Source organism: Akebia trifoliata, chromosome 11 (assembly GCF_017979445.1).
Source record: "Akebia trifoliata isolate Shusen 1 chromosome 11, ASM1797944v1, whole genome shotgun sequence".
Taxonomy (NCBI): Eukaryota; Viridiplantae; Streptophyta; class Magnoliopsida; order Ranunculales; family Lardizabalaceae; genus Akebia; species Akebia trifoliata.
The window spans coordinates 36,593,307-36,700,479 of record NC_141385.1 but is presented as its reverse complement, the minus strand read 5'-3'; the positions used below and the strand labels follow the sequence as shown (position 1 = coordinate 36,700,479).

General features: G+C 35.7%; 4 protein-coding genes across 9 annotated transcripts; all 4 read right to left on the bottom strand.

The window, feature by feature from the left end:
- Window positions 1-10,177: 10,177 nt before the first annotated feature.
- APRR2 (CheY-like two-component responsive regulator family protein) lies at window positions 10,178-17,118 on the bottom strand. 5 transcript variants are annotated; one of them, XM_086458482.1, is made up of 12 exons: window positions 16,936-17,118; window positions 15,266-15,480; window positions 14,502-14,581; window positions 14,302-14,368; window positions 13,895-13,941; window positions 13,737-13,814; window positions 13,068-13,610; window positions 12,510-12,662; window positions 11,552-11,821; window positions 11,393-11,461; window positions 11,233-11,307; window positions 10,178-10,769 (listed from the first exon to the last, which is right to left on the bottom strand). In XM_086458482.1, exons 2-12 carry the CDS (start codon window positions 15,393-15,395, stop codon window positions 10,617-10,619), a joined length of 1,665 nt encoding a protein of 554 aa, XP_086314608.1. In that variant the 5' UTR covers window positions 15,396-15,480; window positions 16,936-17,118; the 3' UTR covers window positions 10,178-10,616. The 5 variants fall into 5 exon arrangements, with proteins under 5 accessions (XP_086314608.1, XP_086314610.1, XP_086314609.1 ...); XM_086458484.1 differs by having other exon boundaries at window positions 16,948-17,118; XM_086458483.1 differs by having other exon boundaries at window positions 16,827-16,937.
- Window positions 17,119-33,625: 16,507 nt separating this feature from the next.
- On the bottom strand, window positions 33,626-64,161 carry EMB2411 (DNA replication helicase). Of its 2 annotated transcripts, XM_086459655.1 has the most exons (34): window positions 63,709-64,160; window positions 63,422-63,589; window positions 63,111-63,344; window positions 62,738-62,800; window positions 62,402-62,596; window positions 62,111-62,164; window positions 61,909-61,970; window positions 60,700-60,832; window positions 60,429-60,539; window positions 60,208-60,304; window positions 59,927-60,003; window positions 58,881-58,946; window positions 58,339-58,494; window positions 58,144-58,199; window positions 57,987-58,044; window positions 57,802-57,912; window positions 57,659-57,715; window positions 56,093-56,227; window positions 55,739-55,990; window positions 51,849-51,923; window positions 51,589-51,710; window positions 51,352-51,424; window positions 51,165-51,269; window positions 49,909-50,076; window positions 49,001-49,070; window positions 48,759-48,910; window positions 37,124-37,201; window positions 36,928-37,020; window positions 36,698-36,835; window positions 35,796-35,835; window positions 35,634-35,707; window positions 35,310-35,444; window positions 34,854-34,973; window positions 33,626-34,640 (listed from the first exon to the last, which is right to left on the bottom strand). In XM_086459655.1, the coding sequence occupies exons 1-34, from the start codon at window positions 64,042-64,044 to the stop codon at window positions 34,482-34,484; spliced, it is 4,023 nt and encodes a 1,340-aa protein (XP_086315781.1). In that variant the 5' UTR covers window positions 64,045-64,160; the 3' UTR covers window positions 33,626-34,481. The 2 variants fall into 2 exon arrangements, 1 of the variants encoding a protein (XP_086315781.1); XR_015183138.1 differs by lacking the exon at window positions 33,626-34,640 and having other exon boundaries at window positions 35,310-35,437; window positions 63,709-64,161.
- An 11,114-nt stretch (window positions 64,162-75,275) lies between these two features.
- Window positions 75,276-76,370, bottom strand: LOC147391444 (uncharacterized). Its single transcript, XM_086459067.1, has one exon. It carries the CDS (start codon window positions 76,368-76,370, stop codon window positions 75,276-75,278), a length of 1,095 nt encoding a protein of 364 aa, XP_086315193.1.
- A 12,694-nt stretch (window positions 76,371-89,064) lies between these two features.
- On the bottom strand, window positions 89,065-105,615 carry LOC147391443 (Man1-Src1p-carboxy-terminal domain protein). Its single transcript, XM_086458308.1, has 9 exons — window positions 105,183-105,615; window positions 94,436-94,563; window positions 94,254-94,325; window positions 93,984-94,123; window positions 93,765-93,879; window positions 93,587-93,679; window positions 91,283-91,420; window positions 89,865-89,952; window positions 89,065-89,401 (listed from the first exon to the last, which is right to left on the bottom strand). Exons 1-9 carry the CDS (start codon window positions 105,436-105,438, stop codon window positions 89,271-89,273), a joined length of 1,161 nt encoding a protein of 386 aa, XP_086314434.1. The 5' UTR covers window positions 105,439-105,615; the 3' UTR covers window positions 89,065-89,270.
- Between the last annotated feature and the right edge of the window lie 1,558 nt (window positions 105,616-107,173).

Sequence of the window (107,173 nt, the reverse complement as noted above, 5' to 3'; positions counted from 1 at the left end):
TGCACAAAGTCCTAGAAAAAGGCCTCATAGCCAGTACGAAAGACACCAGAGTGGACCAACTTCTACCATAATAAAATGGACTAGTAGATGGATTTGATGGGCAATCTAATATATTAGACCAAACCAAACAATAATAGAGGAGCTCTACTAATAGAAGATCAAGATCAAGATAACATTGTTAATGGTTTTAAATCATATATAAAAGAAAGGCCCCACATGCATGATACATCTTCATGAAACAAGAAGAATAATATTGTTTGATTATAAGCTTTTGCAGAAAGCCAACTTTGTGATAAGTTTTTCTACAAGAAAATCTGTAACAAATCATATAAAAGGACAGGTTATTGTTTAGTCAATTACATTGTCCCCATGTTATTAGAGGACAAAACTAAATAACTTTTGAAGAAAAAATGTGATTTAGAAAGACTCTTGTACGTTTTGGTGAATATCTTAGATTCTACATGTTTTCAAATTTAACCTAAAACTTCAATATTTGGAAAAGAACAGAACCCTTAAAAGTTCTTCAAATATCTGTCAGTTTTCAAGTTTTCATTAGTCTTTATGGTAAATTACTTTTAATCTATTGAATCTCGTCCTACTCGATCCATTGCTTCTTACCCATAATTATGTTGTCTTGTTATGAGTTTTTCTACAAGAAAATTTAAACAAATCGTATGAAAGGACAGGTTATTGCTTAGTCAATTGCATTGGCCCATTATCATTAGATGGAAGACAAAAATAAGTGTAGAAAAAAGAGAGTGACATAAACATAGTTTTCCACGTTTCGGTAAATAACTTAGATTTTTAATGTGTGGATGATGTCAATTGATAAGGTAACGTGGCAATGATGACGTGGAAGAAGATACCACTACGAACTATACCAAGGTCTCCATCTGGAATGGTAAGGTCGTGTGACCATGATGACGCGGATGATAAATATGGTGATGTGCACCTCCAAAGCGTCATCCAAGTGGAGCAGTAGGGTTTCAAGTGAGAGTGGTCCTCCCCTCGTATCCCAATGGAACCCTTGAAAAGCTATGGCAGACACGATGCTTGTTTGGGGATATTCCCCTTGAGACACGTCGACGAATCAAGGGGTTGTTCAAGCATTGAAAAGGATGCTTAGAAATACGACCGGGAATAATGTTAGGGACAAGAATTTCAAGAGGAAAGACCTTATTGAACAGTTATATTAGTTAATGTATTTGGACCCTATGCACTATGTTGTCAAACTTAACATAAGCCTTCTTTATAGATCAATAGAAAATGATCAAAATAACCTTTACCCTTAAAATTTCTCCAAATCTCCAAGGGATTCCACTAGACAGTGTTGGACTAAATTAGGAGTTTTTTTTGACATTTGTATTAAAGGGATTTGTTCTTTTCTATGTGTATTTGGTTTAGCCGTTTAGGGGGGTGATTCCACTAGACAGTGTTGGACTAAATTAGGAGTTTTTTGCCATTTGTATTAAAGGGATTTTGTACTTTCTATGTGTATTTGGTTTAGATTCGTGCTGTGGTGATATTGGATTTACTGTGATTTTTACATTTCTGCGCAGAGGTGCACACATAACCATAGATGTGTTTACTCATATCACCCCAGCATTAGTGTTTAGTTTATGAGCAACATAACTAGTGGTGACCGTAAATTGCACGTAAAAGTGCAACTTGCAAGTAAATGCAGGAGAGGTCCACAATTTAGCTTGGCCACACCATTTCTTTTTAATAATGAAGTTATATATATCTATGAGAGATTAGGGCACCCCTTCTTGGGTATTCTTTCACCATGTAGAAGCTGGTTTGAAAGAAAAAAAAAATTGATTTAGATCTAATGTTTTGAACATCGATGGACGTTAAACACCTAAATTTAAAATTTAAATCCAACTATGAAAACAATTTGTTTTCTTCGTTTAAATTTCATATAAATTTATTCTCTACATCTATATGGCACCCGGTCATTTATTGGGAGTCACATGGACGTTCGGTCCTTGTATACATATAGGGCCAGGATCAGGTGAACATCCAGTTAACAACCTCTTATCTTATACGGATTGAGTTAGAGGTTTTAGAATCAGCTGATTTTTAGTAAGAATGATCACCATGATAAGGAAATCAATGTGAATCTGTGGACATACCTTCATCTTGAGGGAATCACGTAAAATCTTTGTGTGTGATTGCATCTTGATTTTTTTTTTGTTTTTTGTTTTTTGTTTTCTTATTTTTGAATTGATTTCTCTTTATTTGATAAAATGGTGTAATCTGTAATATAAAATTTTCTCTTTATAGTGGAATTAGTGTGGATCTATGGACATACCTCAATCTTGAGGAAACCATACACTAAATCTTTGTGTATGATTGCATCTTGATTGATTGATTGATTTTTATTATTCTTGGATTGATTTCTCTAAATAGATCTTGTGATTTCGACGAAAACAAAGTGTAAAAGGTAAGTTTGAAGTATTTCAGTGTTGGTTTTCTAAAATTGTCATATATAAACGATCACTATGATAATTTAATGATCGTTTTCTAAAATTGTCATATATAAACGATCACTATGATAATTTAATGATCGTTTCATACATAGTGATTGCAATTGATAATGTAATGATCATTTTTTTCATGAGATCAAATAAGGACCCGTTCCGATAAGAATCCAAGTCAGCAATGTTAAGGATTAGCCTCGTGAAAATTCATAAACAAACACGCAATCCCAAATTAATAAAACACGAAATAAATTGATAGCTAGCCCTTGAAGATGCTATGCAATTTTGAGGCCTCTTTGGCCCATTTGTATATTGAGGTTATTTACTTGTTTTGGGGACAATTTTTGGTTCTTATGAGCATAGAAATGCTCGTTTCAAGATGGGACCTCACATCACACATCATGACATGAAAGTGGATACGAACCATATATGCTTTTTTACTCTAGCACAACTCATACAAAAACAATCGTTACTCGCCCCAATATCCAAAGTGACATGGTAGGTAAAAATTTAAAAGTAAAGGTAGTATTTTTAATTTTTTTGGTCAATGAGGACAAGTTCTCTATTTTCTTCAAGAGTCATGACAATCTGACTACCCCACATGGCATATTCAATCGACTATTTGACATGACAAGTTCGAGAATCGTGGATCTGTGCTCTTTGGGATACTTGGTTCCCTCCACGTGGGATAGTCAGATTATCATGATTCTTTCTGTAAATACTAAAAGATGTTGCATAAACTAGGGGTAAGCATTAATTTCTAATACATGAGACCAAAAACTTATTGACGATTTTGAGGAGACAAAACACTAATGGTAATAATTATTTTTTATTGTCAGTAAGGGTAATTTCAGTATTTTTTTTTTTTTTTCGAATATTTGTTGTAGTCCCAAAAATTAGGGAAAAATATTAAATTCAAATACATGGAACCAAAACATTCATTTATGATTTTGAGGAAGGAAAAATCAAAACTCAGTTGGACATCTTCTCAAGATCATGGATGAGACCAAGTCGTCTTGAGTGAGTCATCTCTTCTCAGATGAGATAAACCATTAACTCAATTTATAATTATTTATATGCTAATAGATTTTTTTTTTAAGAACTTAAGTTAGATCAAAATAGGCTTAGCCATAAGATCGTTTTTAGATTTAGATAAGATATATTAAACTATAAAAATATATTTAATTTAATCAATATTTATAAAAATCTTAATTGACTTGATCGAGTTTGATTAAATTGGTTAAGATTTTCCAAATATCATTCGCATCATCTCATTTGTCTCATGATATGGTGTGAAGCTAGAGACAATATCAAAATCCTTCCATCTTGTGAGCAACACCGAGATGACTCAAGCAAGTCATCTCGATCTCAGATGAAACCATGAGTACAAAACACAAAAATTTCCATAATTTTAATTGTGTAATTGGTGTGTGATGATGAAAAGATGTTATGGTAATAAAATATTCTAAAATATTGATTATTTGATTTCCAAATGTAGGGGATAATGGTAATATATAAAAAAAAAAAAATGTAAGTCTAACCTAATTTAGTCAGATTTGAAATCGTACTATGATTGTTGAGCCCACCTTCTGGTGTCCAAAACATGCTCACATCCTATGAAGAGAACAAAATTTTATGAAATTTCAGTGTTAAATTTTAATTTTTAAATTTGGAAGTTGAGTGGAAGATTCGTAACCGTCCATATGCTAAAAAAAAGTGGATTTAGTAACAAAAACTTGATATTTTTCTTCTTCTTTTAGTTCAATTTTTCATGAAATTTAGAGGACTATGAAGTTGGATTGCCAATTTGATAATTAATTTGAGCTCTATCACCCATATATGTCTTAATTTTAAATTTAATGGTGAAGCAAAATTCGATCAAACAACCTCCACTTTTTAGTGGACGACAATGTTGACACAGTTTAAGTTGACTTGACGTGAGCTGTTTGTCGTTCTTCTCAAATAATGAAAAGCTCGTTTAAGTTGATTTGATTGAAACAATTATATTTCTTCTCTTTTCTAATTTATTTATTTTTAATTTTAAATATAAATAATAACCTCAAGGAACTATCAATCTGACTCGATTAAATTTTAAATCAATTTCATAAATAATTCTTTTTAAAATTTTATACTGATTAATTATAATGGATTAATTTTTAGTGGCAACAATCATGCCAACTTCTTGTATGATTAAATTGTCTAAAATGACCCTTTTCAGACTAGACGGGTGGGAATTCTTCGTAAATCATTGTAAAATTTTGGATTTTGATTATATTCGGATACTTTTCGCTGTGTTTATTACCATTTGTGTTTAACCTATAAATTTTTATTAGTTAATCAAAAAATACAACAACATTTACATATTCTAAAATTTTTTTTTTAAGAAGAATCTCTCCTAAGCTATATTCTACAATAATCTCTTACATCCTCGTACCATCTCTCTAATATCTTTCACCAATTGTATCTCTCTATTGAGGGTGTGGGGGAAATCTCACACGGGTTCGTGCAATTAAAAGCATCAAAACCCTAAGTATCATTTAGTAGATGTAACGAGGGTTTTGCTCATTAAACTATAACTAGTGGGTCACATTGTCTCATTAATTGCTTTTGAATTCGCTTCGACCACCACGATGACCTCTCTTTCTCTCTCAATTTGATCAAAAAGAGAATTGAAGTAGAAAAAACTATAGTCTAAGAAAAAAAAAAGTTGTACCCAAATGAAAATGGGAGGGACAAAGAATAGAAAGGCATAATTGAAGAACTAAAATAGAGAAGATATAGCTTTGGGTCACTCCATGAGTGCAATTTGTACAAATATGCTTTGAGCTTAGGCAAATTGCTTCTTTTCAAACTCAAACAACTTTAAGTTTAAAAGATCCACATTATTTTTTTTATGCTAAGGTGGTGGTGGTGCAAGATCAGCAATGGTTTGGGCCACATGGGCTGTACCAGATTGATCCAAATGACACCTCAACTCTCTTCTAAACTTCATGGTTTAGGTTTAATTAGGCTGGGATCTTTGGCACTGCTAAAATGGGCCCAACCGGGTTTCATTTGGGTCGGGCCTTTCTTAGCCCACAACCGTATAAGGTTAGAGAATTAGAATTTATTAAATATAAGCCCAAAACAAAGCCCCATCATAAAATCGATTTTGGGCTGGGTTTGATTGGACTTATTTAAGAAAAAAAAAAAGGGGGAATCAGAAAAAATCCACTGTTTTTCTTCTTCTATTCAGCTGACTTGTCACCAATCCGTGTATTTTCTTATTCTTAACTTTTATAACTTGCCGAAATAAGATTGGGCTTGAGTCAGGCCCAGGTACAGACCAAATGAACAAGGTTTGGGCCGGGTTTTCAATGGATTAGATTTATCAAAATCTGATCTGGATAGGGATTTTCTTAGGAACCCAAACTGGTCAATTATAATAAGTTAGGACCTGGATTAGGAGTTTGGGTGTTTTCATAAAGACCCAATCTGATATATTATCAGATTTGGTCGAAATCAACCATATCCACATCGTTAGGATTCGATCCAATGGATCGGTCAGAACCGAAATCCAATAACTTATCGGATCCATTTTGGATCAACCATGTTCCAAGTATGTAATGAGTTAATTATATATAGGGACAACTATTTGATACAATATTTGCGGATGCCATCTATTTTGAAAGATCGGACGGCGTCCGGCGGTGTTGAAAACAACATTGTAATATTGATATTCAGTTTGGAGCTTGGATCTTCTAAGCAAGTCAGAGCCATGTGGAACCTTTACTGCGCCGGGGTGAATGTGGGCCCAAAGGGCCTGTATTTTAGGCTGGACTTTGATTATGGACTCTGGAGTGTAGTTGAAGCACGAAACTTTGCTGATTTGTTCAGTTGCCTCCAAATAAATAATCAAAATAATTAATAAATAAGGAATGTGATGCATTGCGTCAATTTAGGGGAATTATTAATTAATTCTCATTAAAATCTCTATAAATCAAGCCTTAAAGACAACTTTCTAGCCCTGATGAGAGCTTTATCCCAATGATCTATGGTCGACTAAACGAAATGTCTTCCTCTAGTTCAACCTATTTAGAGTCACATTTCCCATTCTTGAATGTGTATAAAGTATTTGCATTCAATAATTGAATCCACTTTTTTTTTTCCCTGAACCAAGGTATCCATGCCTCTTAGAATACCTAGCTAATCCTCAGAGCCCATGCAGTCCTCTCCCTGCACACGCGCTAAGCAATCTTTGGGATAAATCCTTAAAGGTGGCTCTTAAGAGGGAAATTCGAACTCAGACCTCCGCTTTGTAAGATGTGATCTTGGCCATCTCACGGACCCATGGGAGTTATTTGGGATTGTTACTATACTTCATTTAACAAGCCCAAACTATCCATTTTGAAGTTACTCAATTTTATTCTATTTTTATTGGTAAGTTGGGGTCGAACGGCCCCTCCTTTTTATTAAAAGTCACTTGCAAATATAATTTTGAGTCGTGATATTCTGACTCTAAAAAGCATACTTGTTATGTATGCGGTTGACGTGACAAGTGCATAGAACCATAGATCTTTTTCTTCGGGATACACAAGGAAAAAGATTTACAGTTCTGTGCACTTGGCACATCAACCGCGTATATTTTAGCAAGTGATTTAACATTAGTCTTTAATTATAGGTAAGATCATCGTACATTATATTCGTAAGTTCTTGAGGAATACTACTCATATCCTCAAATATCATATAATTTTTCTCGTAAGATCCAAGTTTTGCTAAGAAATCGGTTGATCTATTGTCTCTCCTCAATAGAATTCAAAGTTGCAAATGTTGAATGAACTCGCTAGCTGTTGTATTTCTTTTACACTTTCTTTGTATCGTCAAGCACTTCTACTCTTGCCATTAATATTGTGCACTAAATAGAGGGAATCTGAACTTTCAAGAAACCTCGTTCCCATGCGGCCTTCAATGCTTCTTTGTAATGCCATTTTAATTATGTTACCTTCTTCAATCCCAACACAACCTAAAAATGCTAGATTTCATTGTGAACGCAAGTCCAAGCACATTAACATTTAATGGAACGCAAGTCCTAAAGGATGAGAGAAAAAGTCGAAAATGACTTAATGTGGGAGAAATAAACGAAAATTTGAACCCACACTCATTGAGTGAAGATGTGTCGTTGGAGTACTGAGATTTGACAATGACTTCTAGAATAAACTTTAACTTTTCATGCGCATTTTCTTTTTAGTGGCAAAGCAAGATTAGTGGTCACTAACTAGTATGTGAAGGTGGATTTTGATTATAGGCCGTGGTATCAAACTTGTAACAAGTTGGTGCCTTCAACAAATTCCGTGATCCATCCTTGATATGCAACACAAGAGATGATAAATGATTTGATTGATTTTGATGAAATTGATGGTGATACAATTCTCATTACACTCATTAGATGGAGCGTTCTTCTCTGATCATAGTAGTATCTTTGAAAAAGATAATGTGTGATTTTTTTTCTATTTGGAATCCACACCTTATCAGCTGAGAATGATGATTTGTCTTTAGAGAAGGGCACTTTAGATTTGATCTTCTAAAGGTTGGAATCCAAGTGAAGTTTTTGAAGATCTTTTTTACTTATGTACAAGTGGGCTTGTGAACTTCTTCTTCTCTGGAGAGAGAGTTTATCTTTTAAGAGAAAATGATCCAACTCCTCTTCTTTAAGAGAAAATGATCTTAATTTTTCTTAATGCCTAGACTTTAGTATTTATTAAATCGGGTAAAAGTAACTTTCCAATTACACCTCAACTTAAAAGGGCTTTCATAAATTGATTTGAAGATCAAGACTATTTTTTTCAAATAAAGTGGTTTTAAAGACTTTTAATGGGCTTGGCCCATCCTTTTTATTATAAAATCCATAGTCAAGCTGCTTTGTGATTTAACCTGACTTATGGGTGTGGAAAATCAAGACTTGATGTATATTACTTAGACATATTAAGAATATTGAATTTTACCAACTAAAATCCAAATCCATGCCATAATATGGGCCCAATTTGTAGGTGTGATTGTATAATTTTTGTTCCCACAATGATATTATTGTTCTATTTTCAAAATATCTTTTGTTTTTGTCTGTCTATGGTAGAGAATGATGGGACAACTCTCGAAATCGACTTAGAAAGGAACTTAGCAATATCTATCTTCAACCTGAAGGAGGGAGTGAGTGAGTGCGGGTGGTTTCACCTGTTTGAGAGAGAGTCACGTAGAATGATAGTGCCAACTGCCAAGACAATACCCCCGCTTATGTGTCATGGACTCAAATTCACCCTATTGTATTGGGTCTGAATGCTCGCCATCATTCGATCCACGTAACCTTTTTAGTTGTGGGTGGCCAATCCCCCCACGTGAGTTGGTATTGGATCACCCACCACTCCCTTCTCATGCACACAAGGATCACGACTCCACTATTTTACCATATGGTGGTGGATGACTCGTGACATTGGCAACTCAAGATTTTGTCTGAATAATTAATTGTGAATGTTTCATAGAGTCGTGGTAGGGTGACACAAAGGGAGACATAATGATGTGGTGGAGCGCACATAACTGTACATGTTTTTCCATCAGATACGAGTAAAAAGCATCTACGATTATGCGCGCGTCATCACATCATTTGTCATTCTATTTCATATTAACTCAATTGATTTGACACATTGCAAAATAACTTAATAGGTAAGGGGTTTAAATTTCAGCTTATACATGATAATAAAAAAATTGCATGCTTAAATTATATATATACCCAAGCTCAATTCTACCCGACCATAGGGCATAAGCTTACTAATCCAAGCTCAATTCTAGATCGATATTATAAAATTGGGTTGAGTTCGGTTAACCCAAATTTAGATAATTTTAAGTGATTTGGTTGGGTTGGACTTGTTGAATAATCATAATTTCATTTTGATTAGCAAATAAATTTAATATTTTAAAAAAAGATATATAAAATAAAAAATAAAAATAATTGTAAATAAAATCACATACACCTTCCAATCAATCGTTGAGAGACTATTCAGACAAGCCATACTAAGTCATAATAATAAGATAGAATAAAAAACCTGTAATTAATATAAAATATTTATATATTAGTAATCGCTGTGAAATATCAATTAATGGAGAAGGCTTTTAACCCAATTCAAGCTGAAGAGGCTTATTCAATGGTCACCGCTAACCATTTTTCATTCCAAATCTTTGGGATTGTTGGCATCGGGTTCAGATTGAGTCAAATTAATTGAAATATTCTAATCCTGACTCAAAACTCATTTTCTACATAACTCGACTCAAGCTCATCCAACTATTAGGTTGAGCTCGGACCAGCCATCCCAGGTTGCCAGCCCTAAAACCAAGTGAACCAAGAAACAAATTGTCTCTACCTAATCATCAAATTCTCTCTACCAAATCATCCGAATTTCATTCTAGAGTGGTGACCCGAACCATGAACCCAAATTCAAACCAGGAGGACAAAAATGAACCATGTAACATATTGCTGCATTGTAGGAAATTAAATTTTTTTTTTTTTTTTTTAAAAAAAATGGAGAGGTAGGTACTATTACCACACCAACTTTTACTAATGCCACCCCAAGATATGTGCTGGTTTTTATTTTTCTGGTGATTTACACATGAATTGGGGTGGTGTTAGCAACAGTTGGTATGATAATAGAATCTATAAAAATGGCTCATTAAAAATTCAAATATGGTGAGTAACTTTATTTCATAACTGCCTGTTCTACAGAATCACAACATCTGCACACTTGTACATATCTTTGTCGTCGTCCATACACGTGGCCCCAAAACCAGCAGTAGATTCAAAAAGACAAAGACATAAAGACAGAGAAAAACATACAAAAGTCTTTCTTTGATTCTACAAAAGTCAAATGAAGCCCAGGTCCTTCACTGATCACTCACTCATCCTTTTTCTCTTCTCCATCATCGCTTTATTTACAACCACGCGTTTTCTGCGGTACCAACGACACATACGTGGCTCCTCCATCACGTACAAATGTCCTTGTTTTGATTGGTAGTCGAACCAACTAGTCTTGTCATGCGGTCGGATAGGATCAATCAGATAAGAGTTGACGTGGAACTCATTTATTTCTTTTTGTCGTGTTTAGTGACACGTCAGCACTGACTCTCTGGAGGGACTTCGCAGATTCCTTGTCTGTGTAACTCCGAAAGAACACTTTCTGTTGAAGGAGGTTTTAGGCCTAAGGGCAAAGGTTGCCAAGGCTTACTCATTGCCTCTTTTACAACCCTGTCAATTACCTCCTCTGCCTGTGTAAAATAATGGGGTATTACAAGGGTGTTAAAATTGCTATTTTATTTATATTTTCTTCTACATCAATCAGTGGGATTCCAAAATTCAACTATTAGAATGAATGATTCTAACACATGGGTTTTCTTTCCCCTTTTAATTAGAACAATGGTAAGTTGGGATAAAAAGCTTTGTTGATTGATTGATTGATAGTATCTGCCAACTAATATAATGGTAGGCCCATCAAAGTGAAAATAAAATAAAGATATTTAAAATTAAAAATAAAAAACTCAAGCCACACAAGACATCCTTATAATATCAAATATGAGAGTATGATTTGTTTAATTTTTCCGATTTAAATATTTCAATCCATATTTGAACGAAACACACCAAAGAAGTAAGAAATTTTAAACCATGATTGATAATGAGTTCATAGTGGTTAAACAAAATGCTAGGAAACATGTCGATAAAAGCTTTGCTTACTGGATTAAGGTCGAAGGAGTTCTTGAGTATGCTGCTACCATCATCCATACCATAAAATCCCGAGGCATTCTGAACCTGTAAAACAACAAATGATCAAGCCACGATAATCAACATACATACATCGACATACAACCATGAGTCTTCTTATCGGCATACTCACTTGAGGGAAGGTAGAGAATGGGGTTTGAGATGGTGGCATGACTGGGCAACCCCACGCGTCCACATGCATCTGAAACATGTATTGTTCATACATCAGTATCATTTTCAAAGCATATATAACATGCTAAGGAGAAGAAAACCAAGTGACTTGCAACTTTACCCCTTGATTTGTGTTCCAAAGCCAACTCTCGGGACCTTGCCACATGGGGTAGCCAGGGTGGTGACCCCACATTTGGATGCCAGATGGTTGGCAACTAGGATGGCCCCACACCGGGTAAAATTGACTTGGTGGGACACTGTGATTAGAATGGTATGGAGGGTATGCCATGATGGGTTTCTGTGGATAAACCCTTTGCATGGTGTCTCCTGGATGCCGCCATCTCCGATCATCTTCCTTAGGCATGATGTGTCTTCTATGCATTCGATACTTCTGCATGACACAGAGCAAAACATCATTTAGCATATTAGAGGAAACTAACGTGGGTATTGATCGCAACATCTTAAACATCATTATGACGAGGAAATTTTCTTAAATTTCACTAGAGAAAGAAGATGGCAAGGCCTTGAAGGATTTGAACAAATTATACCCCTAAAATAAATAAATAAAACTATTTGAATAAAATTTGCAATTTTCAAGGTATCTATGGTATAAAATATCTTCCAAAACGGACCCTAAAGTATTGCTTGCTACCATTCCTCTTTCCCAAAAGGAGACCCTGGCATCTTAGTCACAAGCACATACTGTGGTTGCCGTTCTCCGACTTCCACCCTTTCCCGCTTAGTAAATTAATTAACTAAAATTTATTTGAAACTGGTGCTTCCTCACTCTTGCTTCATGGAACTAAGCTTTATAACTGATATACTTAAGTAAATAAAAAATTAGAAGGCTTTATATCCCATTAAGGAATTCTAGTCAATTTCATTAATAGCTTGGCACTATCAAACTACAAGCAAATATCTCAGAAAAAATGGAGAAAGTATCTCTAAATACTCAGAAAGAATTCTATGACTAAAACTGAAGGAGATTTAACTTTTGTTTAAGGTTCAAATTCGGGGCTCGTTGGTGAAAGTTCTTGTTCATGTAAGAGTGTTAAAGAGCTACATTTTCCAAAACTAACCTGGAGGTGACTTGCAACATTGTGCCTCGTCAATCCGTCAACTTTCATCAAATCTAGAATCCGAGAAGGAATGGCTTGGTCAATACCTAGTTGCTCAACTGCCTGCACAAATTGCTTGTGCAGCTCCGGTGTCCAATCTACCTGAAACCCCAGCTAATGCATGCATAAGTGATATAATTATTCTTCTCAAATATAATTCATAAAATAGTTGAAAAAATCAGCATTTCACCTCATGAACGGGTTGAGCAATTACTTACAACTAATGAGTTAAAATATTTAGAGAGATTATATTGTCATACCAACTTTTGCTTATGCCACCCCAATTCATACGTAAATCACCAAAGGATTACACACATCTTGGGGCAGTGTTAGGAAAAGTTGGTGTGGCAATAGAAGCTCCAAGATTTATCATCTAGGCTTCATCTTTTCTTGAGTTTCACAGGACTCGCTGAATCACCCAAAGATTGGGTCGAGTCAAGAAGGAAATTCAACATGTCATGTATCACAACTCATTCAAGTCATGAGTGTTAAGGTTTACCCATCATAAAAAGTAACTACCTTAATCTTCTTCCTACTAGCTCTGTTCCCACTCGAATTAGTATGAAGAGATGCCTTCTTTGGATTTTCCACCATGATATTAGAATCCGCTGCACCGTCCTTATTTTGTGAATGAGGAGATAAATTGCTTGTAGTCTTAGAACTTTCTAGTGAGTCCTCATCTTTGACCACAACCTCTGATGATGGATCCACTTTAACAGTAATTTCTACAACTGAATTGTTGCATGTAGTTTCGACAGATTTTGAATCACCTTCTTCTTCCCCATGTTCTTTCTCTATTGAGCAGTTCGGTTGGTCTTGGCAATCCCCATAATCCAACAATCTGCATCCTTGTTTCAATTGTGGGGTCGAAGGTGCTGGGAACTTATCACTGATAGTTGAGTGCTCATGGTCACATTCAAGGGCATGGGTTGTATTCTCCATTTCTAATAAGTTCTGATTCTCGGGCTCACTAGTTTCTTCTTGGAGATGAAGCATGGAAACTTCGGTTTCTTTAATAGGCTTTGATGGTTCAGATATGGTACTTCCCCCTGCATTAAAGGCCTGTTCAGGCTAATTAGCTCAGATTTTTTTCGCATTTTTAGTTCAAGTCATCAACATTATTTTTACAAGGAAAAAAAAAAAAGGTATCTGATATGGCACTCCCAACGAGAACAAATCAATACACACCTTATGAGCCACATGTTGCCATATATTCCTGAGTTTTTCTTCGGATAATGGTTTCTGAAGAAACTCAGTTGCACCAAGCTGAAAATATCATGCAAATTTGAGAACCCATTTATAATAATCACCATATACATCAATGTGTTTCTGATTAGAAAGCTCACCGCAATGCATTTCATCATTGTGCTTAAGCAATGGATGTCTGAAATCACTGAGACAGAAGAAGTAAATTATGTTTAGGTGATTATAAAAAAGCTTCATATCTAATTCTTGTGCTAGACATTTAATAATACAGGTATTTCTGTTTCATACCGACTTTGACTTTTAACAAATAATAGTTCCAATAGGAAAATATGCAAGAACGAAATCAAGAAAAAGTTCAAGATGCAGTTACAAAGATCGTAAAATCAGGAACATATGGAATTGTTAGGTTACAACAGATTAAAGTTAATTACACAATAGAACTATCCCAACTGTAATGAACGACTACTAGAGTAAAATTTTAAGGTATAAAGGATTAAATCACAAGTATATTTGGGGTGGGGTGACTAGGAGAGGTGTCAATACTTACTGATGGTGGGTAAATTCTTAATAGTCTCTAGGAACTTGAAACTTCCTTGTTTATCACCTGTGCTCACCTGTAATCATATACACAACTCGAGAATGACACATGTATAGGAATCCTGTAGCACACATTTATGTATGTATATTTGTCTTTACTGTGAAAATCACGTATATTTTAGAACAAAAGATTCAACCAAAACTCTTTACCTCTACTATAGCAACATGGAAACTCTCTGGTCTGTTTGAGATTTCCGTTAAAGCTTCATTCTCATTGCAGAATGTAGAAACTGCAAAGAAGACACATTATGTTACCATAAAGAAAATAAATATAAGAGAAGGGGAAAGCAAGTTTTTTTAAAACCTTTTTTCATTAAAAATAGATGGGTGTAATATCTTTAAGTGATTAAAACAAGTAGTGATTATGTGGGAACGGATTAATGTCTTAGGATCCGTGAGAGCATAGACCCATGGGTGATGAAAAATGGTAAATAAAACTAAAACTAAAACCAGAGATCATACAGATTTAATCTTACCCATCCATAATTCTCATGGTTTCAGTTACCATGATTACAACAAAATTCTCATTTATGTTCAGAGATAATATAATATATCGACTGAACGAATTTTTAGAAGGATTACACCTAGTGGGTATCTAATAAATTGCTTAAAATTCAAATCTTCAACAGCTGAAAAAGCAAGGGTACTCATGAAATTTTCAAAATTTTAATTATTTTTCTCATATATCAATGCAAGCACAAGAAAGAAATTTTCAATCACACATTTGTTCTAAGTTATATCAAACTAGAATTAAAAACTATATTTTCCATGAGGAATCAAATACGCGATTGCATTAATCACGGCTAGATCAATTAGGGACAATGTGATAGGGGAGAACATTTTTCTAATTTAGGGATGAAAATTTGTTTAGTCTAAATATCCGAACAAATAAATGAAATTGAGATATCTCTAACCAATATAATCCATTTCTTCAAGCTTGGATTTGATCTCGGCAGAGGAGATGCTATCTTCATCAAGGAGAAGAACCCTGAGGCCTTTAGGAAAATCCTTCCACCCCAGTAGATCATCAGCAGTGCAAACCATACTTAATGTGGTTTTAGCATCCTTTCTTAGGCCATCAAGGAGCGTCGGAGATCGCCACTTGTCGACTTCCTGTTAGTTCTAGGACCTAGATGAAGAGATCATTAAAGTTCTCATGTCTCAATCCAAAATTCCAGATTTACATTAAAAAAGGAAAAATAATTGAAGGTCTAAAATATTATTATAGCCAATACAAAGTCTAAAAACAGAGAAAATTTAGATGCCCATTTCAAAATTTCCATTAAATACAGAGGGAAAAAATAACTCATAAATTCTTTGGTATCTCTAAAGAAAAACGAAACAATACAAAGTCAAAGAGATCCAAACAAATTTTTTTGAAATTAAATTCAAATGTAGTTCTAAGTGATGCAGCCCAGAGAAATAGTTTTTATAAATTACATGACCGACGATCAAAGATCAAGAGACGTCCGAAACCATGTCGAATGGATTAAAAAAAGAAAAGAGTTGTTTTGCAGAGGAGCCATATGAAGAGATCCTAGAATTCTCACACATATCAAACCAAGTTTGAAGATTGAACATAACCAAGAGGAAAAACCCATCAGAGTCATAAATCTTAAAGCCCAAGTATTAAAACCTCATGGAAAATAAACAAAGAAACATAATTAAAAAATTGTAACAAAAATCAAGGGAAAAAAAAAAGAATCTAAAAAAATTACCTGAAATGAAATGTTTAAGAATCCAACTAAACCCATTATTAAAACACTAAAAGCAGACAAAATGCTTGAAACAGAAAACCCATATTAAGAGATCATAGAATTCTAATATCTACAAATTCTACTAAAAATTAGCAAGTTAGAGTTCTAAAACCTCATGGAAAACAGAAAAAGAAACAGATTAAAAAAATATCCCAAAAATCAAGGAAAAAAAAAAAGAATCTACAAAAATTACCTGAAATGTTTAAGAACCCAACTAAATAGACCCATTATTAAAAGTTAAACATAAAACCAGACAAAATGCTTGAAACAGAAGACCCATATTAAGAGATCATAGAATTCTAACATCTACAAATTCTACTAAAAAATAACTGAAATAAAATGATAACAAACCCATTACTTAAACACTAAAACCAGACAAAATGCTTAAAAAAGAGTACCCAAATGAAGAGATCATAGAATTCTCACATCTTAATCCAAGATTGCAGTTTGATACAGACACAAAGAAGAAGAGGAAAAAAAAACCAACCCAAGTGTTAAAACCTCAAGGAAAATAATCAAAGAAACATACAAAAAAAAAAAAATTCATAAATCTTTATAGAATATTAGAATTTATGAAGAAAACTCAAAACAAAAACAAAAACAACTCCACGAAAATGCTTAAGAATCCAACTCAAGAAACCCATTAATTGTTTAGAAACTAAAATTAGATAAAATGCTTGCAGATATAAAGTGATTAAAAGAAGAGAAAGAACATCACCACATAAGAAATTGAAATAGCAGGCAAAGAGATCAGTGGAGACAAAATAGTTATAAAAAAAAAGAAGAACTAAATGAAGAAGATAGTTACTATGAAGCATTAAAATCACCTGTTTCACTACCTTTGGTATAAGGCAAGAGGCTCTTATCTCACGTCCAAACCAGAGTGAGAGGGGTTTAATGCTGTTGTGGTAGTGAACAGGAACAGTTTCTGTCGGTTGCTCTGGACCACAGAATATGAAAGATACCTAAAAGGTCAATCACTAACTTTCACCCTTTCTACCAAAATTCTTTAACAAAAGCTATCCATAGATACTCAGTTAGTACCCACAGATTATATAGATTCAAGAACTAATCAAATCACTAATATACCCTTCGGGTAGATTTTTTTTTTTTTTTTTTTTCGAAAGTATAGGTGCAACTTGGTTCGGTTTGAGGTCAAATTGAAATCGAATCGAGATAGGTCAATTCCACTAAATAAGAATCAGAACTGAACCAATTTCCATTAGAACCAAACCGAATTAAAGTCTATTTGATTTAGTTCAAGTCTACATATTGTCAATATTCCATAAATTATAAGTAATATTTTTTAATGAAAAAATAAACATAAAATTTTAGACAATAAATCACAAATCTATCCATAAAAATTTATTAATTTATTTATAAAGATCATTAATCTATATCCTAACTCCTAAAATAATTCATAATAATTATTGTATACATATATATTTATTTATTGCATAGGGATTTGGTTCGGTTTTATACAAGTTTGATCTGAAAATCCGAATCAAATCGATCGATTCTCCATTTTCGTAATTCGGAATTGAATTGCAACTAGTTACAAACTGAACCAAACCACCCCAAAACTATCGGTTTGGTTCGATTCTCGATTTGAATCAGACCAAGTTGCACCCCTAGTTGAAAGATACTAGATTTTATTCATGAGTGAAAATAAAAATAATTACATTTGAAAGAATTGGATTTGGAGAATATTTTGTGTCCAGATGAAAGAATCATTTCTTGGGAAAGATAATTATTCCATGAAAATGTGCATACACATACAAATTTTTTAGATCTACGATATTAGATTTGCATTATTGATCCCATGCCCAGATTAAAAACGAGGCAATTTAATGTAAAATAGAATTGAACCACTTAATATATGTGAATTTGTTGATTTTGCTAAAAGGTGAAATTAAGTAAGAAAATAAGCTTAACGTTAACGACTCCAAAATAATGTAAATGGTGCTAGAGAAAGTATGTATGAACTATCTTTCAATACACACAAGACATGGCATTGGTTAAAGTGAAGGAATAAGATTCGTTTAACCGACTCCAAAATTTTGGAATAATGTTCAATTTGAGGAGGATGATCACGTCGACAACTTCAATTTCTAGAATAAGGCATAGATAGATGACGATGATGATGGTGAGATCAATTGGAAAATCGTTAATCGATTTTTAATACATTTTAGCGTGTTGGTGTAATGTCAATCTAACCACCAAGATATTTGATACCCAATTTTCTTCTGATCTCAATTATGAGCTTATCTAAATTTGACAATTAAAGAAAGTTGCTCGAGCAAGTTAACTAAGCTCGATTTATTTTCATGTCTAGTTGATGACCTAGGCTAGCTCTTTAAGAGGGTTGATATGTTACTCAAGCTACAAGCCCAACAAACAGTCCTCAAAAACCCATCTCTCTCTCTCTCTCTCTCTCTCTCTCTCTCTCTCTCTCTCTCTCAATGTTTTCACTAATTTGTTTAGGAGTCGCGATCGAGAACGGTGTCCTATTCCTATAACAACGTTAGGTGTCAATCTCAATCCATAGTCAAAGGTAAATAGATCAAAACGGATTGAATTTTGGGTCTGATCCTAATCCATTAAGTGCTTCTACCATTGTGATTAATTATTAGATAAATCGAGGTTGGGTTAGGTTTTAGACCAGATAAAAAAAGGCCCGACCCGGCCCAGTGACTTGAAAACCCTAAATATGGAGGGGAGAAAATCTCATCTTTACTCATAACAGTTGAATTTTACCTATTAGCTTTGCTTTGGTACCTAAATGAAAGGATATTTTTAGTAATATAACTAACTGTAGGTACTTATTGGTCATTTCACTTTCAACTTCCTTTCAAACGCCAGTTTAATAATACTTGGTAGTTGGAACTTAGAACTTTATAAGATTAAAATTATTATTTTGGGAGTTAAACACTTCAAAAAGCATAGATGTACGGAGTGACACGTCACATAGTTTCGGGACTGGAAAATTAACTAAACTCACGTGCCTCGCGGCTAGACTTCATCGCCCCGTGGCCACACCCATTGTACTACTGATTTTTAATGACGAAACTGCCCTTCCTGTAAATGCATGACACTGTTGGGTAGGGCTGACAATGGATCAGATCGGATCTGATCTGATCCGAAATCTGATTCAATAACCCAGTTGAATTTGAATGGAATTTAAAGTTATATTTTTTAAGTTAATAACTATGTATCAAGATCAGTAGATTCATGAAAAATGAACTCATATGTTCACAGACAATCGCAGTCGTGCATATGTGAGATCAAACGTTTGGGATAAAATAAAATATGGATTCCAAGAATATATTAAGAATCTCTAAGATAAATCTCAACCATTGCATCTCACATAAACACGGTCGGAGTTGTGTGTGAAGATATGATTTCACTTTCATGAGTCTACATATATCAACCCATCATGAGTCATAAGAAATATATAAGTTTTCGGTTTTAAAATGAAGGTTCAAAAGATTATAAATTATAAAATGAAAATAGACATGAACATATTTTAAATAATAGAACATGTGATTCTGAGCAAAATTGGATGCGAATAGGATTCGTTAACACCCCAAATCTTTGGGATAAGAATTTTGATGATGATGGTGGAGGGCAACGAACGATTTAATGATTTAGATTGAATTGATTCCAAATCAACTCAAATCCTTATCCATCTAGGCATAGCACTATGGAAGCATCCCACATGGTACACATTAAGGATGGGAATAATCATTTTCTAACTAGAAAGTCTTTTCTATGTTGATACTCGACTGACGTGGCAAGGACATTGATCCATAGATCTTTTCCTCAAGATACACAACTGTAGATTTTTATAAGATGTACAATTATGTATCTTGAGAAAAAAGATCTATGGTTTCGTGTCCTTACCACGTCGGCTAAGTATTGACCAAGGGAAGACTTTCTAGTTAGAAAATCAATACTTTAAGAGCAACTCCAACCAATCTCTTAATTTCTGACATACCCTCTAAATCATTGTTCACGTCTTTAGAATTAGAGACGAAGCAAAAAAATATAGATAGTCTCTATTTCACTATTCATCTTGTACAAATACCAATTGTATCTCCATCATTTTACATAAATGTCATTCTTAATAAAAATATGTTTTAAATATAATTTTTTGTCCCTTATTAATTTTTAATTAATATTTTTAATTCTTTTTATTAAATATTTATAAAAATATTTTAAACTCAGATTTTATCAATTGTTTGACTAGATTCAACAAAAAAAATTGTAATAAAAGTAAGTTTGATTATGAATGTTTATTTTTTTGTATATTTTTTTTGGAATAAATGAAATTAATTTAAATGCATACATTTATATTTTTCTACTAAACATAAGATAATCAAACAAATTTGATTTCTCATACACTTGGTGGATTTTTATTTTTTATTTAAATTGGGGTGTAACAAGTAAAGTTGGATTGCCAATAGCATTTTTTCTATTTTTTTTAATATTTAACTTGAGGTGTAACAAGTAAAGTTGGGTTGCCAATAGTAATTTTTCTTTTTTAATATTTAAATTAAGGTGTAACAAGTAAAATTGGGTTGTCAATAACAATATATATATATATTATTTTTTTTTTAATTTAGAGTTGGGTTGGCAATAACAAATTTTATATAATTAACTTGGAGTGTAATAAGTAAAATTGGATTGTCAATAACAAGTTTATTATTTTTTATTATGTGAATAGTGAATTAAATACGTGAATAGTGATTTAGAGGTTGGGAGGTGTTGGAGTCATGATTTTAAAACTCGTTTGAGATTGAGACATATCATCCAAGTTAACTCGGTATCGAAATTGAACGAGACCAACTCATAAAATCACTTTTTGATCGAGATTTAGGATTCACATTCAATTTTTTGATTTTTTAACAAGACATCTTAAACATATCGGAAAACTCATCTGAGACGACTTGATATCAGGTCAGGACGAGACAAGACGCAAAATCGAGTTTTAAAACCATGGTTGGAGTTTGTTTTGGTCAGGAGGAGAGAATCATCAATAAATGCAAGAATAAGGCCCAAAAATAGACATTCGGTGGAGTTGTTATGGATGGCGTATGGTCACTGTACACGCTGACGTGGCTCACATGTCCGTCCTTTTGAAAAGATGAACAAAAGAAGTTCATCACATGCATAAAGGAGAGTAGTTTCAGTCGTGTTTGGTGAAATGAGGTTAGTACTCTAGGGTTACTTTGGTCATTTTCTTTTCAGCATTGGGATTCACTATTTTCTCTTGATTTACAAATACCCCTCTATATTTTGCTGAAAATTTGAGAAACCCCACCTATTCAAACTGACTACGTACACCACTACTACAAAAGGAAAAACAAGAACTAAAATGACTTAAATGTCCTTTAATATCTAAGCCAAAAACCTTTCTTTTTTTTTTTTAAACTTATTTAACATTGTTTTCAATTATTGTTTAACTGTCATCTTCACATTTTTTACTTCCCAAAAGTGATGAAGGGGAAAATTTATCACTCGAGATTGAGTATAATTTGGTTTGGAGGGAAAAAAAAATAGGGCTTTGGTAATGCATCGTAGATGAAGATGTTTACATCATTTTATGTGTCTTCTAGAGAAGAATTTGATAAAAGGGTATATCATCAATTTGAAAACTTTGGGGGTGTCTCAAATAATCCCCTAAGGATATGTATAAATCATTAATATACTTTTCACAATATTATATTGATGAAGGTGCACATTGTATCAGTGTTAAAAAATTTGTTAAAAAAATAATTATACTCACAGAAAAGTCAATTTGAGATTTCACAAAATCCTGGATTGACTAATATATCACACAAACCTATGCATATTGAGGGCATCCCCAAATTACAAATTACTCTCGTTAGGTTTTATATGATTGGTCATGTAGGATTCTTTAAAATCTTGGATTAAGCTTTATGTGAGTAAAAATCTCTTAATTTTTTAGGTTATGACCATGTTATAACATCATTGGGTTATGGAGGTGATTCATTACTTTATTTTAAGAAATAATAAAATAATGTATTTAAAAGAATTTGAATTTGAATCTAATTCCGAAATTTGGAATTTAAAATAACTATGAAATAATTAGTAGAAGAACTATATTAATTGTACAATCTTACTAAAAAATGTTAATTGTGTACATAATCTTTAATTATAAATACAAATAAATTTTTCTAAATATTATGTAAATTTTTTAGAACAATATTACATTTATAAATAATAATAATAATAAATGGAGGAAGATAGTCCACGCTACCCATGCCAGTTCTGAAAGCATGATCAATAGTCATTGGATAAATTAGGGATTTTTTCCACTATTAGAAATCAACTCAACAAAACTCCCAACTTCCCAAGGTGATTTATGTGTAATAATGTAGGAAAAATGCGTGCTAAAAGGATGTGAGATTTGTCAAAAAAAGATTGTGTATGCGAAGAGTAGGTGGGCATATATTGTAAAAGAGTCGTGTTGGAGTGACCTCAGCGGGGGACATATTGACGTGGTGGCGTGCATATCCGTATATACATTTTAAGCATATCTCAAGGAAACACAGGGGCAAATTTACATTGGGGGCTGTGGGGGCACTTGCCCTCCACAAGAATTTTCAAAGTCTATGGATTACTAAGTAATTGCGACAGATTTTAACAAAGGATAAAAAAAATCTTTCACTATTGACCCTATAAAAAAAAAATTTATCTCTTAGTTCCCCCCTCCCTCCTTTTTCTGTCACTCTTAGTTGTCTCCCCAAAAATTTGTATACTCTTGGTTGCCCCCACATGGACAAAATCCTGGTTCCGCCCCTAAGGAAATACATCTATGAACATGCACACGCCACCATGTCAAGATGTCCCTCACTGAGATCACTCCAGCAATAATCCTAGTAAAAACGTAGACTATTCATGGAAAAAATTGAAAACAACCAAATTTCATACATAACTAAATCAGTATAATACTTAGAATATGGTATAATGAGGCATCAGTCCATTCCTTGCCAAGGAGAACATGATTTTGGAAGGTCGGGATGTTAAAAGAAATAGTGAGATGACCTTTCCCTGACTTGGAAGTATAGATTACTGTCGATGACAAGGTCCATGGAGCTTTGAAAACACATGTACAAGGGCATATCTCAAATATTTGCCAAAGCATTGAAGCTAATTTCTAAATCTACCCATATTTACAACAAAAAAAAAAAAAAAAGGACATCAAGTTTTTATTCCAATTTCAAAATTATTACTTTTGAAAAATATTGAACTAAAATAATACTGTTATGACCCTTTTTATATGCAAAATTACTCTTTTTTAGGTAAAAGATCTTTGATAAGCTATAGATTGCTTTGTGACCTAATCCTCTGACTTTCAGATAATCTACACACAACCCTTCGCATTTTGATACATGTATCTGAGAGACCCACAATTGTTTTCAAACGTTAATAAATCCCTTTGATCATCGAATTCTCTAGAGACTAATGTAAAATTACTCAAATGCACGAATAGTTAGGGCTGATAACGGATCGGTTCAATACCAGATCAATGTCACGCCAATACCGTTCCAATTTTTTTTTTTTTAAAGGTGTACCCGATCCAATCCGATCCGAACACATGCCTTATTTACAAATTATCAATGTTCAAAAAATATAAAATCATATAAAATTTTAAAAAAAAATCTACTTTCCCACTACAAATATAAAGAGAAGTAAAAAAAGATTAAAATGTTTTATCTATATGTATTTATATGAAATTAAGAATAAAAAAATTATTGAAATATTTTTTAATCGGATTTTTTTCGAATCAATTTGGTATATCTTAATCCGATCCAAAATTATTTCGGATCTAAGATTTCAATCTGAATCCGATCCGAAAATCTAATTTTTCATGTTTTTTCAAACCAATTCAAACATAGAGTAAATTTCGGATCATTGTTAGCCCTACATATATAGTCAATCTCAATAAAAAAAAACCATTAATTTTTCTCCTGAAAGTCTAATCTTCAAACTCTTCAAAATTTTCAACTTCCCATGGTAAGATGTTGAAGAAAAAGGCAGTTAATTCACCCTCGATTAGTCTCTTAGGAAAGACCATGGTCAAGGGACATGTCATCAATTTGAAGACACAAGGAATCTTAAATATTCACCAAAGTCTTATTCCAAAGATTTAGGGTCGACTAATCAAATCAGATTCTATAATATGTTCAAAACTAATTTTACCACACGTGAAGGCACATTAACTAAATGTATTAGGAGTTGTAGTTAAATGTAATATGGTCCAAAAAATTTAGTTTATGTTAGATCAGATTTTGATCCTGATTCAATCCATTGACAGCCCCTCCCTACCCCTATTAGTAGGTCCATGAACCCAATAATTTTCACCTTTAATCCATTCTAGAACTCAATAATTCCATCATCCAAATGGAATAAAAATTTCAAAACTTATTAAATCCATGTCGGTTTAAGCTGTTTTTCTAATTTGAAATGTGAGTTTATTTATTAAGTGGATATATGCTTGTAGAGAAAATGTTTTCTAGGTAGTTCTCATTTCTCTAATAAGGGTATTTGACTTTAACATTACCTGCGATTTCACTGATAATTTTTCAATGAGATCATTACTTATAAAAATGTTGAATTTCGTTAGAAAATATGTTTTGGGAATTAAAATGAACAATGTATTGGAATCAAAATTTTGTCTTAAGTTGCGCCCGTGTATGTAAATTTCTCTAAATTATTTCCAATACAAATAAGTATATATATAGAAACACCAAAATGGGCTTTAAAAAAAAAAGAAAGGAAAGGAAAGGACTACAATGATAATCTGACAATGGACAATATTTAATTATTTTTTTTTCTCCGTAACTAAGCCCCTCATAGTGAAAAAAAAAATACACCTCAGAGTGATGGAAGAATAGACAAAGTGGTGCAGTCATCAAAATAAGTAGAATGGTTATCTGCACCAATGAAATTGTTACTTTTGAAATAAATATCGGAGATCTAAATACTTTATATCAGCGAGATTATCACTTCTCTCTTCATGTTTTGGGAATTAAAATGAACAATGAGTCGGAATGGAAATTTTGTCAAAGTTGATAGCATTTTGTGAACTTTCTCACTGTTTTTTAAATAAACTCATTAACATTGGCTTTGTCAAGTGATAAGGTCCCAATTATTCAATTTTGGGACCTTAATTTCATCAAGATTATCAAAGTTTAAATGCTAGTTCCTTTAAAATAATAATAAATTATATTAAATTCTAAAATAATGTGGCTAACAATAATGTGTTACCAATTTCAGGTGAAAAGAGCACATTCGAAAACCAACAAAAGAAATAACAAAGACGGTTACAATACGCGAGCAAAAAGGAAGCATCTAACAAAATCTCGAGGAATTTGGCCGCCACGTCACCGTCCCGCGGTTAAGACTTGATGCTCCGCGGTGATTTCGATGAATTTTTTCTCGAGATTTGCATGAGATGTTCTAGAAGCTTCGGTGGTTGTAACTAAATGGTTCTTTTGAAGCGAATCATTCGAAAAGTCGACCCAATAATCCGATTACGAATGTTATAAATTAGACGGTTGATTTCAAAGAAGGGATCCCTTTTGACCCTCTTCTTCTCCTTAATTTCTCTGTATTTTTCCTAGTTTTTATTTTAGAGAGTTTGTGTAGTAGTGAGATAATCAATTGTTTCTTTAGTTCTTTTTGTAATTCTCTTGAGAGACCATCAAAGAAGGAATCGGAAGTGCAGCATTGTTTTACATTCTCTTCTTCATCTACTATCTTCTTTTATTTTCTCATTGCTGCAATATGATCCTTGCAATGATCGGCTAGATCCTCTTTAGAGAGATCAAGGATGCCGGAGCAAGTTCATTCTACTCATGTTATTTCAATTCTATATTTATGTGTTTAATGTTAAATCTGTGAATCTCTTCATGATAAGATCATCTAACTCATGCTTCTAATTCAAGCTTTGATGAGTATTACTTAGATAAGTTCAAGAACACTCATGCTCTATGATGAATGGAAGCATAAGTCGGACAATCTTGCCTAAATCAGAGATTTTCATGGATACTTTTGGGTTCCAATCAATGGATACATTGGATCATCTCCTGATCCACGAGCAATGACTTGCTACGTGGATTGAGTCATATTTAGAATTAATTAGCATTTTAGATGACTTGCAATGGTAGACTTGAGCTCTCTAAGCCCTTTCTCACTAGTTTCAATCTCTCTTTTCTATTGCTAATTTTCATTTTCTAATTTGGAACAAATCTGTTTTGTTTTTAAAGAATCTATTTTAAAACTCTATTTTGATTTTTAACCAATTGAACATTTGAATCCAAGCAGTCCCTGTGGAACGAATTCAACTTACCCAAAGTCCATTTCTTAATCTCTATCTCTGCATTTATACAACAAGATTTACAATCGATCATCAAGGGCGGAGCCCCCACAGAACTTTGAGAGACCCTTATATTTTCAATTAATTGTATGCCCTCACTCCCTCCCCATTTGCCCCCAAGCCCTAACCTCCCTCCAATTTTTACACCCCTACCTTTCAATTTTTTTTTTGAAGATGACCTTGCCTCTTGACTAGGCCTTCTCTTATAGACTACTTGAAAATAACCTAAATATCCTGTTCTTCAACTTCCAACCAAAAATCTCAAAATATCTTTCCAAAATCATTCATCCTCAAACTCTTTAACTGTACCATTAATTATAATTTTCCCCCACTACAAAAAAATCATGTCTCCATCCCCTATTTATTGTGGTGGTTTTTGTTTAATTTTTTTTCTTTTATATATATATATTGTTTACTTGCACCAAAGATTTGCCAAATCAAGAGTTAGATCCGTCCAAGTTTGAAACTTTGATTGGATTGACATGTTTTGGCTATAGATGAATTTTGGTGCCCTCAAACTTAAGGACATTTATGGTCCAAGTTTGAAACTTTGATTGGATTGACATGTTTTGGCTATAGATGAATTTTCATGCTTTCGAACTTAAGGACATTTATGGTTCTTATTAATCAATTTGGGATAAGGTTTTGTTGATGATGGTGACAATAATGATGATGACGTGATTAGATTACAGTTGTATATTATTTGGACCATGGAAAAAAAAAGTGCATCAATCAATACAGGGGCGGAGCCAGGTTTTTGCTCATGTGGGGGCAACCAAGAGTAGAAAAAAATTAGTGGGGACAATTAAGAGTAAAAAAAATAATTGTGGGGGGCAATTAAGAGTGATAAAAAAATTTGCGGGGGCAATAGTGGTAAATTTCTTTATCCATCGCTGAAATCTGTTTTAATAGCACATTAATCTATAGAATTTGAAAAGTCTTATGGGGGCAAGTGCCCCCACTCTAAATCCGCCCCTGAATTCATATTTTGTTAATTGGGGGGGGGGGCATGTTGCTCTTTGTAGCTCTTATCAACAACAGAGGGTGTGCCACACCATCAACGTGATTATATCCAACTGTTTGAGGTTAGTGGCGTATATTTTCAAACTCTTGATCAGATAAAAAAAAAGACCTTTCGATATTATAATTTTAGAAATCTAATCTAAACCATAATTGCACTAGGATTGCGTTGATAGTTTTCTTAAATATGATGTTGTATGGACTGTAGAACAAGAGCTAATGTTGGACTACAGAGGATCCGCTCCCCTATTAGGGAGTGTGTGGCCTTGGGAGGTCGGCTGTTTAACGAAAACAACTAGGTGACCTCTCACTAACCTGCAAGTGTGGATAATAACTACAATTATTGAAGATCAAAATAGGCAATTTTTCTAATTTCCGATAATCAAATGGTTGATTGACTTGAGATAAAACTTTGATGATGATGGTTGAACAACAATGGTCGACTCGATTTGATGGCTTTTTTTTTTCTCAAAAAATTGAATTTTCAGGGATGGCAATTTTTCATCAATCATACAACATTAAAAGTAACCTTTTTTAAAGATAAGATAGAGTTTTGGCTATAACTTGCTCGATTGTTTTTTTTTTTTTTTAACTATCTTAAACATCAGTTTAACTGACAGGAAATTGGTCAAAAAATAACATTTTTTCTAGGAAATATGATATGATTTGGTGCATTTTAAGAAAAAAATTACTTAGAAATGATTTTCCATTTGGATGGAAAATTGTAATGTTAAATTCTCTCTCCATTACGCCCACACCCCAGAAGGCCATAACTACAAACCAACTTTTAAAAAAAAAATAAATAAATTCAAGTAGCAATTAAATACCACCAAACATTTTCTTAGAAAATCTATTTTCCCAATAAAATATTTTCATGCAGTCATACTCATACACACCTTTTATGGAAGAGAGCTAATAGCTTTTATGCTCTCTTTAATTATTATAAATAAAGAAATATAACTTTTTTTCTGGAAAAAGATAAACGACAAAACAACAGAGGGGGAAAGTCTAATGACTTCACTTTTCAAGATTTGTGATCAGTCAATGATAAAAAAAATATTCCGCGCACAGAAAGGTGAGAGTGTGAGACAACCAAAAGGTTTGCAAAAATTACTGCTCCAGCCGAAAGTTTTTGAAATATTTATCAAAGGGGTCTTGTACCCATTTTGGTACTTTATTATTTTTACCAAAGTGGGTATATTTTGTAATGAACTTAAACCACATTTATATTTATATTATACCCTTTTCTTTTCAAATCAAATTCATATAATTGAACCGATTGATCACAATTCACACTTTTTTGACGTGGAGGTGTGCACATAATCAAAGATACTTTTCACTTGTATCTCGAAGAAAAGCATCTATGATTCCATACGCACCATAATATCAATAAAGTGTAAATTTAGGTCAATCTTGTGGTCATTCGAGCATTATTCTTCACATAAATGAACTGATTTCTTTTAAAAGATTATATACTCATTTAGTTGAATTTACTTTCATGCCCTTATTTTCAATTTGAAATAAATCCAAACCCAAAACTCTATACATGGTTTTCAAATTTTTTAATAAAATTTTTAAATAAAAAATGATCTTTTATTTGAGATTCAAAAGAAGGCTAATAAAATAAAATTCACAAATGCAACTGGGTTCACTTATGTTAAAAATGAAAAAATGGGTATATTACTCTTTTGATAAATATTTTAAGATCAATAATTTTAGTTACATATGTGACCATTTTGGTACTTCCCCTTCCCCTCAGCAATAAGAGGCCTTATCCTCCCTTTTTTTCCATAGTGAGTGTGGAAGAAAGTCCCACATGAAAGTGTCCTGTGAAACCTCTCTTCAGATTTGTCTGTCTTCTTCCCCTTTAACCAAATCCAATTGTCATTTATTACTTTCAAGTGTTCTGTCACTTTCAATGGTTTGGAGTCTACCTACATTTCATGGTACCAAACTTCCCTCAAAACCCTAAGAAGGCCCAACACCTTTTTCTCTCTTCCAAGCTCCAATCAACCCAATATTACTTTATGTTGAATACAATCCTGATTAATATCTTTGCTTTGCTTTAACCAAATAGTGTTTCACTTGAGATACCATTAGGGTCTCTATGATTGCACCAAAAAAGCTATCCTTTTAATATTTTCCTGGGTGCAATCAAATACAGCCAAACATTTTCTAAGAATATTTTTTCAAAAATTTATTTTTCCTAAGAAAATGTTCACTCTACAATGATACACACCCTTAGGGTCTATGACTGTAAGGAATTTATAATAATATGATATCGTGAAAAACAATGGTAATGGGAAAATGAATTCCACAATTTGATTGCACCTTGGAAAAATATCAAAAAGAGACTTGAATTTTGTTTTTATATACTTATTTCATTTTTTTTTATTTGGGGGTAGGTGAAAATCTCATTTCCGACATGGGAAAATATTTTCCGTCCTAAGTGAAAATTTTCTTTGGGCAAGAAATTGAATCCAAGTAAAAATTCATAATTATAAATCTAAACACTGCAAATTTTTTTATGGAAATCATTTTCTTACCCATTTTCAATGTATAATCATACATCCTTGTAGAATTTGAATGAAAGGTGGGTTAAATTATAAATAGTAAAGAAGTAAAATACGTGTTATAGGAAAAATATATTTTTTTAAAATTAAAAAATAAAAGAAAATTATTTTTTATTTCTAAAACTTACTTTCTTTCAAAATGTTATTTTCTCTTTTGTATCCGATAGAGACTGTATTATTTTTTAACTTTTGAATTACATTAATTTAAAAATATATAATAATAAAAATTAAAATGTAAAAGGAAATTACTTTCTAATTATTGAAAACTAGTTTCATCTACATTTACTTTGTACTTGGTATCAAACATATAGTTTTAGAATTTGATTGTCAAATAGGCCAAAAAACTAACGACAGACACGTGGACATGGTTAATCGATGTTAGGTATCAATCATGCTGCTTTCTTCTAAAGGGTCATTTGTGGGTCAGGTGGTCCTGAGCCTATCACCTCATGTTAGTGTATTTGTGGTGCATTATTAAACACTTATACTTAGGGTACTGGTCCTGAGCCCGATGGTTTACAAATGACAAAAAAAAAAAAAAAATACCATTAAAGGTAAAAAAGAATACAGATCTTCATCTGAGTGTACACTTGTCATCAGATGAACGATCGTGAGTTAGGTTACACGAGAAGGAAGCGGTCCCACCTGCGTAGTCGAAAAACTGAACACAACATTCAAATGGATATCACACATTGAAAGCAAGCTGGGGACCCTTCCCCTCCCTAATGAAAGAAAAAATCCATTTCCCATACATAATGGACAAACAAAAAGAGATACTGATGAGTAGTTAGAATCAAAGAAATAGCAACAAAAACTAAACAAAGTTCTGACAACTAGAACCAAGGACTATAGATAAAATTATTGGAATAGACTATCTCCAAAGTTACATAATTTTTTATTGGTAAAACTTAAAAAAATTATATATAATTGATAACTGATTTGGAATTAATTGTAGTATTCAGATAACACAATTGGAAGATCTCATTAAACAGCTTTGGAATAAAATATGGTATTCAAATACATATGTTAAAAAAATTTGACAACAACATTTCTTTTTTTATTTTAAAAAAGTTGCAAAGAATATCAGAGAAAACCTACTTTAATTCCGTTAAATGAGATACATGAGCATGAGTTTGGGCTGTTTCTTGTATTTTTGTATCTGCGAGATTTCAACCTATGTTTTGGATGGATATGTTTCAAAAGATGTACAATAATAGACTGTGTATGCACACTTCAACACGTATTCTAAACTTCACCCATAATGCCATGAATGATGACAACTCCAATTCTAGTAATTTATCTAATTAGATTGTGCTTGAACTGTATGGAATAGATACTTCAACAGGCTTCGTTACCCACCAAGATTGACTGGTGCAAATCCGTGGGCCACTAGTATGGTTTTTCTATTTTTCACTTGGTGTTTGTGTGTGTGTGTGTGTGTGTGTGTGGAGAGGATTAAAGATATTTTGCAAAGGTCTGGTTTGGGTCCCAATCAATATATCCAGTTACATTATAAAATTTGTTTTCTTAGATTGGGTGCTAGTGTGACATCAATTCATCTCACCTCATAGGAAGAGTTGTAAGTCCAACAGAATGAGTTATTTATCTTTATGAAGTTGGGGTTTCAAACACGCATATTGGGAGTTTACAAACACGAATGTATATAACTTGCACGAATTCCCAACTTTTTTGCCCCCCAACTCTTCTGCTTAGGATGTACGGCTTGCTCACGTACTAGAGTAAGTAATAGGTGTTTATGTTAGTTTGCATGTTGTGTTTTGGCTCCTTTCAAAAAAAAGAAAAAAAAAGTTGTTTTTTGGTTCCTTGATTTAGAACTTGAATTCCTTTCAATTGCTTTAACTACAGTTGTTTTTCTATTATAAAATTACTAGGGTGATACTTTTAAAGGTTTTAGCTTACTTTATAGCAAGAAATAAAGCATCTATCTTTGTTTAACAGGAAATGAATATGACTGAAAGCTCTTCAGCTCTATATTCACTATTTAATGCAGGAGAATAAAAAATAAAAAATTAAGGATCCATCTCAGAAAGGAAGATAGAATGCAATAGGGTACCCTATTGCTTACATAGACCAACATTGAAAGACAACTAGACAAAATTCAAAGAGAATTGACTGTTCCAAAAGAACTGGTGTCATGTTCGGTTGCATAGAAAATGATTTGCAGTGAAATCATGTTTGACAATGCTGCAAATAAAAACTTTGAGGAAAAAGATTTGTCCCATGCTCTATTTTTTTTTTTTTTTTTAAAATGAAAAATAACACCACCACGTTTTGATAGGACTCTTATTGAACTTTTATTCCAAGTTAAATTTTTATTATTTAACTATTTTCCATGATGCACTCAAACAATGGAAAAGGATTTGGCTGTACATCATTTGCCTGTAAAATATTTTCCTTACAATCAAGCACACCCTAAATACAATCATAAAAGAAGAAATAGTTAAACAAGATACCTTTTTAGGCAAATATAATGGCAAGAGAGAAAGGGCCAAAAATGCATACAGTAAGGGACTTTAAAAATATAAAAATGGCAAAGAATCAAATCCTTTCTTCACGAAGGGTTGGGCTTTCTTTTGTAGTATAAAAGAAAGCTTCTGGATTATGAAAAGATTTAGGGTATGTTTGATTGCATGGAAAGTCACTTTCCATGGAATTTGAAATCCATGGAAATTAGTAGTGGAAAATAGGTAGGGTTGGAAAATCAAATTCCATTGTTTGATTTCACTTGGATAAAATTATGGAAAAAATATGAGAAAAAAGAAGAAGAAGAGAAGGAAAAAGAAGAAGAGGAGATGAGGGGGAGAGGAAGAAGAAGATGACAAGGAAGAGGAAAGGGAGAGGATGTGGCGACGGCGACGGCGACGATAACGGTGACGACAACGGAGGTAAGTGAGGAAGATGGGGGGAAAACGTGGTGGTGCCAAATGAGGTGAGTGATGGAGAAGAAGAAGAAGAAGAAAAAGAGAGAGAGAGAGAGAGAAGGTGGTCGGAGACGGAGCCGACGGTGACGGCGAGGTTAGTGTAATGGTGGTGGTGGTGGTGGTAGTGGTAGTAGTGGTGGTGGTGGTGGTAGGGAAGAATTGAAGATGGAAAATATGGGTGAATTTCATTTTCCCACCCATATGGGTGGGAAAGTGAAATCCATGATTTAGTGGACTTTTTGAATGGGGTGGAAAATGAATTTCATTTCCATGTGCAATCAAATACTTAAAAATGTCATTTTTCATGGAAATTGATTTTTCACCCTATTTTCCATATGCAATCAAACATACCCTTAATAAGAATTTTGGACCGAAACCACCAAAAAAAAAAGGCATTTATTTACTGAAAAGCTATTTTTTTTTTAAGAGGAAAGCGTAATTTGTGTATGATTGGTTTGTTTTGTTGAAACGTGTTTTAAAAAAAAAAATAGGGCATTTTTCATTTAATAGACCACAGACAGAAACCCAAACACAAAATATAACATTGCTTTCGTCCAAAAAATAAATAAATAAATAAAAAATTTTAAAAGGAAAAGAAATGGTAAGGTGTATGTAATAAACCTCATAACAAGGTGAAGCAACAAAAAAATACAAATAAAGAATGATGTCAAGCTTAAAAGTACTAACACATCTGCATCAAATAAAATTGTAGCAAACATATGGATGTAATTCACTCAAATATGGAAAACATATTTCAACAAGGATGATCAAATTATTTTCTGTATTTTTCTTGGCATTGTTGTAGCAAATTTAAAGCTTTTTTTTTTAGGTTTACCAGCACAATTTCATATTTAATGTTATAATACATGACACTAATCACTTCTACATCATCATCATCCAAGGCCATATAAATATTGTTTCTCCATTTAATTCAGTTGGAAGCCGTCTTCCGTTAATTTGAATGTACTCAAATCAGTTTTCACAACCCCAATCCATTCTTTTTGGTCTTACCTCTAGATTTCACTACCCGAATTCATATCAGCCTACTCATGTCATGCAAATAGCCAACCATCTGATGTACATTTTAAGTGTACGATGTTGTCATTTGCCTAGTTTCTAAATAGGAAGAAATGCAAAAGAAACATGAATCATTCTCACAATGTGGAAAATGAGATTTTGAACTGGTAAATCACTTGGAAGTTGGAACCCTTCGAATGCAATATCTAAAGAGAACCAAGCCACTCCAGCAATGACGCCTGGAGTGGCACACAAGAAAACCCTTGTGTGGCATGTGCACGCTCATGTGTGTATCATTTTTCTTCTTGTGTTTACTCAATGGACTAATTTACATTTCTGAATTGAAGCAGAAATAATCACAAAATTTCAGATACAAAATCAGCAAAAAAAATATACAGGAGGCTATTTTACACTCATCTTTTCTGGGAGCATCTCTTCAGCTCTCCCAAGTGGTTAATATCCTTCTTGGAGACATTCAGAATACCCGATTGCTCACAAACCTTCTCAATCAGAAGCTTAAGCAGTGGAACCTTTGAAAGTGTTCTGCATGATCCCACCATGATCAATTTCTTCTGCACATCCAAATGTCGCATGCCACATCTGAGTTAGTTTGAAGTTAATGCATACTTCATTGGCATACTAGAAATCTACAACTTTTAACTGTTTCCCATAGCTTTCAATGTTCAGATTTATAGTAGGATTGAAAGATTTATTGGAATCTGAAATATATGCACCATTCCACAAATGATTTCAAAGATATGGTAACATGTGATGATGTTATATACCTTGGCACGTGTGAGAGCGACATTGATCCTATGCCAATCTCCAAGCAGTGAAGAAGAGCAAGATCTAGGATATTCACTAGACCGTACAAAGGACACCAATATGCAGTCCTTGTCCCTTCCCTGCATAGCCATCACAGATTATTAACATCTGATATGAGACACAATGTCGAGTTCAACACCCAGCTCAATCACAAGAAACCCTGAATGCTCATTCAAAATCAGAAAAGTTAAAAGATGAAAAATAAAAACGGAAACCTCTTCCAAGAAATTAACAAGATCGAAGGAAATACTTGAACTTCAGTGAGTTTAACATTGAAGATGGACTAAATATTCAACACATTGAACATATGTCTGATACTTCAAGATCGATGATTTCTAAAGTCATTCCATAAAATCCATGGATATATCTGGAAATTTTGGAAAAGAATCATTTAACAAATGTTGCAAGAATATAACCTGGTATTTGTCAATGGTGTGTATCTCCACAGTAGTCCCAACAACACGTCGGATGAGGTTCGCTTGTGAGTTGTATGGGGTAATGATGCCAATCTCTTCCCCTAGGATTCCTTTGCTCACCAATTCTTCTGTGATCTATGTAATAAATAATTAGGAAATGAACACCTCCTACTATAATTTCCAAGCCAGTTTCATGACTGGCTTGACAAAGAGAGGTAAGTCCAAGGAAAGAAGCACATTTAAAACTACAGGGGAGGATTAAAGAAAAACAATTTGTCATTAGGTCCTGAATTCTTGAGAACGAATGTATGGAAAGGTCCATACCTGTGCAATAATGTAGGCCTCAGTTGGGTTGTTCACAGTCTTGTGCTCTTTTGCCTCCAATGCAGGCAACATATCTATGTCGTGACAGAGGGTTCATTGAGTTCAAACTATATAATGACACTTTTTTATCAGATGTCAAGAGCACATATGCAATTTACTAACCTGTGTTGATCAATACCACGGATCTGTTTGGATCCAAGACCTGCAAAAAATGAAAACAGATCATGACTGCATATTAATGTAATTGTGAATAAGATCATCACCAGATATTCTACATTCACATGACCCGTATGAACACATTGTGGAAGAAATGCAGACGCGTATGTGCACACCGTGTATGGATACAATGCAGCAACATCCGTAGGACAAGACCCCAGAGACATTGCACCATAATATATTATGCAAATGGAAACATGTATACAAATGCATACAAAAAAGTGCATCACATTTGAATATATAAACACAAACAGGAAAAGACCCAGGAGTCTGAAAATTATCACATTTGTCAGAACTGTCCAAAAAGTTCATGCATTTTCAATCTAAGTGTTTTTTCATCTCAAAATGAAATTCCAAATCTGACAATTACTTCTGATTGTGGCCATTCAGACTGCAGAGCCCATTTTGGTTTTCAATTGCAGGACACTCCTAGTTTTAAAAAATGGAAACATTAGGCATGCATATCACATATTAAAAACACAAAAAAAAATGTCGGGAACAATCTTAATTCATCTTTTAATAAGATAAAAAGTTTCAACCTGCAAAAGCATCAAATATGAATCTTTGACAAGCACAAGCACAAATATCTTCCTGACAGGAAGGTATTAAACCCTTAAGGAGTATGGAGCAATTAGTTTGTTGGGGAGTGCTTAGATGCCACAGTATAGCCAATAGGATAAAAGAGTTACCGCGCAATGGTGTTCTAGGCTTGGCATAAATGAATGGTGTGCCCTTGGCACACAAAAACTTGAGACATAGTTTGCTAGGCTTGGCACACAATAGCTATGCAGTTTCCAATTCATTGAAAAGAAAATACAAAATAACTTTCTGCGAACATCATACCATACCTCCTTAAGCCATGGTGTGCTAGGTTTGGCACATAAAAACTTGAGTTTGGCGTTTGCTATTTCAAAGGAACCACATCGCAACCTGTTCCCATATATTAAGGCATTCGATAGTTCCATGATGCCAGCACACATTCGGTACTGCAATTAGCAATGCATAGCTAATTCATTTAAAACATAAAATAACAAGAGGAGAAAGCAAGCCATTAAGTTTGATACGCAATTCAGCAAACCTGGCACTGCAAAGCTGAAATTGCCTGGGGATGTGCTTCTGAAAGCCTACAAAATAAGCTTATCCCCATTCCATTCTCCCGAGCCTCAGTGCTCTAAACATAAAATGAAATAATCACAACCTTTCTGGTAAATCAAATCATATGTGAACCATGCAAAGTTTGAACACTCTGACAAGAAAAGACATGAAATGTATACCTGCACAAGAGGGGGTAGCTGGTAATGGTCTCCAACAAGGACAAATGTTGAAGTGAACATCAAGGGACCCAAGGATACCTAAATAATATTGCATCGCCAGGAAAACCAATTATGGAACTCAGATAATAAAAAATAAAATAAAATAAAAAACACCATTGCACAAAACCAACTCCAGATTAAGGTGAAACTTCGGATATAAATGAGGATGAAGATGGAAGAAAATGTATATTTAGAAAGCAATACTATTATTTTGCAGAATCTGGATGTATAAACCATAGAGATAAATTTCAACATAGTATATGAAATACATAAAAATATTTCCATTTCCACGGGACTCGACACAAAATTTAACTCATGGTTTCTTTATGTATATATGTAGGTGGAAATCAATATTCATTTTACGAAATGTTTCTATGTACAATAAATTTCAACCAAAATAGTCAAGTTGTAGGTATAAAAAAAGATTTCAATAGTGAAATCCAATTGAAATTTTCTTTTTTGAAAAAATAAATTAAAATCAGTTGTAAATTTATAAAAATAACAAAAATATAAATTGCTAGTAGAAAAGACTTGTAAATTACACAGATATTTCTAATTAATACAAATGAATTATGACTAATTAGACTGCAATATATAATCTTAGTTTGAAGGTTCCAGCTTGCTAGGCTGGTTAAACTTCACTTACTATATACATAGGCAATGTTCAGCAAACAAAATGTTGTCCCATACGGGTTAGAAGTTTCAGAATGGGCTATGTTTTGTGAGGATGATCTCTATAGTGAGGAGATCATCCTCACAAAAAATCAGCCCATTCCAAAACTTTGAACCCATATAAGACAAAATTTTGGCTCCTAATATTGGATGTCAAATGAGACCCATGGCTTAATAATTTATTTATTTAAGCAAGTGTTTTGGAAATAATGTTATGTAATTAATATAATACTATTATTCTCAATTTATGTAAGATATAAATTGATAAATTGAACACCCAGTAGGATGCGATTGTGTACGTGAACACCTTTGTGAAGCTCACTTGGTAATTTGATCAAAGTAGGGCTGTCAATGGATAGTCGAAATCCGAATTCAAATTTGAAAAATCGGATATTATATGAAAATTTCGGATATCGGATTCAAATTCGAATAAATTGAACACCCAGTACCATTGCCTTGAAGATTGCTTGAGCCCATATAGCAACTTCTTCAATTTACAAACAAGATCTTCTTTATCGACTTCAATGAACCCTTCCGATTGGGACATGTAGATGATGAAATGCCCTCTTCACATCAAGTTGTTCCAACTCCACGTCGAAATGCGCTACCATAACCAACACCCTTATAGATGTGTACCTCACTATCGGAGAGAAGATTTCATCATAATCAACACCCTCCTTTTGTAAATACCCTGTTGCAACCAACCTTGCTTTGAACTTTAGTGTTTTAGTGTCTTATTCTCATGCAATACCTCTTTCTTCTTAAATACTCATTTGCAACCAACAAGTTTAGGAACAAACTCTCAAACAGAGTTCTTGTGAACGGACTCCATCATAACACCCATCCATTCTTCTCTTTCATTTCCCTCAATAGCTTCTTGAAATGTAGTGGGATCTCCTTTGCTTGCCACTAGTACAAAATGCACCTCATCTTCTCATCCAAACCTTTGAGGTGGTTTGATGGTCTTCCATATACCTATGCTAGGAGACTCATAATGAACCCTCTAGTTGTTTTTCCCCACCGGATGTGCTACCCTCCTCAAATTGTTCCCTTGTAGTCTTCTTCGTGCTAATAGGAACTTCGGAAACAACTAACTTGTCACCAACAATCAACTTCTCACCATCATCTTTCTTGATTTCTCCCTTAGGCATGGCACTTTCATCAAAGACAACATCTCTACTAAGGATTTTCTTTTTGTTTACCGGATCTCAAAGCTTGAATCCCTTCACTTACTTCTCAAATCCTAAGAAACTGCACTCGAGTGACTTTGATTGTCATCAGTAGGAATGAGAACATATGCATTGCATCCAAACATCTTTAATGTAGAAAAGTACAATTCTTTTCCCGTCCACACCTCTTTGGCATACTTAAATTCAAGTAGTTTTGATGGTGATCGATTAACCAAATAACAAGCATAATTAACTGACTCCATCCAAAATGATTCGGGTAATCCTGCATGTAGCTCATGCTCTCTCCCTTTTCATAAGAGTTATATTCATCCTCTCAACCGCGTCATTTTGTTGAGGATTTTTCTTCCAGGTAAAATGCCTTGTCATGTTTTCTTCTTTGCAAAACTTTAAGAACTTGTCATCTTGGTACTTACCCTCATTTCATGGTAAAATGCCTTGTCACTTCTCAAGAATTTAATTTTTTGTCCTTGTTTGATTTTCTACTTCGACCTTCCATTCCATAAACTTGGCAAAGACATCAAATTTCTCCTTCATGAAGTGGACCCATAGCTTTCTTGAAAAACCATCCATAAATGTGACAAAGTAGCGAGCTCCACCTTTTGATTTAGTAGGAGCGAGCACCCACACATTAGAGTAAATGTAATCTAGCAATCCCTTGCTCTTAATTTCTTTGTTTGCAACATTGAATGACACCTTACTTTGTTTTCCCATCACACAAAACTTACAAAATTCTAACTTGCATGATCCAACACCCTTCAACAATTTTCGTCGGTGTAACTCTTGCATTGCTCTTTCACTCGTATGACCAAGCTGTAAGTGTCAAAGTTGAGTTTCATCCTTGCTAGAATTTTCCTTCATGAAGATTGCAACTTCACATAGAATTCGGTTCTTCGAAAGCTTATAGAGGTTGTTTGCAAGTTTTACACATCTCATTATAACCATGGCTCCCTTAGACACCTTAAGTGCTCCATCATTTGCCGAAAATGAACACCCATGAGTCGAGTGTGCCTAAAGATAAAATTCTTCTTGAGTGACGACACATGCCTCACATACCCAAGGTTCTAACAATCCTATCATACAATCTTATCTTCACGGTACCCATTCCAATGACTTTGCATGCCGTATTGTTACCCAGTAGATCATCTCCACCGTCATGAGGTTCATAAGAGTCAAACCAATCATGATTGAAACACATGGAAAGTACTCTCGAATCTAAAATCCAAGAATTGGAGATGAGATTACTCGAAGATGCCGTTAAGAGCTCTCTAGTGATTTTTAATGTTATGTTTGTCGTGGAGCTTAACCCGGTTTTCTTCTCTTCTTTTACCTCTGCTTCATACTTTCAACAATCTCTTTTGTAATGTCATTTTCTTCTCGCAGTAGTAGCACTCCGCTATTTTTTACTTTTAGATTTGGATCTAAAAGTCTTCCCTGCGAATTTTCCTCTTTTTTTTTGTTCGACCTCACTCACTTGAACCATTTGCAATGAGTCTTTCCCCTTGAACTTCCTTCTCACTTAACTTTTTTGTGATCACGTGAGAGAAAAGGTTTTGAACCACCTCCTCAAACTTGAAGGTCTCTTTGCCAAACATGAGAGTAGTCCAAAAATATTTAAAGGAATTTGGAAGTGATCTCAACAAAAGCAATGCCTTGTCTTCTTCCTCAAACCTTACTTCTACCTTCAACAAATCACTAAAACACTAAATGAACGTGTTCAAATACTCCTTCCTCCATCCTTAGGGCATAGAGTTAATCCTTAAGGAATAACTTGTTGGAAAAAAAATTTCCTATGTAAAGTTTTTCAAGCTTATCCCATGTTCCCCTTGCAATCTTCTATGATGTAATACATGATTTCATGAGATACATGCAACTCAATGGAACTAGTAGCCTTCAAATCCAACTCCTCCCATGTCTCATTGGACATGCTCTCCGACTTTGCTTCAATGCCCCAAATGCAATTATGAAACTCTTATTGAATAAAAATGTCTCATTTTCATTTGCCACATGTAAAGTTTGATTTCCCATCGAAACGTTTCACCTCAAACTTCACCCCACCGGAACTTTCGATCACCGTTGTACCCTTCTCCATCATTGCAAACCCCCTAAATAACCTAAGCTCTAATACCACTTGTTGTGTATGTGAACACCTTTGTGAAGCTCACTTAGTAATTTGATCAAACACCTATTGGGTATTTCACCAGACATATAGTATGCCACACCTTCCCAGGCCTTGTTTGATAATAGCAATGAAGGATAAACCCAACTAATAGTAACAAAAGCAAAGAAGATAAACAATCACACAAAGAAAGAGTAAGAATACAATACCTACAACACAAGATTTTATGTGGTTCACCCGAAAATTACGTCCACAGATGTATGAGCATTGGAAATCGATTACACTATGAAGAAAACAAGGCAACTTGATACAAAGAATCACCTCTATCACTTAGCTTCACCTTCTTCTATATCTGAATCTCTCTGGAATTTTTTCTTTACTCTCCACTAGAAAAGACTTCAGACTACTCACAAAAGAAAACAAAACCCTTTTTTTAGAAGCACCGCATAAGTTGGCCACTTACATAAGTTACAAACCCAAACCCAAATTATCTTGGACCGACTGAAAAACATGTTGTAAAGTGTCTAGTTTCTATGGGTGTATATGTATAAGGATATACATGTAAATTATGTAATCTTCTCTTCACCTTAAAACAAATGCTAGTTGGGTAATTGCCTTCTAAGCAACTTATACCAAATAATCAAGTTGGTATCAGAGAAACACTGTTTTCCCTTTTTCCTACTGACATCAGCATCACGTCATGTTAACGTCAACCCTAGATCTTCCCTAATCTCCATTGACGATGGATTTCGATAGTTCATCTTCTGAGTCTAATGGACTCCTTAGATCTTTTTTTTTAAGCCATTTGATGTGCATTTTGACAATTACAAGTTTGGTTGGTCATCTTCCTCGATATGCATTTTTCTTCATCCAAATCTCTAATCTCAAAAACCCCTTGAAGGGGTTGTCATTTTTGGTTGTGTATCACATCTACAACCCCTGAACTTTGATTTTTCTCAGTTTCACAGGGTTTTTTCCCTCTTTTTTAGGTTTCGATTCACACGAAGCCTATTTTTTGAGTTCTAGGCTGCATTCTCTTTTTAAGGCAATATTATCTTCTAAGTTGTTTTCTTCAGCTAGTGGAGTCTTCTTTGGCCCTTGTTTTTAGTTTTAATCTCTAGAGGCTTCAACATCTAGTATCTTTTTTTAGCAAATTTCCTCCATAACGGACTCCAAATCCCTTGTACCTCTCACCTTCTCCAATTCTATTGTAATTCTAGCACTAACATAAAGTTCGATGATGATAATTTTCTCACGTGGCATCAAGCTATTACTCTTTACATTAGAGGTCGTTCAAAGATTGGTTATCTTACAGGTGACACTCCTCGGTCTACTACTGATATGATGTTGGGATTTTGAGAATTGCATCATTCTGAGCTAGCTTCTCAACTCTATTGAGCCTCAAATTACTACCTACTATATTTTTTATGAGATCGCTAATCAGATATGGACCTCACTTTCACAACATATGCCTTACCTAAGAATGATGCACGAATCTACCAACTTATTCACGAGTTGGTTACTTTTCAACAGGGAGAAAATTTTGTTTCTGATAGAAAGAGTTACGTTAGTATGAGCCTCTATTTGAGCACCAACCTGAGTTAACTAAGATTATTGCTAAGCATATTGAACATTGCCAGATCTATGATTCTTTTGAAAGACCTTCGCATTGAGTGCGAGAAATTGTGCACTCAAATTCTAACGACATCCCATCTTCCTCCACTTTGCACCATCTATGCCACAATTTTTAGTAAAGAGCATCGTCATGCATTTATGTCTTCAAGGACTTCTTCTGTTGCTCTTCAGTATCATATTGTTTTTGCCAGTACCTCTCACTCTCCCATTCTTCCCTTTATTGGAAGTGGTCGAGGGAATGATTAAGGTCGTAGTGGTCACAATCGCAGATGTAGTCGCTCCAGTGTGATATGTTCCCATTGTGGTATTGCAGGGCATGACCGTGCTAAGTATTACCGCCTCCATAGTTATCCAAAGGGCTACCATTTTTGTTCTGCCATTTCTACCAATGATTCCACAATTGGTTGATGCTTCCCAACCAAAGTCTACTATTGATATTTTGAGCTTGATGAAAACACAGATGGCTGAGATTATGCATATCACTGCATTGCTTTGCGTTGAGATGCAGCTTCCATCCAACCCTACTGTTACAACTACACCCTCTTCTACAGTTGACCCATCCTCATCTGATGCTTCAGGTATCCATGATTCTTTAGCTTATACAATCACTGATATATCTTCTCCTACTCAGTGGGCCATAGACTTGGGAGCTACTATTCCTTATATTATCTACCTTCCTGTCAAAAAAGATTCGCCTTCCTAATGGATTTTCTACACCTGTCACTAAGATAGGAACCATTACTATCTTTTCTTCTCTCTGTCTCACATCCTACATGTTCTTCATTTTTCTACTAATCTTCTTTTTGCCAATATTCTTGTTAAACACTTAAATTATTGTGCTATTTTTTACCTTACATATTGTGTTTTTAAGGACCAATCTATGAGGAGGATTGTTGGTAGGTGTATCGAGATAGGAGGCCTATACTACTTGGATACTTACCCTTCGTCTTTTACTATCGCTGCTACTGATGATGACCTTTCTACTTTTTTGCCTTTTTTCTATAAATGTTAGTGTGGATACTATAAATTTGTGGCATGCCAAGCTTGGGCATGTTGGCTTTCAAACCTTGTGTACCTTAATTCTCAAATTCCGTACTTTTTGTTCTTCATCTAAATTTCAATGTGTCATTTGTGAACTCGCTAAACATGTTAAAATATCTATCCTTCACATATGCATTATTGTAAGTTCATGTTTGAGTTGGTTCACTTTGATGTTTGTGGTCCTTCCCCAACCACATTTCTTGATGGATTTTGCTACTGTATTACCTTTATTGATGACTACTTTCGCGTCACTTAGGTATACCTTATGAAATCTAAGGATGAAATTTTTTTCTAAATTTCGTGAATTCCATACGATGGTGTCCATCCAGTTTGGTACTCCGATTAAAGCTCTTCGATTCAATAATAGTGGTGAGTATTGGTCCACCTCATTTGTTCACTATCTTCTCGACCCAGATCTTAACCATCAATTTACTTGTCCTTATACCCCTAAACAAAATGGTGTTGTTGAACGTAAAAATCGTCATTTGGTTGGGGTTGTCTGCTCTTTGTTATGTGGTATGCAAATGCCTAAGACCTACTGGTCCATGGTTGTACTTACTGCATATTTCCTGATCAATCGTATGCCTTCTCAAATTTTTCATGAGTATACTGCATTCCAAACTCTTCATCCTAGGCATCCCATTTCTCTCATTGAGTCACGTGTTGGTTATTCTAGTATGTCCAAAGGATATTACTGTTATGATCTTACATCTCGTCGGTTCTTTACTTCCATGGATATTACTTTTTTTTAAAGATGTTCCTTACTTTTCTAGAGATCTTTCTACCCCTCTTGTATCCTTTCTTTGCCTATCCAATTGATCTTCATCAACCGAAGGAGTATCTCACTTATGTTCCTCGCAAGTGGCATTGTTCCTCTTCTCTCCACGTTGGCACCTTTGGTAGGTCTTTCTCACCTTATTGATGCACCCACTATTTCTCTTAGTCTTGTTGATCACATTCGTCTTATTGATACTTCTGCTCTTGATTTGTCTATTGCTCTTCGTAAGGGGATTCGTAAGTGTGTTACTCCTTACCCATTTGCTACGTATGTTGCTTACCAGGTTGTTTCTTCCACTCATCGAGCATTTCTTTCTGATATTGACTCTGTGACTATCCCACGCGCGATTTTTGCTGCTTTGTTGATCTTGCATGGACAACTGCTATGCTAGATTTAATGGCTAACTTGCAAAGTAATCAAACATGGGATATGGTTTCTCTTCCCCTTGGGAAGAAAACATTGGGTTATCGTTGGATCTTTACTATTAAGCATAACTTTGACGATAATATTGCACGGTACAAACCTCATCTTGTTGCTCGTGGTTTTACACAGACTTAAGGCCTCAACTATGGTGACACATTTGGTCCTATGGCAAAGTCGACTTCAATTCGTGTCCTTATTTCCACTGCAGCTTATCAAGATTGGTCAATTAGATGTGAAAAATATCTTTCTTCACGAGCATCCCACAGAAGAAATGTATATGGATCCACTACCTGGGTTTCTACTTTAGAGAGAGTCCATGAAAAGGTCTGCAAACTAAAAAATTATATTTATGGTTTGAAGTAGTTACCTAGAGCTTGGTTTCATCGCTTTAGTGGAGTGGTGATTAGCATGGATTTTCAAAGATGTCACTTTGATCATACTATATTCATTCATTCTGGCTCCACAAGTCATATTATCCTTAGTCTACGTTGACGATATTATTCTTATTGGAGATGACTCATCCTTCATTATGTATGAGAAGAAGAAACTAGGCCATATATTTGAAGTGAATGATAGGGCTCTTAAAATAATTTATTGGGCTTGAGGTTGCTCGTTCCAGGAAAGGTATTTTTCTCTCGCAAAGGAAGTATGCGTTGGATCTCTTATGCGATATTGGTATGATCGGTTGCAAACTAGCAACTTCACCTATGGACCCGAAGCTATCTCTACATGAGATTGAAGATGATTTTCTTCCTGATCCACATACCTATCAACGACTTATAGGCCAGCAGATTTATCTCACCCTCACACAACCAAATATTGTCTTTGTTGTGAGTATGGTTAGTCAATCCATGCATGCTCCTCGTCCTACCCATCTCATGGAAATTCATCGTATTCTCCGTTTTATCAAATCTAGTCCAAGTCGTGGACTTGTATATCGTTCTCACAGTCATCTAGATCTCACTACTTTTACTAATGCAGATTGGGCAAGATCTACTTCTGATCATCGTTTGACCTCAAGATATTGTGCATTTCTAAGAGGCAATTTGATTGCATAGACGAGTAAAAAAGCAACTAGTGGTATCTCGTTTGAGTGTTGAAGCAAGGTATAAGGCTTTGCTCATAGTATTTGTGAGCTTCCTTGGCTTTGATCTCTTCTAGGTGAGTTAGGAGATTCATACTATTATATTGTGACAATTAAACAACAAAGAAGATTGCCTCTGATTTTGTTTTGCATGAGTAAACCAAGCATATAGAGATTGATATACACTTTTTTTGTGAAAAGGTCCAAGATAGTTCGCTTAGGTTGCAACATGTTTCTTCTTCTCATCAACTAGCAAATATATTCACCAAAGCGATTGGATCATTCATCTTTCAAGACATCACTATCAAGCTAGGCATGTTTGATGTTTATACTCCAGCTTGAGGGGGAGTGTTGTAAAGTGTCTAGTTTCAAAAGGAATGTGTATGTATCATTTTTTGGTGTGTATGTATAGGGGTATACATGTAAATTATGTAATCTTCTCTTCACCTTATTACAAAGGCTAGTAGGGTTATTGTCCTCTACGCAAGTTATACCAAATAATCAAGAAAACACACTCACTTGGACCGAGCCTAATTGATTTTGAGCCATACTTCAACAATGTGATAGTGATGCCAGTTCGAGATTCCACATTGAAAGGATGTTCAAGATTTCAAAAGAGCTAATTTGAGAGTATCTGCAATGGATCTTGTTTACAGACGATCATGTTTGTGAATTTGATCCAAGACAGATAGCTGTGACAGGAGTATATCTCAAGTCAACTCCTAATAGAAGTATAGGGCTCAAAATTGAGTGAGATAGGTTTGATCAAGCATCTAACTCCGACTGCAAAATTCGTCAACTTGATGAGAAGATTGTGTTTCTTTATGGCAATTTAAATGAAGAGGTGTATATGTGACAACCACCAGGATTTGTTCATCTTGATTGTCCTACTTACATATGTAAGTTGCAATGTGCTTTGTATGGATTGAAACAAACTCCCCGAGTATGGTTTCAATGGCTCACTGGTTTTTTAATTGAACATGGTTTTCACTGTAACAAGGCCGATCCTTCTATATTCATCTACTAGTCTCACAAGGATATGATTATCCTTCTACTATATGTAGATGACATAATTTTGACGGGCTCCTCAAAGATATTATTATCTTCTCTGATCTCTCATTTACAAAAAACATTTTCTATGAAAGACTTGGGCACGCTACACTATTTTTTAGGCATTGAAGTTCGCCATGTTAATAATGGGCTTCTTCTCTCCCAAACAAAGTATGCCAAATAAGTTCTTGAGCGAAGTCAAATACTTTCTTGTAAACATGTTTCTACACCCATCAACAACAAACAAAAACTTACTCTAAAAGATGGAAATCTTGGATCCAATACCTTATCGGAGGATCATTGGTGCACTACAATATTTAACATTTACACGGCCTGATATTGCATTTGTTGTCACACCGTGTCTTGTTGTTATCTCGACCTAGATCCCTACTTCTAATAAGACTAGGACTAAGCATGACAGAGCAATATAAGGACATCAAATGGTAATTTTGGAGGTAGAGGGGGGGAGGGGGATACTTTGGCTTATTAACGTGGGATCCTCGTCTTGTTAGTTGTTGGGAGGTTATCTTTGAGTTTTGGAAGGCTTCAATGAGTGCTTGACTGGAAGGTTGAAAGTTGAGTATAGAGGTTTGTGAGTTAGAGAATTTGGTCTCTCTTGTATTTACTCAACCAAATAGTTTTAGTTAGTTCTCAATCATTGACACCCATGATCATGACCCTTCACAATAAACGATATCTGATTTGTATTCCCTTGTGGTTGTTTGTTATATCTGATTTGTATTCCCTTGTAATATTCCAATATGATGTAGATCTTTGTTCCAACAATTACTATCAAAGTGTGAGTAAATGGGGCCTCAGTTCTAACTATAAAGTATGTCCATCATGCAAAATTCTTTATAATTTTAAAACCTTTATTACTTACCTCCACTTATATTTTCTATTTTGCTAACTTTAAACTTAATAGTTTACATTGCTAATGTGGTATTGTCCCTCAAAACATACACTCTACAAGTGAACGAGGTATATTTTTATTAAACATAATGATGTTCTCAATATGGCAATATGATGATTTATTTACGAAAATGTCGACTTCGATATTGGGAGTCTTTATCCTTCTCACGTAAAGCTAAAGTTTTAAAGTTTAGTTCTTAAACATTTTTTATCTCTCCAACATTTACTTTAATCACTACTCAAACCATGTATGTATACATATACTAGTTTAAATGAGAGGAAGATGTACTTAAATGTATCTTAATCAAGGTTAATTTTGATATAAAAGATAAGTATGTATTTTGGGAAGAAAAAAATGGGATAGAACTAAAAGTAAATAATTTTTTTTAATGTTTGGCATATGTATGCAGTTACAGGGTTGATCCTTAAACCTTATTCACCCCCCCACGCCTAAAACCTCAAGGCTTAAGTTACGAGGCCAAACCATACCATCACCTCAAGGCGTAAGTCCCAACAGCCTTGAGGCAAGTTTTTTAATACAATGTGAATCATAATCTCATTTACGCCTAGCAAATTTTTGATTTCCCAAACAAGATCTTATCATTCTTGTTTATGTAGTACTACTCAGAGATATTCTACTACCATGGTGATATCCTACATATAAAAGAAACAAACCAATAAGAAAGATTACATACAGGAAGGGTAGTTTGTCCAGCTTCATCCATTATGCACACATCAAACCTCTTTTTGGAAAGCAAGGGATGAGTAATCCCCAAACAAGTTACTGCGACGACTTTGACTTGGTCTAACCTTAGTTTAATGTCTTCGACACTGCAGGTGTCCATGGCTGTCAAAAGAAGAATCTAAAATAAAACCACATTGGGATGAAAATAGATGGAAAGAAAATATGAATTTTGATCAGGAATGACAATTAAACCTGAAAAGCAATGCCCACGAACTTCCTCATGCACAGCTTCATATCTCCCAACACGTAGAAAATCTATCCCCTATAGCAAGTAATGTTTCAATAAAAGCAGGATAAACTTTGAAGGACAAAGATTTGATGGATCATATACATAATTTCAATGTGCCTTACCGAGAGCCATTCATTAAGAAAACTCTATCATTACACATGGATGGGAGTGGGTTTTCATCATCATCATAACCTTATCTCAAAAAAATTGGGATAGGCGTATTTGGTTCAAAGCCATTTTTATGTTAGTTCTAACATGTTCCCTGACTCAAATATTTCCAAAGCCAAGCCGCTATAAGAAAAGAACATATACAATTTCACTTTTCAAAATGGGCTTGGAGTCCTGACTACTTGGGCTTAATGTACACTCAAAGTCCATTTTAGCTAACTTTTTGTTTCAACCTAGCCCTATACTAGGGCAAAACTGAAATTTAAGACCTTGGCCTAGAAGATACTAAGCCCAAATGAGTGTGTCCACACAAATGCTACTGGCATAGCACCTTGCTAGTATCATATATTCATACCCATGTGTTCACATTTTGCATTTTTTAATGAAAAGAAAGTTATATAACTCTCGACTTCTTGATTCCTACCATACAATCCTACTAAAGCACTAAGCCTTACCTTATTCAAATAATTATAGTTTATAAAGTGAAATTAGATCACTGTATTCAGAGTTGAAATAGAAGTATAATTAAAATCAACACTTATCAAGATTTAGGTCAAAACTAGCAAGGATTTAGACACAATATTCACTAAAAAATCAACTCCACAAACAAAATAACCATGATTTGTGTACGTCAAGAGAGAAAACATTTTGGGAACTAAAGAAGGCTATAATTGTTACTTGATTTATTTGGGATAGAAATAACCTGAGATTTCAATTTGATAAGCAAATTATCAACAGCTGAATTTGTGTAGGACGTAAGCAAAATGGATGCACCTCTCATCAACAAGGCCTTCACAGCATGCACCATAGTTGATGTTTTGCCTGTTCCAGGCATTCCTAGAATAAGGGCGTAATCCTTTGCCGTAAGTATCTGAAAACAAGTGTATGACTAGTGACATTAAGACTTTGAAAAAGACATGACTGATTCACAGCAATCTAGAAACAGTCCATGTTAACTGACATGCAAAACAAAAGACAAGAAAGTCATTGCAGAAGCAAGGTATTAAATTTCAATATCAATGTCTGTTTCAATCAGTTTGGAAATGAAAATATTCTGTGGACATATTTTGGAAATTCATACAATTTTCATGAAATTATTGAAATGTAAGCAAAATGATCTAAATATTGAGAAAAATTTTACAGCAACTGTAGGAAATGGCAAAACAGATACTACAGCACACTCATAAGTCATAAAAATATAATATACAACTATATGAAGTGTGGAAATGAAAATCAACAACATTTCACTATATATATGCCCAAGGTTTAGAGAGCCCAAGAGTGAAAAACAAAAATATTCAATATTGAAATGAGAATAAAAATGTTATATTAACTACATGCACCTTAACATGTAAGAGATTTGCTTAATGAACACACTATTAAGTAATATATTCATGCATTATTATATTTTTGTCTTTAAAAATAAATGAATAAATTACAAATATTCCAACTATTAGAACATAAACACATATGTGTGTGCTTATATGAATATATTAATGAGCTTAAAATAAATCAAAATAAGATGGTATAAATAGTTAACCAATTCCAATAATTGTGAATAACTGAATATTATGTGTGATTTTTTAACAAGTGCTTGTTGTTATGTATAATTTATAAGTCTTTTCTACAAGCAATTTATAAGTTACGTTATCTTTATAATTTTATAATATTTTCAATAAAGAACATTTCGGCCAAAGTTTGCTACAGATCAAAACATTTTCACCAAAATCTTGTATTTTCATATGTAAAATTTAACTCTTTTGGTCAAAAATCACTTTCATCGAAAATTTTGTGAAATGGATAGTGATTTCTGTCGAAATATATATAAAAGAAATTGTTAGTGAAATTTCGTGTTGGACCTTTTGGAACTTGAAATATTTCCACGTATTTTACAGAAATATGTTGAGATTCAATATTATGCATAGAAGCATAGATTATGAGCACAAACACATAAATAACCTTGTGGATAGCTCTGCGTTGATCATTATTCAGATTCTTCTCTGACCGGACATAAGATATTGCTGGATCTTGACTGAATATAAGTCCACTATCAAACCTAGGTGCCTGCGAGGAATCAATTAAAAAAGTAGTCAGTACCACATGTACATATTGAAGTTAAGGAATCTGCATGTAAGCAAGGATTCACCTCGAGATCAACAATCATCTTCCTAAGATGAGAACTTCGTTCACTTTGTAGAAACATTTGTACGAGGTTAAATCTACACATGAAAGAAAAGCATGAAATGTGTTAATACCCATACTTTCTCACAACTAAATATCATTATCTGCACCTTGTCTCAATTATTTAGGGTTGGGGCAATTAACTATGCTAGCTGAAATAACTTCACCAAGAAAATGAAGATGGTTACAATCGGAGCAATACCGCATAATTGCATATGACGTAGTAACTTCATCCTTATCGATTCGCCAAACCTCTTGAAGGAGGTCTCCAGTTTCTAAACTAGGTTTGCTTCCTGGAAGCCTTAAGCGTCTAGAAAAGGACACCTAGGAATATGTAAGAGTGGTTAATTCATCAGAAAATGAACTAACAATCCCCTGTTATCATGTCAAGCATACATGTGTATGGTGCATAAATGAACAGAAAACTAAAGGGAAAATAAGTTTGACATATATTATCCTTACGGAAACATGGAAGCGACTGATGTTAGCTATGATTCCATTTGCAACTGCCAAATGCCCAGATTCCGTGCGAAGTATCTAGACATAATAATGGGGAAAATTATTAAGCATGAAATAGAACTTAGTACAGGCAGTGGCCATGCAAAGACAAATGCAAAAATACAATTCATGAACATTCAAAATCTGTGTTCATATCAATTGAAAAACATGCCTATTTGTCATCTAACTACATTGCATTGAAGTAAAAAAGACATGTCACTGACCCAAGCATGTACTAAAGAATACAGACGATTCAGAATGTTGTTAAGAGGATCATCATCATCAAAACCTCATCCCTGAACGGAGGACTAGATTATCAAAAGAAAAAAAAAATAGTGGATTATCTTAAGAGATTATCACATAAAGTTGTAATATCTAGCTTTGTTAATCACAAATGGAGCATTTATTTGATCAGTAGGAATATTGAATATTACAAAGTGTTTCCCAAAAAAATTAACTAGGGTCGCTTTTCTTTTTGATAATTCAGGGGAAAAAAGCAATACAAAGGGAAAGTCGGGATGACCAACTAAGAAAAAACAGCAACAAGAAAAAGGAAAAAGGTAATCTAAAATTCTGATAGATTACAAACTACTTCCCAACAGACTAAAAAATCTTCGAAAAATATCCCTTTAAACTCTTTGAAGATCTTGCACCAAAAGAACAATAAGCCCAAAATCTTCAAAAAAATCTCTTGAGAAGACCTTGACTTCCCTTCAAAAGTTCTTTCATCCATTTCCTTCCAAATGCCCCATGAGGCTGCAAAATGGGTAAGACTCCACAACAATCTCTTCAACAAGCGAAAACTAGCCCCCATTGAGTCCATTCCACCAATACACCTCTCAAGGAGCCTTGAAGACAACACTCCACCCCAAAACGGGCCAGAAACATAACCCACACCTCCTTAGCCACTTCACAGTGTACTAACAAGTGGTTCGATGTCTCCTCGTCACTCATACACATGTAACAAACATTTGGCCCACAAAATACCCTCTTCCTCAATTGATCAAGAGTAAGGATTTTGTTTTGGATGGCCATCCACACAAAGAAGGCCACCTTCAAAGGCACCCTTGGCCCCGACACCGAGATATGACAAAAAGTAGGATCTCCACTCTTAATTAAATCATTGTAAAAGTCTTTAACAGAAAAAATAACTTCACTATTAGTTTTCCAACATCTCGAGTCCTCCCCATTAAAAAATTCTTGTAACATTGTCTGGACTACCCAATAACTCCATTATCTCTAGCACTTCCCAGTCATTTAATCTCTTCTAAAGCGCAAGTCCCACATTGGAATCCCATCATCCACCACCCTTAAACTAGCAATTGAGGAGCTTCTCTTAGTCGATAAGGCAAACACCGCTAGGAATCTATCTTTTTAAGGGACCCTCCCCACACCACGAATCCTCCCAAAACCTAACCTCATCTCCCCTTCCCACTTTAAATTTTATTCTTCTTTTGAATTGTGGTAGAATTTTGATAATACATTTCCAAACACCGCATCCATAAGTGTTATTTGCCTCCCCACTTTCCCAGCCAAAGAATTTCTTCCCATACTTCACCACAATTACCTTTCTCAGTAAACTTTCCCGTTCCATCCCAAATCTCCATAGCCATTTTCCTAATAAAGCCTAGTTCAAAGATGCTAAATTCTTGAAGCCCAAACTCCCCAAGCTCTTGACCGTACACACATTTTTCCAACTTACTAAATGAAGTTTACTTTTACCACCCTTACCATGCCACAAGAAATCTCTGAATAGTTTGTCTAGTTTCAACTCCACACTTCTAGGTACCAAGAAAAGAGAGAAGCAATAGATTGATATACTATAAAACACACTCTTGATTAAAGAAAGCTTCCCTCCCTTAGACAAATAATTAGCTTGCCAAGAACCTAATATTCTAGAAACCTTCTCTATTACCAGCTTCCATATACTGGTACTCTTGTAAGGGGCCCCCATTGGAAGACCCAGATATGAAGAAGGAAGAGAGTCTACTTGACAACCCAAATATGTCGTTATATCATCCATCTACCACTTGTCCCACAGGAAAAAGTCTACTCTTACAAAGGTTCACTAGAAGGCCGGTCACTGCTTCAAAACAACACGGCACACCTCCAAGGAATCTAACTTGATTTATATCCTCATCCAAGAAAACCAAGGTATCATCTGCAAACTGTAACTAAGTTAATAACAGACCATCGATGCTTGGGCATAAACCACCAAAACCTAATTCTCCACTTCTCTTCCGATCATCCATCCCAAGGCTTTTACAACCACCAAGAATAAAAAGGGGGAAAGAGAATCTCCTTGACGAAACCCCCTAGAGCTTTTGAAAAAACCCTCTGGAAAACCATTAATGAGAATAGAAAAGGAAGTTGAGGAGACGCACAACATAATCCAATAGATCCACTTGAACCCAAACTTCATTCGTCTTAAAATGTACTTCAAGCACCTCCAACTAACGTGATCATAAGTTTTCTCCAAATCTACTTTGCACACAACACCGGAGACCTAGCTTTTATCCTTGAGTCAAGGCATTCATTAGCAACTAGAATCCCATCTAAGATTTGTCTACGACTCACAAAAGCACCTTGGCTTGAATCAATGATATCCCCCATAACTTCTTTCATTCTTAAAATGAGCATTTTCGAAATGATCTTGTAGGTGGCAGCCACCAAACTAATTGGTCTAAGATCGGCTATGTCCTCCACCCTTCTTTCTTTTGAACCAAGGCAACGAATGTGCAATTCAACTCCCGATCCATGATACCATGATCATAGAAGTCTTTCACCACCGCCATCAAATCCCATTTTATGATGTTCCAACAAAACTTGAAGAAACCCATGGTGAAACCATCCGGCCTGGGTGCCTTGTCCAAGCATAAGCTAGATAAGGATGCCCACACTTCTTCCTCTTCAAAAGGTCTTTCCAAATGAGTCCTTTGCAAATCCGAAATGCAATCAAAGTGTAACCCACCTAACTTAGGCCTAAATTGGTATCTTTCCGAGGACAAGTCCATATAAAAATCTCCACCTCCTTTCTTACTACCTCTTCCCCTTCTACCCATTTTCCCCCAATTTTAATCTTTGAAATGAACTTGGATCCTCCTATAAGCATTGGCCATACGGTCAAAAAATTGTATTACCATCTCCTTCTTTAAGCCACTTGATTCTTGATTTTTGTCTCCAACAAACCTCTTCCATATTAGCCTTTGATTAAACTCTTCCTAAACAATACCCCTTATCAACTTACTCCCTGGGGATAACAAACCCTTTTCCTCCCTCCTATCCAACTCTTCAATCTCCAACAGAAGCTCGTTCTTTTTAACTTCCACTTCCAAAAACATCATAGGAGAATGCCTTCAATTTATCCTTGATAAATTTTAACTTCAATTTGAAAACTACGCCCTGTCTACCTTCTAAAGGCCTTTGAGAACATGGCAAGCCAAAGCATCATATTTGCATGAGTAAATAGCAATTTCTTAGCAAAGGTACATGAGAAAAAATTTAGCTACTACTGTGCCAAACAGATCTTAGCATTAGCTTACAGAAATATAAAATGCAAAATTGGAATCATCGTCATCATCATTTATTCCTTATCAAAATTGGGAATAGGAATTTTATTTTGCAATTCAACTATACTTAAAAGGCATGTTAGTCGGGGGAAGATTGGACTAGGTATAAAATACATATATTGACCAGAATTATATAAAACCCTTGCCTACAGTAAAAAGTTTCATAACAAACTTGTACTACACATTTCATAAAGACTGAATGCATCAAATGAAAATCACATTCATCCCAACAAGGAAAAATAACAAAGAAAATAAAATTAAGGTCATAAAGAAAATTATCTATACCACATAATCCCCACTTCTGAGTGCACAGTCCAGATTGTTTGATAGAGAAGGGGTTGCATTCAGAGTTTCTCCATCATGCATTTCTAGGTCACGAAGAGGCAAATCCTTACGAACAAAATGATAAATGAATCGGCCATCTTTGGAAGACTTATCTGGTGAGAATCCATTTGAAACATCAAGAACAATGGGAGAAAGGCTGTTGGTGGATTGTTCAACAAGATAATGTGAATGCCAAATTTCTTTCTTTGCAACCTGAAATAGTGAGAAGAACAAACATGTCAAGGGATTATGTAGCAAATATCATGGCCATTATCATTTCAAATATTACGAGTCTAATGATTTCTAAACGTTAACCTGTGTCTCTTTGGCTTCCAAGTCAATCAACCGATCCCATTGTCGAAGGAAATCACAATGAACATTGGTTAAGTGTTTAACATTTGAATCGAACACAACCCCCAGTCCGCTGCTATCTATGTCGCCACCATGTGCCTGGGGTATTAAAACACATTACCCAAGAATAACTAAAAGTAGAATGAATGAAAATATGTTTCATGAGATCTGTATATAATGAGGAACAGCCTAGAAATTGCATCCAAAATTTTGTACCATTCCAATTGATCCTAACCGCCATAATGGTCTATATCATTGTGACCAGAACTCATCGTTCAAAAAATTAGAACCATCAAGGTGAAAGGAATTTTAGGTCGTGTCCAATCCAAGGGGCACCCTCCTTCCCTTTGTTAAAACCTTATAAAAGCATAAATGTTATTTACTTTTTAATTGATAAACTACAGTGTTTTTAAATTTCCTCTACTGAAAGTAAGAGTAAAGAAATCATTAATCAATTTAATTTTAGATGTGTAGGCCAACCAATGGGTGACCCGAAAATTTATAAATGGGCCCAAAAATATGTATTCCCTAAAAATTGTGCTCCACCAATGTGGTATGTGACTGTTGTGTTCATGCTGCTATTTGGATTTTCAATGGGACAATTACTATGAAGAAATATCTTTCTTATTTTAAATATATAAAACTCTATAAAAAAAAAAGATTTTGCTGAGTAATAGTATTGTGGCACTGATACGGTGTGTACATAGGCATTTAGTGGTGTGCCACGGAAGTGTTGTGTCGTGTCATGCCAGCACGCAACACAGAAAAAACATGGAAATTTGGAGTGCCAATCAGCTAATGTAACATTTCTTTTGTATGGGTTAGGTGGCTTGTGAGAAGCCCAAGTAGGTTTGGTCCATTGAGAAAGAAAATGGTGACTCACGGTGGTTCACTAAGATGGTGAGCTTGGCATGAGAGAATGAATCCTCTGTAATAGTGTGGATGACGATTTTTTACCAATTAAAATATATAGGGAGACGATCCAAAAGGTGGACTCAAGAGATTTGAGTGACTGACATCTAATTTCATGGGTAATGGCTGATTTTCAGGTTGACAAAGCTCATTGTTATTGCTGCCCAATTCTATAAAGGAAGATCTCAACCAAATAATGTTCTAGCAAACATTTCAAGATACAGAACAGTATATTGTATTGCTTCTTCTCCATAGTAATTAAGGAAAATGACTCCTTAAGTGTTTTTATTCAAATAATTGAAAATGCTTCTTGTAGACATGCATAATATTAACTATTCATTTGTCCAATTGCTGGTAGGGGTCTCGCAAAGCCCGAAAAATATCCTCGAAAAAGAAATGAATAGTCTTGTGGGGGGACAAGTGTGAGAATCAATTATACAGAAACTTCGAGTTGGAGGGAACAAATAATTACTATAGCAAGGCAACACTGCATCAGTCTCGATCATACTAAACAATCCATGAAACCAAAGCAATACTGTAGAAGTAAATCACAATTGAGAGACTCTACAAATTATCTTACTGATTGAGAAGAGCTAATTGCATATTGGAGGGACTTACCTTATGATAAATTGTACAAACATTGAGATGGCGACAATTTTTGCACTGATTTGGATTCTACGATAGAAGATGCATAAAATAATCAAATGGCAATCCAGAAAAGTGTAATCAAGAAATTAACAAGGCTAAGTTGAGCACCATACCTGTAGCATTGAAGGAAGTTGTTGTATTGTTGATGCCTTTAGTATATCACTCGCAAGTTCGTTACGCCGCATTATTAGCCCAACCATGTCAGATCTTTGAACCGCAATTCCCTTAAAGCAATAACAAATACCAACTCAGTAGTTTGATAGCATGCAAAATCATTTTTAAAAAAAATTGATCTTACATGTGTTTGATCTGTTTGGAGATAATAAAGAAGACCAGAGTCAATATGCTTCGAGTACCTAAAAACAAGACAAACAGAAAGCAAACAAAAGAATGTTTCGAATGGAAATGTCCACATGATAGGCTGAAACACACAAAAATTGCCCAATCAAACTCACCTTTCAGACATTAGAAGAGTGTACAAGACAACCTGAGCACAATGTTCCATGAAAGACTGCATATATGGAAGAAAAAAAAAAAACAATACCATAAGGGAGAGATAAAATACATTGCAGTCCACAAGAAAGAATTAATGAAAACTTCCTTCCATTTTGTCAGTCCATAGTATGTAGATTAGTTAATCATAGACATGCCTGGCCACTGGTTCCTTTTCCCGTTTTAAACTCTAAAGGCATGATTTTCTCATTGGATCCATTAGTGTTTGAATCTTCTTTTATTCGGATAGAAGCATCAATCATTCCTTTCAGACCATATCTCGGTGCCCATGCCATCTCCTCAATATCCATCACCTACAATCTCAATATATCTAGTATAAGGCTATCACATGCAGCTTATATAACACTTGAAAATGAACTAAAGAATTGGATTTCTTCTTCAATATGAAATTACTATTCAATTACATAGTTCAGCAGATGTACATATGAAAAGAAGCATGAATAGGCCAATATGAACAATGACTGCAAACATGTATACTATGTATGAATACATATACTTGATATATGCAAATTTATCTTGTCAACATGAGTGCTGATTGCATGTCTATCCATGAAATTGGCTATATGACATATGTGTTTATGCATATGCATGAACTACAGATATGTGCACATTTTTTTTTTTTTTTGAAAAGTGCACATGCGCCCACCCTCCCCCCAAAACATCAAATAAACAACCTTACCTCAATTATGTTGACCTTTTTCTGTTCATTATTTGAACCAAAATCAATAGTAGGAACTTCAGATTCCTGTCAACAACCATGACATACCCATTAGACTAAAGCATAAGGAGTTAGTGTGTAGCATAAAGTGTTCTAATAGAGTTACCCATAGATGATTCTAGCAATTCACATATGCTGGTGCGACACTCCTTACAAGATAGTGATTAAGGAATTGTTTTTTGGTAAAATGTAGCACCATATATATAGGAGAATGCTAGCGTCCAAAACCTCATAAGGATGTTAGCATTCTCCACAAGTTTAGATTTCCAAAAAATGCCCTCGATATTTTTGGCTTTTAGTACAAAAAGATAAGGTCATTTTAGTATTTGTAAGATTATAGTTTTGTAAATATAGAGATTCTCAATGGTATTTTGATTATTGTGCAATAAATGCTTTTAAAAATATGTCATTGAGTTTTTTCTATATTTAAACAAGTACCAAAATGATCTTACCTTTTGTACTAAAAGACAAAAATATTGAGGGCATTTTTTGGAATCCAAATTTGGGGAGAATACTAACATCTCCATGAGGCCTTGGACATTACCATTCTCCACATATATATAACTTGCAAAGGGATCCCTAGTTCACAAGCTTGGTTCATAGCTAGCACAGAATCCTATTCCATTGAAGCACACTTTTAGCCATGGGACAAATTGATCAAGTCGAAGAATCTGTTAAAATCCATTTCTGCTGTTGGGGTCATCCCAATAGCACGTAATACCAACTCCATTAATCTCATGTTTAAAAGTTCCCAAATCAAACACTACCTGTGTCAAAGGTGACACCCATACCATATTCATGCAATATTCAGTTCCATAGACTAGAATACATGCCAGCATTATTCCATTGGCATCAGATAAATAGTCCATATTAATGAACTATTCGGTTCCATAGACTAGCATCTGTGCCAGCAATATTTCATTGACATCAGATAAGTAGTTCACAGGATAGCTAACATATAAATTAGATCATCGAGTAGACAAAGTAACCAAAGATTATTATAATACCTGTGTAAAGCGAGTGAGCCAATTTAATATCCTTGGGATTGCGTCAATCAATGTTGTGTGCATATCATTTTCGTTTACTGTACAGTTCACATAAGAAATTGGAGGTTAAGATACTAGAAATTTTAGAGCTAAGTTGCCATGGCTCATCCTAGGAACGATAAACAATACAATTTAATCGAAGGATGGCCAATGAAACGTAGATTAGTATTAAGTGGTTTCACTATTAATCCTAAACAATATTACATGCAACAAAAGGCGAATATAGCACAAAAGATGTCCACCTCCACATGCATACATGCTCTCAATGTTTTTCCGAAGCACTACTCTTGCATACTCCTCCAAGAATTCTTTTGTAGGACACTCCCTAACCAGTCCGGCCTAAAAAAAATGACATTGTGCATGACATACATTATCAGGCACTCTCATTTATCTCTCTCGGGCAAAGGTAATACCAAGATGTGGCTGTTGAAGAAGGTATAAAGGTATCTTGAGACACCAAAACCTGAAAAATCTGATGAAGCAAGGTACCAATTAATGCTGCGGTTGAATACTCGTTGCACTTTAGCCTTTCATCCAGAACAGTTCTTCTTGGACAGCTAAAGCTAGCAGCAACCTGAAAGTGTTCTCAATTTGTTAAATGTCCATTAGCACCAAAAAAAATAAAAAATACAACCATCGCTTCAAAAATGTATAATAGATGCATAATGAACCAGCACCTAAATTTCAATGAAAATAATATTAATAAGCAACTGAGAGCAATATGTAATAATTACCCGTGTTCCAGACACCAGTATATCTGGATGAACAATGACTAGATTATTGCCATGATCAACAACACATCTTCCCTGGCTGTCGAATTCTCCGATCACATTTATAGTGTCACCAGGTCCAATGACGCTATAAAACCTACAAAATTGGAAACAATGGGTAAGCAGAGAACCTCGTGGTGATCAATGCCAACATTCGGTGTTGGTGTACCTTATAATTATTCTAACTCCTAGGATAACCAAATGCTAGAGTTTACTCAAGACGTATTGTCAATTCCCAATACTCCAACTACAGCAACTCTTCCTTCCAAACAGGCCCTTCCATTCTCCATTTTCTTCTCTACTTCCTTTTTTTTTTTTTTTTGGTGCTGCAACAACCTTTAGTTTTACATAATTTAAGTTGCAACAGAAATTGTAAAAAATACATAATACATATTTTTTTTTATTGCAGTTTCAACATCAAAAACATCCATCTTCTTTTCTTCGTATTTGTACGTTTCATACTATTGTTTACACAAAAATAAATTGTGTGCATGTAAGGTTCACCCCTTACGACTCAAGGCATTCGCCAGAGAAATGCTTTACCTCAGACCTCAACGTCGAAACACTATTACATATACTCCAACAGCAACCATTACAAAATAATCCACCAAGTTAAGAATAGAAGGAATATCAGATACAAGTGATTTCATGATAGAGGGTATAAATTCAGGACCTAATCATAGAATAGTCATTTATTTAGAAGAAAAAAATCTGAAGACAAAAGTTGTATATCTTCTCAGATTACCTATTTTACTTGGAAAAAAGTGAAGGTGAATCAGGGAGACTTCCAGTTACTCAAAAGATCAAGAAATCAAACCTCTAGGATAATGGGGTATTGAACGATTAGACAACATTTTAAAAAGCCTAACCGGTCATAAAAACATTTTAGAAAGCCTTCCAGAAAATTAATATTGCTAAACAAAGTTTAGAATCAGCAATGTTAATTAAAATGTTTTCAGTGCTGTGAGGTAGAAATCAAGGGAAATTTCCAGCAACGACAGGTACCACTGACAATGGATTCCAGAAAGAGAAAACAATGAAAGGAATGATAAAAACTAGAAGCCATGCAACCATGAGGGAAGAACACGAGACAAACAATTAATAGAACCACATTTGAAAACAAGCATCCAGGAAAGTGGTGAGAAACCAAGCAAGAGCAACCAATTTACTTACCACTCATCATGCAAATGCAAAGCTCGCTCTTGCCCACTTTGCTCATTCAGTAAGCGAAGAACCTACCAAATAATAATAATAATAATAATAATAATAATAATAATAATAAATAAATAAATAAATAAAAACATCTTCACTAATTTAACTATAGTATTCAAAAGCGTTGGACCAACTTTTTTCATGATTGAAGTTCGAGGAGTACCTTAAACGGGAATTCGACACTTGATGAATCAGCAATTCTATGTTTCTCAGACACCTACAGATGAGATGTGATGAAATATAATCAATCTCCTCAAAAAATTGAAGGTGTCAGCTTCCTAAGTTGTTTAAAGTCTGCGAGTGTCAATACCATGACCTGGGTTCAAAACCCACCTTCACCTACTAATGACTAAGCACTAACCACCTTGTTTATCAAAAAAGGGGGGAAAAATCCTCAAAATATCACAAATTGCTTTTATGGAATGATACAGTAAAACATAGAATGAAAGCAGACCTCCAATACAAGAAAATTTGGATCAGAAGAATGCCAATTGACCCTTTGCGGTGTTTTCACATTAGGATTTGATTCAACAGCCATGGCTTTACCCTTTGTATCTTGAATTCTGAATGAATATGTCTTCAACTTATCGGGCACTGTTTCTTCAACAGAAATTGCATCCTCCACTTGATCCAAAAGTTCAAGCAATGCCTAGAAGAACGAAGGGCAAAATTATTGGACAAGGTACATAATATGATAGCGTTTAACCACGAAAACCATCAGATGGGGTCATAAGACAAACCACTACAGGAAAGGACTAAAAAAGGAGAATATCTTAATGCACTTAGGAACCTTTCTATGTTGCCGTGAACCTGGTTGATCGAAAGCTCCTTTACACAGCATACCATTTGCAGGCTGTACATCAATAAGAACATTAAAGGCCAGAACAACTTATCAGATAGGCACTTTGGTAAATCATCCTTAAGCATAAAACATGGTTTAGAAAAACCATTGCTGAAATAACAGTCAATATATCCTATGTTACAATAGATATTATTAACTCTTATCCCCCTTATATCTGCAATTGTTTGTTTAAGAACCATTACAACCATTTTATTATGTTAATATCAATTTCTTACTTTTTCCTCATATAACATACCATCATCTTCATTAGCAATGCTGCACGCACGCAAGCACGCACACAACATGACAATACGATAATTACCTCATCAGGACAATACGATACAGAAGGTGGTGTCCGAAAAGGGCTCTGCTGACTAACTGAACCAGTATTGCTTAGACCATTCCCACTTCGATGGCCGCCATTGACCTCTGTCTCCTGACCTTCATCAACAGCTCTCAAAGATGCCCTTTTTGAGAAGACTAAAGATCTTTCATGGGGCTTGAGTGTCGGAGAAGATAGCCACTTCTCAAGCTTTCCCATCGAACAAGGAGAACTCTGCAACATTCATTGTTAAATTTCAACAATAGTAAATTAAATTAACTAATAACACAGAAAATTCACATAACAATTGCCTCTTTTTGGGAACAAGGAAGAAAATTCAAAGCATTCAGCTTCGAAGTATCTGCCAAGACTCGAATCATATCGGGCAAACGCTTCGAGACAGCCTGGAGTCGCTCATTAACTGGAGAAATCCTCCATGTCACCTCATCGCCTCCATCATCCTGGCTCTGCTTTATCAACTATCACAAATAATCCAAAATAAATGAATAAAAGTCAAAACTTTTTCAATCATTAAGTGTAACAGATCGACTCCTCTACAAAAACAAATAATTCGAAAGAAAAATTAATAATATCTAACCATTCCAGGAGAGAATTTAAACCGCTTGAAGGACACCGACTTCGAAATTTCTGGTGAGACCTCGGATAGATTGTCTTCGGCAGCAATGGGGGAAGCAGAGGTGGTGGCGATGGTCGGGAGATTTGAAGGAGGTGTGCTTTGAGAAGGGTTTTTTGGATCGGAGGTTTGGGATTTCTGCACATTTTTAGGGTTTTGAGAATTTGAGGAAGCATTAGCAGCGTTTTGAGTGTGGCGTTCGAAGAAATGTTGGATTCCGAACTTTGAAGGTTGGGATAGGTTCTGGTTTTGATTCGATTTTTTGGTAGAAGATGAACCAGATTTCTTCCTTGGAGCCATTGAAATCTAGGGTTTTGAATCCATGGTTTCTGTGTTTCGATTTATTATTTGCAGAGAGAGAGAGAGATTAAAAAGGGCATTTCCCGCCCAAACAAATGAATCCTGTCTTTTGGAGGGAGAGACGGAGAGTTACTACTGACTTTATGTACATACTCCCCACATTTTGATCAATATTGGAAATACCACCCTATTTTGGTCAATATTAGATACCACCCTGTTTTTTCAAAGTGACGACACGCCCCCTTAACTTAAGTTTTGCCTAAAATTCAAAAATTAACATGAAATGACGGAAATGACCTTGTCTTCAACCTCAACTCCTCTCGACAAAATTCCATTTTTCCAAAATCTTTTCAAAGATTTTAACCAAAAAAGCTTTGATTTTTCTCTCAAAGATCCATCACCTTCAATCTTCAAACCTAAAAGACCAAAAGTCCTTTATCATGATTTTGAACCTTAAGATTCTACTCATTCAACTTTCAGAACCAGATAAAAATTTTAAGAAGTAAAAAAGATGATGGATTTATGGATAAAAATCAAGGATTTTCTAAAAGTAATTGACAACAAATTGAAGAAGAGGAAATAGATTAGATTAAAATAATTTATCTAAGAGTTTGATGAAGATAACCGATTTTCGGACAAGTTAATAATCATATAGGTTAGAGGTTGAAATAACTTAAATACATTGATTTGAAGGTTGACGAAGATAAAATCTTGTGCTTTTGAAGACTGTAAATTCTTTTACCCTCGTGTTGAAGATGAGGGAATTTTGGTGATTTGGTTTATTCTCTTAGAGAAAACTTAGGTCAAGGGAGATATGTCATCTGAAAACACTTGGGGTATCTTTGACCCCCACATAAATTCGTGTCAATAATAAATGATTGGAAATTTTATTGACACACCAACCAACTCTAAGAGCCCTCCAATTGTTATGGGTACCTCTAAAAATCCAAAAATTGTTGTGGGCATATCTCTCATTCACCACCTATTCTAATGACTCAAGCCAGGAGAAGAAGAAGAAAACAAAGAGGGGGAGAGAAATCAGCAAAGGAGGGGAGGAGAAGAAGAAGAAGAAAATAGAGAGGGAGAGAGAGAGATTGGAGAAGAAGAAAAAGAAAAAAAAACTAAGAGGGAGAGGAAGATCGAAAGAGGAGAAGGAGAAGGAAAAAAAAAAGACAAGGGAGTGCCCCAAAATAAAAAAAAAATTGTTTTTTTTTTCAATTTAGCTAACCCTCAGATATTTTTGACGTGTCAATATAATTTCTCATAAAGTGTTAAAAGTTATAAGGAGAAAAAATAACAATTTTTCCCCGACCGTAAGTGCAAACAGGTAGAAGTATTAGGGAATGCTACAAACATTATTAATGTGATAGTTCGAATAATAGATTTGTTTCCACATGAAAACAGTCCGAATTTGATCTCGATAAGACTCACTATGAAGAAAATAACTCTCATCAACGTCCCAAATCCAGTTAACGACCCCAAGACCATGACCAAGGGACATCTTCATTGTCAACAAGGAATTTTCAACTTCCCACCTTCACCAACAAAGTTTGAGAAGATAAATATATATAACGAGAGAAGCTCATAAAACAAGTTCTATTGTAACTGTAGGATCAACATCGGCATTACATGTAAGTTTCATCACTAGGCTTTGTTGGCTTAGCACGACAAACGACGTTATTATTCATTTCTAAGAGGCTATCAATGGATTTTTCATGAGCAAATGTTGCCATTCTCTTTTATTTATTTGTTCTGATTATTTTTTTCCCACTCCCTTCAAAAATAATGAGATTCTCTTATTCCTTTTCACAAAGATCAATCTGTATGATATAAAAATAATTGAAAAAAATGATCAGCTAGTCCTCACATAAATTTCACATAATTTGAAGCTCCAAAATAACAAGCACTTGGAATAGCAAATATGGCATTGTAAGCTAAAAGAAAAATGTGCCTACATTACAAGTTGCATTCTTAATAAAGCCAGAGGTGAATCTGTCATTCAATTGCAAGCAATTGAAATTTCACTCCTGAAGATTAGGCTCACTTCATAGCATTTTTTAACATGTCTTGATGCTAAATCTTGGTTTGACTGGACATGCATACAAGATTTTACCCTACTTATTCTCTACCTCCTTAGAAAGTCGAAAGCAATTTTTTCTTTTTCTTACGTTTAAATTTATTTAAAATATAATTTTTAATTAAAATTTAAAATAATATTTTTTTTTAATTATATTATTTACTCACGTCTCTTAGAGGAGCACAATTGTAAAGTAGTAAGTCTAGCCCTACTTAGTACGATTTCAAAGCTTAATGACTAAGGGTCGTTGAGTTCACCTTGTGGCATCCTAAAACTAAATAATATTTTTGATAATTATATTAGGTACCCACGTCATTGTTTTAAAACTCGGTTTGGCGACTTGTGTTGTCCATGCTAGCTACCGAGTCGTCTTGGATGAGTTTTCAGATATGTTTGAGACGTCTCGTTCAATAATGAGAAAAATAAACATGTGGTTTTAAATCTCATCTAAAAAATTGATTTGTCTGTCCATCTAGTCCATGCTTGATATCGAGACAACTCAAGCAATACATCTTGGTCTCGGATGAGTTTTGAAACCATGACCCACGTCTCTTGGAGGTGCCGGCTTGTAAAAGAGCAAAGCTACCCTTACTAACTTAGTAAGTTTTTAAATCTTACTATGGGTCGTTGAGCTCACCTTGTGGCATCCAAAAACATGATCTGATGCCCCAAGTATGTAGAGGGAAAAAAAAATCTATAAACTATGAAGATTTTTTTTTCCCGAAAAAACCTATTTTTACCGTTTAATTTCAATCTAAATTTGAAAGTTTAGTAGTTGTCCGTTTTTAAAACCTTGGAGCAAGCCCAAAATAATATATATATTACTAAGTTATTTTAATTTCTTGGATCTTAGTTTTTCCATGAAATCTAGAGCACCCTAGTGTTGGATTGCCAATTTGGTTGTCCATTTGAGCTCAATGAATCTTAATAAGATTTGAATACTTATAATACCTTCAGTTTTTTAAATCAAATACCATTATATTCACTCTCCTCTCAACATCTATTCTCTCTCTCCCACAAGCTTGGTTCAAACCAAAATTTTATTTATTAGTTTTTTTTTTTTTAAGTAATATTATATCATCATAAAAGAAATACGATATATTAAATGCCGAAAACAACAAAAGTAATTTTTGTAACACATACAAAATCCTTATTTAAGAATAATTATTCATTAATACAATTGAATTAGTTCGAATGACGATTGTACTCTTGGAGCGCAAATGAGGAAATTTCTTTCTATATAATGGATAATCTATTGTTTCATATGATAAGATTATTATAATTCTAATTTTTAAATTTCATTCTTTTAAATATATTAATCCACGTGCATTCTACGAGATAATTATAAAGGTATATTGAACAACAACATTTAAGTTTATGATTCATAACCATTAATAATGTAGAATTTAGTAGGCTTAACTCTTGAATGATGCTTCTTATGACTGGCAATTTTAGTGATTTACCTTGAGACCCTGATCTTTCTTTGGTGTTGCAATCTCCTTCTGAGGGAGAGCCTGCACCACAGAGCCTACGATGCCCAAGTTAGTTTTTAAGATAATCCCTTCCAAAGTTAAATGGCAGGAAAATTTCGCACCTTTTAATGTTAGTAGTGTGCCCTTTTATAGAGAATGGGATGGAATCCCCATTTAAGACGTTTACTGGTTCATCCCTTTCCCAATTTGGTAACTGAATTTCTATTTAGATTCTCTTTCCTTTTTTATCCTTGAATCATTCCAATAACAAGTATTACTAATTTTGCGCATAATCTCCTATAAATTAGATATTTTGTAGATGCTGGAATTGACTCTACACTTTTCCTCTCTCTTTGCTTGGGCGGACCTGCGAATTAGCCCACTCCAACGATCAAGTTAGACACTATGAGAGTTTATCAATCTTAATTTAGTTTAGAGAGAAGAAGAATTCGAACTTCTTTCTTACCCATGATCCTCTTCCTTTTATAACCATCCAACTTGATCGTTTTTTGTGCCATTCTTTGAAGTGACCCAGGGCAGTTAACCTACCTTCTGACACGTCAACTGCAGGAGTAGTTACAACTGCTCTGTCAATTCTGGGATAATCAGAGCAGATCTGACATGATGTGGATTGTTAGAGTTGTCAATCAATGGCACATCTGTCAGACTCGTCTTGCCGACCTACACTAACGCCTGATATCCACGGAGTACGCCATCCGTGCTACTTGATGGATTGGTGGTGCAGGTTCGGGCTGATGTCCGTGCATCCGAGGAGTCTAACCAAGTGGGCAAACATAACAGTCTATCCAAGCTTCAAGTTCATACTTCCGGGCTTCATTCGAGCCACATGTCCATATTTGAGAATTTCCCCCACAATACCCCATCTCGAGGGCTCGGGCGGATTGCTCAGGTGCTCGAGAAATTAAAAAAAATTATAAAGTTGACACGTGGCAAGCTCTCAGTGGGTCACAGCTAGGATTAATGATTTTACTGTGACGAATCGTTACTTAGCCCATTCGTTTTTCGAGGGCGATGGTCAGTAGGGCTGTTCTCGTAAGGCGTGTCCTGTCTGTTGGTTTTTACGGTGCAATTATGTTTAGCGTACACGTGGCACTCTGTGAATAACTTGATTCGCGTGCGATGGTCGAACGGTCATATCGGATCTCTTAGCATTTAATGCCCCATCATTACTTGCTTAAGAGATCCCAACCGTTGATTCTCCACACACATCTTGAGGCTCCTCTAGTCTATATATATCCCACTCATTTCTCATTTTTACTTTCACTTTCACTCACATTGCCGTTACTCTGCCCATCCGCTCTCTCGCGTCTTTTCTGCTTCCATTCGTGCCTCCACTTGTGCCTTCGCTGTGCCATTCAGTCAACTGCTACCCAGTGGCCTGAAGCTCCTGGTTTCCTTTGAAGAGAAGAAAAACAGCGAAAAGGTAACTTGGTCAAGGTCCTTCCCCTCTCCTCCGCCTTTGCCCCTTCTCTTCCTTTCTGTTTTTCTCTTATAAATGGCCAGGTGTCCCCAGCAGTGCCTCCACTTCTTGAGGGAAGTCTTATTCCCCCGTTCACCTTCCCCTGGACACTGTTCAGGATGCCTTTGGTGTCCCCAGTAGTGTGGGTCTGTTCTATGTGGACGAGACCCTTGTCCAGCGTTAATGCTCTCCAAGTACCACTGTGGTACACTGGGGTCAATTGAAGGCTGGCCTCCGAGTTCCCCTTAGCAGGCTAACTCAAGAGGTCCTGAACTTCTACAGGAGGCCTCCCCGCCAAATGAGCGGGAACTTCTTCCGTCTAATTCAGGCTTTCGAGCTAATGAATGACAGACTGGAAGAAGGTCTGCAACTCGGCCTGCCGGACATTAGGGCCCAATTCGCCCTCAAGAAGTGTCCGAACAGGCCGGTTTCTTCTATCTTTCCAAGAGGAGAAGGAAGTCGTCCTTGATCGAGCTTCCTGACTCGGACAAGGAGTGGTTTTTATTTCCGGTCCAATTGTCCGGTCAGTGGGAAAACGCTCCCGGGGATGAGCTTCCCCCTTGACGTACCACTCCTTCAACCCCCACGGTGAGTCTTATTTATTACTTCCCATCTTCCTTTCTAAAACCTGCATCTCTTTGCTTTCTAGAGTTTATGACTTACTGTTTGAATGTAATTGCAGGTCCGAGCAAGGATAAGTTTCCAGGAGAATGGTGGCAATCACCCATCTTCTGGTGAACCCCGACCTTCTTGACCAGGTCACCGCCCTTCTACCTCCAACAATCCGCCCATCCAACATGGCGCTCCAGTCCAAACGTCCTCCACCAATCCTAGGCTTCGACTCCGAGGAGGACGTTGCAGAGTTCCCCCCCACCCTACCCACTAGAACTCCCGGGGTGGGGCGTGCTGCCAGGGAAGAAAAAGAAGAGGAAGAAGAAGACCACCAACCTCTCCGCAAGAGGTTGAGGAGGGGGCCTCGCTCCCCGACCCCCGTGCTCCAATTGCCTCCTCCTCCTGTTGCCGAGGGGGCAAGCCAACCAGTCGAGGTATCTCAAGCATCCTCGGCTGGTTCAGTGTAGAGGGGAAATTTGCCCCCTTCTTCCCCCTGGGTGATACAACCCATGGTCAGGGGAAGGCCGGTATCGGACAAGGACTCAACCCTGTCCAATCCGGTGGTAACCAGGGCAATTTTTGAAGCATCTGCGCTACCGCAGGACACGGAGAAAACTCGTCGAAGTTTTGCTGGTGATTCGGCGAAGTTTTCTAATGACGCATTCCGGGCTCTGGTCGCGGTAAGTTTTTTTATTTTACTTTCCTTTTTACACTTGTAATTCTCTAACACTTTTTCTTTTTATTTCCAGGCGCAACATGCTGTGGCCAAGCTTGTTAAAGCACGTGACACTTCGACGCATGACCTCCATGTCGCGGAAGGTCACATTCTTCAGCTTGAGGCTGAAAGGGATGCGACTGTGGCCAATTCCTCAAAGCTCCAATCGAGCTTGGATAGCATACTATCCGAGCTGGAGCAGAGTAAAGATCGTTTGGCCTTGGCAGAGGGGAAGATCTCTTCGTTAGAAAAGCTGGTGAAGGCTAAGGAGGTGGAGCAAGAGAGGGCTCTACAGGATCAACTCAACTCCCTCCAAGCCCAGCTGGATTCTTCAGAGGAAGCCTAGGAGAAAGCCTGTAATAAGTTGAAGGAGAAGCTAAGAAAAGTTGAGGCTGCAACTAAGAAGCCAGAAGCTATACCTATTGCTATTCCCGAGCCGAATCTTGAAGCTTCTGCCGCACATGTCGAAGAACAAGCTCCCGATGATGCCGCGGCCATAGTAGAAGCGGATGCCTGATTCTTTTCTTTCTTTCTTTTGTAATAATTTTTGTACTTGTGAATTTCCTGAATGTAATTTTTCCATATTAATGAAATATTTGCACTTCCTGAACTGCTTGTGTCCCGCTTTATTTTACTTAGCTTTGTCGTCTTAAGCTTACTGTTAGTAACCCCGAAAACAATTAATACTGCTTTTATTTGAACCCATTCTTTAAATAAGCTCGACATTTTTTTTTGGGGGGGGAGGGAATGTCGAGGCTTTTCCTTAACTCATCTCCCCAGTTGTGCTTGGCTCTCGTGAAGTGCCCAGGCTTTGACTTGAATCAACTCTTCAGTTGGGCTTGGCTTCCGTGAAGGGCCAAGGTTTTGGCGTGAACTAACTCCTTAGTTGGGCTCGACTCCTGTTGAGGGGTCGAGGCTTTCCCTTAAACCAACTCCTCATTGGGCTTGGCTCTCGTGAAGGGCCAAGGCCTTAACCTGAACCAACTCCTCAGTTGAGCTCGGCTCCTATTGAGGGGCCGAGGCTTTCCCTTAAACCAACTCCTCAGTTGGGCTTAACTTCCGTGAAGAGTCAAAGCTTTGACCTGAACCAACTCCTCAGTTGGGCTTAACTTTCGTGAAGAGTCAAAGCTTTGACCTGAACCAACTCCTGAGTTGGGCTCGACTCCTGTTGAGGGGCCGAGGCTTTCCTTTAAACCAACTCCTCAATTGGGCTTGGCTCCCGTGAAGGGCCAAGGCTTTGACCTGAACCAACTCCTCAGTTGGGCTCGGCTCCTATTGGGGGGTCGAAGCTTTCCCTTAAACCAACTCCTTAGTTGGGCTTGGCTCCCGTGAAGGGCCAAGGCTTTGATCTGGACAGTTAGGCGTAGATGCAGGTAACTTTTTATTGATAATATCTCTTTAGGTTGAATACATTCTATGGTGACAGAATTACATCTCCTGTTGATGTTTTTAAATAGTATGCACCAGATTCTCCGACTTTGTTGACGATGTAAGGTCCTTCCCAATTAACCCCGAGCTCTCCACTGTTAGTTTCCTTCGTGTTGGAGAATACCTTTCGAAGTACCAAGTCGCCGACTTTGAATTCCCTACGACGGACCTTCCAATCATAAGACCTCTTTAGCACTTGCTGGTATCGTGCCAATCTCTCTATAACCCTTTCTCGTGTCTCGTCCAACCAATCCAAATTTCGAGCTACCATTCATCATTCAAATTAGTTTCGACCACTTGTATTCTGGTAGTGGGGACCTAAATTTCGGTCGGGATGACGGCTTCAGTCCCGTAGGCCAATGCGAACGGAGTGAACCCTGTTGCCCTCTTGGCTGTAGTCCGGTAAGCCCATAGGACACTGTGCAACTTGTCCACCCATCTTCCTTTATGCTCAGCCAATTTCTTTTTTAAGTTTTCGAGGATTGTCTTGTTGGATGCTTCCGCCTGCCCGTTGCCTTGCGGATACCTCAGGGATGACTGGAGCGATCGGATCCCGTACTCCTTGTAGTATGATTGCATACGGTTACCCTTGAATTGTGTTTCGTTGTCGGAGATCAGTGCATAGGGGATTCCGAAACGCGTTATAATATGCTCCCAAGTGAACTTGATGACCTCATCCTCCCTAATTCGAGTGAGCGGAACAGCTTCGACCCATTTAGTAAAGTAATCTGTAGCTACTAGGATGAAGAGCTTACCCCTTTTTTCCCGAGGTAGAGGTTCGACAATGTCCATCCCCTATATAGATAATGGCCAGGGTGAGTTCATAAGGTGGAGCTCACTGGCTGGCTGTAGATGCATGAGGGCATGTTTTTGGCATTTATCGCATGTCCTTACGTATTTTTTGCAATCTTCTTACATCCTTGGTCAAAAATAGCCCTGGTTGATTACCTTATTGGCGAGTGATCGTCCTCCCGAATGGTTGCCACAGATCTCCTCATGAATTTCCGCCATTATGAGCTCGGATTCCACCTTATTAAGGCATTTCAGAAGTGGTCCCCCAAACGACATTCTATAAAGTTCTCCTTCAACGAGTGTATATTTATCAACCTGCCGTAGCATCTTTCTTGCCTCCATCTTGTCCCGTGGCAACACCTTTGAGTGTAGATACTGCGTGTATTCTTCCATCCATCCCAAGGTTCGTTCTATCTGTGCGCATTCTCCTTCATCGTAATCAATGCTTACTTTAGGCAAGTATTCTACCAGTAAAGCCCGACTTTCTGTTTCCCTTAGCATTGAAGCAATGTATGCCAACGAGTCTACATGCATGTTTTCATCCCTTGGTATCTGACATATCTTTACTTGGTCGAATCTTTCAATTTCTCGATTTACCGCGATTAGATATTTCGCCATACGTCGTCCATTACTTCGAATTTACCATTGCACTGATTCGCTATGAGTTGCGAATCAGTGCATAACGTAATTTGGCCAACTTTCAGCTCGTTTGACATTTTCAGCCCATTGATAACTGCCTCTTACTCAGCCTTATTGTTTGATGCCCCATATCCGAGCTTGATTATCTTCTCAAGTCTGTCGTTGCTCGGTGTTACTAGCATTATTCCAACTCCTGAGTTGGAATAATTTGACGAGCCATCGACGAACATCCTCCAACTTGCATGCTTGTCCCACAATTCTGTTTCTTCCACCATCTCTTCCCCTTCTTCCAATTATTCCCAATTTGGATCTTCGACTGGGAAATTAGCGAGGAAATCCGCTAGCACTTGCCCTTTTAGTGTTGTTCGTGATTCAAACTGCAAGTCGTATTCTTCGAGAATCACCGCCCATCTTGCCATCCTCCGGGATTTTTCTGACCTGTGCATCATTTCTTTTAATGGGTATTTGTCATAACTCGGATACGGTGTGAGAGGAAATAAGGCATGAGCTTGTGTGCTGAGTAGACGAGCGATAGTCCCACTTTCTCTGTCTTCGTGTACCTTGTTTCTGATGGACCTAATGTTTTGCTGACGTAGTAAATAGGGTACTCCTGCCCCAAGTCGACTTTGAAAAGAACCGAGCTCACAGACGATGAGCTGGTTGCCAGATAAATCATTAACTCCTCCCCCTCCTATGGAGAGCTAAGGATCGGTGATTGCCCTAAGTACTTCTTCAGGTTGTTAAACACCATTTCACATTCTGTGCTCCAGGTGAAGTTCTTTTCCTTTTGCAACAACTTGAATAGTGGGCGGCATCTGTCGGATACTCGGGAAATAAACTTATTCAACGCTGCTACTCTTCCCGCCAGCTTTTGCACCTATTTTTGATTACTAGGGCTCGGTATTTCTACGATAGCCCGGATTTGATCTGGGTTGGCTTTGATGCCTCTTATGGTGATAATGTGCCCAAGGAATTTCCCAGAAGAAATTGCGAATACGCATTTTTTCAGATTCAGCTTCATTTGAAAACTCCTCAACCAGTCAAAAGTCTGTTTGAGGTCTGCCAAATGGTCTTCTGTTTTCCTGCTTTTTACTAACAAGTCATCGATGTACACCTCCACAGTCTTCCCGATCAACCCCTCGAACATCCTTGTCACGAGTCTCTAGTAAGTGGCCCCAATGTTCCTCAAGCCGAACGACATGACCTTAAAGCTGAACAGTCCTTGCTTGGTGATGAACGACGTTCTCTCATGATCCTCTGCTGCTAAAGGGATATGGTTATAACCGGAGTATCCGTCCATGAATGACATTCTCTCATGCCCGACCGTAGCATCGACCAATTTATCGATCTTTGGCAGGGGGAAATTATCCTTTGGATACGCCTTATTGAGATTCGTGAAGTCAATGCATACTCTTACCCTTCCGTCTTTCTTCGGCACTGCAACTATATTGGCTATCCATTCTGGGTAATCTACTTTCATGATGAATCCAGCCTTTAATAACTTCTCGATTTCCTCATTTACTCCTGTCTTAAACGGGGTGATAGTCTCCTTGACTTCTGCCAAACAGGTCGGAATTCCTTGTTGATGTTTAGTCTGTGGCACGCAACCGAAGGGTCTATTCTTGGCATATCCTCGAACGATCATGCGAACACATCCTTGTTTTCCCTTAGTAGCTGGACTAATGCTACTTTCTTCTCCTGCAACATTGTGAGGCCGATACTAACCAGCTGATCACCGTTATCTCTGAGGTCTACCGTCTCAACTTCCTCAATTGTTGTCATCCGTTCCTGTTGTGGCTCCTTCTGTAATTACTATGACGTTTCTCCTTCGACAGGTGACTCCTTCCTCTTCTTCTGAGGAATGCCCTCGGCTCCCCGTCCTTGCTTCAAGGTTAGGTGAAAACACCGTTGCGCCATCTCCTGGTCACCTCTGATCTCCATTACCCCTTCCTTGCCCGGGAATCGAATTACCTGGTGATAAGTTGAGGAGACTGCTCTCATTTCATGTATCCATCCTCACCCAAGGATTGCGTTATAGGTTGAGTCCGCCTCTAACACCACAAATCTTGTCATCACCACTTTTGATCCCGTTGTGATCGAGAGTGTGATTTGTCCCACCGAGCTGTTGGGAGCCCCATTGAACCCATAAACTAGGGTTTGGGTTGGTTCCAAACTATCTGAAATCCCCATCCTTCTTGTTGTGCTTAAGAAAAGAATATCCACTTTACTTCCCAAGTCCACCAGTATTCTACGGAGCTCGACGTTCCCAACTGGGAGTGCGATCACGAGTGCGTCCTGGTGGGGCATCACCGTTCCCCTCAGGTCGTCCTCCATAAAAGCTATCACCCGTGCATCCGCTCCATTGCCTGTCGTCTCATCAACCCGTGCCCCCGATGTTACTTGGTTGATACCACCCATACGTCGGATCCTTTTTACTCTCTCCCGAATTATCTGTTTAGACGGTCTTCCTGCCCCCAGCATTCCCGTGATGGTATGCATTATCCTGCGCTCCTCCGGCTCGCGGCGTCCCCCCTTTTCCGACCATTGAGGTCTGAGCTTCCGTTCTCCTCCTTCGGGGATCTCCCTTCTTATCTCTCTTCTCGACGAGACATACCTTTTGAGCTTCCCCGCTTCGACCATATCCTGGATGATATGGTGTAGCCTATAACGATTCTCGGTGGGGTGATCCTCAGCCTCATGATACTCGCAGTACGATTTTTTGGGTTTCCCCTTATACCCCCGAGGTGGTTGAATGAAACTGGGGTCGCTCTTTATATGCCTCAGTATTACAGACAATTTTTCATTGAGTGGTGTGTACACCCGACCTCTCTTCCATCTCAACTGCTCATTCGATTCTCTCCGCCTTTTCTTGCTTCCTTCCCCTCCGAGCTGGGTCGATGCTTTTGGTGTTTCATTCCCTCCCTCGCTATTGGCCACTGTTTGAGCGCTCCGCCTCTTACCCTTCACAGACTCCTCCACGAGAATGTACTTCTCCACCTTTGAATACAAGTCTTCCAAACGGGTTGGGTCAAATTTGATCAATGACTCGTGTAACCGAGTTCTCAGAATGACTGCCGCAATGTACGCAACACAAGCGGTCGCCTCGTCCATGCCTTCTACATTTAACACCTTCGTTCGGAAACGAGTTACGAAAGATCGGATACTCTCCCCGACCTCCTGTCGAAGATTGAACAAAGTGTTAACTTCGACCTTCTTCTTTCATAGATTGACGAACTGGCTGACGAATGTAAAATCGCCTCAACCCGTTTTCCACCAAATTATGGATAAGGGTCCGATTTATTCAATGGGGACTTTTAGGGAGTAAGGAGTCGCCACCTAGTTTAGGTCTAGGAACCAAAAATAACTCCAAAATGGATCGGGTCGGTCCACAGATCAGAGAATTGGGTAAAGGGTCAGATTACGGGTTTCGGAAGGTGTTAGGCACCGAACCCGCCCGATCGAGATGATCGGTCTCTACTACGATCCAAACTATCCTACGATCAACGGGTAAAGATTAAAGTCAAGCTTACGGTCCAATCATCATCACCATCATCCTCAAATTATATTGAGTGTGCTAAACGAATCTCAAGGCCAATATTCCCCAAATATCATATAATTTCTTGAATTTCGCATAGAGATGGAAATATTTGGAAAAAGCCTTAATTCCGGTCTATGCTTCAACGTCTACGTGGCACCATTTCAATTACAAATCAAAATATGTGAAGATTTTCCAAATCGGCAAAACTAGGAATTTGTGAAAACTTCCTAAAGTAGAAAATTGAGAATATGAAACTTTTAATTTGGAAATTCATGAAATTTCCAAATTAGAAATTTCCTAAATTGAGATATCAGAATTAGAAATTTGAAAAAGGGGTTTTCCAAATTAGAAAATTATCAAAATTGGGTTTCCCAAATTAGCAATTTACAAATATCAACTTTCCAAAAATAGAAAATCATGATCTTAGGAAAATCACCAAATCAAAGAAAAATCCATAAATCCCCAAAGTTAGCAAGTTGTGAATTTTCAAGAATCTGTTTTTGCCACGTGAACACAAATCTGCGAGTCGACTCATTGACCACATTTTGAAAAATAAAATAAGTTTCCATACTCCGATGTCCACCTAAATCAGTGAGTCAACTCAATGTCTATTTTATGAAAAAATTCGACTCTAAACTCTCAACGTGCATAGAAATTAGTGAGTTGGCCACATTACGAGTTAACGAATCAACAATCCACACATATATGAAAGTCATGATCACGTGGAATTAATTACCAATATGTAACATCTCAAAAACTAATACTCCATGAAATCCTTCTCAATTAGATGCAAACTAATCACAAGATCACATGCAATACGTATTGAGATTCATATCAAAGTACCAACACTAAGTCGACTCATCATAACAAAACATCCAGTTCACTTATTTTATGAAAGTTCAATATTGAACCTAAGAGAAAACAACACCTACATTAAAATTCAGCCTCAACACATACTCAAAATTCTTTACCAATCATTCGGCATCGAAAAAAAATTTAGAGCAGGTACACATCAATTTAAAATTCAGCATATAATCGAATTCACCTTGGATTTTTAAAAAAAAATAGAATTGGGAACCTATTTAATCCAATTTGGATTCGACTTCAATCCTTGCAAAACTGATATGAAGCAATTATTATGAAAAGAGACACAAAGAATTACCTGCTACTAAGTCGTGCCAAAGAAGCATAGGAAGTAAAAAATCTGAGCGGTAATAATCCAAACACGATGAACGGATTGTTGTCGATTGCTGCGATTCCTTCAGGAAAACTCAGTTGCTTCTGTGAGAAAGTCGAAGACTGATAGGGTGCTAATAGTGAGAGGGGTCTAGATGAGGGTGAATGGAATTGAAATAAATCTGTGGAGGGAGCTCGACTGCTGCATTAACGCTTAAAGGAAGATGACTATGGAAGTTTGTAACGAGGTGGGTATTGGCGATGGTAGAATATGAGTGAGAATTAAAGATGGAGTGAATGTAGAGGGCTGGTTTTAATGGTGAAGAGGTAGGGCTGCTGCGTGGGGCCTGACAGAGTTGCAGCAAGGGCTGCAATGGAATGGTGACTTGGACGTTACAGTAAAGACTGCAATGGAGTGGGGTTGAGCGATGTTGCTGTGCAGAGAGAGGAAGAGAACAAATTAAGGAGAGAACAGAGAGATAGAGGAGGACGTTTCAGCATCAAGGACATTAGAGAGACTCCTGAATCTTTCTTCCTTCCTTCCTTTTCCTTTGTTGCTGTCCAAGAGGACGTGAGGGAGAGAAGAGGGAGATGGGGGCAAGAAGAAGACGTCCAGCCAGCAGAGAATGCAAAGAGAGAGAGAGAGAATCCTTCCAAGGACGTTCTAGCCAAAACGAAGAGAAGAAGTAGAAGAAGAAGATAGGATTGGATGAAACAGCAAGTTGCTGTATTTTACAGCAATGGAAAGAAGCAGCAAGTTGCTGATTTTTTGCAGCAATGGAGAGAAGGCATTCTATTATTGTAACAGCACTGCTGTGCTTCAAGTTCAGCCCAAGAACATTGATAGAGAGAGAGAGAGCCGAGAGTCCTCAGCCAAAACGAGGAGAAGGAGAAAATCACCGACGTCCCCCCTTCAAGAGAGAAGACGTCTTCTCTTTAATAGAGACCACCTTTCTATTTTCGTTTTTTTTTTCTTCTTTCTAATTCTTTTACTTTTCTTTTTTCTCTTTACACGTCATTTCCTTCTTTTATTTCTTACCTTTTTTGGGAGAATGGTGGTAGGGAAATCCCATGCTACTCTCATTACAATAATCATCCGCCATCGGGTTGTGATTGGTCGATTTTGATTATTTTGATTTGAGTCTTATGGATCAATTTTTTGTTTGAAAAATTTTTATCGATTAATTTTAGTATTAATTTAATTGGTTGATTCAATTTTAATCCGATTTGTTGGTTGTGTTTTGATTTTGATTTGATTAGTTGTTCGATTTTAATTTGAAATGTTTAGTTATTTAATTTTAATTGTTTTTTTATTTTTATTTTAATTTTAATTGTTTAATAGTTTAATTTTAAATTTAAGTTTTATTTGTTTAATGGTTTAATTTTAACTGTTTAATTGTTGGATTGTTTGATTTTTAATTATTCGATTGTTTAGATTTTGAATTAGATTTTAATTATTTAATTATGAATTAAATTATAAGTTTTAATTGTTTAATTTTAAATTTGAGTCTGAATTATTTGGAATTATTTTATTTGAATTGTTTAATTTTTTATTTGAATTTTATTTTTTTAGTTTAAATTTGATTTTTAATTAGGTTTGATTCTTGTTACATTTTCCTAAGGATCGGAATCTCTAAGTTGAATTTGGAGGTTGAGGGGCATTTCGGTCATTTTTATGATTTTTCTTAAATTTCTCTGTTTTCGTCGGTTTGGATCCCGTTAGACTCGAAATCATGTTCTGAGTGCAACGGAGGCACTTTCGAAGTCTTTCGGAGGTCCGAAATTTACGAAAGGTATCTTCGTCATTTTGCCGATTTTTACGAGTTTTTACGAATTTTAACGTGAGGTTTCTTTTAGTTACAACGTGATTATTTCTATGTTTCATAGTCGTATTTTTCTAGTGTAGCGAGGTCTCTAGATTATCGAACTGTGTAGCAAACCTAAGCGTACGTGCTTGCTAAATCGGGTGTAACGTGTAGCGATCCTAAGCGTGCGTAAACTTCTATGTCGAGTCGTAATGAGTGGGAGAGACGAAAAGATTGGAAATGGGAGGAAACAGGGATAGTACTCAGAGGCCTTCGAGTTCTTTGCACTCATCATTAGGAATCCACAGCAACTAGGTGACGGATCGCCAGGTCAGGCGGATGCAAAAATGGGGTGTCTACAGAATGTCTCCTCTAGTTCGAAAAAGTTAATGATTGACCCAGTTGGCAATGCCTGGAACCACGTCATGGCCCCGTGCCTCAACGTTGAGGGGAATAACTTGCAGAGCAATGAGTCGTCATTCTGGTACAGCACCATTTGGCTCCTGTAGTGAAGGATGTGGTCCATGAGGTCCCTTGTTCCGTCATAAGTTTCAAACTTCGGTGCATGGAACGCTCTCGGGGGTTCCGAACTCATTATCATCGGTGAGAACGGTGTCCTCTTGAGCTCTCGGATTGCATTATGCACCTTTTGTAGGGTCCTTCCCACGTGCAAGTTCCTCGTCCCTCCGCCTTAGCATTTCCTCTACTTCCTTCCTTGTCATTAGGTCCTTGACTTCTGTGCTTCTCTGCTGTATTTTTACTGTCGCTGAATCTTCAGTCCAATCTGTCTCTGTCCGCGTTGTTCGGACAGTATGATCCTTGTTCTACTCTGTACCTGGGCTTTCTTTGATTTCCGCGCGCTCGCCCAGTTTTTGCCTGAGTTCCTCATTCTCCCTTCTTATATTCGTTATTTCATCATTCTACTTCTTCAAACCCCTGCGCATTTCCTTCCCCATATCTGTGAGTAAGTTGTACATTGCAAGCATGGGGTCTAGCGCGTTTGAAGATGAATCTGCTGGTAAGGGATTTGATGGCTCTCCGCATGTTTCGCCTCTAGCTCTTCCCATTTTGATCGTTTTTCTCCTTGTAAGTTTCCCACAAACGGCGCCAAATTGTAGATGCTGGAATTGGCTCTACACTTTTCCTCTCTTTTTGCTCGGACGGACTTGCGAGAGAGTTTATCAATCTTAATTTAGTTTAGAGAGAAGAAGAATTCGAACATATTTCTTACCCATGATCCTCTTCCTTTTATAAGCATCCAACTTAATCGTTTTCTGTGCCATTCTTTGAAGTGACCCAGGGCAGTTAGCCTACCTTCTGACACGTCAACTGCAGGAGTAGTTGCAACTGCTCTGTCAATTCTGGGATAATAAGAACTGATCTGACATGATGTGGGTTGTTAGAGCTGTCAATCAATGGCACATCTGTCAGACTCGTCTTGCCGACCTACATTGACGCCTGATATCCACGGAGTACGCCATCCATGCTACTTGATGGATTGGTGGTGCAGGTTCGGGATGATGTCCGTGCATCCGAGGAGTCTAACCAAGTGGGCAAACATAGTAGTCTATCCGAGCTTCAAGTTCATACTTCCGGGCTTCATTCGAGCCACGTGTCCATATTTGAGAATTTCCCCCACACTTAACTCTTGAATGATGCTTCTTATGACAGGCAATTTTAGTGATTTACCTTGAGATATGTGAATTATACCCTGATCTTTATTTGGTGTTGCAATCTCCTTCTAAGGGAGAGCTCGCACCACAGAGCCTACGATGCCCAAGTTAGTTTTTAAGATAATCTCTTCCAAAGTTAAATGGAAGGAAAATTTCACACCTTTTAATGTTAGTAGTGTGCCCTTTTATAGAGAATGGGATGGAATCCCCCTTTAAGACGTTTACTGGTTCATCCCTTTCCCAATTTGGTAACTGAATTTCTATTTAGATTCTCTTTCCTTTTTGATCCTTGAATCATTCCACTAACAAGTATTACTAATATTTCGCATAATCTCCTATAAATTAGAGATTCGTAAGCGCAACACGATGTTAAAGCAAGACCCCGACCTTTTTCCTTGAGGCTCTGTTCCTCTCCTTTCCAAGCTTTAGATCCCATTTAGGCTCGGTAAAATATGTACCTCGACCTTACTTTTTCATAAAGGTGCCACATGTTGTTATCCCGAGGTTTGCAGATTTATCCCTCCACAATGCTCTTAGAAGTTTGTATGTATGTAATACAAGCTTCTGAGAACTTTTCCTTTAATTATTTGGAAGCCTTTTTGAAGCTCGATACTCCTCAATATCGAACTCTCTTTTTCCGTTCCTTCCTAATCTTCTGACCTTATGAAGATCGATTCTACCTTTGGCACATGTCATCTTCTAGCTCGGTCACCTGACACACTTCTCTTAATTTCGTTTGTCGATTTACGGGCTCCCAAGGCAAGCATTCAAAGCTTGGCCACGTGTTGCTTCGTCACTGGCCCGCCCCCATACTTCACCTAACATACCGTGTGGGATTCGCACGGTCCGACGTTTTGTCTTCCAAGCTGATGGCTCATTAAACCTTGTTCCATACGTGGAACTTCCCTATTGGAAGGGCTCAATAGTAGCCTCATTTTTTTGTTTGTAATGATGCACAGTGATTGAGGCTTAAAATGAATTAAATTTTATCCAAAATACGAGTGATTCGAATTTGATTTAGAGGGTTTGGTTCTTTCAAGTATATTTGAATTAAAATATGGGTCGGATATGGGATGATGCCCTTTTACTCGAGTCGGATACGGATCTATCCCTATATTCGCCTATATCTGAATGATATATTATTTGTTTATGTTATATTTTTTTATTTTTAAGTTATATTTCATCAACCAACAAGTATTGGGCATAGCGGTCATGGTTTCTCTTAAAAAAATGAGAGGTATTGACTCTTGACTCTTGAGTTCAAGTCATTTTTTGACCACACCTTTAACAAATTTTCTTAAAATGGTTTGAAATTATCCAAATCGAACTACTTGAAACAATTAATTCGGTCGAATCTAAATATGGGTTTAATGAAAGTAAAAAAGATTCGGATATGGTTTAAAGCTTTGAGCTTGTTAGATCTGAGTTGTATTCGGATCTAGACCTAGATAAAAAATCTTGATATTGATATGGATATATGCATATTCGACCTGAACCCGGCCCATTAAGCCCTAGCAATGATACCTCATTATGATTCCGTTTCCCTAACTGTAGATCCTATTCATATCTCGAGGTCTTTGATCATATAAATACTCTTTTTCCCATTGGTTTTTTCTCTTTACCTTGCTCTCATCTCCTTTCCTTATTCTACGCAACTATTCTCCGACAATTTTTTCGGCCACTTGTCTGGGATATTTTCTGCTCCAAGCCCCTTGTTGCCTTTCTCCCTACCTTTCCTTTAGGTACCTTACTCTTCTTTCACTGTCATTTTCTTTTGAGTTATTAATTAGAATCCTAATCATTTTCTCTTTCGGTTTCCCTATCCCAATCCTCTTTCAAACCCCTACTTTCTTTTCTACCTCAGAAGGATGGGAAAAAGGCCCACATCCCTATTAAGCCAATAGTAACAAAGTTCAGATTCACTAATTATTTGGTGAGAGTTCAATTTGGTTAATTCATATAAATTTTTAAAAAAATTGGGAGAAGTTTGGATATTATACAAAATATTTTATTGGATTTCTTACCAAAACATTCTAAATCCCATCTTCTTCTTGATGTTGGTGTTTGAATGTTGAAAAATTAAGTATGTGTTTGGTAACATTTCTGAAGTCTGAATGGAGGTGGTCCACTTTTACAATTCAGACTTTAGAAGCTTTATTTCCATTTGTTTTTGTTAAGATTTCAGACTTTAGAATTAAAATTTAGAAGTTTTGAACTAGTGATGGAGGGATGCTAGATGAAACTTCTGAAATTTGATTTTTTTATTCTTAAAATACCCTCCTTAAAACTCTAATTTCTATCATTTATCATTTCTTTATACGAACCCTAAAACTCTTATTTTTAACTTTTCTACATCTCCTTTCTTTTCTACCACTCCTTCCTCTACAACTTTGTTGTCAAGGTCTCTCCCCTTTCTCTCGTTTCATGTTCAAAAATCCTATATTTTTATATGAACCCTAAAACCCTATATTTTTCAACTAGAAAATGAATGATTATTTATTGTTTGAGTATTACCTTGTTGGAATATAATTTTTCAAGTATGAATTCAAATTGAAAACAATACTTTTGGGGTGTTTGATTTATTAGAAATTGTAATGAAATATGTGGATGATTTCATTATGCATAACATGTTAGGTCTTTCGATTAACAATTTATTAGAATTACAAAAGGGTAATATTGTCAAAATGAACATTATGTTTTAAAATTCTATTTGTAACCAGAAACTTTTAAAAATGATAAACAAACTACTTTTTCAGAATAAGATTTCAGATTTCATATTCCAGATTTCAGAAAACAAACTTTAGACTTCAGAAGTGTTACCAAATATACCCTAAAAATTTGGAGGTGAAGAGTAAAAATATTATCGTATTCTATGATTAATTGAGGGATTTTTTTATTAGTTCATCAATTTTCCAAATTAATTGGCTAACATCTAATTCAGATAATTTTACGATTTTTTGAAAAGTTCAAAGAATTTCGTGAGTATGGCTAGGCCCACCATTGAGGACATTCAGTCCCAATTTCAAATTCCTGTCTTTGTGGCCACCACTTATGTGGATGAGTCGAGACCCTTTGCTCAATGAGAAGAAGGGGCGACTGTGGTGTTCTAAGCTCTAGGTAGGTCTTCAGATACCTTTGAGCCCTTTGACTCAGGAGGTCTTGAACTTCTACCAGAAGGCTTTGGTCAAATGACAAGGAACTTCAATTGGCCATCTGTATGATAAAGCTAGTGTAGATACCCCATTTTTGCATCCGCCTGATTAATCAACTCGTCAACCCGATCGCAATGATTCCCAATGATGGATGTGTATTCCATTGCTTTATTTTGTTACCACATGTGTTTTAGAAATCCGGATGAGGTATCTCAAACTGACAAAACCTTAGAAACCACGCTACGCTAGGAAAATACGACCCCAGAAACATAGAAATGATCATCTTGCAGACCAAAAAGAAGCTTCACGATAAAAATCACTAAAAATTGACCAAATTACCAAAATACCACTAACCTCAAAACAACCCTAGAGCCTACGTTACGCTTAGGAAAACTCTCTCAAATACATAAAACAACAAATCGAAATCAAATAAATCATTTCACTAATTTTAACCAAATTTGACGAAATTACGAAAATGCCCCTCATAAAGTTCACAACCATTTCACACAAAAAATTTCATAAATAACAAAAACTAATATTTCCATTGAATTCCTTACGAAAAATCAATTCTAAAACATCCTAGAACATTAAAAACCGACTTAAAACGTGAAAAGTCCTCTCTGGGGGCAAAACGGTAATTTCACAATTTTCATAATTAAAAAATTCGAAATTAATAAATAAAATATTAAATAATTAAAGTGAAATATTAATGAAATTAATTTAAAATTTTGAACCGAAGAAATCTATCAATCGGGTTTTCAAATAAAATTGTTGAGGGTTCGTGAGATATTTCTTTAAGGACCCCTCCATTTGGGGGTCCAAAGAATTAAAGATATTTTAGAGGGGGCTTTTCCAAAAATTAAAAGTTAATCAAGCAAGACTAAGGTCAAGGTATTAAAGTCAATCAAGTGAGACTAAAGTCAAAATTAAAGTCAATTAAGCAAGACTGAAGTCAAGATATTAAAAGTCAATCAATTAAGACTAAAGTCAAAACATTAAAAGTCAATCAAATAAGACCAAAAGTCATAATAGAGTTCTAATTAAATAATAACTCAATCTAATAGAGTTCTAACTTAAAAATAATTCTACTTAAAACAATTCTAATTAAAACACAATTCTACCTAAAATAAGTCTAACTAAAACACAACTCTAATTAAAAGAACTCTAATTAAATACTAATTCTATCCAAATCAACTCTTAAAAACATCTATAAATAGAGGTGTTCACACCCTATTTTCGTATCAAATCATAAACCCTAAGAGAAGTAGGTCTAAAAGCCCCCTAGCCTCCCATAAACCCTAGTTTTGGAGTCCCAACTCCTTACCTAACATCCCTCTTTTGATTTTAGCATAAGAAACGCCTAAAAGCCTTCCAAAAACATCCCAAAATCCGCAATAAATTTAAAGAGTTCAGATCCAAAAATAAGGAGATACCTTGCCTCGGAGATCTAAAATCAAATCCGGAGATAGAACGAAGTAAGGGAGTACAGTACAATGAGCTATTTTTTGTCAGATCTGAGGGAACAAAATCCTTGCTATCGGAAATGTATGAAATTTTTTTATTTTTATTTTTATCTAGGTTTTTAGCAATGTGATTTATTTGGGAAGTTAGTAGAGACCGGCTTTGGCAGGACGGGGTTAGTGCCTAACACCTTCCAACCCCGTAATGTGATCCCCGGACTCTTTTTCTCTTTCGTAGATTAGTTTACCTTTTTTAGAGTCAGTTTGGTTCCTAGACCTTAACAACTAGGTGGCGACTCCCAAACCTCAAGGGTCAAAAGTGGATCCGTGCACCCCGCGGATCGAGTGTACTTTCAGCTAGTGAATATGAAACTCGGGCTCAAGGACATTTGAGCCCAATTCACAACATGCAAGGCTCCCAAGAGGAACATATACTACTACTTGATGAAGAGAAAGGGGAAGAACATGTTGTTCCGACATCCCAACTCTAATAAGGAGTGGTCATTGTTCCCAATCCAAATTGCCAATTTATAGGATTTCGGGTTTGATCAACACAAACCTCTTTTGAAATGACTAAGACTCTGACCTTATTTACTTAAAACTTTTAATAACTTCTTTCATATAAACTATTTATAACCAGAACCATTATATTTGTTCGGTTATCGTTGGTTTCGGTTCTAAAATAAATGGAACCACAACCACCAAGAAACATGTGTACCCATTGGTTTGATTATCAAGAATTGAATGAAAAAATCAATATGCAAATCATTAGAAAAAACCTTTTTCCTTTCAAAATATTAATATGTTATCTACAAAATTATCAACTTAGTAGTTATTTGTTCTACTAAAATTAAAGTTGATGATTTATTTTTTTTTACAAAAATTGAAACTTATATATTCTTTATACAGTAATTAAGTTTTAGAAGCGATGATTTATTGTAAGTTCGAATCCATAGTATATATAAATTTTTTTGAAGGGTTTTATGTAACATGTAATAATTTTAAAATAAAAGAAAACCTTAAATCATCTATAATATTAAATTACGAGATCTCTCACACATGAGTAGGTAATTTCGAGTAGAAAATCTATGAGTCAACTCAATAAATATCCTAATTGACTTTATCAAAATTTTAAGTTGACCTATAGAACTGATTCAAACAATTTAGGTCAAGTTTTTTAATTAGTTATCCAATTATAATTAAATTCTACTCAAACAAGTAGGTTTTTTTGGTTTTGTTTTGTATGAGATAAATATCTCATTTTGGATGGATATCGACCGCTTCGTGATTGTTAAGGTACTCCCAAAACCCATAGCCATAAATATAAGAAATTGATGATTGGACTGAAGTTGATGAACAGAATCAATGGTTCAAAACTCAATATCGACCTTTTGAAAACATAATGACAAAAGTCTGGTTCAAGGTATTAAAGCATTATAAAAGATTAGGCTCATATAAATTCCTAAATCTAACAAATAAAAATTTAAACAAAAAAGATAGAGCTTCTATTGGCACCCAACTTTTACTTATTTCCCACCATTGACTTATCTTTTAGGGTGAATCTCCATTTCATGCGCTGAAATGACAAAATTCCGAGTCTGGTAGACTGTTCATTTTAATTTCCAAAACATACTTTTTCGGTGAAATATTCACTTTTATAATTAATAAATTCATTGATAAAATATCAACGATTTTGCCATACCAATTATCTTATTGGTAATTTATCATGAATTCCTTGATTATAAAAGTGACGAAATCAGTGGAAAAACATATTTTGGGATTTAAAATGAACAGTACACCAGAATCGGAATTTTTCACAAGTTGTGTATGTTATGGGAAATATCTCTATTTTTAGTTTTTTTAATTGGGATACAATAAGTAAAAATTGGAGTGCCAATAACAGATCTCTTTATGTATTAAGAGTCCGTTAGCATTAGCCATGCCCCTGCTGTTTTGTACATGCTACTTGGTGAGCTAAGTTGTGTGTCAAGTTTCAACATCGTGATCTTCCACTCGTTACTCCTAGATATAAATCCACATTAATTAATTTTTTTAAAATACAAAAGTTCACGCATCATATAGTTAGACCATCCATTTGTAATTTTTATACTGATCTCTTAAATTAATTATAAAGATAATTTTGATTTCATGACGGGGTTGGAAAAGTCAGGGCTGAAGGCAAGGCATATGAGTCCCTCCCCCAGGCACGTGCAACGCCTGCACATCATATGTACCGGGTAAGAGAGGGTGAGCCCTCGTAGGTGGTTCCGATGAAGTACTGCTCATATTGGTTATCGAACTCACAACCTTTGGACTCTGACTACATACTGGTGCCAACCGAAGTAAAAAAAACAACAAAACGTTCTATTAGAACCTATTGCATACAAATGGTGATGTTGATTTGTCAAGGTTCTTCTCTTGATATTGATATAGGTAGATTTCAAAATAGAGATAGATCAAGTCAACTTTGATTTCAGTCAAATATCAATTAATCAGGTCACAGTAACACCCTTGGTTGAGATTTGGTTCAACTTGTCAAGTTTCTAATAAACAAGTCCATTGTGATTTGTACATGATCACCCAAGAAAACCAAATAGGCGATTACCTCTCTCTACTTATCCATGATTAGGATAACATATTTGTAACCAAACTGTCTTTAATTTCCTTCCAAACAATCAAGTTTCAAATTTAGATCAAAAGTTTAAATTCCAATAGCTTGATTTCAAATCCCCTTTTCTGGGTCATGTGTAATTTTGGTACATTCACCTGATTTCATCAACTTTCTAAAATCACAAAATAATGAATCTTGAAATTGTGTGATAATCGAATTAAATGTAACTGAATCACAAACAATCTACCAAATCTAAATCCTTGATCATTTTGCTTTCCCAATTACATACAAACATAATCCATCATCAACCCAAACTTGTCGATGGCTTGGCATTCTCTCATCTCATAATAAATCCCTATAGACTTCGAAGAGCTGCTCTTCACTACTGTAGAAACCCTAATAAAAAGACTTCTTTGAAGTAATGGAAGGGAATGCAATCATCAAAACATAGAATAATTATCTATTCCCACACAAAACATTTTCTTTTCTGATAGAGGCAAAATATAAACAGAAACGAAAACTAAAAAAATAAGGCAATACTACCATACCACAAACCTAAACATTTTACAACATACAAAGCAAAACAAGAGAACAAATTAACAGCTCAACGGCTCACTAGTCTTTACTGTATGTTGTTGAATAGGAGAGTCCAAAAGGCCATCATTGGATCTCAATTTGCTTTCTTGACCGACCCTTCTCTTCCTCGAAGAGCTCAGTGAACCTTCAACTACAAGAACAGGAGAACACACTCCGTGAAGGATTAATAACGTATTACTTATGGGAGTACTATTGTAGAGAACATTTTCTATGAAAAATCAACTTTACAGGAAAATGGTCTTGTCAAAATGGATTTCATTAGAAAATGTTTCTTTGGGTTTGATCACACCGAGGAAAATGTCAAAAGGAGGGTTTGTTATTAATGTTATGGTTGGGTCTATTTGCGAGAGAATAACATTAGGCTTTTGCTACCCTGACAAGGAAATCATTTTCCAAGTGGTCAAATCTAAGAATATTTTCTTGCCAAGATGAAAAAGAAGATTTCTCAGGAAAATGATTTTCCCGCAAAAAATGGCCAATCATACACCAGCAAATCATATATTTCCGAGAAAATCATTTTCCCTGAGAATTTCCCACACATATCACACAGCCCGGAAATGCATCATTTTTTAGTAGTAATATGGCTTTCATACCTTGCCATTCCCAAACCACTTTTGACTCGCCTTTCACCAGCTTTGGATACTGATCTAGACGAGAATCTTCTAAGACCAAATCCTCAACCTTAAACAAAGATGCAGGTATTAATCACAAATAATTCTGAATGAATCTTTTAGTTCCAAAGTGAAAGTGTAGAAAACATCTAATCATGCTTCAATACTTCAGTAACAATTCACATGTTTATGACAATTAAACTAAACACAAGCATCATATCAGAGGTGTGAGTATCACAGCAGATGTTGGAAACTGAGCCCAGAATCCTCTCACATTAGACTTGAACGTTCTAAACAAACTGTCCGCTTTGCATCATGAAGTTAACAGGAGTATTGTTTTATTTAAAATATGGGATGTAATAACAAAGTCCACTAATCATTAACTAAAAAGATTTACCAAATATAAATGTCGTCTACTACAAAAAGAAATAAAATGCACGGATGCATTTAAAAAAAAAAATCAGATACGACGATATAGAATAAGCCAATTGTTGCCAAAAAAAAAAAAAATTAAAAAAAAAAAAAATTAAAAAAAATTGAGAAGTACAAAGTAATTGCAGAAAAACCAATTGTTGCAATTTCAATATGTCGTTATGACAATGTGCTTTGAATAATATTGTTGTACATAGAGAATTACAGAGAAATGAGTAATGAGCATAATTACGAAAGAGAAGGGATTGGGTTGAGCCCGTAATATAGTTGATGTTTAGCAACACATGCATGAGACCATAGGATTGGATCCCAACTTCCTCGCCAAAAAAGGGGGAAAAGGAAATGAAATATGAAAGGAATATTATAGATGCGAAGTCACATAGTAATTTGCCTTCAGGCATCTGGAGGCTATTTGCTGGCAAAGAAGCCAGATTGCAGGATATTATTATCACTCTTTATAGGTATTACGCATCAGCGGACTACACGTTTCAGATAGTTGGTGTTTTTTGTGGACTTGTTTCTAGAGAGGAGCATATTTTCAGATGAAGGGCTGAATTTTTTATTATCACTTCTGTTCTTTGATTTTAGTTCATGCTTTTGAATTTTACCTCATCACCTCAACCTATTTGGTTGTCTTATCATTTATTAACAAAATCTAAATTTATCAAAAAAATGATAATGATGATTTTAAATCATATTTATTTATCTTTATGAGAGTTTTTCCAACTAGATTTGTCAGGGCAATATCACTTTTAGTTCTTAATTATTTTCAAGAAGCCAATGTGATGCAAGAGAAGGCCCCAAATCTACAAACAGGTTGCTAAAAATTCTGGACAGCAACCAATTTCATCAAATCAAAGCTTGTAAATCACCTTCAGTGCACAAAACAGCCTAAAAAAATCATTGACTGACAAATAAGAACTAAGAATGCTTTGATAATGGTTGGATCCCTCAAGAAATGGACATACCTTTTTCCATAACAGTGGATCCCTCCTTTCCCTTGGAAAAAGTAGATGATCACGTAATCGAGAGGCAACCACCCAAGGTTCACCTTCACCTTTCACGCTCATTGCCACCATGGCATTCTCTTCGAGTATGTCACAAACCTATCACAGATGCATTAGCACCTTGGATTTCGATTAATGAATAAAGGAAAAAAACTTCATACCCGCAGTTCAAACAAAAGATGGAAGTTAATAATTTGTTCTAGTCAACACATTAATATGCACGCTCACTGATGCCTCTGTCTATGCTACTCAGACATTTGAACACACCTAGCATACAGATATTGACCGATAAGACACTACCAATGCGGCCTCGATATCTCAATGGTAAATTCTTTTGATTTCCCTTTGAATTATCAGCTATTTACTTGACACAACAAATTCTTTACCTTCTTTGTCAACAAAAATATATGAAGAGTATATTGTCACAAATTTATTGCAAAAATCCTTGCAAATATTAGGAAGTTCCATTATATTTGTCATGATGTAAATATCTACGAAAAGATACTTAGCTCGATAAATTTAAAAATAAGTATGGTATCAATGTATTAGATAAGACATCATGTCCTTATCTGTTTATTTGATTTCAGACAATGAAGAGTGAGGAGGACATCAGAGATCATAAGCCTTTTTCAATGAACTATTAGCTAGAATTTATTTATTTAGCTTATGTTTAGGAGGGTGTCTTTTAGTGATTAAGATTAGTATTTAGGCTTATTTTTATGTTTTCTAGTTCATGGCTATAGTATTGATGTTTGGGGGCAATTTGGTATCTTTATCATGTCTTTCTAATGAGTTTTCATAGGTTGAAAATTCAAGCAAAATAAAGTTACGGGATTGGGACATAGATGGTATTTTTGATTTTGTTATTTTTAAGTTTTATTCCCAACTATTAGATCTTGTTATGTTAATTGAATGGCTAAGATTAGATTAGGTTTTTGAGTCTTACATAAATTGTTGTAAAGATATTCTAGATTTGAATGATTAGCTTTTGGAATAAAAATTTACAAGTTTCTCTAAGGGAACTCTCCATGTGGTCAATCCATGATTCCTTGGTGAGATTCCAAGGTATATGTTGTTTTCCCTTGGTGTGAATCTAGGTAAGGGGCCGATCACTATATCTCCTACTCTTCATCTTCTCCCTCTTCTTCGTCTTCTTTTCTATTCTTTTTTTCTTTTCTTGATTTTTTTTGTCAATGTAAATTGCTGCCCAGAAACGTACAACCACCATGTTCTTGATTAAACCTCTTCTAAATCCTAATTCCATTATCAAGAAACCCTAACCTACCTTCCTATCCCACCAAATACAACCCCATAATTAACCAACCTTTTAAAACATATCTGTAATTGCAAAATTTTACAGTTTACCTTTTAACATATAGCCATTGGGATTGTGGAGACCTTCACAATACCAGTTAAAAAACCCTTTGTGCCTAATTATTTTATTGAAACCCTTGATTGGGCTTAAGAAAACCTTCATTGGAATTAGATTGAGACCCTACGTTAGTTTGGAAATTTTATCTTCCTTAGGATCCCTCATTTTAATATTTGGGAGTAACCCTCTAGAATAGTACCTTAGTCTAGGAATCAATTTTAGTGTTAAATTTTAGTTGATAATCCCTGGTAGAATTAGTTTATTTTATGGATTTTATTGTTCTTAGTGGTCATTCTTGATCTCAAAATCATCATCTTATGGTAAGTTTGCATCAAAGAGTCTATACCCATCTCTTGTATTAGTGTGTGCATCCATTTCCGCATCTGGTTACTTAGCCCCCACTACAATGCTCCAATATACCTGTGTGTAACTTTTGCTCACGTGGGCAGTTTGGTCATGGTACTTAAGCTCTCAACATGCATTATTAAATAATTTAAAAAAAATGCATAATTAAGTTAAAAATCTGGCCCTTCATACAACCCAATCCCTATATTAACAAATAGGACACATAGCTACTTGGTCATTCTCATACTAATCCACATAAACAGGTTAGATCCATGGGGCTCCACTCCATATACATATCAATAAGTCGAGTGTCCAACTTAGGCTGTATAATTGATGTATAAAAATAGTCTTTGAATCCAATGTGTCAAGAGATGGTCTCTAAATTAGTGATTGAACATTTGAACCTAATATAATTCATTCTGCTAAAAGCCTAAAATCAAGATAAACACAATTAAATATTGGATTTCCCTCAACATGAAACCAAAGCCACAGTAATTCACTAAATTAGGATTCCAACAATGTTATTTTGGGTGAAATGAGAATATTACCTGCAGGTAAAGCTGCTCTGCTCTGGTTGATAGATATCGACTCCGACGGACTTTATTAAGTAACAGTATGAACAAGGTTATAAACCCTGCAACCTGTAAATATAAAATCTGTCAACAGATTTCAAAATGTAGCCACTATTAAGCTAATTTCGAAATGTTCACTTTTGAAATGGCATACCAGCACAGATATTGGAAGTAAAAACAAAGCATGCTTGGACACCCATTGTCGGATAAAGCACGGGAGTGGTTTATAGTTTTCTACCAGCCAGTCTGGACACTTCAACTCTTTGAGCCTACACATAAAATAAAAATAAAAATAAAAATGGTGTCATACCCTATCAATGGGCCAACAGGTCTGCAATTTTGTACGAGTGAAGATAAAGAAAAATGGTATTACCCATGTAAATTCCGTGTCTCCAATGAGCCTTCGATGGCTTCTATTGCCTTTTGTTTCGTATATATATAGGAGTTATTCTCCAAGCCAAACTTATTCCTCAACTGTTCATCAAGTTCGTTCCAAATTTCTGCCTCCTGAACCTGAATAGATATTTAAAGGCACGGTTCCTCAAGTATCACCAGAGATTGAACACTAAGTGTATGTAATGTTCATACAGAATTTCCTACACAAGTGTTGCATGAAATTCGGAGGATAGTAATGAGAACAGACCCAAGCTGTCCCAATTTTGTCGCACAAAAAGTGAGCATATGCTTCACAGACGCGATGTTCAACCAATTCTGACTGCATTTGCATGATGATACAATAATTATTAATTAGGAGTTCGTAGATATATTTCCATCATCTCAAATTAATAATATTAAGGGGAAAAAATAAGATTGTTAAAGACACACAAGTTTCTTAGCTGTTTGATTAATTTCTCCATCTTCAACGCATGACTTCCCATGCTTTTTATAACCACGAACACATTCCAAGTTGCCATTGAAACATTCTCCATTATTTGGACAAGGCTCACAAAAATCTGTAATGATTTTCATTGGTTAAAATCGGTAAAGGGTGTACGAATCCAATCATAACCAAAAAGCAAATCAAAGAGGACTAGGATAGCTATCATTGGTTGAATTACTGCTCAAAATTAAAAGATCTTCTTAAAGAAAGAGATGAAAAATGGAGCATAGAATAAGAACCAAATTAATGGTTCAATATGCACACAAGGAACTAGACACAAATTGAGAACTGCACAAATAATGCAAAAAAAAAAAAAACATGGTTGAGAAGTGTGGGATGGGTTGAAGAAGCAATAAAGATATAGCATAGGGGCCCAAAAAGGATAGAAAGATATAGTAGAAACTGAACACTATGGTACAGAATCATCTCACCAATGTTATTGAAATCCTATGATTTATGATGTGAATCCCCCGATTGAAATAAAATATGAACCCAAATGAATTAAGTCTCAAGTTGAATCATTTCAGAAATCCTAGGATTTCTAGGTCAATCTAATGATTCTTTTTTTTTCTGTTTCTTTTTTTGAATAAGTAATCTTATGATTCAATTCAAATCTTATGATTCTCTCTTTTTTTTTTTCATTTCAGGGGGGTGAGGGGGGCTCAACATTCCCTGGAGAAACAAAGATTTTCTGGATTGTACTCTTTGTTTTCCATAAACCTTCAACACTACAAAAGAAATTGGACTAAACACCAAACATCAAGTGGACAAGTAATGGTGTTTGCAGTAATTCACTTCAATATACATAGATACAAAATCAACAGTTAATCAAAGTACATATATGGAAACAAAAACACAAACAAAACAAAAAAAACACTCAGAATTACCTATTATTACCATGAAAGCCGTGTTAGTTAAGATGTAGAAAGCATAACAAATTAAGATTAGGAAAAAGAGAATGAATGTAATGTGATTCACTGTTGGAGTCGGCTTCGACGGCTACATCCACAGAGGGACATGAATCCACTATTCTCTCTCTCTCTCTAACTACCTTTTGATAAAGATCACACTAAAGAAGCAAAAAAACAAAACTAAAACCAAAGAACATATGATGAGGACATCTGAGATCATGAACTGTTTCCATTGAACCATTAGTTAGATTTTATGTTTAGGAGAGTCTATTTTAGTATTTAAGAATAGTATTTGGAATTATTTTTATGTTTTGTTAGTCCATAATCTTAGTATAAATATTTGAGAGTGGTTTGGTAACTTTGTCATGTCTTTCTAGTAAGTTTTCATGGACTAAAAATTCATTTCATTAAAAAATTGTCTGAAATTTCAAGGAAAATAAAATTACGGGATTGGGACATAGATAGTTTTTTTGTTGTTGTTATATTTAAGTTATATTCACAACCATTAGATCTTCTTATGTTAGTTGAATGATTGGAATTATATTTAGGTTTGAGAGAACATTATAAATAGATGTTTTGTCCTGTAATTTGCACTAATGTTTTGGGATTCTCGGCTTTTAAAAGAAAATTGTGGAGCATTACCCCATTTGCGATTTGGTGGGGAATTTGGAAGGAGAGGAACCTTAGGACTTTTGAGGGGAAGGAATCTTTCGTTCAAGGGATTATTCTTTCTATTTTGGGGACTATATTTTTGTAAAGTAAGATTTTTTATGAGTCAAAGGATGTCTTCTTTGAAGACTTCGTAGCCAAGTGGGATTGGGTGTGTAACATTGAGGTGTAGTCTGGACTAGTTTTTCCTTTTCTTTTATTTGTACTTTCCTCCATGGTCACCTTGACATGCTTATGATAAAAATCATTGATTCATTAAAAAAAATCCCTAATTAATAAATGAATGAGATTACAGAAATTACATGTTCTAAACCTCTGTTAATAGAGTCCATGGTGTGAGCCATGATTGCCTTGGTGTGAAGCCAAGAACTCAATCAACGACCTTCAGTGTGTGATGTAAATAGGCTTGCCGACACTTATTTCAATGCTTATGATCGAGTTAAGATGCGTCGAAGAACGAAATCAGCAGCATTGACTGAGTCAACTCTATTTGACAAGTTAACTCGGCCCAATCTTTAACCAGTCCACAAGACCTAGTCCAACTTCTCTTAGGACTCTTTCTTTTATTGAGTTTCTATTTTTTAACTTGCTTAAGTAGTCCTATTTAGTATATATTTCAATTTTAGAAAGTTTCTTTTCCTAATTAGTTTCTAATTTGTTTTATGCTTAAAATTCATTTTTTTATTCTTTAGGTTATAATTAAAAGTCCTGTTAGATGTCCAAATTGAGTTCTAATAACATTAAAAGGTTAGTAATATGTTATAGATAGATTATGAAGTTACTTTTTAGTATTTTAGAAGATTTCTAAGTTGTTATGAAATTATCTATATAAGGAGCTTCAATAAACAAATTCAATGAGTTAATTTTTTTGAAGATTGATTAATAAAATAAAAATAATAAACTTCTTCTCTTTCTTTGTTTTTTTTATTTTGAGCATAAGAGCCCGATTTGATTCTTAATTTTAGTGTTTGCGATTGATTTCCATCAACTTGAAACCTAGATTGAAGTTTCTAGTCTATTTTGCTCGACGTAGAGATTCTTCATCACTCATAGTTCTTGGAATTTCACCCTGGAACCGGATTTTTAACATGAACTCTAAGTTTGTATATTGTACCCTACATCAGTGTGATTCTGAGGAGAGATTACCTATCTTTTCTCTCTCTTCTTCTTCTTTCTTAATTCTTTTTCTTTGGTCTTCAACCAAACCCTAGAATCCGTACATCAGCCAAATCTTTCCTAGCCACCCACACATCTGCCGAATCTTCCCTAGGCCTAGATCTATAAGCTGAAATTAATTCCAACCCCTTCTAGTCACTGCTAAAACTATTCCAAAGTCTTTTAATCTTGCTGAAACCTCATTTCAAAACCCTCAACCCTACCAAATTTATTTCAGCACTTTTCAAACTTGCCAAAATCCTATTCCAACCCTAGTTTTCAACAACTTAAACCTTTCCTTATCACCCTAACTGTAGTCCTACTTCTTGCTGTCCTAAAATCAGAAACCGAACCCCTTCTAAAACCCTGCTGCTATCCAACCCTCACCAAATAACCATAGCTGCTCCATACAATTGTAGCCCATTTTAGAAGTCCTATACTGCTATTCCACGTCTTCTATACCCTAACTGTACCTTCCTTCAACATTTTAAACCCTAATCAAGTCAACCAAAAGACAAAAAAGTCTGTTGTTCAAATATTTACAGCAATCCTAACCCAACTAAAATACACCTTTAGATCCCTATCCATCCTAACCAAACCCATTTTTAACTCCATATACCTTGCTAAGACTTTTCTCGCTGCTCAATTAACCTAGATTAACCTTACTAAACCTAGATTGACCCTAGCCTATTCTCATCCTATTAAGCCTAATTTCATTAATTTTACATGAATTTTGAACTTGAAAGTTGTTGGAATTTCTTTGGTTATTATTGTTTATGCACACATTAACTTCTTATTACAATATCATAACTAGGGTAAACCGTTGAATTTAGACCCAGCTTGAAATCCTTGGAAGTTCAATAAACCACTAATTGAATATTGGATTGAATTCCTAAGCTAGCAGAAGTTCGATCTTCCATTGACATCCTTTTATGCCAACACCAAGTGATTTCTTTGTGCGATTGTAATTGATTTAGGATTATGACTTCAATTGTTTGTTAAACTTACTTTATCATATGCAATTGCATGAACTTAGGTTTATGTTTTGAGTTGTTTATTTGATTCAATGTTGATCTCAAACTCATAATTTTAGATTAGGCATCACTGCCCTACATCAATGTAGATATCCAGGACATTGAAGTGATGTACCGATGAAACTACAAAACAAACAAAAGCACACAAAAAAAAATTCAACAGTCCTGGCCTGATCTACCTAAAGAGACCTCTAAGAGCATCTTCAAACCTTATTCAAAGTCATCTTCATAATTTGAAGATAATATCATATCAAGTTGTACTTTGACCATCAAATTCAACAATTCACCATAATGGAACTCTTCAACATAGAGAACCATGTCATTTCTTATGTACCTCCCTCTTATATATATTATATAATATATAAGGGAGCAGTTCGTGTGACAGCAATGTGAACAACATCCGTGACAACATATTGTAGTTGTAGGATGTGCGAAAGTAAAACAACTGGATGCTTCGTTCAAGAAAGTCAATAACTTTCTTACTTAAAGTTCAAAATTATTGTAAAGACATCCCTAGTCTTTACTCACTTATTCGGCTAACTCCCCCACCACCAAACACGTGACAGGCTGCTTTGAATATAACTCACAAAACCTCTTCCGAACCCATTCGTCTTTCCCAACAGAACTCTCTCCAACGGGTATGAAACCCAAATTCTCTCTTTCTCTCTCTCTCTCTCATCCCTCCCTCAGTCGTCCTCGCTCTCTCTTTCATCTATCTCTCTTCCCTCCCTTAGAAGTCCTCTCACTCTCTCGTCATTCTCTCAATTGAAACCCTAACGTCCTAAATACTAAGATTGGAAGATTTTCCCATGAAAATGCCAAAATGGGAAAATCATTTTAGTTGATTTTCCCATGAAAATGCTTAATCATAAAACATGCAAATCACATCCTCCCTAAAATCCATTTCCCCAATGATTTATTTATTACAAACCGGATGAAAACCATTCCAACTCTAGGAAAAATTTCACGTCCTCATTTTGGACTAGTAAATGTGCCATCAGTTAATTTTCCGATTACAACAATCATTCCAGGCATAGAATTTAAGGTCAGACTTTGATGGATAGCTTCTCACTTTCAGTCAAAATCCCAAGGTTATTCAAGACGCAAAATCAAATTATCAATGTGCAGAATTATATAGAGGATTAGTAATTGAGAATTGACTTGTTGTAGGGAGTGCAAATACATGTGCATCTAACATACTTTTAAAAAAAGCAGCCTATCACATGTTTGTGTGTATGTGTGTAGGGGTGGAGTTAATCGAATAAGTGAGTAAAGACTATAGATTTCTTTACAATAATTCTAAACTTTAAGTCATAAAGTTATTGACTTTCTTGAACGAAGTATCCTACTATGTTATTTTAATCTTAACCGCACGATCATCGCACATCCTATGGTTTACAATATGCCGTCACAGATGATGTTCCATGAACTGCTTCCATTATATAATTATATATATTTTTGATCTAAATAAATGGATTGTTAGGTTCTACAAATTAAAAACTAATATGATAGTTGATTTTCAAAAAAATTGATAAATCATTTTTTTCACAAAAATTAAAAAAAGTAATTTCAAATTTAAAAAAAAATCGTTGATATTCCACTAAATGTAGTCGTTAGAGAGAGGAAATCAATTTTTGTTGTCATCTAGTATTGATGGAGCCGTTAGAGAGAGAGGAAATCAATTTTATTTGTCATCCAATATTGATGTGACGTTTTTAAGAGGGAACAATGCCTCTTCAAATTTGAAGAGTAAACTTTAAAGTCATTTTGACTTTAACTTATGAAGAGGCGTTGGAGAGTGTTCCCTCTTCATATATGACTACATGAAGAAAGGTTGGAGATGCTCTAACTACTAGTTTCTTGATATCAAGGAATCACATTTAAAGATGAAATCCTTGAAAGTGTCTACTTGAACTCCTAAGAGCATCTCCAACCCAACTTCATCTTTATCTTAATGATAAAAAGCCATGTCATTTGAAAGTAACAAATTTTAAAATCACTACAATGGAACTCTTCAAGATAAAGAGCCATGTCATTTTATATTTACCTTCCTTTTGTGTATATATATATAGGGTCGCGTTCCGTGTACACTTATCTCTACTCATATCTCCACAACTCATTTGGAGCGTCGGATTTAATGCACATCTACGGACGAGATGGGCTATAAACTTACAAAATTTTCTTATCAAATAAAATTGTTAAAATTAGTTTTACCTCCCCGTAGTTAAATCCTCCTCTCTCAACTTCGTCTTCTTCGTTTCTCTACTGGAGGGAGACTTCAACAAAGACAAAGAAGAGAGCAGGAACGCAGATTTTCCAGAGATATCATACCCTATGATTTCCTCTTCACCTCTGTCACTCGATTAATCAAATCCCCATGAAACCCATATAATACGACAGACACTCTTCTCAATCAAATAGAACCCCATTTTAGATCTGTCCCTTTTCATCTCATTCTTCTTTAAAATATATATAATTGATGAACAGATATATATATATATATATATATATTTTTTTTTTTTTTCTCTCTCACGGTTTGTTAAGAAGATGAGAAGTCGAGAAGCCACGAATGCAACTCTTCCCCAGGTTAGAGCTTCAACTCTCTCTCTCAAAGACTTAACAACAACCATGCTCTCAGAGGCAACATTCCTCCAAACCAAACCCTCAACAACAATCATGCTTCCATTTGATTGTAAGTGTAATGAAAGATGGAAGAAAGTTTCCCTTGTTGAAGGTATGAATCCATTAAACCAACCAAGTGTTTGACTAAATTACCATGTGAGATGAAACTTTTCTTTGTTCATGATGTGGGATTCTTTGAGATGGAAGGTTAGAGGATTGATTGGAGATTATTGTGGGAATGCCCACAAAAAAGACAACTGAAGCAATTTTCGTTTGCGAGGGATATTATCGTGCAGGGAGGTAATAGTAAATATTGAAATAATTAAGTTGAGATATTAGAGCACGTGCTCTATTTTCTCACGTTTTAAATCATGACCATTGGATCATCTTTTAATCCGACGGCTACTACATTTTGTACAGATATGAGTAGATATATGCGTACACGGACGTGACCTATATATATATATATATATTTAAATTTATATTTATATTTATGTAAATACAATACTATACAATATATAATATAAAATTATTTCTCCATTGAATTTTCCTGCAAAAATTTCCCTCATTTTTCTCTCAAATGTCTCTATTTTTCTCCCTCCAATAATTATTTCTCAATTGAGTTTCCTTCCAAAATTTTCCCACTTCTTTCCCCCAAATTTCTCTCTTCTTCTCACTTTAATAATTATTCTCAATTGAGTTTCCCTTTTTTTCTCCTAAATTTCTCTCTTCTCCTCCCTCCAATAATTATTCTCAATTGAGTTTCCCTCCAAAATTTTCCCTCTTTTTTCTCTCTTCTTCTCCCTCCAATAATTATTTCTCAGTTGAATTTCATTCCAAAATTTTCCCTCTTCTTTTTCACTCCAAGTCTCACTTCTCTTATAAAACAAATCATTGCTCAACCAAATTTCTACACTCAAGTCTCTTCATTTTTCTAATCATCCAATAATTTATAATGGATCCCTCCAAGATTAGTTTCTATCTTTCAAAATTCCCCTCATCTTCTTTCAACGACGATGAAGTCGATGCAATTGTCTTGATTCATAACTCGAACACTGCTTTAGCTCTCATGCTCATGCAAGCTCAAGATCAATCCATACATGGTGGTTCTATCCCTGGTCATGCATACCTTTGTTGTGAAAGACAACTACGGCATGAACGATTATTTAGGGATTACTTTGCCGAAGTCCCCATTTACCCCTCGACAATATTTCGAAGATGTTTTTGCATGCGCCGTGAACTCTTCAATTGAAAAAGACGGACCACGTGCCACTCGAGCGTTTTGCAAATGAGCCATTTTTTAGAAGAGAAGAATTTAGAAAAAAGATAAATTAGATAAAAAAAACTTGATGTAAATGTAGAAAGCAAATGAAATGAATATGTGCAAATATATAAGATTATGTGTGAAGGGTACAAATGTAATTTCAAGTTAAAAAAACTTGCAGTTGATAATCAATCAAATAGCCGTTAGAGAAGAAAAAATAGCCATTTAATTTAATGCTTTTGAGAAAAGCAACAATTGTTTTGTCATTTAGTGGGAGACTAACATTTGAAGAGTTAAAAGCAACTCTTCAAATTTGAAGAGTAGAAACGTTAAAATCATTTTGACTTTAACTTTTGACTGTGTGTTGGAGATACCCCACTCTTCATATTTGACCGTTTGAAGTAGCGTTGGAGATGCTCTAAGAACATCTCCAAACCTTCTTCATATTGTCATATATGAAGAGGGAACATTTTCCAACACCTTTTCATAAGTTAACGTCAAAATGACTTTAAAGTTTAACTCTTCAAATTTGAAAATGTACTATTTACTTTTAAAAACGTTACATCAATACTAGATGATAAATAAAAGTTGATTTCCTCTCTCCAACGGTTACATCAATACTAGATGACAATAAATACTGATTTCCTCTCTCTCCAACGGCCACATTTGGTGGAATATCAATGACTTTTTTTTCAAAATTTGAAATTACCTATTTAACCTTCACAATCATAATCTTATATATTTGTCAATACTAGATGACAAAATAAAGGTATCTTATATATCCTAGCAATCCATTTATTTAGATTACAAATACAGATAATTATATATTATATATAATATAATATATATATATATATAAGAGGGAGGTGAATAAAAAAATGACATAGCTCTCTATTTTGAAGAGTTCCATTGTGGTGAATTGTTAAATTTTATCGTCAAAATACAACTTGAACAGATGTTATCTTCAACTTATGAAGGTGACTTTGAAGAAGGGTAAGAGATATCAATCAAAATAAAGTCATATAGATTCCCCTCTTCGAATCAAAAGTTCTACTATTCCACTCTTTCCAAACATTGCAAAAAAATAAAAATAAAAAAATGCAATGTTGAAGATTTCAATGGCATCAAATCCTACAACCGCCATTTGTCATCTATGTGACTCCTCAGAGTTTGGGTCAATCCATTAGGAAGCCTCACTTTGGCCTACCCCAAAATCCACTGAAGACAGATTGCCTCAGATGTCACCATTAATTTTGTACTTCAGGGGGTGAGGTAACACCAGAGACACTTTTCTAGAGAACTTCAACATCCGTACCTTGGCCCAGAAAAAATGTCAAAAGCACTTGGTTAGGTTTCAAACAAATTAGATACATCCGCTCAATAAAAAGAGCACCAAGAGCCATTAAGAAGCATCACCTTAGATAGGATGCCAAACATCTGAAGTAAGCTTCTTATCGATGAGGTAGTTCGACTTGACTAGCCAACACCCAATCCATGTAGGATCCGAAGGGGTATGAGGAAGTTGGTCAATTTACAAAGCAAGGTAATGTCTTGGTTAATCTCAAAAACACCTTGAAATTTGACACCAAGGTACTATCCCACTATTAGAAGTTAAAAGCGACATTCCACATGAGAGACTGTTAGTGTTAGAACATCAATCAAATGTTTTCTCAATGGCCAGTGATTGGGCACAACTTCCAATGTTAAGAGTACATCTTCCAACGTCAGAACAAAGCTTATCGTGTTGGGCAATTGAGAAAGACTATCCCCTGTGTTCGGGAAACACCCTCAAACTTTGCCATGCGTCTCTCATTTTCTTTTTTATATAAAATGATGAGTGGGGCTGGGGTAAGGTGGACTCTTTTGGCCTCCAAAAACACAAGGGTACTTGGAAAATCTTAATAAAACATGACTTATCTATTTGCAACTTCTAACATATTTTTTTGCTCTTGTTCATTGCTTGACTTGATGGACAGAGAATTTTTAGTAGGCACCACACTGGTGTCTAAACAAATAAGCTAATTAGAGTAGAAGGAACCTATCGGAAAAGGAGGAATCTCATAGAAGAGAACAACATACTGAAGAGGCGAATCTCGAGGAGTGTGTGATCCAAAAGTCAATACATTTTTTGGTGCCATTCATGGGATACGAGGATGGCATATTCCATTCCCTAAGTAGGTTTGAAAACCATTTTTTTTTCCTTTTTTCCCATTTCCCTTCCAATTATGGTTATTGTGGAGGATATTTTTTGAAAAAGTGACATGTGGCAATCATGAGACGACTTATCTGAGCGTTTGAATCAGTAGAGGAAGAAGAAAGGTCGGCTGTTGTATTCAACCGAGTTCCAAGGGTCTATGATGAAAGCTTGGAAGTTTTGAATCCCTTAAAATAGGGAGTTTAACCACATTCACAGAAATTGAGGGAAGCTCCTAAAAGAATGGAACCGTTTGAACAGAAATCAAGGAGAAAATCTAGGAATATCTAAGGGAAGAAGCCCTTGTAAATGCATAGGTGCAGGCACTAAAAGGTATGCAATTTCCTCTGAAAATACGACATACTATTTCTTGTACTAAATCCTGACTTAAGCGTCAGAGCGATGTTGTTGCAGGCACACCTAGGGATAGGAGGAGAGGAGATCGCAAGCCTTCATCACAGATCTCAAGGTAGTGCAACTTTTTTGCATCTTCAGTTATCCCCCCTAAATGGCAAGTATGAGAGGATGAGCCTCCATTGAATGTCGCGGTTGTTCGGGAATGATACTGAGATGACTCATCATCTCAGCCTCGGATAATTTCAAAAACAATGATCTCAATGATTTGACACACAATTATCACTCTCTCAATGCTTTTTTTAATCTCCACATATCAAGAAATCAACATTTTCTTAATATTTATCAACATTTCATCAATCATTATAACACCAATTATCAAATCATCAATTTGATTCAAAATCACATATTTTTTACAGAATCGATTATCTAAGAACGTAATCCGTCAAAAAAGATAATTAGAACAGATTCATTAGCAAAGTAACTCACCAGATAGCGAATCCTCAGAGGATATATCGCTATCGCAGAAAGGTTTAGGCTGGCGATTGAGAATTCTCGCTGTGTAATTGCAGGCTATGGCGACTGTAACTGCGATAGTGACGACGCCAAAGAGTCTCAGTAGCTCATCCTTAGAAGGAAATAAACCTGGTGAGGGTTCCTTTAAGAATCCAAATGAAGGAGAAGAGTTAGGGTTAGGGTTTCTTCTGTGCTTCGATTTAGGGCGTTTCTTCGGAGTGGAAGACATCTCTGCACTCTACCGAGTCGATCTTCCGAGTTGAGACTTGAGAATGAGAGACGCTTTACACAGTAGGAGACGACGACGACGGAAAAGATGAGGCCTGAGAGTGCTGTTAAAGTACAAAAACCAAAAGTGGATTAAGGCTGTCAATGGATCGGATCATACCCGAAATCCGATAATTTTGGGTCTGAATTTAGGATTTCGATTCTAATAAAGATCCAATCCAATATGCCGATCATGCTGATTGCGGTCATCCAACACGTTCAGCCTGTTTGGCGCATTGCACTAGAGTGAATAGAAAATTAGCATCGTTGCAAGCAAATTATCTTTCGAAAAGGGACCAAGGTGACCTTGATCAAAAGTGTTCTCTCAAGGCACTCTAATTTACTTCCTTTCATTTTTCCAAATGCCTCCAAAGGTGGAGTTGAGATTAGAGAAATTAATTTGGGGCTTTTACGGTATGACAAGGAGGGGAGTAGGATGCACCATTTGGTGAGTTGGAAATGTGTGACCATAGTAAGGAATAAAGGTGGGCGCAGTAGTAGAAGGCTTGGGATGGTAAACTTGGCACTTTTGGGCAAATCGTTTTGAAGGTTCGGTGTGGAGATTGATAGTTTGTGGAGGCAGGTCATCGAAGTGAAGCATAGATCAAGTTCCTTTGGGCAGGAGAGTGGGACAACTGGGACAACCCATGGTTGTGGAGTTTGGAAAGGAATCACGAAAGTCTATCTATTATTTAGAGTGAGGTCCAAGTTCAAGGTGGGAAAAGGAAATAAGGTGAGGTTTTAGGAGGATAGTTGGTGTGGTAACAGTCCGCTTATGAAGGAATTTCCTACGCTATATTCCTTATTTTCTAAGAAGGGGCAGCCGGTCCCCATGTTCAAGCGCATAGTAGACGGTGAATGGAGTTGGGATTTTGGCTTTCGTAAAGCGTTAAATGACTGGGAGGTGGACACGGTTGGAAGATTACTCGAATGCACTCATTCGATCAGGCTTGATAAGGAGATTGAGGATGTTCGGGTGTGGAAGGAGAGCAAGAATGGGGAGTTTTTGGTTAGATCTTTCTACAATTCACTTGTGAGTGATGGCCTTGTGACTTTCCACGAGAGCACAATTTGGGGATCGAGTGTAGTGTCGAAGGTAGCTTTCTTTAGTTGGACAACTTCATTGAGAAGAATACAAACTATGGACTTATTGATGCGTAGAGATTTTTGCGGGGAGAACGTATGCATTTTGTGCATGAGTGATGCGGAGTCTGCTGATCACATTTTGCTCATGATAAGGTATGATAAATATTTGGTCATACTTTTTTAGTTTGTTCGGAGTGGCGAGTTGTATGCCTGGGTCGGAGAGGTCACTATTCAAGTCTTGGCATGCTGTAGGTATGCTTCTTCTGGGATTAAACGAGTCTTGTGGAGCATCACACACTTCGCCGTTTGTTGAGGTCTTTGGTTGGAATATAACAATCACACTTTTGTAGGCAAAACTTTCAACTCTCAAGATATCATCGTCTCAATCTTGGGACTCTTTTTTTTTTTTTTTTTGTGGTCTACTGTCTTCAAAGAGCTTTGGGGTGTGGGGTTTGAAGACTTTGTAATTAATTAGGAAAGGGTATGTTGCGTTATAGGAGGTTAGTATGTTTGTATCTCGCTTGGTTGGTCACCTAGGCCAACCTTGCTTTCATTTCAATTAATGATATATTTTTACTTATTAAAAAACGCTTTTCTTACTAAATAAGTTT

Bases quoted from the DNA above. Each gene is read 5' to 3' on its own strand.
- APRR2 (XM_086458482.1), bottom strand. From the start codon at position 15,395: ATGGTTTGCACTGCTGATGATCTACTGGGGTGGAAGGATTTTCCTAAA. The intron at 14,369-14,501 runs GTAAAGAGTTTT...ATATGATTACAG, and splicing joins TCCATGTTGCTATAGTAGAG to GTGAGCACAGGTGATAAACA. The intron at 13,942-14,301 runs GTAAGTATTGAC...CTTCTGTCTCAG, and splicing joins TAAGAATTTACCCACCATCA to TGATTTCAGACATCCATTGC.
- EMB2411 (XM_086459655.1), bottom strand. From the start codon at position 64,044: ATGGCTCCAAGGAAGAAATCTGGTTCATCTTCTACCAAAAAATCGAAT. The intron at 57,913-57,986 runs GTAAGATCAATT...TATTGCTTTAAG, and splicing joins TCCAAACAGATCAAACACAT to GGAATTGCGGTTCAAAGATC. The intron at 35,836-36,697 runs GTATGGTATGAT...CATTTTTTGCAG, and splicing joins GCACACCATGGCTTAAGGAG to GTCTTGGATCCAAACAGATC.
- LOC147391444 (XM_086459067.1), bottom strand. From the start codon at position 76,370: ATGGACGAGGCGACCGCTTGTGTTGCGTACATTGCGGCAGTCATTCTG.
- LOC147391443 (XM_086458308.1), bottom strand. From the start codon at position 105,438: ATGTCTTCCACTCCGAAGAAACGCCCTAAATCGAAGCACAGAAGAAAC. The intron at 91,421-93,586 runs GTAATATTCTCA...CATCTGTGATAG, and splicing joins CAGAGCAGCTTTACCTGCAG to GTTTGTGACATACTCGAAGA. The intron at 89,402-89,864 runs GTATGAAAGCCA...CTGTTCTTGTAG, and splicing joins AGTGGTTTGGGAATGGCAAG to TTGAAGGTTCACTGAGCTCT.